The sequence below is a fragment of the Rattus rattus genome, chromosome 8 (genome assembly GCF_011064425.1).
Source record: "Rattus rattus isolate New Zealand chromosome 8, Rrattus_CSIRO_v1, whole genome shotgun sequence".
NCBI classification, from domain to species: Eukaryota; Metazoa; Chordata; class Mammalia; order Rodentia; family Muridae; genus Rattus; species Rattus rattus.
This window is the reverse complement of record NC_046161.1, coordinates 97,123,121-97,267,034: the sequence shown is the minus strand read 5'-3', so window position 1 is coordinate 97,267,034 and position 143,914 is coordinate 97,123,121. Positions and strand designations below refer to the sequence as shown.

Below are 143,914 nucleotides of genomic sequence, written 5' to 3'. Positions count from 1 at the left end.
GCACCCCATTGGTGGTTCAAATGAGAATGTCCCCCATAGTCTTGGGCGTTTGAATACTTCATCCCCACTTGGTGGCACTGTCTAGGTAGGCTTAGGAGGCATGCTTTGCTGGAGGAAAAGTACCCCTAGGGGTGCTGTACTTTGAGGCTTCATTCTTGAGCCATGTCCAGCCTACTCTCTGATTCCTCTCGGCTCCATCCACCAGGCTGTCATGTTTCCTTGCCACGATGGACTCTTACTCCTCTGGAACAAACAAACTTTAAAAAAAAAATTTTGTTTTTAGTTGCCTCAGTCATGTTGTTTTATCACGCAACAGAAAAGTAACTAAGACAAACCCCAATCACTCGCTCCCACTGACCGACTTCCCTTAGGCAAGCTCCGCCTCCCAAAGGCATGAGAACCTCTCAAGTCATCATTATCTGAGGGTCAAGCTTTCAAAATACAAGCCAGCATGTGTGTGCGTGGGGTATCTCAGGTTCAAACTGTAGCAATATGAGTGTATTAATTATGTTATGCTTCATTCTATAGGGTATAAATGTCTATAAATGCCTATAAAATATCTATAACAAGTTTATAGATATTTGGAATTGGGAAGTACTTGAAATGTTTCTATAAAATCCTTCCTACCAAGAGCAAGTACAACACAATGTCCCTAGCCATCTACTAGAAAAATCTCACTAACTTTCGTCAGGGCCCAAGCACAAAGGTTGAATGCCTGTACAGTTTTCTTAAATTTTTCTTGTCTCAATTAGTTGGACTATTTTCCTTTTAGGGAACTTAGGCTGCAACAGCCCAGAAATGTTAGGTGTATGGAGCTGGGACAACTAGGTGTGTACTGATTAAGCCATTCTGATAATATCTGACTTGTTCACCAAGTAGAATCAGCATGGAGAACTCGAAAGTCCTCAGTTTTAATATCCCTTAAAGACATCCTTACACAATTAAGCTTACGCCTGACAGATGTTTGCTGATTCTGGGGTAAATAATGGTGAATTCAAATATGTAAACATAGAGTTACTCAATAAGTCACCCAGAGAATCAGATTCCCGTGAGAAACGAGAAGCAAGCAGAAAGAGACTCAGATCTTTTGGTATTTCTTTTGAGTGTTTTACTTGAGTATATACATGGACCACCCAATGTGTATCCGTTTCTTCAAATTTTTGACTTCTATAATGTACATTATGATGGCAAATTATCATGTGCTACTTGAGCTTACTGTGGCGCTGGCTCTGGAAGTGGGATGTCCTCCTTGCTCCAATCAGACTCAAGCATGCTTGACTCAAAATGATTTTTGAGGCCCCACTGTCTAGAGAAGGGTTGTCCCCTTAACAGGGGTGGGAAGGAAACAACAAAACAGTCCCCAAATAAAAAGACGGTGTCTTTAAAGGCAGCAGAACACCATATCCAACCGAGGCCATGCTTATCTCATAAAACGTTTCTAGAGGAAAAAGGAGGTGCTGGAAGGTCAGCTGTGGGAAGATCATTCGTGGAGACAAAGCTCACTCAGAACTCTAACTAACTGTTCTAGTTTCCCCAGTTGATTGCTACTAGATGTTCTAAATATTCAGCTTAATGATGTCTGTCTATGAATTGACCTATGCATGTGTCTATGTATCTATCTATGTATCTATGTATCTCTGTATGTATGTATGTATGTATGTATGAATGTATCTATCTATCTATCTATCTATCTATCTATCTATCTATCTATCTATCTACCTTTCTATCTGACACTTACTATTTGTTTTACTTGAACTTAATGTGTTCTTTTTTTTTTTTTTTATTAACTTGAGTATTTCTTATATACATTTAAGTGTTATTCCCTTTCCCGGTTTCGGGCAAACATCCCCCCCCCTCCCTTCCTTATGGGTGTTCCTCCCAACCCTCCCCCCATTGCCACTCTCCCCCCCACAGTCTAGTTCACTGGGGGTTCAGTCTTAGCAGGACCCAGGGCTTCCCCTTCCACTGGTGCTCTTACTAGGATATTCATTGCTACCTATGAGGTCAGAGTCCAGGGTCAGTCCATGTATAGTCTTTTAATGTGTTCTTAATAAACTAATTAAACCCAAATTATAGCTACAGTAGATCATTCTCCAAGCAGTACAAAGTGACACACATATTATTTTAGTTTTAGTGTCACCATAATAAACGTTCATGTTTCTTGCTCTTTTCTTTTCCCTTTTTTCTTCCTTCCTTTTTTCTCTATTTCTTTTTCTTCCTTTTCCTCATTGTGGGGCTGGAAATAAAAGCTATGGCCTCCCACAAGCTAGGCTAGTGTTCTATTCCTGAGCCGTAACTCATCTCAGGAGATTTCCGTGTAAGATATTAAAATGAGCTCGAATGAGCTCAGATTTTAGTATCGTTTTGCATAAAAGTCTTAAAAATGATATAACATTAAACAAATTAACTAATTAGCAAACACATATATTTGCAAACAGAAATAGGAATTAAAAATCATCTCATTGTGTTTTTGAAATAGAGTCTCACTATGTTGCTCCTGCTGTCCTGGAACTCACTATGTAGATAGGATTAGCCTTGAACTCACAGAGATCTGCCTGCCTCTGCCTCCAGTCCTGAGATCAAAGGCAGGTGCCACTATGCCAGGCTCAGAAATAGAAAAATTTAAAGGACCAGGGGCTATGAAAAATTCCCTAGAGTGGGAAACCATAACCCAGTTCATTTGTGAGGAAATATTATATAGAAAGACGGGAGGAGAATCAGGAATGGCTCATGCTGATCAAGAACAGGAGACTCAGAGACAGGGTGAGAGCTGGGATGGCTAAGAGGGAAACCCGATGTAAGCTTCCTCAGGAATGGCCAGATGGCCCCACTAGGGGTTTCCCTCTGTTCTAGGTGGCAGCTGTCTCATAGACTGTCTTCAGTCTGAAAAGACACTTGGGGGACATATCCCATGCCTCCCCAACAGTCACTAAAACTAGTGTGGTAGACCCAAAGGGTACTGGCTGGCTTTTGTTTTTTTCATTGTTCTTTCTCCGAGGGGGCTGGTGAAAGGAATTCTCAACTGCACAGGTAACCTCACAACAAAAAGTCATCCAGCAGTTATATAAACTCAGTATCACGTGGAGAGGATTCATTCATAAAGAAATGGAGAGGTGCACTCAAGGAGGTCTATGAAGTTGAGGATCAAGGCTGTAGAGAGATGAACTCCACCATTGACTGCTATTACCTAGCCCTACTGGATCTCTGTATTATCATACTGAGATCGTGTCAAATAATCTAATTTACCTCTGGTGGTACATCAGCTTCCAGATGTGCCTATCTCCTCTATCAGGTGAGTTCACACTTAGTCCTTCTTACATTGCGTCCTCATAGTGACCTCCGTCGGTAGCCTGAACTGCACCTTGCATTGTAGTCTCATTAGAATTTTGGTATCTGCTCTACCAGGCTGCCTCACAGGGCCTCATAGCTTTTTAGATAACCTACTCCTCACCCTTTCCTTCACTAAAGCATGTGTTCCCGCACGCAGCACAGAGTGGGCCCTGGAACCACGTCTCAGGGCAGTGAGGGAATAAAGAAAAAAACTGCACGGGCATGTGTGCAGAAGTGCAAAGACAGAAACTCAGTGTCTTTGTTGGGTACAGCACTGTGGGGAGAGTTATCTAGACTCAGTGGGAGGTCTCTGTAGCCCAGGCTGAGAACACCATGGGAAGGCAGCTGTAGTTGCAAGTTTTCGAACACGTTGACCTGTTGTTCATTAACATATGTACTTGTAGACACTGTCAGCACTCACATTGAGACCAGAGGAAGGCATTGACGTTGCAATGGATCTGAGACATTGGGTGACACTGCAATGGGTCTGAGACATTGGATGCTTGACATGGCCGTTTCCAGGTCGACAACACAGGTTTACCTGGGACTTCGTCTGCTCTTTGTGCACTCACGCTGAGCTTCCTCCACTCCCTACGGTTGTACAAGGATTTGGTCCTATCGCAGAGCTCACAGGACTTCTACATTCGTTCTTGTATTCTTCCCACAGACACAGTAGTTTGACTCCTTACACCTGGTTGTTGTGAAGGGCAGAGGGAGGCTGTGTAAATTTAGGCCAATGGAAAAGGCACAGTAAGTGCTTGGTGGTGTGTGGGTCAGGATGCTGTGCGTTTGTATGCATGACTCAATTCTTTGGCTTGTTAGCTGTCACCCTTGCCAATAATGTTTATCTAAAGAGTCATCCTTGGTGTCTTATCGTATCCAAGTTCTTGGCACCATTCCCTAAGAATTTTGACTGAGTCAGCCTTATGTGGGATGTCAACCACCGGAGTCTGGGAGGGCAGCCTACCAGTGGCCATGCTCCCAAAGAAACATGACTCTTCCCTCCCTCAGGATCATCCATTGCCAGTAGCTCCTGGCTGGGGCTAGGGTAGCCAGGAGACCCCTCCTCTACCTGTGCTGGGATTTTGATTGGCTTGTTCTTGTACCATCATAACCACTTTGAATTAAAGCGTGTGTTAGTCTGGAAGCTCTGCTCAACCCTGTTCAAGCTGGGAAATCCCCAACTACCCTCCTTCCCCCAACCTAGCCTTTCCAGAGAAAACTCCCCTCCTGCTTGGAGAAAACCTCAGGCTAACTTGTCATCACTCCTCATCTCCGAGTTTCCAACAACGCACCGAAGAGCGCCCACTCAGGGGCCCAGGTTTTGACACAATCCCAGCTCCTAGCTGGCCCATCACCGCTCCTTGCCTAAGTTCTGTTAAAACCCCCTTGCTTTAGCCTGGATGTGTGACGTCACTGCCTTCACATGTGAGATCGATGAACCCACCTGAGAGGTGCCTCTTAATAAACCTGTCTTTATCTACTTTTAATCTAGACTGACCTGGCCTCTATCTGAGTCACTGAGGGAGAGAGAAAGCCTCTTACTGTACCAGCTGTGTTGTGTCCAGAGGACAGCGTTTCACAGCTCTCTGAAGCCCCTGACTCTTTGGTTTGGTCTGACCATTCTTCTGTTGTGTTCTGACCCTCAGAGGGAGGAAGTTCGTATAGGTGACCCATCTATGGCTGAGCCCTCACTGTCGCCATCACTGAATCTCAGCATTTTGAGCAGGGCGAGTCTGCGTTACCCACTGCCCCTTGCGCATGCCTGCCTCACAGAAGGGAACCTGGAAACCTGAAGTCTGGCGGAACCCAAGAACCTGTCAAGTACAGCGGCTTTGAAGCTTGCCTTATGCCTGCCTTGTTTATTAGACTGAGCTAATTCTGAACCCCGCTTAGGTGACCCGACCCTCTGTAAACTTTCCCATCTGCTGGGGGAAACATGCTGAACCTTGGATCGGAGCATGCTCAAGTATTTGACTCCATATGCTGAGTGGGATCTGAGATGAGCTTTTCTGTGCGTGGCTCTTTATTTGAAATGCAGACAGAGAGTGCGTTTCACTGTTTATTCTTTTACTGGGGTCCTATTTGTAAGGTAATTTAGGACAGTTCTAACATGCCAAAATAACTAAGACATAGCTTCAGTAATCAAGCTTCTCCCATAAATATACTTACTGGACAGGAAATAGCCTGTCTTGGGCTACTTAGGCTGTGTTTTGCTCAATAAAAGAGGCCTGGATAAAAGAATGATTATTTCTCTCCCTTAATCTTGGTTATACCTGATTACTGAAGCTGTCTGGAGCACAGGGTTCCAATGCCCCCCAACGTCTCCCTCTCTTTCTTGCGAGTCAGCACTAATCTTTGAAAGATCCTTTCAGAGCAACTGAAACGTGGCTTCTGTCACTTTAGACTGACATTTACCACGAACTGGTCTCCAGCCTCCTCGGACTCAGGATCCTAGGGTGGCTGGAACTGTAGTGCCAGGGAAATGTTAGTGATCCCCTCAAAACCAGACAGGAGCGGATCTGATGCAACTTACGGCAGGGTCTTTGTTCTTCTATTCTATCTAGCTTGGGCCCCTCCAACGCACCACCTTCACACAGGACGGTTTTGGTGGTGGGGGAGCCCCGAATGTCTTTATAAGGCAAGACTTTATAATAAGCAGCAAGCAGGGGGTGTGGGGTAAGTGTGCAAGCATCTAATTGGGAAGTTACTATGGCCTCTAACATAATTGACTGGTGCTGAGAGTCATATCATAAACTTGATTATTGCTCCCCTCTGCATTGGTGGTCCTTAGGCAGGGGGTAGGCTTGTAACCTGGAGATGGATTGGCCTACAGACTTGGGTTTTGTTGGGGGGCAACTTGGAAACTAATGCTAGGTACCAGCCTGTTGTTAGTTTACTTGAGTTCAAACTTAGATCAGGTTCTCTAAAATGGAGTCCGAACTTAAAAGATTTGGCCTCTCAGAACAAACGTGGGCAAGGCTGGTCCCTAGATCAAGAACTGTGGCTAACGATGTGGGGCCCCCACTACCACCAAATGACATCTCTTTTTGCAGTAATACAGTTAGGAAAATGTCTCCGAAGATAGAGAAAGGAAGATTCAGGAATTCAGAGCAAAATCGAGGCTCAGCATAGAAATGAGAGGACCTTGCTAGAATAGTATTTGTGTGCACGTATATGAAAATGTATGTTTTAAACAATGCCATGTACACTTCCTCTATACAGTGAAAATTAAAATAAAATTATATCATGATGTAATTTGATAAGCTGTGCTGTGTGTATGGAAGGGAAAGGAGAAGAGGGAAAGGGAGAGCGAGAAGGAGGGAGGGAGAGCTGGAGAGACCTTGCTCTAGAGACAGGATTGGCTATTCGCTGAGTGGGGATGAGGATTAAAAAGAGGTCTCTTAGGCGAGCATTTGAGTGGGTCAGCAGGCACACACATGCACATAGCTTTGTTAAGGAGTGAAGGTGTATGTCAATGTGGACGGTGTGGGTCATACCAGGTTAGCTTTGGTTTCTTTGTCAATTAGGGGAAAGTAGGCTTGCGTCTACTTTTTCCCCCACCTAAACAACTTCCGTCATTTACATTCCTGGCTCTAAGTTGAACTTCACCCTATTGCTGTTTAGATCTGTGTTTTGGGCTGGTGCAAGGTTCTTCCTTGCCTGAGTTCCTGAGTCCAATCCTGGGGACGCTCACTGTGGAGGGAGAGAACCTACTTCCTCACATTGTCTTCTTGTTTTCCACACGCGTGTGGTGTCCCCTGTACACCCACGCTCATACCAGCCATGCCCACACACAGTTAACTACGTGGGTTTGAAGTCAGACTGCCTTTAAGGTAGCTTGTTAGGCATCTGAAGTTTAGCCTTCCATCTGGAACCTGGAATTGTCCAGCTGCTCTGCGCTCACTGTAGCTTAGCATAGCCCCTCAAACTCTTCATTCTCCTGTACCCCGCTATGCCTGTGAAAGGCATGGACTATACTACAGGAGGGGCACACTTCAGCCTCCTGAAGGTACCCATCCCCTGTCTGACTCTTCCCTGAAGGCCTGTGGGACTCCTCTCTCTGGTGGGGACAGGGACAGGGTTGGGTTTGGGGTATCTAGTAAGAAAACACAACTTAAAAGCTCTAGAATGCTGGTTAAGGCACATCAAAGAAAAATGGATGCTACATTAGGGGACACCGTGTGTCCCATAATCGTCCCCCTGAGTCCTTCAAGCTGCCTTCCTTTCCCTGGGTTGTTTCTCCTTCCAGGGCGACTTCTCTCATTCTTGTGCCAGCAAGGAGGATTCAGGGACATGGGAGGTCTGTGGCCCATGAGCTCTTCCTATGGAAACAGAGACTTGCTGGGGTCTGTCCAGGCTGGCTATGGGGGCCACCATGGCAGCGAGTGTTAACATTCCTTCTAGGCTCCGCCCCACAGTTACCTGGCAACAGGCAGGTGTGCCTGACTCACTATAAAAGGGGCTGCTTGCCCTGCTCCTCACACTCTTGCTCTCTTACCCTCCTTCCCCTCTGTTCCTTCTCTCCCCATTCCCCTCCCCTCCTCTCTCCACATGTTCATGGCCGGCCTCTACTCCTCTACTCTCCGTCTCTGTCTCTGTCTCCCTGTCTCCCTCTCCATCTCCCTGTCTCCTGTCTGTCTCCCTCTCTGTGTCTCTCCCCCTCTCTCTGCCTTTCTCTGTCTTTCTGTCTCTCTGCCTTTCTCTGTCTCTATTCCCTCAACGCCCCTTCCCATGCCCTAAATAAACTTTATTCCATACTGTATCTCTCGTTTGGTTAATATCTCAGGGAGAAGGGATGCTTCAGCATGGGCCCACAGAGGCACCCCCACCCCCATCCCACCCCACCCCCCGGCCAGCCACACCACACCTCTACCAAACATATCCCTGGCTTCCCTTTCTTTTTTTATAAAACACACGACAGTTTGGACCTGGTTTCTTACCTTGACAGCAAATTCATACTTCGTTTTGGTTCCTGATACCATGAGTTTCATAGGCAAGAGGAATGGACCATCTGGCCAGTGAAAACAGACACTCAAACTCAAATGCAAATATTAGAATAAAAAAATGCCTGGAGGGGTTGGGGATTTAGCTCAATGGTAGAGCGCTTCCTAGCAAGCGCAAGGCCCTGGGTTCGGACCCCAGCTCTGAAAAAAAGAAAAGAAAAAAAAAATGCCTGGAATTACTAAATGTGAAATTGGTTCCACTAGCGCATTGTTTAGTTTGAGGCTCAGTTTAAAGATAAAGGGGCACAAAGCTGTGAATGAAGAGAGGTAAACGTTCAACTGTTCAGAGAAAACCCCCTATGGGCTAATCCGGCTGATGGACTTCATCCTGCAGCCCAGCAGCTTCCAGGAACCTGGGGGTTCTGGGGAACATGAGGCTGTATCTCCATGAGTCCCAGAGGCACTATTAAGGGATGGACAGATGTGGGGAAACTAGCCAACATGGCCACACGATGACACGCTACATACAGCCAGCCACTCCTCCGCAGAAGACAGAGGGAAGCAAGAATCAGCCTAAACCGGTGTCACTGAATCATGACACTGATGGCGTTCATCCTGGCTCTCATCATGTGTTGGATACCCAACTCACTGATAACTGGTGCTCTGGTGTTTACACTGTCCTCCTTTCCCCAACCCACAGAAGCTCTGTAAGCTTTCCCATCATCCATCAGGCCATGCTCCCCCTCCCCCGGCCCCCGGCAATGCTTCCAATAAATTCTATAGTAAGCCCCCACCATAATTCTTACAAAACCCACATTTTTAATATAATTGGCAAAGCCCAGCTGGATGCAGCCCTAATCACTTTCTTTTCTTCTTTCTGCTTGCCAAATCCTCACCCACACTCTCCCCGTGATCCTGAGCTCTGTCAGTTCCTAGGAAATGCCGAGGTCTGTCCTGTTCCACTGCCTTTGTTCTAGATGTCGAGCCTGACCCTCGTAAAGCTGGGGCTACTTTAGCTAAATTTCAAGTTCACTGCTTCTCAGAGGAACTCTCATCCCAAAGCCTCGCCTCACCTTTGACCTCGGTGCCAGAGAATCCTGTGTTTTTGTGGCTTCTTCAGCAGGCTCAGGGCTCCAAAGTCCTTCAGATGCTTCTTATCTCAGCGCTCCAAGATCAGGAATCTAGCTTATCGCTCAACCCCGTGTCTCCAGTATGTAAAGCAGAGACCAGAATACAGTAGGTTTTAATAAATGTTTTTTGAATGAATGAACTGCCAGTCAGAGAGAAAAGGATTGTGGGTTTATATAAAAAATAGAAGGGTATAGAGATAATATGGGGCGGATGATGGGTTTATTAAAAATCATATAAGCGCTAGGTATGGTGGTGGATGCCTTTAGTCCCCAGCAACTGGGAGGCAGAGGCAGGTGGATCTCTTTGAGTTCTAGGCCTGCCAGGGCTATACAGCGAGCCCCTGTCTTAAACAGAAACAAAAACACCCCCCCCCAAAAAAAACAACAACCAAACTAAACCGAAGAAAAAAACCAAAACCAACAACAACAAAATCAACAACAACAAAATCAACCTACCAGCCAAGGAAGAAACAACCCGGATCACGTAAGAGGCGTTTGTAAAGCACTTGGAAACTCACTCGCGGCATTAAGCTGGCTGGTAATCACCGGGCACAAGCTACATGGGTCTAGCGTTGTCTGAGCTTCTGTCCCACTGATTGGCTTCCACATTATCTCCACCTCTTTTCTGTCCTCTGCAACCTTTTTTTTTTTTTTTTTTTTTTTGAGGTGCTGGTGCTGGTACTGAACCCAGGGCCTTGTGCACGCCTGGGAAGCACTCTATCAATGAGCCACATAGTCAGCCCCTGTCCTCTGCGTCTTAAAATGACATGAACATATTTTTCTGGGTTTCTGCCTTAGGCCTTTCTTGATGATGTTGGTTTCCCTCTCCAGACTATGGGGTCCTAATTTCACTGTCACTTCTGGTGGACTGTGAAACTGGTGAGACCAAACTCTTGCTGCTCACCTAGGGGTCAGGCGCAGAAATCCGAAGCTGTAAGTTGTGCCTGGATCTTCTCTGCAGGTTAGTTTCCCCTTTGCTGGCCACCCATATTCTTCCTCCATTGTGGTGCCGAGCAAGGTGTATCTAGAACCAACCCTGTTTTCTTGCGTGCCGTTGGGGAATGAAGACTTGTGCTCGCAGGTTCTAGGGAGTAACAGGGATGGCCTGCCAGTCAGTGAGCACAGCACCAGTGACGGTCTATCTGTGACATTGGTGTGCCTTTCCTGGGTTTGGGCTCCTGTAGCACCCCCTGGATCAGGAAGGGGGGCACCATGCTCTTTCCTTCCTGCAGGGCCACCTTCTCTGCCCTTGCAGTTTGTTTTAGAATAACCCTGTGTCCTGTAGGCTTTTGCAAATGTAAACACAAGTCATCCCAGGATTCTGCCATGTCTAAAATATCCCGGCATAAGGAACGCTTTTCTAAAATAACAGTGTCTGGTATTGGGTGTGAAATCGCTAATTATTACATTCTGTGCCTCCTGCGAAATGTGCCGTCCTAACAGACAGGGGGATGTGGTGTTTGTTTGGTGTGGCTTTTGGGACAAGGTATCAGGTAAATAAATGGGAACAAAGTAGTGTTTGTCGAGCATTAATTACACGATGCACACCGGGCTGTCAGAGGTAACAGATCTGTAACGAACGACAACATAAATATATTGTATATTTGACAATTCCGGGAACTGAAACCTAGAGGAAAAACAAGTTCAAGTAACTCGTTCCAAATCAGACAGCCAGAGAAGTAACACCGCGTAACAGAACACACACTTTCCAAGTGCATCATTTTGTCTTATTCTGAGGCATTGCGTGGCAAATATTATTATGTTCCCTTTGCCAGCAAAGCAGATGAGGCCAGAATCCTCATCTTAAATCCTCATCTTGCTGTTTGTGAACGGAGAGCTGCCGCCTCCCCAAACTCACATCCTAGTTTGGAAGGTGCTGCCTGAGTATAATCGTGTGTTTCCCAACAGCTTAGCGATCTATAATGGAGTTGCTATTCCTGTTCAGTAAGATCTAAAAGAAATATCGTTTTATTAGATTTAAACTCAGAATGAAGGAAACATACCTGCAACGGGGCTCAGAGTGTTTCGCGAGGCCAGTGGCTAGTACTCTTGCTGGCCGACTCATGGAGACTTGGGGTTTGCAATCTTAGGGGGGCACTTTTAGTCACCTTCCCCTGTGGGACCAGACAGGTTCTCTTCAGGTTTCTCGAATTTCAGAGAATTTGTCTTTCAGCACCGAGGGAGGTTTGCTCTTCTTTCATTTAGGAATCCATGAACTTTCTGTTTCTGGTGGTTCTTGGGGGAAGAGGGTTTCTCTTAATGACACAGTTTCCAGACTTGCAGCGTTGGACTCGAGACTCTCGAAGACCTGGTAGGTATCGCCATCCCATCGAGCCTCTGTTGACCGTACTGTGCCAAGTCATCCTCACGGCTGCCTTCACCCTTCTCTGTGTTTCTGTAACACGGCTAACACACGCAAGTGACAGTGTGCTGCCAAGAGCTAGATTCCCTGGCACGCCAACAGATCGCCCTCAGTATCAGACTTTTTCCTTTCCTCTTTTCTTTTCTTTCTTTTCTTTCCCTTCCTCCCCCCCCCTCTCTCTCTCTCTCTCTTCCTTTCTGAGACATGTAACCTAGTCCAGCCTCCAATTCTATGTCTTCACATTCAGCTGATAGCTGAAGATGACATCGGCCTTCTGACTCTCCTGCCTTCATCTTCTAGGTGCTGAGATTACAGGGTTGCGTCACTACAATCAATTTGGGCAGTGCCAGGGATCAAACCCGTGGCTTTGCGCTTGCTAGGCAAGCACCCTAGCAACCGAGCTATGCCCTGCTGATTGGACGAAGGTGATTAGTAAAGATGAGATCAGCAGACACAGAGTCTTCAGGGTCCTGGTGAAAGGGAGTCAGGGGGTCTGCAGGGCTAAGGTCCTGGCCTGGATGGTGGGGTTTACAAGTTAGGGAAGGAGTTGCATTTGGGTAGAGTTCATGGCATGCTGGCTTTGGGTTGTTGGAAATGGGGAGAGGAAGGAGCAGAAGTGAGTCTTTTGGGTAAGCTGGTCGCTATCACTAAGCCAGCTGTTTTGGTGAGCTACAGCATTGTCTTTCAGGAGCAAGCATTTCTTAGAGGAAGCAAAGTCACTTATACTTGTTTTCAGTGTGCTTTAAGCATAGAGAGGGGGAAGCAGATTATATTCCAATATTATTTAAATATTATTAAATATTAAATATTATTATTTATTCAGAGGAAAGTAGGTTGGCTTCAGTTATGAGTAAACACTTGTTATAATTTTAAAAGTGTGTGTGTATATGAGCATATGTGTGTGAGTGTTTGTGTGTGAGAGTGTATGTGTGTGAGTGTGTCTGTGTGTGTGTGAATGAGTGTGTGTGTGTGTGTGTGTGTGTGTGTGTGTGTGTTAGTGTATGTGTATTGGGGTGGGAAGTCAAAGGATAATCTTGGGTTCGTTCATTGCGTACCACCATGTTTGAATCTGAGTTTTTTTTTTTTTCTCATTCACTGGACCCTTTGCCAAAGTAGCTGGCCCGTGAGTTTTTGGAGATTCTCCTGCATTTACATCCATCTCTCAATAGGTTTGCTGGGATTAAAGACACATGCAGCCTGCTTGCCCATGGGATCTGGGGATCTGAACTCAGGTGGTCGGTTTAATAAGGCAGATGCTTGACAAATGGAGCCATAGTCCTGCCCATTATTAACCCATCTAATTTATCACAGGTGTGACCAAGTGACACCGAGAAAGCGTTTGTTTTGTTTTCTTTTAAGAGTTCTGATTGCATCATAATCGAGTCAAGCCATCTGCATCCAAAATCGCCTTGCATACTTCTGGTAACATGGATTTTAAGCTTCACCTATGTTTCCCAGTGGGGACGAAGGAGCACAGAGCAGAGTTTAGCATCTAGCACTGTGCTGTAGTTCTCAATTTGAAACATTTGCAGAAGACAGGCACTGTGCAGGCTGGGTTAACTAATAGTAAATGTCAGTAATGATAACGTCTGGGAAAAATTCAAAAGCCTCTTTGTACTTGACGAATCTGGGTCTCTTTCCTTTTATTCAACACCCCTTTCTTTTCCAGAGAAAAGATAATATGCAACCCAGTTTAGCAAAGGAATTTAGGTTCATCAGAGTCCCTCCCCTGCATTAGGAATCCCGGCTTAGTGTTCTTCCTGCCTGGGTGCCTTCATTTGCTCAGCTCCAAACTCCACTGTTTTGGTCCGAGTTCAGCTAATGCATCTTTACTGGAATGAGTGTAATTCTCTAGAGAAGATGGGTTTTACATTACAGTTTCTTTGGGAGAAATTTGTTTCGGTTTTAGAAGAAGAAAAAGGAAACAGGAAATGTCTCTTTCTCCAGAAAAGGCAACAGAACCCCAAAGACACTTGATTTCATACGGCGATTGTAAAACTGAGATCGTAGTTGTGTCGTTTGCATTGCAAATAAACCTCCCACAATAATACTCTCCTGCAATTGTCTGATCCAGGTGGGCCTCTGTTTTTCCTTAAGTATCTTTTGCTCGGAAAGGTGATCCCAACGAATAAATCTTGGCTCCCTTGGAGCGTGGACGCAACAGCCGTAAAGCTTCCACTTGGGCCTGGCGTGAGTGTGAATTAGAAGCTGACTTTGTCCCTCAGCTCTGCCTTTCCAATATTCTTGCCCCCAGGTGTCACTCTGTGTTTCACTGTGTGGTCAACAACTGTTCAAGCCTGGACAGGAGGTACCACTCCTCTGGAGAACAAGCTGTGACACTCACACTCAGGATACCGGACATCCTGCGCAGATCACTCGGAACTCGGTAGTGAGTGGGTTCAGGGCAGAGGGGATACATTTTTTTGAGGACAAACCATCTTACTCTCACATAATAATTTTTGTTCTTATTAATGCAAACCCAAGCTGGTATTTGTTTACAGAATGTTGTGTTCTCGCTGAAAAAAAAAAAAAACAAAAAACGACATAATAAAAGAAAAAAGTTCTTAGTCATCCGGTTTCCAATCTCATTTCCCGTCCCCTCCTCATTCTTCGTAGGGACACACATGGAAACTGTCTAACATCAGAAGCAATGGCAGTATTGGGGCAGGGGTGGGTGTGGGTGTTCCGGAGGTGTTTGCTCAGCGACGGGGAGCCTTAGTCTCTCATGAAAGACTTTAATCCTTGCAAGTAACTCCAGCAGGTGTCTTACGTGTGTTAAGGTGAAATCTCAAGCACAACTTATGTCCACGAAAGACAAACAAAAACCCAATGTTAACACTAAGTAAGGATAGCCCATGTTTCCAGACCTGTTAAGCACGCCTTCGTTCCCGCCACCCCTCGCCCACTTCCTCATCCAGAAATCCCAGGTTAAAACCCGCTACTGCTTCTGAGGCTAGCCTTTTCTGTTTATCCTGATCTCCTTAGGGTATGTATGGCCCTCCCAGGAAATTTTCTCTGCTTCCCTGCTGAGGAATTGCTAACCCAAGGAGTCATAAAGCGACCCCTCAGCCCCAGTAGCCACCGTGACCTCTGAGCCAGCTGAGATGGTTGTGGATTTCTGAGAAACTCTGCTTTGCCAATTTCATGCGGCTTCCCTGAGACCCGTGCAGTGGGCCAAGCCAAAAGACAGCTGGAAGCCTCTGACCGCTGGAGTTCAAGTTTGCCAAGCTTTAGAGAGTCCCGGGGGGAGCCAGATCAAGGGGGCGGTGGTTGTGGAGGGAGCCGGGCAGAGGGAGCTAGTCGGCAGCTGACTTAAAAGAGCTGCTGGTCTTCACTCAGCACCTGCCCCCGGAGCAGTCAGCAGCTAGGTGCATGCTCCACAGGGGACACAGGGCTGCAGTGCGGGCTGCTCCAGGATCCTTGGAGACCCCAGGAAGCCTTGGTGAGTGTGGGGTGCACAGCTCCCAGCCTGAGACTCAGGGTGTAAGGAGACTCTCTTCCTCTGCAGATTTTGCTTGGGTTCTAGGATCGAGGCTCAGAGAATATTGCCACTAAAGGAAACTGAGGTCCCTAGAACAGCAGTTCTCAACCTGTGGGTCATAACCCACCTGGGATGGGGTCCAATGACTCTTTCTCAGGGGTCACATATCAGATATCCTGCTTATCAGTTATTTAAGTTGCAATTCATAACAGTAGCAAAATTACAGTTATGAAGTAGCAAGGAAAAAGTTATCATGGTTGGGGAGCATCACAACATGAGGAACTGTATTCAAGGGTCGCAGCGTTAGCCCCTAGAGGCTAGACTCTTAGAGTGGAAGAGGACCTCCAAGCAGCGTGGCTTCCAGGTTTTAGAAGCTTCTTTGAAATATCAGGTCGCCGGGGAGTGGGATGGGGGACGGGATGGGGGGTAGGCTCCCTCCAACCTAGAGCTATTGAAAGTGAATCTGAGGGACGGCTCCATCATTCAGTCAGCCTGTTGGTGTCTAAGGTCCACGAAGAGAGCCCTCAGCTAGAGCAGTGGGTGTACTGTGGGTAGATTCTACAATGATCTGATACGCTGTACTGTGGGAATTGGTGCTGGCCTCAAACTCTAAACTGCCCTGTGAGATTTTCTCAAAGCAGCACCCACAGTTTCCACAAACACTGCTGAGTTTCTAGTGTGTGCGGACCTCCAGCGAAGATTCTGAGCGAGTTAGCAACTCTTAGAATCTCTGCATTTGAGGCCCGCTTTGTCTTCCGTGGTGGAAGCCTGTTAATTAGGTGCAGGGTTTCCTAGCCCACGTGGATGTTGGTTCTCAGCGTTCAGCTGCCCCTTCAGAAGTTAATTTTCATTGTTGACGCTATTGTTCTCCATCTAGCCTGATTGGTTAGAAAATTTGGAGAAGGCGTACTTTATAAATTCCGAACAAAACCTCTAAGAAAAACCCACGCTTGCAAGATATACTTTTGGACGTGTATACTTTGGTTTATTGTGCTATAATTTATAAGCAGAATAAATAGGGATATTATTAGTCCTTAATTAGTGTGCGTGCGTATGTGTGTGCATGTGCGTGCGTGTGCGTGCATGCATGCGTGCATGCGTCTGCATGCATATGTGTGTGCATGTGCGTGCGTGCGTGTGTGTGTGTGTGTGTGTGTGTGTGTGCGCGCGTGCGTGCCCGCGTGCCACTGATGTACTTTCAGAGGTCAGAGGACAAGTTGTGGGATTTAGTTCTCTCCTTCCACTAAGCAGATTCTGGATATTGAACTCATGTTTTCAGACTTGGTAGCAAGCCATTTTATTAGCTGAGACATCTTAATGGTCTCTAGGGCATCCCGAGACTTCTAAGGAATTGACGTAAAAACACAATTCCCCAAGTAAATCATCCCTTCAGATGAGTTGGCTCTTAGTCTTTGCCCAGAACGTACCTCATTAAATAATTGATAACGAAGTCACACATATAGTTTGTGGTCAGTTATTGATTTCATACTTTTTTCTTTTGGTGGTTTGATTAAATTAAGCCTAAATCTTCTTGGTACCAATTCCTTTGGGTCTTTCCCAGATTCCCCTCTCTTTGGGTGCAGTAAGTGTGTGGTGTCCTGGTTCGGCACTTGCCAATATTATTTCAAAGTGTTTCTCCAATAGTCCCTACCAGTCACAGGCCTATGACACCGGGTGACCATCGCCTTCCAGTCTCAGATAAAACAGGGATGTACTCGACACACGATCAGATACTGATCAGGGTTGCTTGAAAAACAGTTTTGGTGATGTCAGTAGAATCAGGAGGCTTCTCTGAGAGCATTCGAAGCCTGCAAAGCTGGTTTGTGTCTTAGTTGGGGTTTTATTGCTGTGAAGAGTCACCATGACCAAGGCAACTCTTATAAAAGAAAACATTTGGATGCTTCAGTCCTTCTTAGAGAGGAGAGCAAAATACTCATGGGAAAAAAAAATACAGGGGCAAAGAGTGGAGCAGGGACTGAAGGAAAGGTCATCCAGACACACTGCCCCACCTGGGGATCCATCCCATATGCTGCCACCAAAACCAGTCACTATTGCTGATGCCAAGAAGTGCTTGCTGACAGGAGCCAGATACGGGTGTCTCCTGAGAGACTCTGCCAGAGCCCTATTGGTACAGATGCGGATGCTTGCAGCTAACCATTGGACTGAACAAGGGGATCCCAATGGAGGAGTTAGAGAAAAGACTGAAGGAGCAGAAGGGGTTTGCAACACCATAGGAAGAATAACAATATTAACCAACCAAACCCCACCAGAGCTCCCAGGGACTAAACTACCAACCAGTGAGAACACATGGAGGGACCCTTGTTCCAGCCACATATGTGGCAGAGGATGGCATTGTCCAGCATCAGTGGGAGGAAAAGCCCTTGGTCCTGTGACGGTTTGTTTTCCCAATGTAGGGTAATGCAGGGTGTTGAGGTTGGAGTGGGTGGGTGAGAGTGGGAGCATCCTCATAGAAGCAGGGGGCGGGAGGAGGGGTAAGGGAGGGGGGGAGGGGATAATACTTGAGATGTAAATACATAAAATACCCAAGAAAAATAAAATTATTTAAAAAAAGAAAACATTGAATTGGGGCTGGCTTACGGTTTCAGTGGTTTAATCCATTATCATCATGGCAGGAAGCATGGTGGCGTGCAGACAAACATGGAGGAACCGAAGAGTTCTACATCTTGATCCTTAGGCAGCAGAAGGGGACTATTTCACACTGGGAAGAGCTTGGGCACTAGGAGACCTCAAAGCCTACCCTCATAGTGACACACACACTTCATCCAGCGAGGTCTCACCTCCTCCAACAAGGCCACGCCTTCTGATCCTGCCACTCCCCATAGGCCAAGCATTCAAACGCATGAGTCTATGGGGGCCATGCCTATTCAAGCCACCCCAGTTTGCAACTGAATTTTCAGATGTAGGCTGTACATGGTTTGTTCTGAAGATTTCAATGAGTGTGTGCTCATTTGATGGTCCCAGGCAATACTTCAAGCCTCTCTTAGCATGGAATGATGTGTTAGGCTAATGGTTATTATCTTGGAAGGTAGCAGGGTCATAAAGAGACCATAATGATAGAATTAGAATTTTAGAAGGATTTCGTAGTGGACTGGAAAAATATCTTGGTAGTCAAGAGATTGCGAGCCTTTGGACAATGTATGTCTCTTTGTAAAATGGGTGTAACTGTGGTTACTTTACACAGCGAAAGGAAGAATTGGGTTGAAATAGACAGCATATAAAATGTTTTCCATATAGTGGATATAATGAATATATGCTGACATTCAGTAACATTATAATTGAATAGTTAATTTTAGGCTAATTTTTAAAAAGATTTATTTGTTTTATATATAAGTACCCTGTAGCTGTCAGGCACACCAGAAGAGGGAATTGGATCCCATTACAGATGATTGTGAGCCATCAGGTGGTTGCTGGGACTTGAACTCAGGACCTCTAGAGGAGCAGTCAGTGCTCTTAACTGCTGCGTCATGGCTCCGGCCAGGCTAATTGTTTTTAACAACTAGGAAACTAAAACATAAGTTTGAGTAAATTGTAATGTATGTTGTCAAAGGTCTGGCCAGACTTCCTGATTAATAGGAAAGCATAATCTATAATTTACATGCTAATTATTTATATATGAGTATTACTAAAAGCTTAACTATGTATTCATACACATATTATCACTATTTTTTTCAGAGAACTAACACATGGAGAAATGCTCCATTTTCTTGCTGGGTTACAGACCCTTTTCACCCCTCTGTAAGATAATCTTAGCTTCCAGGGAGTTTACAGTGTGTTTTCATGGCCTAGCACATTGCCTTGTCTGTCAATATAAGGTCTTCTTTCTCTTTCCTTTTTAAAACAAGATTTATTTATCATGTATACAGTGTTGTGCCTGTATGTCAGCATGCCAGAAGAGGGCACCGGATCTCATCATAGATGGTTGTGAGCCACCATGTGGTTGCTGGACTCGAACTCAGGATCTCAGGGAGAGCAGACAGTGCTCTTAACCACTGAGCCATCTCTCCAGTCTTTTTTTCCTTTCCCTCTTTCCCCTAAAGATTTATTTATTCATTTATCTACTTATTTGTTTGTTTATATTTTATGTGTGTGAGTACTTTGTCTACATGTGTGTAAATGCATCATGTATGTGTGTACAGTGTTTACAGAGGTTAGAAGAGGGCGTCAGATTGCTTGGAGCTGGAGTTACAGACAGCTATGAATAGCTGTGTGTAGTGACAATTTTGGAGTTCCAGTTTCTTTAAAAAACAAGTATTATAAGGATGTGTTTTTGTTTTAATCCTGGGTGTAAGATATGGGGCTGCCGCAGATGGCCCACATCAGCTGACTATGATATAATTGCCTCTTGCTCTAGGAAAGGTGTGATTTTGCCAGCAGCGGATAGTTTCTGCAATTGTGATGTTTGGAAATTTGGGGACTTTTGAGAGGGTATTAAATGCTAGGGTCCTCAGAGGTTGTTTTTATTGTGGGGTTATTGCTTGTTTGCTGTTGATTGCTATGGTCATGGCTTGTTAAGTGGTCACGAGCAAAGAAGAAACAAGGAAAGGACATTAGATATCCTGATGGCGAAAATCCCAAAGAATTCAACACCCCTAGTCAGCAGGAAATAGTTTAAAGATAACATCACCCCCTTCCCCCTCTGTTCTTCTTTCTCTATCTAGTGTTAGGGGGTTGAAGGGGTAGAGAAAGGATGGAGAATGATGGAAGAAAGGAGGACTCACAAAGTAGCAGAGGCCGGCTGTATACGTGGGCATCCTTGCAAGAGGAACAAGGGCTCCTAACTGCTCAAGGATCACTCTGCCCTCTAAAGGGCTTTTCTTAATAGAGAAAAAACAAAACAAAACATAACAAAAAACAAAACAGAGAATGTTGAAATGTTGGACAGTCTGCAAGTCTGTAATTCTAGGAGAATAGTTCTTAGTTCTTTGGAGAATAAAGTGTGTGTGTGTGCACATATCAATGAATAGGGGTGGTGGAGAGAATGTCTTAATACCAGCCTTCTAGGCTAACTGGGTAGCTAAGGGCATTCAAGTAAAACAGATGACCCTTCCCAAGTAGAAGTACTTTAGGCATAAAATTAGAGCAACAGTGATATTTTTGCCTAGGCCTTGAAGGAGACTATATAAATTGCTAGCTTCAAACCCCGTAGTAATTCTGGGAGGTAAAAACAGGCACTTGGCTCAGATGATGTGCTCAATCAGCTGACAGTGATTCTAAACTTCTGGTCCCTAGTCTGTTTCCTTACTGGGTGGGCAGGGTTATGTTGTGGAAGAAATGAGAGAATAAAGATGGTCTCGCATATTGAGCTTTGCACTGTGATGAGATTAAAAAGAGATATCTGCAAAGATCGAGCTATGATGGAACTCAGCGGCCATGGTCTGAATTTGGTTGTTCAGAGATTCATTGTCTACTCAGGTTAATATCATGGAGCATGCTAGGCGCGGGCCACGTGGGTAAGAGACCTAACATTGGTTCATTCTTCTGTGGTTTTGGTAAATAAATGTTGTAAAAATATAAAATATATTTTAACCCCCACTAGATCCGGCACCGTAGTGCCCTAGATATCTGCTAGATATCTTGTCAGAAGCACACATCCCAACTCCATGGCGGCCCAGACCAGCCGCTGCACACTCTCTTATGCTTAAATCTGTGCATGAACGAACACACAACCCGATAACCTTCGATCCAATTGATAAGATATAATTGCCCACCTAAACCTATAAAGCCCTATACACCTCCATCCCTCAAGAACATTCATAACAACCTGTAAAGGTACAGCGTGGAATCTTAACGTCGGCTTCCACGTTCTCCCTTGATGGCGGCTTCTCTCTTCGTCCCGCCTCTCCTCCGTTCCAGTCTCCTCCTCTTCCTTCAAACTTTTCTCCCGCCCATCCTTCCTTCTTGTCCAATGACGGGCCTCATCCTATCTTGTGCCCGCCTCACCTGTGACATCATCCCACAAATAAAAATGTATGCCTTGGGGAAGTGGTAAAGACAAGGGATGAAGAGTGTGGGTGGTCACATAATAAGAGATGTGCAAATACTGCTGTTCTGAGCTCTCACAAGTAAGGAAATCAAAAGATGAAGCCAAACGTAGCTAATTAAGACAGCTGACTAGAAAATAAATCTAGGAAAAAAATATATCGTTCGTCTGAGTAAAGTACAACAGGCACTTGAAAGCACAGTGGGGAGAGACTGTGCTTCTCAACAGCAGTGAGCTGTAATTTAGCTGACGATTCTGAACGCTGAGCATGCAGAGCCGAATCTTGTTTATTCCTCAACGTACGACCTCCCACAAACCTATCCAAAGGCTTCACAGTCAACTCAGGGAACCAGAAGGAGCCTCATCTGAAAATTTTTGCCATAAATTTTTTTTTTCAAAAAAAAAAAAAAAAAAGGGTTGGGGATTTAGCTCAGTGGTAGAATGCTTACCTAGCAAGCACAAGGCCCTGGGTTCGGTCCCCAGCTCCGAAAAAAAAAGAACAAAAAAAAAAAAAAAAAAATGAAACATTTGAAAGGTTTCTGACTTTTTCTTTTATTACAAAGCAGATTCCTTAGTTTAAGGGTTGGCATTTGGGAGTTGCTACATTTTATCTCTTTGCAAGTTATTCGGACTCCTTAAGTGGCTCACATGGTCTTGGAAGGGGGCTTTTTACTGTATGTGACTCCTCGTGCCTCAGAGCCTGTGTTAGTTCCATGAACTGTCTGTCCACTGCGGGGCTGGTTGGTTGGTGACAGATGGCAGAGATGGTTACTCACCTACAGCAGAGTCTCTTAAGCCTTATTTGTCTTGGTCTCAGAAGGCAGAGGCATATCCAAAGCTAATGCACTCTGTTCTGCTGAGTATGCCCTTAGAGTGAGATATCAGATGTCATTGTCTTCTTCTCCTGCAGAAAGGACAGAAGCTCGTGGGGCAGTTTCCTTGTGCTGACTAAGGGGCTGTGTCTAGTTCTTGGCTCCTCTCTGTCCTCCTTCTTTGATATCCACCTCTTTGTGCATAAGATGGCTTCAGTGTTGGAAAGTGAACTCAAAGGCTCCTCCAAGGTCTACGTGATGCAGAAAAGCATCCTTTTCAAGCACCCCAAGCATCTCAGTGAGCTCTTCTCCCAGCCAAAGCCCATCGCTGACTCATAGTTGCCAACAGGATAAAGTTAAGTTCCTTCAAAGCTCCCTGGGGCATCTAAAGTCTTCCGCTGCCTTTCCTACAATGTCTTCCAAATTTCACCTTCCCCCAATATCCTAGACACTGTTGATGTAGAGTCTCCAATCTCTTTCTTTTCTCTCTCTCTCTCTCTCTCTCTCTCTCTCTCTCTCTCTCTCTCTCCCTCTCTCTCTCTCACACACACGCACAAACACTCAATGCACATACACACACTCAAGTGCACATACACACACTCAAGTGCACATACACACATTTTAGTGCACACACACATGAACACACATACATACATGTACACACACATGCACAAACATACACTCAAGTGAACACACACATTTTAGTGCACACACGCATGAACACACATACATGCATGCATACATGCATACATACATGTACACACACACTCATGTGAACATACACATTTGAATGCACATATACACATGTGTACATCTACTGCTTATTTCTACCCACAGGACTCACTGTCATTCTGATCTTTGTCACTTTTGCCCTTTAAACACCAGGAACCTTTCAAATCCTCTTCTGATGCCACCTCTTCCTTGAAGCCTTTCCCAAATTCTATGCTGTTTTCTGAGTGCTTTCCTAGTACCCTTGTTTGAGATGATACCTCATTCTGTCTTCTCACATAGCACTTTGCTGTCCACTTTTCTCATTTACTTCGTTACTTAGTACTGTGCACCAAGCAGTGGAGTTGGAGAGATGTAAAAGTCAGGCTTGGTCTCTGCTCTGGAAAAGTTTGCCCCTCAGAGAGTAAGCAAAGAGAACAGAAATCTTCTTGCAAGCTTTTTGTCTGTTTCCTGCTAAATCTAAGCCACCTTCCACAGATCCATCCGTCTCTGTCCCCCACTGCTGAGGTGGTACATTGATCCTCACAGTAAGTTTACTGAGTGGGTAATGTATCAGAAGCATGCGTTTGGCTCCATGTGAGCACATATGTACATATATGTGTATGCTTGTGTATGTAAATATTTTTGAACTATATAAAGTCCAGTGACACCACGGAGAAGAAAGGATGGCCTTGTCTAAAGCACGAGTTGGACTTGGCTTGGGAAGTATACTGACCTTGCTTTATCTAAAGACTGAATTGTCATTGTCATTGCCCTATGTTGCAGGCAGAGCTTCCTTTTTATTTCTCCTACCCTGAGACAGCCACGGAGCCTCCGTTTATTGCAAAGGTGATGCTAGGACTGTCTCTGTACCCCTGTACCCTGCTAGAGTCACCCCACCCACCAGGGACAGTTCAAGAATGGTCCAATATGGTAGAATGATGTATTACTTATTTTATTTGTTGATGTGGCAAGATGCCTGTCAGGAGTCAACTTAAGGAAGGAGAGGGTCATTCTCCTTCACAGTTTTGCGTTGTAGTTCAGCTCGGTGAGAGATGCGTGGTGACAGAAAGTGAGGCTGCTGGGAACATTGCATCCGGAGTTAGGCAGGAGAGACGAACGTTGGTGCTCAGACTATATTGGTTTTTTTTTTTTTTTTTTTTTACATAGGTCCCGCTATCCTGGGATATAGCCAGGCTAGACTTGAACACACCGAGATCCACTTGTCTCTTTCCCCTAACTACTGAGGTTAAAAGCATGCACCACCATACTTGTTTATATAGTTCTATTTTTAAAAGTGTGTGTGTGTGTGTGTGTCACATGGTATGCACTCATTGATAAGTGGATATTAGCCCAAATGCTCAAATTACCCTAGATGCACAGAACACATGAAACTCAAGAAGGATGACCAAAATGCAGATGCTTTACTCCTTTTTTAAAAGGGGAACAAGAATACCCTTGGGAGGGAATAGAGAGGCAAAGATTAAAACAGAGACAGAAGGAACACCCATTCAGAGCCTGCCCCACATGTGGCCCATACATATACAGCCACCCAATTAGACAAGATGGATGAAGCAAAGAAGTGCAGGCTGACAGGAACTGGATGTAGATCTCTCCTGAGAGACACACCCAGAATACAGCAAATACATAGGCGAATGCCAGCAGCAAACCACTGAACTGAGAACGGGACCCCGTTGAAGGAATCAGAGAAAGGACTGGAAGAGCTTGAAGGGGCTGGAGACCCCATATGAACAACAATGCCAACCACCCAGAGCTTCCAGGGACTAAGCCACTACACAAAGACTATACATGGACTGAACCTGGGCTCCAACCACATAGGTAGCAATGAATAGCCTAGTAAGAGCACCAGTGTAAGGGGAAGCCCTGGGTCCCTGCTAAGACTGAACCCCCAGTGAACGTGATTGTTGGGGGGAGGGCGGTAATGGGGGAGGAGGGGGGGGGAACACCCATAGAGAAGGGGAGGGGGAGGGGTTAGGGGGATGTTGGCCCGGAAACCGGGAAAGGGAATAACAATCGAAATGTAAATAAGAAATACCCAATTTAATAAAGATGAGAAAAAAAGTGTGTGTGTGTGTGTGTGTGTGTGTGTGTGTGTGTGTGTTGGGAGGCTGGAGGATAGCCCCGGGTGTTATCTTCAGCAACATTGCCCACTTCCTTTGAGACAGGATCTCTCATTGGCCCCTGGAGCTTACCGATGAGGCTGGGCTTGCTGGCCAGTGAATCGCAGGCGTCTTCCTGCCTTTACCTCCCCAGTCCTGGCATCGCAGGTGCAGGCTTGGCTTCTTACTTAGGTGCTGGGACTTGAACTCAGGTCTTCATGCTTGCAAAGCCACCGCTTTAGCAACCGAGCTGTTCCTCCAGCTGCTTAGCTTTTCCTTTTATTTAGTCTGGAGCCCTAGCCCATGGAGTGGTGCCACCGACATCCAGGTGGCCTTCCCCCACTTAATTAAACCTCTCAGAAACGCCCTCAAATGCAAGGCCAGAGATGTGCGCTTAGGTGGTTCTAGTGCAGCCAAGTTGACAATGAAGATCAAGCACCACACCCAGGCTTGGTGTAGGATGCTTAAACTGTAGAGCTGACTTTTCACACAAAAAATGTCCCTTTGTCATCCTCAAGACACCCAAGGCATGGCCCTTTGTCCTAGAAGTGCCTGGCTTTGCTGCAATGGGAGGTTGGGTAGGCCATTGAGCAGCAGTGGCTGGGTGGATGGAACCTCTTGTCACTTCCTAATTAACCCAGTTCAACAGCTCTTTCTTGCGGACCTGTTTTTGGGCAGACACTGAGCTAGACACTTAGGACTTTCAGTGGTGGGACAGGAGGCCTCCAGTCCTGCTACCAGTGGCTGCTCAAACTGGGAAGAAAAGACTGTTAAGAAAACTGGTTAAGAAAAGCCTGTCCGTTGTCACAGGACAAAATGTGCTAAGTGTGCAAGAAGCTTGGTCACTGGGTATGTTGATAGATTTGGGGATATGGAGGAGATCACACATTCTTCGAGGAATGGAACCAGGGGAGAAACAAGAAAACCAAAGGCCACAGAACCATGTAGCACCCACGGAAAGACAAGAAAATCAGGCTGTCCCTACTGACGGGAAAATCAAATGTGCATTCCAGATTTCCCCAGAAGTGGCCAAAGCACCAGAGGTCACACGATCACAGATTTGCTGTTCCACTTAAATAGACCTCAGATTCCCCAGCTTTCTGGAAAGGCAAGCGTGTGTGTGTGTGTGTGTGTGTGTGTGTGTGTGTGTGTGTGTGTGTGGTCTGGGGCCTTCAGCAGCTGGAGCTTGTGGTTCCTAAAATTGTGACCTTTGCCCTTTTGCTTGAGCTCCTTATTCTGGTCTATGCCAGACTTTGGTCTGCATGTGGGGGTCCTTATCCTGAGTGATGGATGATGAACTAGGAGGAGAGGAGGGTAGATCCTGGGAGAAATGCGCCAGTGACTGATGGGAGGGGTATCCTCACTTTTATTTTCTACTCTCAGTCATTTCTTCTTGTTCCTTTAGCTGAAGGAGAGGAAGAAAAGAAAAGGGGGTAAGCATGACTGTTCCAAAAGCTATTGAATAAGCTTTTATTGAGTCAGGATTTAGCCGTGTAAACTTCCAGTAAACTGTTTACATAATCAGTTGCAAGCCAGAGGACTCAAGACCCCAGCGCCTTTGTTGTATTAACAACTTACTAAATAATTTCTGGCTTCTTTTAGACTCTGCCAGGATATCACAAGCCTTACCATGTGCCTAAAACAAACCAAAACAAACACAAAAACTTTTTTAAGAATTTTCTCTTTCCCAATTTACCAAATTGCTTCAAGACCCCAGACTGCACGTTTCAAAACAGACCATCTCATAGTATGACAGGAGAGTAGAGGCTGGAGAGGGACCGCTCAAGATTAATACACGAACAAGCCAGTTGGCAGGCAATGAGCTGGAGACCATTCCCTAACTGGGCTTCATGAGTCAAACAGAGCATGCTCAGTCAGCACGCAGAGGGAGGCTGGAAGCCGGTCTTCACCTCGGCTTCATCTAATGAACAGAGCATGCTTGCAGAAGGCCCTCTACGTACAAACTAGAGAGATGAGTACTGTATAAAGGCCCTCTAAAGTATGGTCTGCCTTGTGATCTAATGCGTTCTGGGCTCCTTCTTCATCCTGCTAGCCCGCTTCTGTTCTTGGGAGTATTTTCCCTTTCCGAACCAGCCATCTCTTTCTAACCCTATGTCCCTGGTGAGGTTCCTGGAACCCAAGTTCCGAGAATCCGGTGCCCTCTGAACTCCGACCATCACCCCCCGCGCTAAGCACGGTTTTTCTTTTTCCTTTCTTGGTATCTTTTTCAGTTACTAGTCAAAATTCTAAGCATGTGTTCCCTGGCACGCGGGGCGTTCTCGCTCTTTCTCTGAAGCTTTGCCGCTCTTTGGCCTTTGGTTTTCTCTCTGTCCCATCTCTGTCTCTCCTCCAGGAAGCTGTGAAGATTTGTGGCTTGTCTGACCTGTTGTGTTTCTCCGGAACCCCAGTAAAACCGTCCTTACGCTTCCTTCTGTGTGGGTTTCTAAATTCCTTTTTTTATACGATGGAGAACTCAAAAGGAAACCGTGGTCTCCCTGGTAACACTAGGAAGTACAGTTCCCCCCATCAGAATGAGTAATGTGGCCCCGTATCAAATGTGTGGACTGCTCCCTCCTGATGTGTGGTTTAACTATTCCTCTGCAAGTGATGTGGGGTTCCCTCCTCCCAAACGCTGTGCTAAGCTTGAATTCCTAACAGGCTTTCAGAGTTTGGAAAGCACCTGGATTGAGCTGGTTCTCTTGGAAGCTCTCAAACTTTGAGTCCCCAGTCTGGTTTGGGCTATCTCTACTCCAGACAGAGATTAAAATATAATTTAATCTCTAAAATATAATTTCGCTACTAAACTCTTTCCAACCTAGCATTAAAGGTTTTTAGGGGGAGGGCCTTAGAAAATGTATGAGATGGACCCACCCTTAAGTACAGAGATAACCTACAGCCAATCAGCTGGCTCTACACAGATGCCCCCCTTTCATTGCTGGCAAGGTTGATTTGAGAGCTGAGGCTTGATTGGTGACTCAGAGGCTCACACCTCCAAACTCTGAAAGCCAGGGGCCTATAGCTCCGTGCTTTAGAGCCAAAGCGATAGGTCCCCAGACACTCAGGTTTCATGTGTATTGCTCTAGGGAGGCTGCGGCCACCAGCAATCCTGGTTGGCCGCTATTGTCATTCTTGGATTACAATGGCAGCAGCAGGTACCAGCAAGCAGCCCAGAGAGCACTGTCTCACAGCTCTTAAAAAGGCCTGGCTACTGGGCCCCCCAGTCCCACAATGACAAGTTCCTTAGGCCCAGAGTACTGGGCTCTTTAGGCTTGGGAAGTGGCTGTTGACAGTGACAAGCCCTTATAGCTCTCTGGCCTTGTGTGTCTGACACCCTTAGCAGCCCTCTGGGGCTTTCCCAGCTCCCCCTTCTCTTTTCAAGGTCTTTCTTCAGCCTAAGCTCACCACTCTCCCTCACTCTCCCTCACTCTCCTGCGCCCCCTCCCCCGTCAGCACTCTCTGGAGCATGGCAGCTGCTAGTGCTGCTGCTACTGCAGCCGCCGTCACCTTCACTGCTGCTGCCTTTGTGGCCGCTTTTGCTCAGCGCTAATTCCACTGCCATCTCCCCGCCATGTTTCCAGTTCAGTCTGCTTTACTAACAACACGGACGCATTAGCCGCGTACGCCTCCAGGGAACAGGGCAAGCACCAGAGCCCTGGAAAGAAGCCCGTATAGTATTGCAGTACCAAGGGACAAGGCTCTAGTCTACTTAGAAGAGAGCATTTGGGATAGTCTTCATCACAGTGGAGTGGACACGGTGCGTTGGATACTAAATGCACAGGAAGCGGGGCTGGAGAGAAGTCTTGGCCAGAGCATCAGGGTTCAATTCATAGAACCCACGTGGGCAGCTCACAGCCAACGGTAACTCCAGTCCTGGGAAATCTCCTCCCCTCTTCTGATCTCTGAGGGTACTGCCTACCTGTGGTGCACAGACTGGACCTGTACAGACAAACCGGCTATCTGCATAAAGCAAAAATAAATCTTTAAAGGATAAGCAACAAAACAAAACGCAGGCAAATTGGGCTTTGTAACAGTTTGCAACCGCTTGTCTTAAAGTGTGTCTTAAATATAATCCCCAGAGTGGGAGGGGTCTCTTTGCAAGTCATTTATCTGCTAAGTGTCTGGGATCGGGATATGTAAACAATTCCTGTTACCCAGCAACAAAAAGCCTGCTGAAAAGTTGGCATGATATAAATGTTTCCGCAAGGAAGATATGTAAGTGCCCAATAGGTATGGGAAGAGATTCGACCGGTTTTCATAGAGAAATGCAGAGCAGCACCACACAATGTACTAACTAGGATGGAGGTCTCGTGCAGCTGAGGCTGGCTTCGAGTCATGTCGTAGCTGAGAATGAAGGAGAACACTGGAATCTGCTGCCTTCCCCTCCTAAATGGTGGGATCACAGGCACTGCCACCATAGCCATCCCCGGTCACAGGCACTGCCACCATAGCCATCCCCGGTCACAGGCATTGCCACCACATCCAGCCCTGGTTGCAGACATTGCTACCATACCCAGTCACATTCAGGGCTCAACTCCTCAACTCACATCAATACTTGTTTTCAGTGAATATTTCATGTGCTTGATGGATGCTGCATAAATACGCCTCCTCTTTTTTTTTTTTTTTTAAATACTTCTTTTTAGTATAGCATTCTGTAAATGGTTCCTGGCATTCGATGTTGCATATAATTCATATTGCATCTTTTTTTCAGAATAAAAATAAGAAACCCTGTTCGTTAACAGAATGAAGCTCCAGCTAATTGTGTTTGTCCTAATCCTCTGGACTGAGACCCTGTCAGACCAAAGCCCAGGTACTGGTATGTTTTTGTTTATTATTTTTTGGGAAAAATAAACATTTTTATGTTTTATCAAAGTATACATCACATAATAATAATAATAATAATAATAATAATAAATAGTCATAGGACATAACATTCAACAGGCTTCATCCCTTAAAGGTAGGGAAAGCTATGGGTAAAAAACACCATATAGCCCTGGCTAGAACTTCCTTATCCCTTGATTTACATAACTCTCAGTGTCTCATATCTCTGAGAATACAGTAAGTCTACTTGTGAATTGAGCTTTGTCTTTAGAAACATTGCAGAAATTCTGACCAGCGGACAACTGAGCAGGTGCTCGGAGGGGAGCAGGAGAATTCAGCTTTATTTGCACGGCATGCTTTGTAAAGCTTTGTAAGGCCCAACCCTAGCCCGTGGTTTCTTATAGCTTTTATAGATTGGATAACAGCATTGAAATCCCTGCTGATGTGAGCATCCAAGGGTGTCTTTGAGTCCTGTTTCCACCCAGGGGACTTTCCATCATAGTTAAACATGATCACCAGAACAAACACTGTAGGTAAAGGTTAAAGCATTTCTTCCTCTGCAAGCTGCATCGGTGGAGTGAGCAGGTAGCTGTGGCAATCATCTCTTACTGCAGTTTCCAACAAGTATTTCCTGTCCTAAGAGGAAGGGCTCCCACGAGCTTGCGGAACTCAGCATACTAAAGTATTTCAGAAGTAAAACTCTGCTTCACTATTCCTACATTTTCCTATAGTTTCTAGGTGTCCTCACTAGGGTTTCTATTCCTGCAGTAAAACCCCATTGGCCAACATCATCTTGGAGAGAGAAAGGTTTATTTGTGCTTACAACTCCACAGCACTGAGGGAAATCAGGGAAGAGATGTAGAGTGGGAACCTGGACACAGGAACTGATACAGAGGACATGGAATACAGCCACTTAGGGCTTTTCCATGGCCTGCCCAGCCTGCTTTCTTATAGCACCTAGGACCACCAGCCCGAGGGTGACATTCGTTGCCTACAGTAAGTTGGGTCCTCCCACACCAACGATCAATCAAGAAAATGTATTGCAGGCTTGCACATGGGTCAGTCTGGTGGAGGTATTTTTTCAACTGAGATCCCCTATTCTCAATTTATCCTGGCCTGGGTGATGCTGACATGAAATTAGACAGCTGACCTGGTAACAATCATTACGAGGCTATCATAGGACAGAGTAGTAGTTCAGTCTTGTTAGGTGTATATATAAAGGTTCAATCTGTCCACCTCTCTCTTTTACTAATATATATTTTCTTATATGTATATATGATATGTAATATATAATATGTAATATATGGCATAAGGTATAAGATATGTGACAAATATATATATATATATATATATATATATATATATATATATATGCTTCCCTTTAATAGGTGGAAAACAAACAAAAAAAAAAGATTATGTTTCCACAAAGAAAACATAAGCTAAGTGTCCCTGTGACTAAATCATTGCCGGTTTCCCGTTTACAATATGAACTATACAGCTGAGTAGCCCCAGTCTAAACATCCTGACTCTGTAATGGTTCAGGACCCCAAGCTTTTCGAGCTTCAGCATACCAAAGAAGGAGGCTGCACGCAGCCCCTGGCTTTCCCAGATCCCTTTTACCACAGAGGTCATACCTATAATTTTTTTTCCTCTATCCAACTTTTAGGGATAATCTATGTCAATGGAGGACCCATAAGGGAGTTGAAAAACTGACCCATTTGCCTCACATGGGGGTAACTTTGACAATATATGGTTCAGCCACCTTACCAGATCTGGAGATGCACTGGTCATCCCATGCTTCATGCTCACGTCTGATCCAGGTTCTCCTACTCCGTGGTCCCTAGAAGATTCCATGCCCCTAAAATCTCTCCTCACTCTCTCCTTAAGTTCTCCAGCCCGAGACCACTGCTTATTCTATGCAGTGCCCCCCCAAATAGTTATTAGTCCTCAAACCACATTGGGACCTTCTGGAATGCTACTGGGTCATTCATTTTGTAGTACAGTATCGTAGTTTGGGGCTCCAGAAACAACAAGGAAGTCAATTACGTTCAGAAATAGATTTGAGGACGAAAGATCTGATGGCTAACTTTACTAATGTCCTCTTGACATGTCAGACTGAAGAAGTGGTTTTTTTCTCCTTGACTTTCAGGAATTATGATAAAGCTTTGACAGGAGGACATCATCTCGTGAGTACTGAGGTTTAAATTTTGATGGAAGAAATAAGATTGTGTGTTTACTTCTTGTCTTACTGTGCAGGGCCAGGACCCAAGTATGCAGACGTGGTCTTTCTGGTAGACAGCTCGGATTACCTGGGAATTAAGTCCTTCCCATTCGTGAGGACTTTTCTCAACAAGATAATCAGCAGCCTCCCTGTAGAGGCCAACAAGTACCGTGTGGCCCTGGCCCAGTACAGTGATGCTCTCCACAATGAGTTCCACCTAGGCGCCTTCAAGAACAGGAACCCCATGCTGAACCACCTCAAGAAGAACTTCGGGTTCATCGGCGGCTCCCTGAAGATCGGGAACGCCCTGCAGGAGGCTCACAGGACCTATTTCTCTGCTCCCACAAACGGAAGAGACAAGAAACAGTTCCCCCCAGTCCTGGTGGTGCTGGCTTCAGCGGAATCCGAGGATGACGTAGAAGAGGCTTCGAAGGCCCTGCGGGAAGATGGGGTGAAAATCATCTCTGTGGGGGTGCAGAAGGCTTCTGAGGAAAACCTGAAGGCCATGGCCACCCCTCAGTTCCATTTCAACCTCAGGACTGCCAGAGACCTCAGCCTGTTTGCCCCAGACATGGCACAGATCATCCAGGATGTGACTCAGTACAGGGAAGGAACAACGGTGGCCGTAGTCACAGATGTAGCCCCGACCACACCTGAACCTCTAATCATACCTGCAGCTCTAACCACACCTGCAAACAATGTCGATGAGACCGGTAAGAAGGCCTCGCAGAGGCACCCAACCCCCTATGGGCTCCATATCTATCCCCTCACGGCAGCTCTGTGCTGTCTCAGTACACTAGCCGTATTGAGCTGTTGGGAATTTCCACACACCAGCCTCTTCTTTGCCTCTGTCGGTGCCATTTCTCTGACATCAGTCCTGTTGCCTTCCTTTGCCTCCTTTTGGCTGAAGAGAGCCGTCATTTAAATCTCAACCCCGTATTCTTCCTCTCTTGGGATGCTTTCATTTTGGGTCCCAGCATTCCTGGGGCACATCTTATGACAGCAACCTTCCTCATGATTTTCCGTCTCTCTTTGTCCCTGTCCTGTCATGAGTGGGCAGTACCACAAGGGCAGAATTGGCAGCTTGCGTTTTTCTCTGTCTGCTTTGAGCCTAGACAGTGAGCTGGCGTCCTGTTTCTTGCTATGAGTAAATGAACGTCGGCTCTCACAGATTTCAGAAACCCATCTAGATGGTTCCTTTTTCTTCATATTCCTGGTGATGAGAGGCTGAAGGGCAGTAATTCAGTACATGCCAGTCAGCTAGCATATCACAGCTCTTGGTGGGAATGAGGACTGTGGGATGAGAGGCGCACGTTTGTGTCACACAGACTGTATAGGGGTGACTTGTCTGGTCAGCCATGTGGAGGGCTTCAATCTTGAGCTTGTGTATGCCTAGTGGCATGGCCCCCTCCTGCCCCATTTCTTCTAAGCCTGTGTCTAATGAGCACCAGCCAGTACCTATCCAGAAAGAAGGCACTTGTGCCACTCCAGCTAGGTAGTCCGTCATCCTATGGTGATAGCTTTTACATTTAGAGCTAAACATTTCACATTTTCATAGATTTAATATTAGGATGTATTTTTTTGTGAGGCACTAGCAATGCTTTTTAGGGAGACTCCGAAATGCTGCTGTGAAGTAACAGCATCTCTCGCAGCAGAGTTTTATCTTTAAACTGGAGAAATACTAGTTATATTTATCAAAGGCTCATGGATAGAAACGAGGCAATCGAAGGCTCTCAAATTGAATTGGCTCAGTGTCTCCCTCACATACACCATTCAGGACCTCAGCTGGTACCTCGCCTATGTGAAAACTTCCCATTTACTTTTCTGGGGACCCCCCCCCCAAGCACATCTCTCGGGACCCCATCATCCGTACTGAGGTCTGTGCATTCAGAGCTACTCAGGATCCGCATTGACTCCAGCTATCAAAGTGTGTCCTTTTAGGGCTTAGGGCCCCAGCCACTGCAGCATGTCCTTAGGTGAGGTCTGATTTCCATCCCAGAAGCTATCTCTGCTAACTTCCAGCTTCCGACCAGCCCATGAGTTTTCTATGATGACTTCAAAGCAGAATACTCTGGAGTCCAATAGTCACTGGGGTCATGGGTCTAGAAACCATCGGTTAAAAAGCAGAGAAAACAAAACAGGAGGTTGCACACATCATCCTGGTGATGAGGCAAATAGGCCAGCGCGGTTCTAGGTGGATGCTACTCTGGGGAGATGCCCAGCCATGCCTCTGGGGTACAGCAGGAGAATCCCCAGACTTCCATGGCTGCTCTCTGACTCTCCAGGTATCTCTTAGTCTGGTCTCTTTGGAAAGTGGAGCTGTCACTTTCTCAGAGGGCCCCATGTATCCGTCATATTTCTCTTAACTCTTTGTAGTATGAGACAGGGTATGGTGTGGAAGGGTTCTTGCCTTCTGGAAGTTAAGGCAAGGCTGTGTTATCAGTGATTTAAATTATGGCCCAGGTGCTTAGTTTTGTTTTCTTCTTCTCCTCCTCTTCTTTTCCTCCTCCTCCTCCTCTTCCTCTTCTTCTTTCCCTTCCTCCTCCTCTTCCTCCTTTTCTTCCTCTTCTTCCCCTTGCTCTATCTTCCTTCTTTTTTAAAACTTTTTATTGATTCTCTGTGAGCCTCACATCATGCACCCAGTCCTATGCATCTCCCCATCCCTTCACATCTTCCTCTCTCCCTTGCAACTTTTCCCCCAAAGAAAACAAAACCAAAAACCAATAAAAAACAAAAAACAAAACAAAAACAAAAAAACTAAACAAAGCATAGAAAAGATCTCATCATGGAAGGTACAGCTTTGGAGCTTCAGGAATGGCCCCTTCTCACGGTCCAGCAGTTCATAGAGGAGATAGATGTTAGGGTGGGTTAACTCAAGGCCCTGATCTGGCCTGGGTGGCAGCCTAGTTGGATAGCCCTCTAGCTCTCCCACATTGGGTAGTTTTCTTAACCATTGGACTTACGTTCCCTTTGCTGTAAAGTGAGGGAAACAGTGTCTATCTGCTAACAAGGGTGAAGGGACTTGCGTGATGTTTGCTTAGCTATTGATGGTAACAGCTGTTGTCAGATAAATGTTGACTTGGGTAGGTCACGCTGGGACTTCGGCATACTGAGTGGTGTGGGATTCTGAGTGAGGTTCACCAGGTTCAATTAGTTTTAGGAGCCCCACACTAGAGCGACAGACAGGACACGTTTTCCCATCTTCTGGAGTTGCTAACGGGTAGCGCTTGGCACGATTAAGTTTGTCTCTTGACTCCACTTTCCACAGATGCAATTCTTCCTCCTGTGTTTGGAGGAGGTGTTTGCTGTGAACATGGTGCATTCCACCTGAGATTCCAGATTCTTGAAAACAAACCACTTGTCTGACATTTCCTCTCGGATGTTCAATGCTAAGTGGAATCTAGTATGTCTGAGATGGAACTCTTGGATGCTACCTGTAACTCATTCTTCCTACTGTCTCAGAAGGACACACTGACTGTCCCCGCCAGCGGGGACCCAGTTATTCAGGGTCCCGAAGAGGCTTTCTACCTGTGGGCCAAAATGGGGGTGAAGAGAAGAAGGAGACCAAGCAAGAGTTCTGTTGTCAAGGTCTCGTTTATTGAGAGGAATGTACAGCATTTAAAGCTCTGAGGCAGGAAATGAAGCAGGAACTGAAGCTTAGGGTGGGGGAGTTTGGGAAGTGCCCAAGGATATAAGGTGAATCACTATACTGCAAGATATCCTCCTATAACAAAGAGGCAACAGTCTTCCGGGGACATGTTCTTTGAAAAGGTTGAACCTTCTCAGGAATCTGCTCAGGGACATCCGGTGTTTTGCTCAGGCTGAAACATCCTGTCATTGCTCCCAGGGTCTTCCTGGGAGGCTCTTAGTTCAACAATCTCAAGTCTGTATGGCAGTCAATTCAAGGTTAAACCTCTGTGGCCATGCAGCCCAGAGTCAAGTAGCCACCTTGAGCTATGCATTCACAAAGCGGCAGGGCCCAAATCCAATACTGCTCACTGCATCTCCCCGTTATTCTTTTATTAAAAAAAGGACCATTAGGTGGAAGTAGTGGTCTGAGATAGATCAGACATGCCTCACAGAGTGCCCAGCTCGGCCATGGCGAGCCACTCTTGCAGTTAGGACTGCACCCCAATGGCTAGGAATGAATTTATGCTGTAACACACCGTTCTGGGCTATACATGTGTGTGTTATTGGGGGGAGGAACTGGGCAGAGGAGCATTTGACGCCCGTACATTTAAACAGGGGTGTAGCCACCTCTGTCTTAGGATCGACCTCTCGAACCCCAGCCTTATCTGTCATAGGATCACCTTGTCGCCCCCAAGGCACCATGTCTTAGATTGGTCAAGGGTCAGAGGAAGTTGCCCGTCCCTGAGGATAGCTACATTGGATCATCTTCTCATTCCTCTTACTTGAGCCCAGGGGCGAAAGAGTAGGAGCCAGATGGCATTAATATAAGAGATTGTGGAAGTTGAGCCTCTCCCGATAAGTAGTGGGCACCTCATCTGGTTCTCCCTCAGCTGCTATGGCCATACCACCAAAGGCCTAGTCAAGCCTCTCCTGTAATAAAATTTAGAATTCCCAATTGTTAGCAACTACTCCAGAAAGTTCACCCACTGTGTTTGCCTAACAATAGATTGGGGGACAGGTAACTCCAGACACTGCAGACACAATGGCTGCAGCAGTAATGGCTGCTACAATAGCAGCGAAAGTGCCAAGGTCTTTCCCAGGACAGTTCAGGATCGGTCATTCTTCTCTGGAACAAGCAGTAGTGCACAGAGGGTTGGAGCGCAGGCCGCGGTGGGATGGGACACAATGACCGCAGCAACGCCAGAATTTCTGTGATGACAAAAGATGGAGGGGAATCCTCCATATTCCTCCAAGGACACAGGAATGACTCCAGGGACCTGAACCAGGAGAGCTGAATCTTCATGCTCCCAGGATCAGCATGTCTCACCAGCCACTCAGGCAGCTGGCACACTCCTGTAGCATCCTGTAGAAAAAACACAAAGATTCCCTCTTCCCCATAAAAAATACCTGGACAGGATCATGCCAGTATGTGGGTCTTTCTATTTCACCTAGGCAGAAGTATGCCTAGTTGTAGGGTGCCATAAACACCAAACAAGAGTTCCTTGGCATCCAAATTTTAACATTGAAATAAAAGGAGTATTATTTAGCATACAGGATAACTCCCCCTTTATATTTATTAAGATATTGTTAAGATACTATTTATTAAGATAAGTCCTTGAGGATTAAATTGAGGACATTGAGCACTTGTATTTATAAATTGACTTGTATACCAAATTATTGTTTTGGTGATATAAAGAATGAGATTTTTTGACTGTTTCTATATAAGGCCTATAATCTGCCTGGTATCATTGTCCTCCCTTGCTAAGGGGTCTAGGCAATCCAGTTTGAGTTCTTAAATGATCTATTAAGGAACAGTACTTAGTGCTCTTAACCATTAAGCCATCTCTCCAGCCCCTCACCAGCTTTATTTACCTAAACATAAGCATTAATTAGAGATGCCAAATCCTATAAATACTGTCCAGATTCAGTCTTACTAGAAATCCCTGAGCCGGCAGGGTGAGGCTGGGCGTTGAAAGTAAGCAAATGGAGCTTCCTCTTTTCGTGAGGGTGTGTTATCAACTCCATTACCATTTTCAAAGAGCTGGGTCTATGGTTTTGTTTAGTTCTCTGAGCCAGAGCACTGAAAGGACAGTGAGTTGTCAGACATTAACACTGAAATCATCACTCACTGATTTCAAGTAGAAAACTTGTCTCCAATAAAGCATTAAGTAATTGTAATCAATTGTAAACCACAAGCCACACATTGGTTATCAGCATATGAATTGAAAGCTTGATTTTTAACGTTTAAAAACAGTGGCTACAGCACGTAATTTAATAGTCTGTGTTGAAGCAGGGGAAACTCAAGAGAATAAACAAGTGATCCAATCATACATGTAGCCTTTTCATTAGATGAACCACCTATAAATACACTAAGCGCATATTCTATGGGTTGCATGCACAAATTTACAGTAAATAGAAAAGCATGCAAAGAGTAAAATTATCAATTTTGCCTGAAAATTTCTATATGTAATAGGCCAAATATCAGTATTTTGTAATAACCAATATAATTGCTTTTTGGAATAAGATATGTTTTACCAGGTTTTTTTTTTTTAAAAATACTTCCATGACTCTAGCCTACAATTTTGTACTAATACGAAAAAAGCTTTATCTCCAATGAGGATAACAAACAAAGGCCTAAGTCCTCTGGTAAGGTGAGGTACTTAGCCAATTAACATATCCTTAGAAGCTTAAAATTAGCTTCAAACATTCTTTTCTGGAGTAGTGCAACAGCTACTCCCCAAATATTAAAGCTCATTTAGAGAGCAAAGGTTTGTAGTAAAAATTTCCATATATACTGAAAGATTCAAGGTTCTAACTTTTTACATTGAAGAAGCAACAAAATTACATAATATAAGGCTATTATCCATTCTTTTGTAAAATTTGTAATGATATCACTTTATGGGCTCTCTAAAATTATAAGCAAGCTCACGAAATGAAAACTCACAATCGCCAGGACATAAATAATTTGCATAAAAACAATCCTCTAAATCTACATTGAAATGGCAGTTGGAGTAAGCAAACTGGCTGTAATGCTCTCATAAGTTCCAAAACCTCATCAATCCTTTGTAAATCCTGTAACAATCTCTACCTGTTTGATTCTCTCTTTTTTTTTTTTTTTTTAATTATAAATAAGTTTGAGTTAGTCAATGTAACACTGGCAATCCTTAATCACAATCTTTAAGCTCTCCTTGTAACACCAGACAGCCACAACTTTGGGAAGTCACCTGAGTTCTGAGTATGTGACTAGGCAGCTGCCCTTGGGGCAGTGGAATTAGCATCAAAATACAGGTAACTTCAGGGCAAACCACAACTTTGGAAAGACACCAAGTCTGTCCTTCATGCTACTAAGTTTGACAAAGAGACATTGCCCTAAAATCTTTTAGAAGCCTGGTTTCTAGAATAAGAGTTCCATAAAAATATTACCTCAATTTAGACCTGTTTCCCTAGGTTGGCTCATGCCACATGTTATCTAGAATGACTTCATCCAAATTACAGTTTTAAGCCAACTTTCTGTTACCAATGTTACACCTTTTAACCATATCTAGTAATTTAAAAGCCAATAGTCCATAACCAAGGCATGTAGAGCATATTTATACATTTAAAACCAATCAGAAACAAAATTGAAGTGGCACACATGTCTTTTTAATATTTACACAAGCACCATTTTAGTTTTCTAGCTGTGATTTTTAAGAGAAGCACCTTGTCACCTGTTGAGTCTAATAATCAGCTCCTGCAGACGCCACCCCTGGGCAGCTTCTCCAGCTGACCTAAGCTCCTAGCTTTAGGTATAGGGCTCCAAAGGCCGATTGAAACTGTTTTTTATTCATTTGTTCCTTTTTGAAACGAGTTAAAACCAAGTCAAGGTGTGAACGACCGGCAGATAAAGTTTTTACCATTTTTTCTTTTGAACACGAAACATAAAACATTTAAGCAACGAGAAACAAAAACCACAGACATAAACTGACAGACATGGAGAGCTTGGTGCACCAAGGACAGACAATAGACATAGAAGGAAAAAACTAGATGGTGTCCCACCAAAGGGACCCACATATCCTACCTATGGAACCCAGAACCAGAAATAAGCATTTCTCCAATAGGAGCCAGCAGAGAGGCAGGACGTCTCCTGCTTTCCCTCTGTTCCTAGGAGAGCTCTGAAAAGTTTTTCTCTTTCTCCAAAGCATCCGTGGAGAGTCCGGGAGGACTGTTTTTCCCAAACCCATTCTCTCTCATGTCTAGGGTGTAAACTATCTCTAGTCAGGGTCCAAAGACTAAAATATAACTCTAAAAGAACGCATACACAAAAACACTTTACCATTACCTTGTCCCTTTTTTATTACAAGTTTTACTTACGCTAGCCCAAATCATCAAGGCCTTTTCTAGCCCATCTTACCCCAAGGACACTTTTCATCAACAAAACAAAAAAAAATTGATTAAATCCTTTTTCTTAACTCTTTCCTCTCTCCCTGAATGAGCGCTTGATCTCTCCTATGAATCAAGCCTCCTTAGACAATACCTTCCCCATGGCAATTAGACGACAATTATTCGACCGGTCCTTACCTCCCTCTCCAGCGACGCACGAGCGATACGGCCTGAAGAGGCCTCGATTCCCGCTGCAGCTCTCTTATCTCCGTCGTCCTGTAGTCGGCAGTGCTTCGGGGTCCCTGTTCGGGCGCCACTTGTCCCCAGCCAGGGGACCCAGTTATTCAGGGTCCCAAGAGGCTTTCTACCTGTGGGGCCAAAATGGGGGTGAAGAGAAGAAGGAGACCAAGCAAGAGTTCTGTTGTCAAGGTCTCGTTTATTGAGAGGAATGTACAGCATTTAAAGCTCTGAGGCAGGAAATGAAGCAGGAACTGAAGCTTAGGGTGGGGGGAGTTTGGGAAGTGCCCAAGGATATAAAGTGAATCACTATACTGCAAGATATCCTCCTATAACAAAGAGGCAACAGTCTTCCGGGACATGTTCTTTGAAAAGGTCGAACCTTCTCAGGAATCTGCTCAGGGACATCCGGTGTTTTGCTCAGGCTGAAACATCCTGTCATTGCTCCCAGGGTCTTCCTGGGAGAGGCTCTTAGTTCAACAATCTCAAGTCTGTATGGCAGTCAATTCAAGGTTAAACCTCTGTGGCCATGCAGCCCAGAGTCAAGTAGCCACCTTGAGCTATGCATTCACAAAGCGGCTAGGCCCAAATCCAATACGGCTCACTGCAACTGACCCCATCCATTCAGACACTCGAGCCTTAAGCCCAGGAGTTTCCCTCTATTTCTGCGTTTGTGTCCAATCATTAAGTTTTCTGCTGTCTCTAATCACACAGCAGAACTGATCTTGCTGCTCTGTCCTGTCTCTTGCCTGGCCCAGAAGAGTTGTTTGTTGTCACCTTGAATTCATATTTCCTTCACACCTAGAGTGATGATTAAGACATTAAGACAGGTCATGTGACTCCCAGGTGATCTGGGCCGCTCCCCTCTGAGCTTGTCACCCCCGCTTCCCTTCACCTCTGGCTCTAGCCACTATGTATGCCTTGCTTGTCCCTGCCTTTTGCGATTCTTTCTCCTAGAATTCCTCTTTCTTCCGAATTTCCTATGATTGAATCCTACGCATTTCATCCAAGTGGGACCTTTTCAGAAAGGCCTGCCCTGACTTCACGTCTCCCATGGGTTAGAGTCCCTTCCCCAGCCACACTCCCAGTAGAGTCAATTAAGCTACCTGTTTTGATGTCCTTGTAGCCATCATTACCTCTTGAAAGAATATGGTCTGGCCATGGAGTGTGTGAGTTTGTTCAGGTCAGAAATATGTCTGCCAAACCCATCCCTGCATGTCAGTCAGCACGTGAGGGTGACGAAGGCGGTGGCAACCAGGGTGGTCACATCGCTGGTGAAAGGTGGGTGTGGGGACCATGGCCGAGGCAGTCATACTGGTAATATTGGTAATGAGTTTCATGTGCTGGTGACTGTGGTCACACCGACAGTGGGAAGAGGTGGTAACAGAGATGACCGTGACAATGCCAGCTGTAAGTGTGTGGCAGGAAACTTGCTAAGTATAGAGAAAGAGTACACACGGAACCTCTGAATTCAATGACCTTGCCAGTCTTACTTAGAATTTTACGGTTTTGTTTTAATAAGGGGAAACAATTCGGATTGGGTCTGTGGTAACACTGTCCATTTGCATTAGCATTTCCACAATCCTGGAAGTCCTCCCGTCCCAGGCCAGTGGTCTCCCCTAACCTCACAACTTTTCTGTCTCCACAGTTCCCTTCCTCGAATCCTGCCAGAAAGACTCCCTTGCCGACCTTATATTCTTGGTGGACGAGTCCGTGGGGACCACACAAAATCTGAGGGACCTGCAGAACTTCCTGGAGAATGTCACCAGCTCTGTGGACGTGAAGGACAACTGCATGAGGCTTGGGCTGATGAGCTTCAGTGACAAGGCTCAGACTGTGTCGTCTCTGAAATCAAGCACCAGCCAGTCTGAATTCCAGCAGCAAATCCAGAAGCTCTCGCTCCGGACGGGGGCATCTAATGTTGGGGCCGCCATTGAGCACATGAGGAAAGAAGGCTTCTCAGAGTCCAGTGGCAGCAGAAAGGCACAGGGGGTCCCCCAGATTGCCGTGCTGGTCACCCACAGAGCGTCAGATGATGCGGTGCGGGAGGCTGCGCTGGACCTGCGCTTACAGGGCGTAACTATGTTTGCAATGAGCGTCCAAGGGGCCAACAACACACAGCTAGAAGACATAGTGTCGTACCCTTCCAGACAGAGCATTTCCACACACAGCTCCTACAAGCACTTGGAATCATACAGTGGGAACTTCCTGAAGAAGATCCACAATGAAATCTGGACCCAGGTGTCTACCCATGCTGAACAAATGGAGCTGGATAAAACTGGTATGTCTAGAAGACTCTTGTTATTACATGGCTAATGGGAATGGTTGCCAGGGGTTGGAGCAGGAGTGGGCATTGGGCCAAACTCAGGGAACTTTTAAGGGTTTCGAGAACGTTAAAAAAAAAACTGAATTTGGGGGTAATGGTTGCACAGCTATAAATACGCCAAAATCCATTGGACAACATACTTGGACAATGGATCGATTTTGTTAATGCACAAATTGTGCCTTGGTAAGATATAATAAAGCCATCCACACAATACATAAAACATTTTTTATAGTGTAGATGGACATAGAGAAGAAAAATAATCTATTGTCTCACCTTCAGATAACACTGGACTTGACTTGTTTTCTTAATGTTGTCTCTTTGCTTGTCGCCCTGTCTCTGTTTCTGTTAGTTTGCTAACTAAAGCATTAGTAAATCAAAGGGCATTATTTGTAGTATCCAAACTCCAGACACTGTAACAGTGAGAACTGCTGGTGTCCAGGAGCCTGGCCATTTATGTCCTGTGACCAGAGAGCATTTTCTCTTCTTAGACATTATAAGGTAGAAACTAAATTGCAGTTAAAAAAGACTGTTAGGGGTGTGGCATCCTATCAGAAAGTCGGTTTTGTGACTGACAGGTCTAGTATCACCCGGTTGACAACAAACGTCTATTTTAAAAGTCACATCTACACATCGGTAGCTTTATCTCTGTCTGACTGAACTGTGAGGCCTTCTGTCAAGGGGCAGATTTCATCGCTGCCTAATCGAATGGTGGACATGTCCTACAGCTGCCGTTCAAGGGTTAGTCCCCACCAGCCAGTGAGCTGTAAACGAGATGACTTGTGAGTTTATTTAATTAGGAACGGATTTATTGTGTGGGTAGGAGGTGTTTGTGGCACAGGCCCGTGTGTGGCCTAACACTTGTGTGGAGTTGAGAGGACAGTGTTTGAGTCACTTCTTGCTTTTCCACCATGGGTTCTAAGGATTGGACTCAGGGAGTCGGGCTGACCCGGTGATCGCTTTACTCTCTGAGCAATTTTGCTGTCCCTAATTTTATTTAATTAAATATAGTGGGTGGGGTTTTTTGTATATGTACATGTGCTCCTGCGTGTGTACATATACACATGTGTCTGCATGTAGAGACCAGAGGTCACTGTCTGTGTCTTCAATTGTTTCCCACCTTGTTTTTCGAGGTTGGGTCTCTCATTGTTCCTGGTGCCCCCAGGTTCCACTAGACTGAGTGGCCAACAAACCCTAGGGGTCTTCCTGACTCTGCCTTCCCAGCACTGGGATTACAGACATAGGTGGCCCCTCCACACTTAATGCAGGTGCTGTGCTCGAAGGCAGTTCCTCACACTTGAGCAGCAAGGGCTTTCCTGGCTGGGCTCTAAGTTGGTAAGAGCATCAGTGATTGGTGCTGCCTGGTATGTGTGTGAGAGGGTGGAGGTGCAGGGAAGCCTTGGGCTCCGCTGCGCCCCATACGCTCTCTTTACCATCTCTGGCCACTGCTGCCTCACTTCAGGTGAGCCCTCAGCTCTTTGTTAATTACGCATCAGTTCTCTCGGCTCACTCTCAAGGTTTGCAAGGCCAGACCAACCTGTGCTTCGCAAGGATCGTGATCTCAGCCCCAGAGCCTTGTGTACTGATTTCATAGTTGTAATTCTCTGGGTTGGACTTATTTTCAGTATTCTTTATTTCTTAAGGAACGGTTGCTCAGAGCTTACAGCGGTGTCAGGAATCATTAACTGCTCCAAAGCTGCTAACAACAAGAATTCTAAACCGGCCAGGTTGCCCCGTGTTTAGGAGATACATTTCAAAGGTTAAAATGGACAGAAAGATCCAGGTTCCACACCAACCCAGGGGCCTGTTTTGTTTTTGGTGTTGTTGTTGTTGTTTTTGGTTTTTGTTTGTTTTGTTCTGTTTTCTTGAGACAAGGTTTCTCTGTGTAGCCCCTGGCTGTCCTGGAACTCACTCTGTAAATGAGGCTGGCCTAGAACTCAGAGGTCTGCCTGCCTCTGCCTCCAGAGTGCTGGGATTAAAGGCCTGTGTCATCACCACCCGGTTCCGAGGCCCTGCTCTTTAGATCCTGTACAGCCCATGCTCCCTCACAAAGCCTGGGACGAAGTTCACTGGAGATGTGATTGACAGAGGACTCACTGCCTACACTCACACGTTTGTTTCCTTTGTAGGCTGTGTGGACACAAAGGAGGCCGATATCTATTTCCTCATTGATGGGTCATCCAGCATCCGCAGGAAAGAGTTTGAGCAAATCCAGATATTCATGTCCTCCGTGGTAGGCATGTTTCCCATCGGCCCCAACAACGTCCGGGTTGGAGTTGTACAGTACTCACACAGGAACGAGGTGGAATTTCCTGTCTCTCGCTACACGAGGGACGTCGACTTGAGGAAGGCTGTTTGGAACATCAAGCAACTCAAAGGTGGTACGTTCACTGGGAAAGCCCTGGATTTCATCCTGCCAATAATCAAGAAGGGAAAGTCAGAGAGGATCCACGAAGTCCCCTGCTACCTCATCGTGCTGACTGATGGGAAGTCAAACGACAGCGTCCTAGAACCTGCCAACAGACTGAGGGCCGAGCACATCACCATTCATGCCGTTGGGATTGGCGAGGCGAACAAGACACAGCTGCAACAAATTGCTGGGAAAGACGAAAGGGTTAGCTTTGGGCAGAATTTCGATTCTCTGAAGTCCATAAAAAATGAGATTGTCCACCGCATCTGCTCTGATAAAGGTAAGGAAACCAAGCGAAACCCAGAAAGGGCTGCATAAAGGTCAGGTGCGGGTGGGAACGTAGCTCAGTGGTTAGAGCACTTGTTTGGACTGGAGGAGCCCCAGGTTTAAGCCTCAGCCCTGCAAAGCAAGCAAGCGAACAAACACAATGACAGAACCAAAGTTGGGTATTGTAGAAGGTGGCTGAGGTTCTCGCTGGAGCGAGGACAGGATGCAAAATATGGGTGATTTGTTTTCCTGAGACACTGGGAAGAGAAGCAAAGACGCAAGTGTGTGATACTGCGGGCAGAGTCCCACGTCACGGGATTCATCTTCCTTCTTGCCCTGCTCTGACCGCAATACGGCTGTCATATACAGTCGGGGTCTAAGAGGAGGAAGATGAGCAGGACTGATCCCAGTGTCTCCTGCCTTGACTCCATCCAGGAAAAGGAGAACTCCAGGAAGCATAGTACAGAGGGCACCGTAGAGTAGATTCTTCTTCAGAGAAGAAGGTTCGAGGCTGAGGTGAGGAGGCTGGCACATTGTTTATAGTTCAGGTATCCAGTCGTGGACGAGGAAATGAGTCCTAACTAGTAAGTGGAGCTTAGAATGCCAAGGAGCCTATGCCCGAGGAACCAGACCACAGCAGTATGCCCCAGGGCAGGTGCTGCTGGACTAAAGTCTCTGATAGGAACACTTCAAGCTCGAGGTTCCAGAATGTTACTGCTCCTTTTTCTCTTCTGCAATAGGCTGGAGGGAAGGGGTTAAGGTTTTCTGGACAGGCAGGGGCTTCTACCTTAGTTTAAAACTGAAGTTGCGCTCCTCACCTCCCAAATGTGGAAGGTGAGATCTGAAGGCAGCGTGCTGTACTTAGTTTTGATGGTAGCTCCCAGAAGAGGCTGGGCCACTATTGCTCAGTTACTCGTTCAAACTTAGTCAGGGGAAGGGGTGGCGGGAGTCAAGTCTTATTGCAAGGGAGGCTGGGACAAGCATTTTTCTGCTTGGAAAAGATCTGCCCGGATTAAACTTGATTAACAGGCAAAAATGGGAAAACATATTGATTAGCATTCTAGAAGCAGACCCTATCACATGTAGAAATAAGGGAGTAGCTTCCGTGAATGCTAGATGCATATAAAATGATCTAATCCTTTCTATGTGCCTGTCACACACAGAAATATCGTCAGCAGTTCACTTTACCTTGGGGCTTTGTTAAAGCCATATTCATATTTTTTTAATCTAAAAGATTTTAAAAAGTTTTATTTCACATGTACGAGTGTTTGGTCTGCATATATGTGTGTGTATCATGTAGATGCTGTGTTTGCAGAGGTCGGAAGAAAGCATCAGAACCACTGGGACTGGAGTTATAGACAGTTGTTAGCTGTTGTGTGGGTGCTGGGACTTAAGCCTGGGTCCTCTGCAAAGGAAACAAGTGTTCGAAACTGCTGAAGTGTCTCTCCAGCCTCAATAACACTCATTTTCAAAAGTTTATAGAAGTGACGTGTGTGTGTGTGTGTGTGTGTGTGTGTGTGTGTGTGTGTGTATTCCTATAAGGACCATGTATGTATGTTGTGTGTGTGTGTGTGTGTGTGTGTGTGTGTGTGTGTGTGTGTGTAAATACCCTATTCCTATAAGGATATGTATGTGTGTGTGTGTGTGTGTGTGTGTGTGTGTGTATGAAGGAATAGTCCATGGTGAATGAATATATGTGTGTACTAAATCATGTAATATTCTAAAAAATCTTTTCACTACTCATTTTCTAGAGTTGACTTATTTATCAAATAATTTAAAATTACCCCAGAAATAATGCTGCTTTAAGATTACTTAGATTTATGTTTTTCATGACTATTTTAAATTAGTTTCATGACTAATGCTTAAATGAAACATTAGTCCCAGAAATGTTGAGAATTGGTTACTTTGGCTCTGCTTAACTTTTAAAATCACCATCACATCTTTAACATTTAACTTGAAGCTTGGTATTTCTGTATACTTAAGAGTTATGAATGAATGAATGAATGATGAATGAGTGAATGAATGGATGATGAATGAGTGATGAATGAATGATGAATGAGTGATGAATGATGAATGAATGATGAGTGAGTGATGAGTGAGTGATGAGTGAGTGATGAGTGAGTGATGAATGAATGATGCATGAATGATGAAAGAGTATACATGAATAATGCATGAATGATCCATGAATGATGGCTGCACGAATGACAAATGAATGGGTGATTGTGTGGATGAAGGACTGGGGTTGTCCTTAGTGAATTTCCGATGCAGGGTTCTTGTTAGGCTTCTTCTACCAAAGTCACAAGTAAAAATGTCAACCGTAACAGCCATGCCCTGGGCCGATTTTGCACTTTTCTCGTAAGTGCATTTGTTACTGTTTACTGTGCCCTCGTATCTAAGAATCACACCGATTCCTGATCTCTTTCTCCCATACAGGATGTGAAGACATGAAGGCGGACATCATGTTCTTGGTGGACAGTTCTGGGAGCATAGGGCTTACAAATTTTGAGAAAATGAAAACGTTCATGAAAAACCTGGTGGGGAAGATTCAGATCGGCGCCGACAGATCCCAAGTCGGTGTCGTTCAGTTCAGTGACTACAATAAAGAAGAGTTCCAGCTTAATAAATACTCCACACGTGAGGAAATTTATGCCGCCATAGATGGAATGTCTCCCATCAACAGAAACACTTTGACCGGAAGTGCACTAACCTTCGTAAATGAATACTTTGACCTTTCCAAGGGGGGGCGCCCCCAGGTCAGAAAGTTCCTCATCCTCCTCACAGATGGACAAGCCCAGGATGAAGTGGGGGGTCCGGCCATGGCGCTCAGGAGCAAAAGTGTGACTATCTTCTCCGTGGGTGTGTATGGTGCTAACAGGACTCAGTTGGAGGAGATCAGTGGGGACGGCAGCCTGGTTTTCCATGTAGAGAACTTTGATCATCTGAAGACCATAGAGAGTAAACTCATCTTTCGAGTGTGTGCTCTGCATGGTAAGTGCCCCACCCCTTTTCCCTTTAAGCCTCCAGGGTGTGAGATATTGACTTAAAAGAGGGCTGCACTCTGGTCTCCGCCACTTCCTAGACTTCGGTGTTTTAAGTTGTATCCACATTTTTTTATGCGTCTGGATGTGTAGTCTGCATGTATGACTGTGTACCACATGGCACTCAGAACCTACAGAGGTCAGAAGAGTGTCTCAGATCCCCTGGAACTAGCGCTACAGATGATTGTGAGCTGCCATGTGGGTGCTGGAAACTGAACCTGAAACTTCTGGAAGGACAATGTTCTTAATTGCTAGGCCACCTTTCTAGCTCCCTTTTCTTTGGTTTTAAAAAGTATCTTTATTTTAAAAACTATAGAATTGAGCATATTTTGATGTCCTCATATACCCCTCTCTTTTTCCTTTCTTGGCTCCCCCTCCCATTAATCCCTTTTGTTTCTGTAGATATTTTTACTTCTGCTTTTTGTCAGTTATAATGCTTTCATGTATCTATAGAGTCATCTAGGGCAGGAAGTAATTAGAAGCATAAGTGCATCTTCCTTTTAGCTATAATAAATGGCAACCTAAACAGACCTGATCTAGCAAGAACACCCCTCACATTTTAAATACCAAGTGTGCATTTTTATTGATTGGCATTCTTAACTTCTGGTAGCCAGGCATTTGTCTGTTCATGTACTTGTGAAACTGCAGTGTGTGCCTGATGGCTTAAGGTTACCACATTTCTCTCCTAAATCATAATGTTTTCTAAAAAGTATTGAGCAATCTTCAGTTTGAGCCAAAATGCTGCCTCACAGATGCTAGGCGGGAACTCCACCACTGAACGGCCTCCCAGCCCAGATGCTATCAGATTTAACCTCTCTAGAACCACAGTTAGCTATTGGCCTGCATAAGGCCTGAAGACTCACACTTATTGAAATGTAAATAAGAAATACCCAATTTAATAAAAATGGAAAAAAAAAATAAAAAAAAATAGAAGTAATAAAATAAGAAATGAAAAAACAAAAGAAAAAATGTTAGGAGGAGAAAACTTCAAACAAAACAAAACAAAACAAAACAAAAAACCAACCCCACAAGAAAAAAAAAAACCAAAACCAAAAACCAAACAAAAACCAAAAAAAAAAAAAAAAAAAAAACAAACTCAAAAACAAAAACAAAAAACCCCAAAACAAAACAAAACTCAACCAAACAAAAAACCCTGTCCTGTGCTGATCTGTGGCGGCTGAGGGAGCAAATGAAAACATCAGAAGTCTGTTGTGTGTTCTCCTGGCAACATAGAAACATTCATTGGGTTTCATCCTTCAAAATTTCAGTGTTTAGAATTTTTAGAAGTTAACAAATGAAACACTTTGTTGCAATCTGAGCTTTAGATGTTATCTCGGGCCTCTCCAGTAACTGACTGGAGTCCTCTTTGTCTACACCCGGCAGTGACTGATTCTCGGGCTCTTGATAGCATGGGGAGGAATCCTAAAGGACCAGGCCTTCAACTTGAGACTCTTCATTTGGATAAATACTAATGTTGCCAGGGCCCTGTCTGGTGCACAGGTGAAACTGCCTCTTATAGCAACCGCCCTGTAAATGTTTTTCAAGTCATGCTCAGTCACCGAGTCTCAGTGAAGCCATTGCCACAGGTTTTCACAGGGATAGCTCGAGCTTATCCACAGTGTCTGGGACTTGGATAATTGAGAGCCTTACTGGCTGAAATAAAGACTGGAGGGAAAACAGGCTGGTAGGAAGTGAAGGATAATGGAAACTTTAGAGGGCAGATGCGTAGTTTATCAAGGAAGAAAATTACTATGAGAGTCTAGACTTTGCAGCCCACCAGAGTGGTCTGTTGGCTTTGAAAGTGGAAGAGGACGTGAGACTAGGGAAGCAGAGATGGGCACTTTCATCCCCCCCAACTTATATCCATCCATTCCTATGTTTGAATTCTGGAGGCCAGGATGGAGCACACATTAAGAGAGGAGTTCCCTGATACATCTGGGGAGATTTGTTTACTGGGGACACAGAGGACAGCTGGAGTCAGAGAGAATGGAATACAATCCCCTGCCCACACTATGAGCTGCAGGCAGTCTCTGCAGACCCTAGCAGGTCTGCCATTGTGATTGCTCTTGAATTGGTGTCTGACATTGTTTTTATGCTAAAAGCTAATTAGCAAAGGCACCATTGGGTTGGGATGGTATGGTACTAGGGCCACCAGCTGTGAAGGCCCTTAGCTAAGGGTATGTGCACCCTTAGAATCCTGTCCTTGACTGAACTTTGGTTTCTCTGTAAAAATGACAACAACCACCATGAAGAAGCAAGTGAGACAAGGGTTGGGGTAATGGTTAATTGGCAAAGTACTTGCCTCAGAAACATGGAGATCAGAGATTGATTGACCCCCCAACACCCATTTGAAAAAGCCAGATTTTAACCTCAGTGCCTGTAACCTCAGTGTTGAGGTAGAGACAGACAGAGCCTTGGGGCTCGCTGGCCAGCCAGCCCAGGCTACCTGGTGAGTTCCAGGTCAGTGAGGGACCTTATTTCTGAACCAAGGTAGACAGCGTTCTGAGGAATGAAACCTGAGGTTGAATTTTGGTCTCCACATGCACACCGCTGTGCCCATATGAGAATCCAGTCATGGGTGATGAGGTTGGGACGTCATGTACCTAGGATGCTCAATGGCCAAAGTTGACCACGTTCAGTTCCCTCAGTGTGTGTAGGTGGCATGGTGGAGTTTATGAATGCCTGTGGTTTATATTTTTTTTTTCCAGATTGCAAGAGGATCGAACTCTTAGACATTGTGTTTGTGCTGGACCACTCAGGCAGCATCGGTCCACGGGAACAAGAAAGCATGATTAACCTCACCATCCACCTGGTGGAGAAGGCAGACGTTGGCAGGGACCGAGTTCAGTTCGGAGCTCTCACGTATTCCAACAACCCCGAGATTCTTTTCTACCTTAACACTTACTCGAGCAGATCGGCCATCACCGAGCACCTGAAGAGGCCCAGGGACACCAGAGGGGATACCTACACTGCCAAGGCCCTTCAGCACGCCAACATCCTGTTCATGGAAGAGCACGGCAGCCGCCTGAAGCAGAACGTGAGACAGCTGATGATTGTCATCACCGATGGCGAGTCCCACGACCGAGATAAACTCAACGACACGGCACGGGAGCTCAGAGACAAGGGAATCACCATCTTTGCAGTCGGCGTAGGCCGTGCCAACCAGGATGAACTGGAGACCATGGCAGGGAAGAAAGAAAATACTATCCATGTGGACAATTTCGACAAACTGAGAGACATTTACTTGCCTCTACAAGAGATTCTGTGCAATAATTCACAAGAGAGTAAGCCGCTATAACCATTGCTTAGTAGTTTGTTCCTTGAGACTCGATTATGAAGTGGTTGGTCACATTCACATCAACTCCTCCCTCTAACTCCTCCCAGACCCACCCCTCACATACATCCCCACTCCCCTAGCTTCGTGTCTTCTTTTCCAGTTTGTGTTGCCCAAATACTTGCAGGATGTGGGGCTAGCTATTAGAGCTACAACCTTAAAGAAAACTGAGTCTATCTCCCTGCAGAGGCTACTCACTGCAAACAGCTCCTCAGGGGTAGAGACTCTTGATCCCTTCCAATTCCATGACAGAATGTTGACTGATGTCATGCAAGACTTAGTCACAACTGCTCTCCTATCATGCCCTGAAGACACTGTACTATCTGGTCCTCTTCAACCTCTGGCTCGTGTACAGTCTTTCCACCCCTGTTCCATGATGGCATCTGGGCTTTTCGGTGTGGGATATATGCACGTGTACTTACTCCTGTGTGTTCGTGTGTGCCAAGTGTGTGTACCACCCCTCCTCCCATCGGTCCTATTGCTATGCAGGCCCCTCCTGTCACACTACTGTCTACAGCATTTTGGAAGCCTTCTAACTCCAACTGTTATACACTTCTCCCATCTCGTCTGGTGCCCCTGCCCTTTTCATGTCTTCCTTGTTGTTCTGGAATTTCTCCGCCTCTCTGTGTACATCGGTTTGCCCACGGAACACCCAGCTTATCGCTTGCCTGCAGCTAATCCGCCTAACAAGTTTAAGCTTTTGTTTGCTCCATGCTCCCAGACTCCGGCCCTTGTCTTTCCCTTGGTGTTAGTGCTTTGGGGCAAAGCTTGTTGTGATGAGCTTGTCTCATCTGCCCCCCATCAAAAGGCTTTGGGTTACTCAGCTCTTGTTCATTGCTGGGTCTCTGCCAAATCTAATACATCACTGAGACCGGCCTTGCCCTAGGAATATGGATGCTTCTTCATTTTTATCGCCCATGTTACCTTTCAGAAATGGATGCCGAGATGGAGTTTGTTTTAAGGAGCCACACTTGTGAAACCAAAAGGAAGGCAGGGTAGGCAGAAGTCAGCCAGTGGTGCAGGTCCAGTGACGCTGTAAACTTGTATCGCTGGTGTAAGCACTTCCCAGGACGGCTGCCCACTGTCAGGCTAAGATAGCAAGGATGGGGTGAGAAGGGCATGTGGACTGCCCTGGGAAAGATGTGTCATTTGCAAGACATCTCTATATGGAAATGAGGCCCGAAGGAGTGGACAGCTGGAGCCTCCACTAACTGCAGGAAGCTTAATCTTTCCTGAAGGCTTGTCTGGGGCAGCTTGGCTCTGTGTCTGCCCCTCTCCTTTACAGGGAATTGTGTGACACCGGGCAAGCCATGGTTATCATTTGTGATTGTTCTTCTGCTGTTCAGAGCGAGGGAGTCTGGCTGGAAGTGGGAGAAAGTTATCCCTTGGTTTTAGAATATTTCATACTGAGCTTCAGGGAGATGGTCTTGTGCACTGTCTATGGACAGTACACACTTGTCTCATACATGTCTAATATCGAGACATAAAACTGCAGTAGAAAAGAGTCTATTTTATGTGCTTTTATGAGTTTAGCCAACTCTGAATTCTCCTTTCTATACATACACAGTTAGAATCATGTGTCATGAGCTGGTCGGGACTATTTACTATGCTATTGTGGGCCCAGAGTGTTTTGGAAGGGATACTATTGAATACACATGTAAACGGGCAACATCAGCAACAGCAGAAGTTTCAACAATACCCCGTGGTATTGCTACCTAGCCTGTTCTGATCTGCAGACATTGCAGAGACTTCCAGGCTTGCAAAATATCTCTTCCTGAGAATATTCAATCTGTTCAAATTACCTCCTTCCTTTCTGAATAGCCTGCAGTATCTCTCCCAATAACTCATGCAAATATAATTACACTGTGAAAAACGTCCATTACCCCACCCTTTCCTGATATTTTTCCTTCTCCTTGCGGTTCAATCATCGAGTCTCTCTTCTGCTAATTCATCTCAATTCGCCGCTAATGCAAAACAATTTAAGTATTTAGCAAAGCAATTTGAGTATCTCAGTAATGGGACAATTTAGAATGATGCATGAGGAAATAACTTATCCTTCTCCTTTCTGTTCCAGCTTGTAACCTTCCGGAAGCTGATGTGATTTTCCTTTGTGATGGCTCTGACATGGTGTCTGATTCAGATTTTGTTGCCATGACAACTTTCTTGTCAGACTTAATTGATAATTTTGACATCGAGTCTCAAAGACTGAAAATCGGGATGGCTCAATACGGGAGCCGGTATCAGGAAATTATTGAGTTGGAAAGCTCTCTGAACAAAACTCAGTGGAAATCTCAGGTCCACAGTGTGGCTAAGAGCAAGGGGCTTCCACGAATTGACTTTGCTCTTAAGCATGTGAGTGACATGTTTGACCCTTCGGTTGGCGGGAGAGGAAACGCTGGTGTCCCTCAGACTTTGGTTGTTATAACATCTAGTTATCCGCACTATGATGTGTCAAGAGCAGTGAAGGTCCTGAGAGAACTTGGCATCTGTATCCTGGCTTTGGGAATAGGAAATGTTTATAAGGGACAGCTTCTGCCCATCACAGGCAATTCAGAAAAAATAATTACGTTCAAAGACTTTAATACACTAAAGAATGTGGACGTGAAGAAAAGAATGGTCCGTGAAATTTGCCAGAGCTGCGGGAAATCCAGTGAGTGTCTCGCCGTTGTTTGGTTTTATTAGAGGCTTCCTGTGCCCTTGTTTCCGAAGGTTGTATTATGGGCCGGCCCCTTGGGAATCCATTTAGGACAATGTGTGGTGAGAAGAGATATTGATCGTTGCTTCTCCCTGGAAGCTTCCGCTTAGTCAGTCTTCCTCAGTGGCAGGATTGGTACAGAGCATAAGGGGATGGGGTTGGCTGTGTCCTGTAGGCATCCCCATCCTCTCATTACAACCAGTTTCTCCTCCTTTCATACACGGAGCTCTGTGTCCTGTACAAGTCCTCCAGACAATGCTCTTCATCTGATCGAATGTAAGGAAAATGAATATTTACTGTTGAAACTGTTTCAGTATAGTTAAACTAGTAAAGGACTCGGTATGTGTGTGCTGTGTATGTGTGTATGTGTGTGTGTATATCTTTATATGTATGTATAGAGTGGGCTTTAAACTTTTTATTTTTATGGTTTTGCTTCTGTATATGGATGTTTTGCCTGCATGTATGTCTGTGGACCATATGCATGCAGTGATCTTAGGGTCTAGAAAAGGGCATCAGAAACTCTGGAACATGCCTGTATGCAGCTACCTTAAGGCTGCAGTGGCCCCCAAAGGTAAGAAGAGGGTGTCAGATCCCCTGGAACTGGAGTTCCAAATGGTTGTGAGCCAGCCTGTGAGTACTGGAAACACATTCTGGGTCCTCTGTAAGAGCAACAAGTGATCTTAATTACTGAGCCACCTGTCCAGCCCTGTTTTGTTTCCTTTGTAAGGCAGACATCTATGTGATTGTAACATAGTAAACATTTTAGTTGTCTTTAAGGATTACTTAGTCCACAGATACAAATGGTTGCAAAGGCCTCTTGCGTACTGTGGAGGAAGGGGCTTGGCCAAGTGTGAGGGCAACACACTGTAGGACAGTGTTCCGTCCCACAGAGGGGCCACTCTTCAGCGGCAGCTGGCAGTAGCCACAGGGCACTCGGGTTCTGTGCATTTGGGGCTGGGAGCTGGGAAGGCATCACAGCAGCAGGGGTTTCTCCCTCTGTGGAATTTGCGCATGGGCAGTAATCCTCCCTCCTGCTGTCTCTGGAGCCATGAGGCCTGAGTCCATTTCTCTGAGTGCTGCTTGGGTACTTGTGTGGAGGTAAGATGAAGGAGGAACTCTGGGGCTGGAATTAGGAAGCCAGAGTTCTTACTCAGGAGGAGTGCCACAATGTCCCCTATTCTGAGAAGGAGCAGCAGGCAAGGATAAGAGGAGGCGGGACATGCAGCTTGCTCATTCTGTCAAGCCAGGGAGAAGGTACTCAGTTGACTGCTGTAAGCACAGTGAGAGGATGGAGACGTTGCATTAGAGGTATAGATTTCAGGCTCTACTTTTAAAAATGGACCAAACAACATGGGGCCTCATTTACCACTGGCGACTGTCAGTGGGAGCTGGCAGCGGACAGGCATGTGGCCCCATCTGCTCTCCAGATAGTGGTCCTTACCCCCTGGCCATTTGACTTACCCACATTATCCACCTGGCCTTTGCAAAACTTGACATTTATGACTGCTAGAAATTGAATAATCTTGAGGACAGTTTAAAATATTAATATGTTATATTCATATGAATCAGAATATGTCCTCATTGAAAGCAGGAAAATTTATCCACTTACATAAAGCTAAAATTTGCATTGGAACTTGATACTATTTGCATTGAAACTTGTTACAATTTGCATTGAAACTTGTTACGTATAAATGGGGCCAGAGGAAGCGTTTGTGTTTTGTGTTGGTAGGATAGCCAGTATCTTCATTTTCTTGAGCATCCTCTGGGTACCGCACACCTCCTGGAGCATGACAAAATCATCTCTCCTATCTCCCAACCCCCTCCACAATCCTTGCTCCTGCTTGCTGACTAATCTAGCCTTGTTTCTTTGGTCTCCAGACTGCTTTGTGGATGTAGTGGTCGGGTTCGACATTTCCACTCACCGTCAGGGCCAGTCTTTGTTCCAGGGCCATCCCCGCTTGGAATCGTACCTCCCAGGCATCTTGGAGGACATCACCTCTATCAGAGGGGTGAGCTGTGGTGCAGGTGCAGACACACAGGTGAGCCTGGCCTTTAAGGTGAACAGTGAGCAAGAGTTCCCAGCCAAGTTCCAGATCTATCAGAAAGCAGCGTTCAACAGCTTGTTGCAAGTCACCGTCCGTGGACCAACTCATCTGAATGCACAGTTCTTACAGTCACTCTGGGATGTGTTTGAGGAAAGATCTTCATCCAGGGGCCAGGTATACAGCCTATCCCAAGTCTCTTCCCAAGTCTTCACCCTAAGTCTCTTCCTCTCTTCCCAGTTGTACCCCTGGCTTCTATCACCCCGTTTTCTTCCCTGTTTCTGTAGGTCCTGCTCATCTTCTCAGACGGTCTCCAGGGTGAAAGCATCACTTTGCTGGAACAGCAGTCAGACAGGCTCAGAGAAGCAGGTAAGGAGTTGAAAATGCACACAGTGAAGCTAGGAGTATGTGACCAGGTCTCTGCCCTATGTGCTTTAGATCTTGGGATCTCCTTAGCCATTTGTAGAAGGTACTGCTGGTGACATGTGTGATGTCCTTTGATTGGTTCCCATTTTTCTTCCCTTGATGCAATGCTACATATTTATATTTGTATCCTTCCTCACACATGTGCCCTTGATGAACCCCAGCTGCTTGGACTGAGGGCAGTTTGGTGGCAGGAAGCGGTTAAGGAAGGAGATGCTTATCTTGGATCACGTTTGGGGGGCGGGGTACAGTCCATCATGCTGGGGAAGGCATGGTGGAGGCAGCTTCATGGTGGCAGACGGCCCTGTGGTGGCAGTTGTTTGCTCATATCTCAGAGGAATAGGAAGCAGAGAACAGGGAATTCTGGAGGTCTGCTGGCTTTCTCTTTTTCTCCAGGACTCCAGTCAAGGGGGTGGAACTGCCTATATTGAGGTCAGGTCTTCTGCTCAACTAAAAACATTCTCATGGACATACCCAAGGCTGTGCCTCGTTAAAGCCCTTGGTGCTTGTTAAGTCAATCAGGTTGACAGTGAACGAAGAGTAGCCATTATAGGTGGGTTTAGACTAAGTCCCATCCCAGTGATTGTGGCGTTCAATGAGGTAGGCATACAGAAGTCTGGTGCTCTTGCCTCAAGTAGGTCAACTCTGGCACAGTTAATATTTCAGAGTCTTTCATGGTGCAGTTAAAGCTGAGACAATGAGATAAAACCCTGTTCATAGCTTTCTCTTTGCTGATCCCTCCCCCTCTCCTACCAACCACCATGCCCACATACTTGTTCACAGTTCACCCACTCAGATCAGGCTTCTAGACTGTCTGACCTAAGATGCCTTTCACTGTTTCTGGTTATCCCTGCAAAAGGTAGCAGTGTGGGCTAACACAAGCACTTCTTACCCTACATCTGTATCCACCAGCTTTGGCTGAGCCTGGGGTGAGATGGAGAGGCCATGAGGAAGCTATATCAAAAGGAAAAGTCCCTTAGCTGTCAAATAGGACACATCTTCTAAGACTGCCTTGAAAGAGCCCCAGACTGGCTTTGGGGATTCAGTTTTCCCAGACAACCTCCCTAGAGTCATGATGTTTCTTGCTTTATTGCTGGGTGGTGTCATCTGCCTTGCTTAGATCCCTTCAGCACAAGGCCCTTGGATTATGTAGCAATGTCCTTAATATGACACATGAGACTGCAGAATCTCACCTCTGTTCCTGCTCCAGCCCAAGCCCATCCCTCACACTCGATGTTCCAGCACAGAGAACTTTCCTTCAAGGTGGTCACAGTCTCCTTCCTTCCAGTCTCCGTTAGAGCTCCATTCTCCTCACCCCTCCATTCTCAGTCCTCTGTTGATCCATGTCTGGTTCTTCCCTTTGATCAACTTTTATTCATCCTCAGAGTAAGCTTAGCCAACACTTTCTCCAAGAGTCCTTCCACATCCCCTGAGACCGTCCTCCCATAGTTCCCTGAGACCGTCCTCCCATAGTTCCCTGAGACTGTCCTCCCATAGTTCCCTGAGACTGTCCTCCCATAGTTCCCTGAGACTGTCCTCCCATAGTTCCCTGAGACTGTCCTCCCATAGTTCCCTGAGACTGTCCTCCCATAGTTCCCTGAGACTGTCCTCCCATAGTTCCCTGAGACTGTCCTCTCATAGTTCCCTGAGACTGTCCTCCCATAGTTCCCTGAGACTGTCCTCCCATATTCCCTGAGACTGTCCTCCCATAGTTCCCTGAGACTGTCCTCCCATAGTTCCCTGAGACTGTCCTCCCATAGTTCCCTGAGACTGTCCTCCCATAGTTCCCTGAGACTGTCCTCCCATAGTTCCCTGAGACTGTCCTCCCATAGTTCCCTGAGACTGTCCTCCCATAGTTCCCTGAGACTGTCCTCCCATAGTTCCCTGAGACTGTCCTCCCATAGTCCCTGAGACTGTCCTCCCATAGTTCCCTGAGACTGTCCTCCCATAGTTCCCTGAGACTGTCCTCCCATAGTTCCCTGAGACTGTCCTCCCATAGTTCCCTGAGACTGTCCTCCCAGGTTCCCTGAGACTTCCCCCTCCCTATAGTTCCTGAGACTGTCCTCCCATATCCCCTGAGACTGTCCTCCCATAGTTCCCTGAGACTGTCCTCCCATAGTTCCCTGAGACTGTCCTCCCATAGTTCCCTGAGACTGTCCTCCCATATCCCCTGAGACTGTCCTCCCATAGTTCCCTGAGACTGTCCTCCCATAGTTCCCTGAGACTGTCCTCCCATAGTTCCCTGAGACTGTCCTCCCATATCCCCCAAGACTGTCACGAGTATCACCTCAAGCAAAGCTTTCATCGCTTGATACTCTCTCCCAGAGAACTCAGAATTTTCTGATTTTGTCCATCTTATCAATTAGTCCAGGAACACTGACATAGGAAGGAATGTGCCTGACCCACTCATCTTGTCTTCCTGGGACAATAATCAGCACACAACAGGCTCCTAAGAAGCAAGTGCTTGCTTAATGACAGAATGGATGAGTCGACAGGTAGTGGAGGAATTAATGAATCAGTGAATGAATGAATGAACTAATACTTTCATCTAAAATAGGAACCCTGGGCCCCTGGGGGATAACTGGTTTTAATAGGTATTCTAGAAAGTTCAGAACCCCTCCCCAAAGATAAACAATGCCCTTCTTAAAAATTACATTTGAATGTCCAAGAGTTGCATCAGAATTGGTGTGAGATATTGAATACCACTTTCTGCTGTTGCTTTTCAGTTGATTTATCAATATTTTCTCTTGGAATTTTTTTGGGGGGGTTCATGCTAAGTCAGAGAACAGAGTCTAACGCAATTTCAGACGTGCAGGTGAGTCTGCTGTTTACATGTTTCTGGTTCTTTGAATGCCATTTACTGAGTGGCTGAGCCCTTGGGTTTCACATGGTTCTCTTTACTAACTAGGACTTGATGCCCTGTTGGTGGTGTCCCTGAACACACTTGGTCACCATGAGTTTTCCAGCTTTGAATTTGGAAAAGGATTCGACTACAGGACCCAGCTGACCATTGGAATGATAGATCTGAGCAAGAAGCTCTCACAGTATCTGGTGAGTTGTCAGTCAGCTCAAGCGCCACAAGACCTGGGTTGGAATCTCAGTCTTTCCAGACCTGCTGTTGCTTGTGCTGTTAAGTTAGAGGCATGACATTTAGAATGTTAAAACATGCAAAAGTCCATAACATTGTATTTCCCCAGTGTTCTCAAGCAGCGCAATCGACACATCTTTGGTTATTAGTTTAAAAAAGCTTCTTATTAGCTACATTTGGGTTTTGTTATTATGGTAGAAATGCAATATTTCTCATCTCAACAATTTGAAGTATACAGTATATGGTTGTATCAGTTTCCTGTCTGTAGTTAGAAACAAAATAACTGGCAAAAGTAGTTAAGGCAGGAAGGGTTTGTTGGGGCTGGCAGTTGGAGAATAGAGCTGTCATGCTGGGGAAAGCCAGGCACCCAGAACCTTAGGCAGCTGGTCACACTGTGTCTACAGTCAGGAAGCCGAGTTGGGTGTTGCTGTAATTAGATTCCTCCTTTTTATCCAGTCTGTGGGATGGTGCTGCAGTCGCCCATGTCTAGTGTGGATTTCCTACCTTAATTAAACCTAATCTAGAAAAATCTCTCAGACAGGTCTAGAGGTTTGTTTCTATGGTGATTATAAGTGTTATCAAGTTTGACAACCAAGGCTGACCACTGCACTAGCTGATGTGCACACTGCTGTCCAATAGGCCTCTAGGAAATTTTCATTTTGCAAGACTGAAACCTGTAAATCCCCAACTAGCAGTATGGCCTCTTTCTATCCCCTCTCTACAGAGCCCAGCACCCTCACTCCACTTTCTGTTCCTAAAGTTTCCCTACTTAAGATCCCTTATATTGGCCTCAGGCACCATTTGTCTGCTTGTGAATGGCTTAGCGTACTGTCCTTGAGGCCTGGCCATGTTGTAGCACGTGATAGGATTCCCTTCTTTGCTGCATTTTATCCATTCTCCTGACACTGAGGTCACTTCCACCGCTTAGCAAAGGTGAGTGACACTGTGATGAACACACATGAGCAAACATCTCTTCAGGATCCTGTGCTCAGTTGCTTTGTGTGTGCACCCACAACTGGGATTATGGAATATGATAACTCTGTTTTTAGTGCTTCGAGGAACACATCTACTGATTTCCATGTTTCACAAGTTCTGATTTCTCCACATCTTCATGGACACTTGATGTGTTGTTTCTTCCCTTCCTCCTCTATTTCCTTCTCTCCTTCCTGTCATTTCCCATCGTCTACTCCCTCACTGAATCTTTTCTTGGAGAGTAACCATCCTACTAAGTATGAGGTAATGCAATATTAATGATTGTCTGCCTGCCTGCCTATCTATCTATCTATCTACCTACCCACTGACCTGCCTACCTACCTACATACCTATGGACTGAGTCTTGCCATGTGTCTCTGACTATCTTGGCCATGGAGACCAAGTCAGAATGCTCTTCTTGCCTCTGACACCCAACCACCATGCTACCTTAAGGTTTTGATTTGCACTCAAAACATAGTTTGTTTCCCCCCTTCCTCCTGTTGTCATATTACTGAATGAACGCTTAGGGTGTCAACAGTCCAACCAGCCCCTAATGTCATTAAGCAGCTCCCAATAATGTATACAATAGGAATTCCAGGAGATTGTCAAATGGGAATCAACATGTCTCAAGTTAACTTGGCGTGTGGCCGTGCAGATGCTCGGTACCCTTTCCGTTAACTGAGGTTGTTTTCTTGATGGGGACTCTGCCCACACCATTGGTTGGCCCGTTGCCCTCTGTACAGTTTAAGTCATGAAGCCCCCTTCTTGCTTATACTCCTCCCCCAAAGGCAGAACCTGGGTTTGTAGGTAGCTTATGATGTGTCTGAACGGGGTTCTTACATAAGAAGAGACCTGATGACCGTGGCTCATCTCACTTTGCTTTCTTTAACGTTCCTCTCTCTCTAGGGGACCATCGCAGAACGGGCTTGCTGCTGTACATTCTGTAAATGTACGGGGATTCCAGGACCTCATGGAACCCGGGGACCCCAAGCCTCGAAGGTGCCATTGGATTATGATTCTCTTTGCTCTAACATGCCTTGCTTTGTCGTGAGTGGGACTGAAACACAGTAGGTTGAATTTGCAACCTTTGCTCCATATAATGTAATTGCCTTGGGCATTTTCTGTAATTTTCCACAGTGTAGGAGTAGGATCAGAAGGGCTCATTCTAGACACTGACCCTGAGAATGACTCCCCCTTTCTCTTCCATATCTGTTTTGGGGGTTTGCAATTATACTTTCTAAATCCGCTTTAGACAATCTGAAAGTGTTAAAATAGTGGCGAGAGTTGTGGGTTTCCAACAGTAAATGAGACCGAGCTACAGAAAATAAAAGACCGGATTACAGAAGATCAATTACAGCAATAAAATGGGAAATGCAGCTTGACATTTTCAATGGAAGACTGTGTCAGTGCCAACAAATGAACCACGTTCATTAAAAAACATGAATGAATTTTTGCCTACATCATAATGACCACAGGAAGCAGAAAAGAGGAGGCAGGAGAATATATAGGCAGGGTTCCGTTTATTAAAGCGAGGCTGTCCTGGCTGGGAAGGCATGATTAAGCAGTGACATACCTTTAAAGTCCAGGAAGTATTTTCCTAAGTGTCAACAGTGCACCCCTGAGGTGGGATAGGGTAGTGGGTTCTGGGTGCTTATGTTGGGGTGGCCCTGTGTCTGGGACTGGCAATGTTCTAATTCTTGATGGTTGATGACTGCACGGATGTCACATATAATTATGGCACAAAACTCACTGTAACAATTAAGCTGTATTTATATTGTAGTCACTGCATATGCATCTTCAAATGGATGTTTAGGTATCATGGTCAAAGGACTTTTTGTGATAAAGGTATTTTCATTTTAACAATTTTGCCCTGCATTCCTCCCCGTCAGTTTTCAAAAAGACGTAAAGTATTTATTTTGTAAGGGGGGGGGGGCGTGACCATGAGGTGGTGCACCTGTGGAGGTCAGAGGACAAAGTGCAGTGACCTGGTCTCTCCTTCCTCCTGTGAGCTCTGGGGAGCAAACTCAGGTCACCAGCCTTGGCAGCAAGCATCTTTACCCACTGTGCCTTCTCCTCGGTCCGGAGCAGATCGACTGTAATACTTGCTGAGGGTCTCTGCTTTGTCTCTCGTGTTGAAGGATTGTTCATACAGAACGTTGTGCTGATTTGTGACTTTCCCCCCTCTTGCATGTCATTAGAGGGTAGGGAAGGCAAATCTCAGCAGATCTTTGTTACAAGTAAACGAAGCCACTAAACTGTGGCCCACACAGAAGTGACTTAGTTTAAAGATGGCCCTTACCGAAGCAGAAGAAAGTCAAATGAGCCCTTGATAGGTGTTTTTAATTTGTTAAGGATGGAGCTGGAGAGGTGGTCCAGGCACTTGCCAGAGTATCTGAGTTTAGTTCTCACACCCACATCAGGATGCTCCAAGGGCCCTCCTCTGAACTGCACATGCTCCTGCACCCATGTATTCATGTGTGAGCAGCATACACATACATATAGAAACACACAACACACACAAACACACAACATACACAAACACTCAACATGCACAACACACACACAAACATACCTATATACACAATACACACATATGTGCATAAACACGCATACACACACACACACACAAGCACACATGCATGCACGCATGCACACACATAGTCATATGGTTACTATTGCTGTGATGAAACACCACAATGAAAAGCAACTTGAGGAGAGAAGGCTTTTTTGGCGTATACTTTCATATTTCTGTCTACCACTGAGGTCAGGGCATAAATTCAAACAGGCAGGAACATGAAGGGGTGCTGCTTACCGGCTTGCTTCTCATGGCTTGCCCAGCCTCCTTTCTTATGAAACTTAGGACCACCAGCACCATCCAGATGGGCTGGGCCCTTCCCTATCAGTCACCAAAGAAGAAGACCCCCTCTAGTCTTGCCTACAGCCTGATCGTAAGGAGGCATTTTCTCAATTGAGGTTCCCTGCTCTTTGACAATTCTAGCTTGTGTCAAGTTGACATAAACCTGTCAGCACATACATATAAAATAATAAAAGCACGTTATGAAAAAGTGATGACCACAGATACAAGAGTGACCCCTTATCCATCACCAGTAGGGTCTCTTTCTGTAGAGAGGCGTCAGAGACGAGGCCAAGGCCAGATGCAGATGTTGGATTCTCTGCAACTCATGGCTTTATTGGCACAAAGCCCATTCGATGTTCAAGGGAGGGCCTCGCCTGGAATGCCTAATGACTTACTCCATGAATTTGAACTGACAGAGAATGGTTAAATGACCTCTCTTTCCTCCCAGGGTTCTTCAGGTCTGAAAGGCAGCAGAGGACACAGGGGAGAGGATGGAGACCCTGTAAGTCACCACTGCCCACCCCCCATGAACGTACACTTACTGATTTTCTTTATCTCGAAAAGCTTTATGGGGTAGAGGAGGGGTGTGTGTGTGTATGTGTGTGTGTGTGCTTTCTTTTTAAAATAGTGCTATGGAGGAAGGGGTTGCTTTGCCTCCCCTTCATTAACTTCAAGCTGTGGACAGGAGCAGCTCCCGAGTCAGGGACTGGATTGTTGTGTTTAGATCAATGCTGGGGGTCTGGAATTCTCTGGGTCTCTAAACAGGATGTAGCAGCTTATCTCTAAGGAGCTCCTCTTAGGCCCAGGGGCTGGAGCTCCTTCCACCACAGAGAGGAAGTGGGTGGGCAGGCGGTCCTCAAGAGCATGACTAACCGCTGCCCTGAGGATTAGAAGCCTCAGTATTTGACTCTAAAACCAGAGCTTTCCTTCACTTGGCCCGTCACTTTCCAGTGTGGAGGGACTGAAGCCCCTTGGGTGGCTTTGCATGGGAGTGCTCAGTTCATAATGTTTGTAATGTTTAAAAGCTCACACTCTGGAATGAGAATTCCAAGGACAGATCTATGAGTGAGACCTTGGCCAGGACATGTAGTTTTCTGATTATTTTTCTAGGACTCAAGGTCGGCCTAGCTTACTTTGAAAGCATCATTAAGGGAATATACTACCTGACTCATTTATACCCCAGTGGGGTCTCAACCCTGCCAGGCGTGCCTTTGTGTGTGCTGAGTTACCGCTCTGCCTTGCTGAGGACGCATAGTAGGGTGAAAGTTCAGGCCATGGGAAATCATGAACCCTGAGGTCCTCTCAGCCGCCCGTGACTGTGGGCAACACCTTGAGGGTTGTGTAGGGCCCGGTCAATCTTCAGAGTAAAGGAAGGAAGTTAGACAAAAGGAGGCCATGTAGAGTGTGTTTGTTTGTTTTTGTAAACTTAACTTAATCAAGGATATTCCTCACAGGCATACTCAGAAGATAATCTACAAAATCCCTCACGTGATGTAGACATGTGGTCTACATCAGTAGGTCTCCACATTCTAGTGGTTGTTTTCTCCAGGTAGTGCTTAACTCTGGCTTTTAGCTGTTTCTAAATATTTCCTGGGAAAATTAAGGTTAACGAGAAACATATTGACCTTGAATGTTCTTCCTGTGTGGATAATCTGACTTTGGACAGACCTAGGTTGTGAGGAATGGCCGTGTGTGTGCGTGTGTGTGTGTGTGTGTGTGTGTGTGTGTGTGTGTGGCGTGCGATGTCTGTGTGTGTGTGTGTGTGTGTGTGTGTGTGTGTGTGTGTGTGTGTGTGTGTGTGTGTGCGTGTGTGTGTGTGTGTGTGTGTGTGTGTGTGTGTGTGTGTGCCAGAGGTCGACCACAGCACAGGTGTTGTTTCTCAGAAGCAATCTACCTTATTTTATTTTACTTTATTCAGTTTTTTGAGATATGGTTTCTCTGTGCAGCCCTGGCTGTCCTTGAACTCACTCTGGAGACCAGGCTGACCTCAAACTCAGAGATTTGCCTGTCTTTGCCGCCTGTGTGCTGGGGTTAAACTTGTGCACCACCAGCACCTGGCCTGTACTTTATTATTATTATTATTTTAAGACAAAGCCTCTCATTGACATGGAGTTTGTGGATTTGGATAGTCCAGCCAGGAAAAAGAGCTGGGTTCTCTGACCCTTGTTTCCAGAGCTGAGATTAAACACACACCACCATTCTTGGATTCTTAAAAATGTAGCTTCTGAGATTAAACTCAGACACGTACTCTTACAGAGAAAAGCACATTCCCAAGTCCCCCAGCTCCAAGGACAGGCCCTTCTGCCTTTGTGCTCTGTTCTTGCCGTAATTTGTCTTCCCCTCTGTTTCCGATCAGCTCTAGTCCCGGGCACTGAACTGTTTTCCTATGGCAGCTGACTTCCCTAGGGTGGCATCAGGGCCCTGGGCATGATGTCACAGGATCACTGAGCCATTAGAACTGTGCCTAGGAGGCAAAGTGACTTCTGAGCCTTTGACTGCGCTGTCTGATGAGAGAGTAAAGCAACTGAGCTCGCTCACCATCAACCCATTTGTGACTCAGGAGGGAACCCTGAAGGCTGACAGGAACACATGTGAGGAGTTGGAGGACCGACCGCAGTGGGAATTGCTTTGTCTGAAGTTGGAGAGCTTGATGTTCCAAGAGCAAACTGCTGACAATTTCTGGCAAAAGTATAACTTTGGATATATGTTTGGATTCACTTCTTAGGGAAGACGAGGAGACACTGGGCTTCAAGGAGACAGAGGAGTCATGGGATGCCCGGGGACTCGAGGTCAAAAGGTAAGCTTCTGTGGGCTCAGCCTTCTCTCTCCCATGACAACTTCCTCTCTCTTCCCATTTTCTCTCTTGTTTTCTCTTTCCCATCTCTTCCTCCTCTCTCTGTGCGTGACATGTTAGTTCTTCTGTTTGTAGATGAGTTTTCCACATTCATCTAATTCCACTTGTAACCTTTATCTGGGTGTGTGAGGGCAGGAGTCATCAGAAAGCTAATGCGAGACAACACTCACACGGGGGACAGCCCCTTCTGGCTGCAGTTAGAGTCCCCATTCTGCCTCTGGCCCCGCAGTGACAGATGTTTTCTCTTTTGCAGGGAGTCAAAGGATTTTCGGGAGCGCAGGTACTGTATCTCCTTCTCAGGCAAGTTTGATCTCCTGTCTCGGATTAATTTCCTAGCAAGCACATGTCAGAAACCTTCTGACTGCTTCAGTAGGGTCGCCAGCGGTGCTGACTTCTGACTCTCGTCCCTCAGGGAGAACACGGAGAGGACGGGCTTGACGGACTGGACGGGGAAGAAGTGAGCCTCCTGTCTCTTCTTTTTTGAGTTATCATGAAGCCATTCTGAGGCTGATTGTTCTACATGTCTTATGTTTGTTTAGGGATTTTACGGACTTCGTGGGGGAAAAGGACAAAAAGGTGACCCTGGTTCTCAGGTAACTTTTCACTAATCAACTGGTCCCTGGTGACAGATCTGGCCTCGTTGGCTGCGCTGGCAGTTGGGGATAAAATTGACAGCAGACTTCCCACCATCTTAGTTACCTTTCTTCTGGCTATGACCAAATGCCTGGTACCATCCAGAAACCCCCAGGAAATGACTAAAGGGAGACAATGCATATTTTGGCTTACCATTCAAAGGTATACAGTCTATTTTGGTGGGGAAAAGCACGGTGGTTAGAAGGTCCTGGTACATGGATCTGACCAGGAAACAGAGAAGAGGGATGACCAATGCTTAGCCCTTTCTTCCTATTCCTATTTTATTTAACCAAGGACACCAGCCCATGGGGAGGTGGTGTCCCCAATCAGGGTGGGTCTTCCCTTCTCAGCTTAAACCTTTTGGGATTGGCTAGAACTCTCAGAGATACACCCAAAGGTATTCCTCAGTGTCCTGAACAACCACTTGGGGTCCTTTCTGAACTCAGTCAGCTCAGGGATGTGGATGTCAAGGTAGTTTTCTTGAAACCAGGAATGAACTGCAGTTAGCAAGGCATAGATGTAGAGGAGGAAGAACGTTCTAGACCAAGGGTAAGGAAGCACTTGAGGCCGGGATCCATTGGCAGTTGCTCTGCCTGGAAGGAACAGAGTTCAGGTGGAGGAAGATGAGTTTCAATAGGTTGTAAGGAGAGACTCAGACAGGTCCAGTGAGCCTTGAGGCTGTGTGCGCGTGCATGTATATGTGTGTATGCATACATGCGTGTGTGTTCATGCACGGAAGGATTTAAACAGGAAGCCATCAAATTTCTGTTTCAGAAATATTTGGAAGTTGTGCAGGGACTGCTGGGGTTGCTGTGGATATAAGGAAGGCTTAAGGGTGGGTCTGTAGTGACTGAGGTGAGGTGGGATGAAACGTTCAAACAAAGCAGTCACAAAAATAGGCACATGATATGCTAAGAGCATGCAGGGACCAGCCAGGGATGAGGCAATGGGCACGGTGGTGCAGGAAGCCACCCTCAGGTTATTCAGAGTGAAACGGCCTTAGTGCTGCTCCCTAGAAACCTCTGTTGGTCCACTGTGACCCTGGCTCAGGGACCAAGGCAGTGGGAAACAGGGAATTAGTCAAAATGCCTTCAGGGACCCTAGTGTGGGTACATTTCCCTGGAAAGTTGTTCGAAGTGACAGCAAAAAACCCCTGGTGAGGTTTCTTGTGGAGAACAGAAGTGCTTGCTAGGCAGCCCAACGAGGACAGCCAGTGCCCATATGTGACTTCCCAAATTTAAATGCGTTGAAATAAAAAATTCTACCTTTCTGTTTCACGAGCCACATTTCAAGGGCTGCATAGACAAAGATGGTGAGGGGAACGTGGAGTTTTCCCCACCCGCTGAAAGTCCCGTTGGACAACCCTGTGCTAGACCACGAGAAGGTTTCCTGTTTCTTAGCCTGACCATGGCTTAAACTTGAACTTGGGGACTCTAAGGGCACCTGGGGGAGGCAGGAAAGCATGACTTGTTTTATCTGCTCGGCTATCCTCTCCAGTGTACTGCTTGGCATTTAATGCCATTATAAAACCCACCTATAGGATAACACAGGTTCATTTTGTTTTGTCCTGTCTGTCTGTCCATCCATCTCCATTTGTCTTTTTCAGGGCCACCCAGGTTCCAGAGGCGCTCCTGGGGAAGATGGCGAGAAGGGCTTCCCAGGGGATCCCGTAAGTTACCAGATCCTACTTCACTCTGATTTTTATCCCAGCACAATTCAGCTCCCGTTCTCCTTAGTGATTTCCACTGACGTACAGGCAAGGGCTGGCCTTGGGAGCTGTGCCTGAAGAGTATTTGTTACCTAGGGGATTTTCACTTAGGGGGAAATCTATCCAAATCTGATATGGACTGATTTTATTTTAAAGGTGTAGAGCGGGGATCTAAAATTCCACTGCATTGAGTTCTCACGGTGTGTTGAGGCTTCCAACTTGCTATAGTGAAAACTTCCTTCGTTTTATTTGTCAGATAGAAATTGCAGCCCAGAGCTTGATTTATTCATGTTTTGCATGTCTGTTGGTTTAATGGCACTGGGACTCACACCCAGGTCCCTGTGCCTGCGTAGCAAGCACTGTACCACCAACCTACATCCCTAGTAAGATTCTCTCTTCAGACTCACATATAGGAGGCTTCAATCCACAGCTGAGGGCCTGGCTTGGCACTGTTTGGGCCAGTGCCTCAGTGAAGCCACACTGCAGGAAAGTTACAGCACAGCATGTACTCTTGGAGACATCGGTTGCCAAATCGCCCTCATCTGGAGCAGGCATTACTTTTAAGAGTTTCAAGTTGGAGATTTTTCTTAACGCTTCATCCATTGGCTTGAATTAGTCCTGCGGTTCTCAACCTTCCTAATGTTTCTGTCCTTTAATGCAGCTCCCCATGTTGTGCTGATCCCCAACCATAAAATCATTTTTGTTGCTACTTCATAACTGTAATTTTGCTACTGTTATGAGCTGTAATATAAATACATTTGGAGATGGAGGTTTGCCAAAGGGGTCATGACCGCCAGGTTGAGACTGATGAAGTCTACCTAACACTTAAATATTATACCTTTTTTTTAAAAAAAGAGTGTGGTGGTACAGCCCTGAATTCCAGCTGTGCAGGTCACTGATACAGGAGCATCTCAAGTTCAAGGCAGCTTGAACCTAGTGAGACCCCATCTCAAAAATATGTCAGTGACGAATTTTGCCTGATGTGTTCTAAGCCCTGGGTTTAATCCCATGCATCACACAAAGAAGAAAAAGTTGGGGGGGGATGAAGAAAGAGGAAAACAAAAAGATGGGGCACACACACCTGTACTCCTAGAACTCAAAAGGCTGAGGCAAGAGGATAGCCGTGAGTTCAAGGCCAGCCTGGGCTCTATATCTGTAGCAAGGCTTTGTGCCTGACCTGATAAATGAACTCCCTCACTCTGGGGTTTCTGGACTCTAAACATTTCTGAAATCATCTCCTAGGGTAACCCAGGACAAGACAGCGACATCAAAGGCCAGAAGGGCGCCAAAGGAGAACGAGGAAGACAAGTAAGTGGATCTCTGTTGCATAGATAAGTTGACGGGTTCTGTTGTTGAGCTAAGTAAGTTTAGTGGGGTGTATGAACAAACACCCCCCAAGTCATCTCTATAGTTAGAGGAGAATAAGGTATGTCTGAAGTAGACTATACATTTGGGGGACAGTATTAATGTTCTGGGGGAGTGATAATATACCTCCCTTGTCACCACTTACTTACAGCATGTTGCTACCCCTATCCTGGTCTTTGTCGGCCATCTTGCCACACTGTCCTCTACGGACTGGCTCCAGCATGACTCCCTTATTCTGCTGTCTTGGTGGCATTTGATATTTCATGCTTTCTAACCTACTCAGGACTTATAACCTGCTTTTAACTTAGGGTTTGGGGAATTATTGTGTTTCTAGGGGAGACCTGGACAGAAGGGGATAGATGGCAGTCCTAGCTCCAGAGGAAGCAGGGTAAGTATGTCCCAGATATCTCTTTCCCTCCTTATTACTTGTGATGGACTCAGACATAGAGGCAGCAGACCTGTGGCTGGTAGGTACATTTGCTGCCATTCTAAAATCTCAGCACGACTCACCTTTGGGGCCTGAGAATTACTTCTTATGTAGGACTGTCCTGCACCTTTTAAGATGCTTTAGCAAAACTCCCGAGCTCTGTTCATCTGCTGACCCATTTGTGACATCCAAAAATATCTTCTCAGATATTGCCAAATGTCTACAGCTGGTGGTTGTGGGACGCAAAATCATCCGTGGTTAAGAGACACTATTCTCTAGTGTGCCTTTGCCTTTTAACCTTCAAGGTGTTTCTGAATTCCTTTGAAGAGAGTCCATGACTTGAACATACATGCTCTCCTCTCCTAACTTAGCATCAGGGAGCTATATCAAAACATCATGGACTAGGTGGACATAATCTCAAGGTCTTACACATTGACGGTGTGAAGGGAGAACAGGAGTGGCTTCTTCCTGAATGGACTCCCAAACCCTGGCTATTAGAACCAACAATGGCAGCCAACTCATTGGGGGCCTTGGGGTAGCTTATAGCAACCACAGATGATATTTTTTTGCATGTGGGGGGGATCCTGTTATGTACCCCTGGCTAGCCTGGAAGTCACTATGAGTAGACCCGGCTGGCCTAGAACTCATCCTGGCCCGGCCTTAAACTAACAGAAAATCCTCCTGCCCCTGCCTCCTGTGTGCTGGGATTATAGGTGTGCCCCACCACAACTGGCACAGAGATGACATTTGTGTTGAAAACTCCTCTGTCCCATACGCAGCATGGATGTAATAACAGAGTAGAATGTTCAAGGCCTGGGTTTGGCCCTAATTTGTTCGGAGGGAATGAAAATACTTGGCTTTCTTTTCTGAGTGTTGGATGGTTCTCATCTCTTGAAGGCGACAGCCTGTTGCCCTTTTCCCTGGGAAAAGAGGCTCCATCCTAGCCCTGACTTGCCTTTGTTTATCCTGAATGGTGAAGATCCTAAGCCAGAGGGGCTGGGCTTCCCAAGCTTCCAGGACCTTTCCCTAGGAATTGTGCCTTGCAGACTCAAGAGGATTAAGACGTAATTGTGGGAAGACAGCGGAGCTGTGAGATGAACTAAGTGTTATAAATTTTAAAGATAAATATATCTGTTGGCTCAAGGGAAAAAGGAGTTTAGTTTGAGAAAGGTTTATAACTGACACATAAATCATGCACTTTAAAAACAAGAGCAGTTTGGGAGCCAGGGAAGGGATTAATCCTTGGTCATGCTAGTCAGTACCTTTTAAATCACTGTAAGGACAGAAGGACCTCAGCCTCGTCCCAATCCCTATCTTTTACCTATTTCCCTGCTTTGAATTTTCTTTTCTTCGGGATTAAATAAGGCAACATTCATATTCATGTTCATAATCAAGCAACCTGAGGCTTTTCTACCCCCTCCCCCATGTTTCCAATGTAGGCTAGAATTCTGTTGTGAAATTCAGAGCATCTTTTTTTTTTTTTTAAGATTTATTTATTTTTCATATATGTGAGTACATTGTCACTGTCTTCAGACACACCAGGAGAGGGCATCAGATCCCATTACAGATGGTTGTGAGCCACCATATGGTTGCTGGGAATTGAACTCAGGACCTCTGGAAGAGCAGTCAGTGCTCTTAACCGCTGAGACATCTCTCCAGCCCTGCCCCTTGATTCAGAGCATCTTAAGTGGATAATGGATTGAAAGCAACACACCCAACCCCAGGCATGGGCTCCCGGGTGACTGAACTTCAACCTACATAAATTAATCATCACAACAGCTGTTACTAAAACAATGGCTCAAACTACTGACAACCACACAGGAAACCACATTCCAGACCCATGACCTTTGGCGACCACTTGCAAAGAGTCTTTATAACCTTTGTACTTCTAATATATCATCTGTTTTGTAGCAGTTCCTCATCTAATCACTTTTAAATACTCATTTAGATAAAACCTCGTAAGACCCCTGACAGGTGGATTATAGCATCATATCTGCGTTAGGCATGGACAAGTCAAGGAGGCTTGGGCAACGCCCTAGGTCACAATAACTAGTAAGTGACTGAGCTGGGATTTGAGCTCAGCTGCTCTCACTTTAGAGTCTATGCTGCTAATGACTGTGTGAGGCTCACTGTGCATTTTCTATGGGCCATCTAGGCTTTAAGTAGTGGGCCTGAAGGCAAGAGGCCATGCCTCTAAGGACAATGTTGTACAAAAATAATTACACAGAATAAACATTATTCTTCCTTTTGGCCTTTCTTCTCTACACATCTTTTTTCCCCTTTAGCTCAGGCTGACCTTGAACTTACTATATAGACCATACTGGTGTTGAACTCAAGTTCTATGTGCCTTGGCCTATCAAGTGATGTGATTGTAGGCATATGCCATTGTGGCTAGCTTATCCTTGCTTTTGTTTTTCACTTGTGTGCATGTGTGTGCATATGTGCATGTGTGTGCATATGTGCACCTGTATCCAGATACCCATGGAGGCCAGAAGAGGATGTTGAGTTACAGGTAGCTGTGAACCCCCTGGAGTGGGTCCTCTGCAAGAGCGGAGAGCACATTTAACTGGGAAGACACCATGCTCGCCCTTATCCTTGCTTTTTGATGGAGACAGAATGTGAAGTTCTGCCAATAGTCTCCACCTTCTATGGCTTTTCAATCTTCTCTGTTTCTCTACATCAAGAGCATTGACTAGTCATATCAAGAGACAGACAGCTGATGAGTTACTATGGGTAATTTCTCCCCAGAGGGTATTTTAAAAATTTAATACCTGATGGAGAGCATAGCTGGACAATTTAACCTAAGGAATTGTAGGAGGTGGGCAACTCGGAGAAGATGGCGGTTCTGAAATAATTCCTTCATAGTAATCGAATAAACGCAATTGTTTAAAATAATTGTGGTTGGTTATCACAACACAATATGAGTTGGTGGTTGAGAGTGTTCCATGGCTTCTTCAGTGAGCGTAATGCCAGCAGATTTTTACCGCTGTAGTTCTCAGAAAAATAAGTTATGGTCTGGGGTCCAAGGCATTGTCCCTCTTGGCTCTTCTCTGTCCCTGGAGCTTGCACTGGCAACAGAAATGGCCTCCCAGAGAAGTACAGACAGAGCTGAGGGACCAGCCTGGCTTCATTGTGATAAACTTAATCAGTAGCATCTAGATCACACAAAGGAGCAGCCGCACCCCATGGGATTCTCCGGTGCGGGGCCCACGTGATGCATCGAGTGACATACCCACAATGTCTAGAAATTTCACTTTTCCCTCTGCTCGGCACACAGTACTTCATGGGTTTGCAGGGAAGAAAATAGTTCTTCAGGGTGATCTGAACCCCCAAATAGCCTATTTGATAACCATCAGAGAGTATCAGACTAGGGTGGAGGCCGTAGTGACTTTTACATTGGGTTGCCATCAGTTCTCTAAATGTTAATGTGATTAAAACATCCAGTGGGAAAGCCTGCCCTGTCAAGGCCCCCAGAGAACCCTCTATGAGCAGGGAAATGGGGGAGACTGGTTTGCCTCAGAGACCGTCCTTTTGTCTGGGCACACTGACTGATGCTTTGCCTTTGGTGTTTCAGGGAATGGAAGGCCGGAGGGGGCCCCCAGGTCCCTCAGTAAGTATTCTTTTTATTTTTTTGTTCTCTGTGGTAGGGAACTATGAATATTTCTTCTGTGTAGATGGTGCTGGGTGAATAGCATTTGACAGGATGTTGTAAGGATACCCAGTCCTGGCCATGAATCCCGCTGACTAGCGGCAAACACAGTAGCTATCCAGTCAGCTTCCAGAAATAGGACAGGCTCAATTATGGCAAAATCTTCCTCAGAAACACCTTACAACGAACAAACAGAACAAGAACAACCCCAACTCTTTTTTTTTTTTTTTTTTGGTTCTTTTTTTCTCAGCTGGGGACCAAACCCAGGGCCTTGCGCTTCCTAGGCAAGCGCTCTACCACTGAGCTAAATCCCCAACCCCCAACCCCAACTCTTATACCCTTGATTGACTTTCACATGTATTGGGAACCAGCATAAAAGAAAGTGAAATTCTTGCTGCTTCTTAGCTTTCATTCAAGTTGTTATTAGCAACTATTTATTCCAGGTTTCCCTTTCATGTTTTATTTTTCCTTTTAAACCCAGTTTTAATTAGCATGCTAAATAACATTATGGCATTTTCAAACAAAATTTGTGTCTTACTGTTTTATTGCTGTGAAGAGACACCATAACAAAGGCAGCTTATGAAGGAAATCGTTTAATTGGAGACTTGCTTACAGTTTCAGAAGGTTGGTCCATGACCATCACGGTAGGGAGCATGGTGTTGGAACAGTAACTAAGAGCTTCTTCCTGATCCAAAGGCAGCAGACAGAGGGCAAGCCTGGGTCTGATTATGAGTTTTAGAAACCTCAAAGCCCCTCAGTGAAAAACCTCTATATGGGGTGGCTCTGACATTTTGATCAGGAGTCTGCATGAGAATGCTGAAGGTCCTGTTCCCCAATTGGTTCTTGATTGATCAATAAAGATGTTAGTAGCCAATGGCTGAATGGAAGAGGTGGGACTTTTAGTTTTTCACAGGCAGTCTGGCAGACACAGGAGAGGAGGATTTCACCATGCTTTGAAGGGATAAAAAGCAACCAGCCCTTTGAGATCTTGGGCTTTCCCGATGGGCCTGGGGCAGCAAGCAGGTGGGAGATTAAAAACACAACTGGGCTGAGGGAAGATTTAGGAGCTGATCTAGGACTAAGGGTAACTGAGCAACCAAAGTTGAGGGCAGATTCAGAGTGTTGAGCTAGGAGTGAAAAGAAGAGCGTGATAGCTGAGGAAGGCTTAAAAGAGCCTGGCCATTGAGCTAAAACATATTAAAAATAAGCTCTGTGTGTGTGTGTGTGTGTGTGTGTGTGTGTGTGTGTGTGTGTGTTCATCTATGGATCTGAGGGAACCTGGGTATAGCTGGTAGCATGATCTGGCTGGAGCTTAAAGTGGAGGTAGTAGGAGCTACATGCTATATACCTCTTCCAACAAGGCCACACCCCCTAATCCTTCCCAAACAGTTCTCTCATGTGGGAACCAGCTATTCAAATATATGAGCATCTGTGGCCATTCTCACTCAAACCACCACAGTTCGAGTCACTGTCCTTTGCACCCCCATCTTTATGATAATTAGAAACATACTTGAGTTCATTCCTGACAGTTGGAACAATAAGATTCCAGGCTGCATAAGGAGTGAACCCAGCAGATGAAGCAAATGATCTATGTGAACCATGCAGAGAAAACCTTAACACTGAAAACTCTTGTTCATTAGGGGCAAGCAGGAGACCCGGGACCTCAAGGTATACAGGGACCTGAAGGACTACAAGGCCCACAGGTATGCTGGGTATTTCATAAATGTGAAAATTGGGCAATGCAAATACTGTGGAATCATTTTGGTTGTAAGAAGGCAGGTAGCTCAATACAAAAGCACACAATCAAGGGGCTGGAAAGATGGCTCTGTGGTTAAGAGCACATAATACTTTGCCATGGACCAGAGTTTGATGTCCAGCACTCAAGTGGGCTAGCTCACAACAGCCTATGACTGTACTTCCAGAGGATCTGATGCCCTCTTCTGACCTCCTTAGTATTTGCACTTAAGTGTGCAACACACACACACACACACACACACTTTAAATTAAAAAATATATACAACTGGTAAAATATCAATCTGTAGCCATCTATCACCATGTGCATTTCCCATTGTGGGAGATGATTCTGACTTTTAATTTTGTTCCATCAAACCTGTTCCAACATTTACAGCTCATTAATGACCCTTGAGAGGGGAAGAGTGCACTCTGTGCTCACATTGCATTGTGCCTAGGTACTGGTAAGAATGAAAACTTAAAGGCTCAATAATTTATTATCATTATTATTATTTTCTATTGGGCTGCCCTTAGTGTCACAGGTGTCAGAGGTGAGGGCATCTGCTCTGTCTTCTCTGCCTAGAAGAAGCCATGACTATCCCTTGAGGGGACAGCTTTGTCCCACCAGGTATTGTCACTGGTGAATCTCGCTATGTGTTGAGTTCACTTTAAACCTGGACTTGTTGAAAGAATCTATGTAGAAATGCCCATTTTAAGGCCTTTCAACGACCTCATTTTTCTTCTAGAAGATTCCAGATTATTAACTCTAAATGAATTTGGAATTTCTTGATTATTTCTCAGAGCTAGTACATTTGCCAGGTTGAGTAACCATGGGATCACTCTAGACCTGTCTAGATCCTCTTGGGGCTGGGTGTGAGGTGACGGTCACTTCAGATGCTCTGGGATCCTTTGATATTAGTGCCTTGAGGCTTACTCAATGGTTTTCTGCTAGGCTGGAGCCATTTTAATTCTAGTCTCCCCAGCTATGCAAGAGAACTCTGTGAGACCCACACATAAACTATGGCTGAGAGATAAACTTTCATTCAGCCAGCAGACATCTGCCACCAAGTGTTCTTTCTTTAGCCTCAACTTGAAACCGTTTCTTGTATTTTACATGTTGAGAAAGCACTTGGTCCAGTGAACCATCAATAAAATACATTCAACGGTTGCTTGTGTCTCCCTTTCTTCATGGGTTGATTTTTTTTCCCTTTTGATCTATTTTTATTTCTCCCTGTAGAAGAAGGATGAGACTCTTTGGCCAAGGCAGAGGATCCCTTAATAAGATCTGTGCCACTGTGTCTGGGCTTGTCTGCAGTTATTCCTCTCAAAAGGACTTAATCTCACAGCAGGAAGGCTGCTTGAAGGGGGGTAGACCATTGCTCTGCCTCCATGGGGATGTTCCAAAAGCATCTACTGAGAGAGTGAGTTTCATTGACACCACAGCACATCAGGTTTTGTTGTTCTGTTTTTTTGTTTTTCCAACAAAAAGGGGTCAATTGGAGGTCGTGGCGGGAAAGGAGACAAAGGAAGTGAAGGGCTTCAGGGACCTCAGGTAAGTGACCCCGAGACATCAGGGCCAATGACTCGCAACCTTTAGTTTGTTCTTACTGCAAAATGCCCGAGCATGTAGTATATTTTTTATGCCAACTGTGGGACATTTATTTTATCTTTTTTTGGTTACTATGGATACTTTTTTTTTTTTTAGCTCAGCTCAGATCCCTTATACCTAGCTGAACAGTTCCTCTTTCCCTGTTGGTGATCTTTTCCTCTGAAAGCACAGACTCACTGCCTTAGCCCAAGGAAGCACTGGAGACCTAAAAATGTCACCAAATGATGGACACATCTAATACAATTGAATTAGTCTTCCTGCACTTTTACATTTTCTCTGTGCCATGCATCTGCCTCTCCCCTGACCACAGACACTTGACAAGGCAAAGATCCATGTTTACACCAGTTCTGTTTGATTCCTAAGCCTGATTTTCTAATTTATCATTTGAATGAGTTTCACAAGTGAGGAATGAGAGTTGGGATGGTGAAGGGTTTGTATGCAGCCCTTGATTCTCTTGAGTTCTTTAGTTCTGCCAGTGAGAGTTCCAAAGGCAAGGGATGCCTGAATGTGTTCAGTTATATCTCTCTAGAAGGTTGGTGAAGGATGCTTATGCCCAGTAGATCGAGAAATTGAAATACACCCTGCATACCATGATGGATGTATCTGTAGTTTTGTGGGACTTGCATGTGGCAGTGGTGTGTTTTGTTCTAACTTTGTAGTGAGCTTCCCCTCACTTGTGCTGGTCGAGTCAAGCCTTTTGCCTCCCCCTGACTCCCAAGGTCCCATTTGGACCAGTGAAATTCTGGTAGATGCAGAGCCATGGTCCATCACCTAGGTTACCCTCTCCCCTGGTTCACTACATCTCCCGTTAAGCCTTCTGGGATCTGGGATGTTGGGAAAGATGGGAAGTGGTAACTTGTTCCTGGTGGGTTTCCAGGAACTTCTCTAGCAGTTGCTTTCTCACCTTTTACTCTTTATTTTCAGGGTTCTCCTGGGCCAGTAGGACCCAGAGGGGACATCGGAAGACCTGGATTTGGGGGGAGAAAGGTAAACATTATTTCTTGTTGGTTTCAAATACTGGGAACAAAAGCAGCAATATTTTCTCCTGAGTCCTGTGAAAATTCCTCATGTTCTCAACCCACCTGCATCCTGCCAATGTGTCCATCCCATCCTCTGAGCAGAGAATTCCCTTCGACTTCTTTTTAGGAGGCTGTCCCGATGTCAAGGAGAGGCGGTTACCTGCCCATGACAAACACTACTGAGAAATCTCTTCAGCACCTATATTCCCTGAGCAGGAATGAATTAGTTCGCTGAGATGAGTGGAACAGACATTTTTGAACTCATCTTTGTGTACCTTTTGGTCTCACTCAGGCCCGCTCTAAGGGAGCTATGGTAGAGATCACCAGAAAGAGTCAATGAATGGCCTCATGGCCACCTTTGCTTTTATCCTTCAGAGGCTCAGGTCTATGTGGCCACAAAAGTCCCCTGCCAGGTTTTCTGCACTCTTGTCAAGGCCTCAACCCTTTCATAGTTGAGCGAAGGACCTAAAATTTCTTTTTATACTGAGTCCAGAAAACTAGGTTGTCAGTCTACTACAGGGAACGTCTTTAAGCTTTGATAGTAATGCCATAGGACTTGGGAGATGGCCCAGCTGGCAAAGGGCTTGCTGTACAACATGGGGACCTGCGTTTGATCCTCTAGAACTCATGTAAAAAGCTGGTTACAAAGGTGATGCCAGCCTGTCTACCTGAATTGATGATCCCCAGTTTTCCTGAGAGAGCCTGTCTCACAAAATAAAATGAGGGTGACTGGGGAAGTCACCTGATGTTGATTTCTGACCTCTGTGTGTGTGTGTGTGTGTGTGCGTGGGAGACACCAGAACATACACACACTCACACATCAAACAAGAAAAATACAATTGAAGTGGAAGAATATTACCAAGTGGTGGTAAGAGATGTGTTAATGTGATGGGACAGCCATTGCAATATGCACTTGCATACATGTTATTATACAGTCCACTGTCAACTTACTTACAGTGTTATTTGGCTATCAACCCTGGCATGTGTGTGTGTGTGGGGGGGAGAAGATCACAAAGTCTTTTGCATTTCTCCCTATTTAATTCCAAGGTTTCTCAGTCCAGCTCCTTCTTGATCCCATACCCCACTTCTCCAGAGCCAACCTTTCCCTCTCCTAGAGTCTCTCTTAGTCTCCCTTGATCCTTCCTCAGTGCACACAATGTTCTTTGGGCTCCAACTTCTTTGTCTCTCATTGGGAAACCTCGTTGGACCTTTGAGTTTCTTCTCTGTTCTCACAAGAGCCCATGGTTCAACATACAGGGCTGTAATTGTCCACCTCATTCTTTTTCTTTCTAACCACACTGTGCTCATCAAGGGTGGGACTACGTTTATCATATGGTATCATTCATTTTCCAGGACAATAAGAAAATATTGTGTGAATAAATACACTTGCAAATGAGCCAGTTTTCCCCAGAGTGAACCTTCTACCCTCCCTTTTCCTTCAGTTCATTGACACTGGGGAAACAGGAAACATTGTGGTAGATATATTAAGTGGAATACTATACAGCCTTAAAAAAGTTCTCAGAGCTCAGCCCTGAACTGTGCTATGTATGTCCTGCTATCCTCTGGGTAGACTGTATTGTGTCTTTCACCCTAGCCCTATGCAGTCTAGCTGCTTATTGAGGACATTGTGTCCCCTCACTCAGCAGACAGAACTACCTGGGGCAGGTTTGACTTTGCTGATCTTTTACTCTTTTACTAGGGGGAACCTGGAGTTCCTGGAGGCCCAGGACCACTGGGGCCCCCTGGACATCGAGGAGAACAGGTATGAGGTTTTGAGTACTTGGTTCTGAGACAAGGGGAAATGGGGACAGCACAGGCCCAGCACTTGGGGTAGGATATGGGCCAGTTCTCCATCTGTTGTTGCTTTCCTGTGCTCCTGGCCTTTTGGTTGTGTGTTTGGGGGCAGGGTGTGTGTGTGTGGAGGAGATGGGGTAAAGGCAGAGGAAGTAACAGGTGAATGAAAAGGGGGTGTTTCAGTATTTTAACAGCCAGTATGGGTATGTTCATACATTTTGGTTGAACCATAAAGCAGTACATCTTTCTCTCCTTGCAAAACCCTAGGATGACAAGCAGAGGAGGGTCAAGGAACAGGCTACTGCCTTTTATGGCTTGCTTGACCTACTCACTCCTACTGAGCCCAAATCCTAGGAACTCAGAAACAGTCCATAGAGGGAGAGACATTTTATGTTGATTATAAAATTATATGTAGATGTTAAATAGTAGAAAATTTACCAAGAATAGTGAAGATATGGAGCCAACTCAAGTGTCCATTCATGGATGGACAGCATAGAAACACTGGTATATCCATGTGATGGAATACTATTCAGTCTTAAAAAGAGTAGGGAAATCCTGCCACATATGACAACATGGCTGAAACTGTAGGCTGTCACATAAACTAAAGGAAGGTAGACAGAGCATAAAAAAAATGAAAAATACAATTAAAAAAATTAAAGAAGACAGGCACCAAAGGCAAACAGCAGGACACGTAATCTTACATATAAACCATGAAAAAGTTGAACTCAGAAACAGAAAGTGAAATCCTGAACTACAAGAAAGTCCGTCTCAAACCAACAAACAAAAAATATGCCTGTCCTTTTGTGATCCAGTTTGAAAACATGAATATTCAAAAAGAAAGAGAGGAAGAAGAGGGGGTGGGTGATTTAAGTTTCCTAGGCCTGAAGGGGGAGGGGAAGCAATGGAAAGAAACATTACCATATTATGTCCATTTTGAGGTATGTATTACCCTTAACATCCTAGATAGGATGAAGATTAAAAACTGCATCACCCAGATAAAAACCATGTCACCCAGTGTCCCTTAGGCCAGTGGCTCTTTCCCAGGTCATTGTGTCCCCTCACTTGTGTCACTTCAGTAGGTTCAAAATACTCCCCCTTATGGGTTCACTGAGTCTCTCTGCCCCTCTTCCCAGTATGGCCTCCATGAATAATTCTCCTCTACTTCCCATTATTAATCTGACTCTTTTAATCTGCTCATTGAGGATAAGAGGAGGAACTTGGCATAGGCTGGTTTTGACTGATCTCTTATTATTAGATATTTAATTTGTTTCAGTTTTCCGCTGTCATGAACGACACACCGGTGAATTCTTTTGGAAGGAGTTAAGGGCAAGGGATAGAATCCTGGGTTCACGTGTGCCAGACAAGGGATCTACCACTGTGCTACGTCTCTAATGCTATAATTAATTTCTGTGTAGAAAGCTCAGGAATGTTCATAGCTAGGTCAGATAAGTATTTAATTAGGACTTTTGAGATATAGCTTCAAACACTCTTAGAAAGAATTAAACACTCACATGGGTTAATGTGTTCTATGCAGGAGCCCGATTGTTTTAAGGCAACAGTTCTCCACCTGTTAGTTGCAACCCCTATAGATGTCACAAATCAGATATTCTGCACATGAGATATTTGCATTATGGCTTTAACAGTAGCAAAATTACAGTTATGAACTAGCAATGAAATAAATTTATGGTTATGGGCACCACAACCTGAACTACTGTATTAGGAAGGTTGAGAATTACCTTTTAGTGTCTCCATACCAACAATGACTATTGTTAACTTTTTCTGTTTTCTCCTTACTGCTGGCAAAAATGCTAACTCATTAATTGTTTCGATTACCAATGAGGATGAACCTATTTCCCACTAACACCTGTTCACCATTTATAATTCATTTTTAAAAAGATTTGTTTTACTTATATGTCAGTATAATGAACGGCTGCTTGTATGTGTGTGTACCATGTGCTGACCATTATGTATCAGATCTCCTGGAACTGGAGCTAAAAATGGTTGTGAGACACCATGTGGGTACTGGGAATCGAACCCAGGTCCTCTGCAAGATCAGCCAGTGCTCTTAACCACTGAGCCGTTTCTCCAGCCCCATTTATGTCTTTGGTTGAATTCCTCAGTCTTATTTATTTAGATCAACGCCTTGATTTCCAGGTAAGAAATTGGTGGATGTAGAAATCCAGAGTGGTTATCTCTCTGTCTCCTGCAGTGGTTGTAGACCGGAGCTGGCCAAGGAAGTAGGAGCGTACACACCAGAAATGAGAGGCTGGATTGTAGTTCCATGGTAGAACATTTGCCTAGTATACAAGAGACCCTGTGTTCAATCCCTAATACAGGGGAAAGAGATAATAGGACCTGAGAACCCCCATTATCCACAGCTCATTCCTAACCCCACAGTCGCCCCATCTAGACAGCTTTTGAGGAACTGACATTGACTGATGTATTTGCAGGGAGATTATGGCATCCCGGCCTATGGTCAGACAGGACGAAAAGGAGTTAAGGTAAATATTCAAAACACTTACTTTCTCAATTGATAAACCTAAATATCCCTAGAGAAAATGATGGTGTGGAGGAAGTGGAGGTGTGGACTTACATATGTTCTCTGCTGAACATTTCAGGGCCCAACAGGATTCCCTGGGGACCCAGGGCAGAAGGTGAGATACATACGAATTTCTTCTCTTGCCGTGACCATGGCCTTCCTGAGAAATGAGATGAATCATTGGTCTGGGTAGGGTGGGAAGTGTGAGGAGCAGGGATGCAGGTCAGTTGCTTCCTCTAGGAAAGGCTTCACTAGGAAAGGCTATCTTAACCCCGTCAGACTTTATATCAGAATCTATCCTACCCTTGGTTGCCCGATGTTGCCCCCTACCTCGGCCTGGTGACACATTTCCCTACTTTGAACTCTGACCTCCCAGCAGCCATCTGGATTAGTCCTCCCACCTGATGGTCTCATTCACCACCTTAGTCTTTGTTATTAATCCAGTATCATTGGATTTTGCTGCTTCTCTCCTGAAAATCCCAGCTTTCTTCCCAGTGGTCTCATATTTCCACCTTCTTTCTGTCAGCTGACCACAGATATCATGTTCACTAAATTTTTACCTCCAAAGTGTAATCTAATTACACTGTCTTCTTGATCTGACATCTTGCAAGGTTCTCATTGTCTATTAGATGATCTGTCTGTATGCCTGCAGCCTGTGGTTTCAGCAGGAGCTGGCCTCATTACATCAGTGTACACTAGGGTTCTGTACTATGATTTCCCAAACCCCAGCATGGGCTTCATCCTTGCAATGTCCCAGTCAAGAAGAAATGTCTGGGTCTAAGGTAGAATAACTAATGAGTCAACTCCAGAGGAACAGCCAAGCTTTAGAACAACAGAAAGGTGCTTTTCACTGATGGCTGACAAGAGGTTAGGAAGAAGCTACATAAATAAGTCTCAGAAAAAAGTTCTCATTACAGAGGATCAATTTTCTGATTTATTGACAAAGGGAGATATGTGACAACTTATTGATCATTGTGCTATTAATAAATAACTACTACCAAACTCTTTAAATAAACCTCTATGTTTTTAATTTATTTTTATATCTTAGGCTATTTTCTTTTTTTTTTCATTGGTTCTTTGGGGATTTTGAATAGTGCATCTTGATAATATTAATCCCTCCCCTATTTTCTCATAGATCCATTCTCCTTTCATACTCACCAAACCGTGCCTCCCACTTAAAGCCAAACCATCAGATACAGAGACAGCCTATGCTGCTCTCTACCCTTAGATGTGTGGCCTTCCACTGGAGTGAGGATCAACATACCTAGGGTCCACCTTTAGAGAAAATTGACTCTCTGTCCCCAAAAGCTATCAGTTGCCAATCACTTCTTGGGTAGCAGTGGAACTTCCTGTCTGTCCTCCCTCCCCCATGCTGGAGTTTTGTCCTGCCTTAAGTCTGAGCAGCTCTTGTGCACGCTTCCACAAGTTTTAAATATATTCTTTAACTTTAGAAAGTTAGTGTGTGTGGAGGGAGAGGGATGCTAACACAGGAGTGCTAGCATTTCAGATGCGCACCTCTACATCTGGGTTTTTACATGGATTCCAGGGGATTGCACTCAGGACCTTAGCCTGGAGCCACTAGTACTTTTTCCAGCTGGAACGTCTCCTTACTCCAAGATTAATTATTTTTTAACCTTCAACTTTTCCAGAAATAACTCCTAGAACCAGGCAGCTGTTCTTTAATGCCTTGGGTAGTCCGTACTCCATCTTTTCTAGCGTAGTCTCTAGCATGGCAACTGGATGGCCCCTGAGTTGATATTTATGTATAAATATTTGGGTTATTAGAGTACTGGAAGTAGTTTTGATAATATCTAGCCATGTCAATAGTTTAGTTCTGAATTTACGTCAAGACGCATTCATTTTTATATTAGCCCTCCTTACGTAACGATTCGATGATCAGTTTAAGTGTTGATTACAGAGAATTTTTTCATCCTTTCATAGCAAAGATATTAACATCTTGATGTCTGTGATCAGGGCGATGCTGGAGATCCTGGAATTCCTGGGGGGCCTGGACCCAAAGGATTCAAGGGACTGACTGTGAGTGGCCCGTGATTCCCAAAAGAACAAGCATCTCTTTTGTAGACCTCGGCTTTGATAAATGTGATTCATTTGTGATTTGTTCCAAGGGCACTTTGGAAACCACCAACTAGTCACGTGACCCTGGGCACACCTTCTCGGGGCCTGTATTTCCTATCTGAACTGAATCTAGTGACACACATGGTTCCTTTGGTCACTCTTGGAACTGAAGCAGATATCATCCCTGTGTCCTGAGGCTGTCTGATGATTCGGCTGGGTGGTGGAATGGAGTGTTGGTTTAAGGGAGGATACTGAGGTGTTCTAATTAGCAAAGCACAGGGTAGACGACTATGCTCTTTAAAGTACCTCTGGCTGAGGCAAGCATCCTTTTACTTTGAAGTCTGAATGCAATGTCTCTGTTGCCCTGGGTGTGGAAAGGACGTCAGTATCTCTCCATCACTTTGAGCCTGGGGAATAGACATAGTCCACTCATGTACATCCTGTATGTGAGAAGTTAATTTTATTATTTGATTTTAAAATATTTATTTTAAAATTTGATTGAAAATAGATTTTATTTCATGCAATATATCCTGATTATTTCCTCTCTGTCTACTCCTCTCAGCTCCTTCCCACTTACCCTCCTATCCAGGTCCACCCTCTTTCTGTCTCTCTTTAGAAGACAAACAGGTTTTAAGGGGATATAATATAATAGACTGAAGCAGACACATTGAAATAAGACAAAACAAACACAGGTGTTTATTTATATTTTATGTATATGAATGTTTGTTTGTGTCTGTGCACATGTGCCCCTGGAGGTCCAAAGAGGCCATTGGATCCTTTGAAGTTATAAATAGTTGTGAGAGACCTTGCTGGTGCCAGGAACTAAATCTTGTTCCTCTGTAAGAACTGCAAGTCTTCCTACCCTCTGAGTCATCTGTCCAGCCCTCATTGTTTGATCTTTATAGATTAAGAGGTTTTTTTTTTTTTACACGATCTCTGTGTGCCCTGTTTTTTTCCCTTAGTACCAATCCCAGCTTATGACAAATTTAGAATTAAATTTACAGCCAGCGTCAGAGTTATGTACGCCACTAAATAAAGGGGAAAAGAGGGAGATGGGTGGCATCAATGATCAAGGGTCGGTGGCTTATATAATGGACAAGGAATTTATTGGATATGGATAAGCTGCTATCTTTCATTTTTAACTACATTGTTATTCATTAGCACCATTATCATTTATGATATCAAGGATAGAACCCATGCATTCAGGTAAGCACCATAACAGAGATACATGTCGCAGTCCAGCCATTTGTTTTTTTTTTTTTTTTTTAAACAATTTTTGAGAAGTATAGCACCTTATTTAAACTAAGGTAATCATAGGGCTGGAGAGGTGGCTCAGTGGTTAAGAACACTTGCTGCTCTTGCAGAGCTCCTGGGTTCAGTTTTAATCTCCCCCATCATGGCTCACAACCATCTGTAACTGCAGTTCTAGGGGGAGGGGACTGATGCCATCTTGACACTGTGGGCACTGCGTGCACTTGGTCTGTGTCCACAGGTATGGGCAAAACACTGACACATATAGAATAAAGTACGAAATTAAAACCTGAGATAGTCTCCATGGGTAAAAAAAAAAAATGTAGAAACTACATTTGTGTGTTCTTCTTTTCAGCTCTCTCAAGGCTTGAAAGGTGGGAGTGGACTTCCGGGCTCTCAAGGCCCCCCTGGTCGGAGAGTGAGTATACGCGGGAACTGACTGGTATGGGGTGGTTCCACTATACCCAATGGAACAGGTGCAGAATTTCTAGGCAGAAGCACTGTGCTCAAGAAACCAGTGACCGTGTCTCTCAGTCTATTATTTAAGATGACTAGGACACATCCCTGTCCTAGCTGGAAAGGTGCTGTGAGATCAGATGACCAAGAGGAGATACTGTAAACTGCAAGACCAACGCAGATACTCTGTCACTGTGACTTGTCACTGAAGCCTTTGTAATGGGCATAGGCCTGCCTACGTTTCACAGAGGTCTCCTGACAGAGTTCCAGCATGCAAAGCAGGTTGGCAGATAGAGTTTGCCAGAACCACTCTTGTTGCCTTTTTAGCCTTTGTTGGACTCTAGAGAGGTTTGGAAATATTACCACAACTTCCACTCTGGTTCCATTACAAGAGAAACGCCATCCCTGGAAGAACCTCCAGGCAGAGCCAGGCATGACTCCGCAGGCCTGCATCTGCTTCACCTCTTCTCAAGCGGTTGGTGATTCAGTGTCTCTCCCCTCTCAGGCAGAGTCAGGGCAGAGCTAAATATGGCCAGCATCTACTGTGTGCAGGAGACCGAGACGACACTGTGAGAGTACATGGAAAAATGTTTATCTTGCTTTAAGCACTGATGCGTTTTTTGAATTTTGGATCTAGCAAAGCAAAACTTGCCTATGGTTCCTTGGCCAAATGACTCCATAGTAGAAAAAGATAATAATTTGTAAAGGCTACTCTGCTATGCTCATTGAGGAATGGGGGAGCAGCTAATCTGTGGGCCAGTCCTCTCTAGTCTGGGCTCATCTCTTCTCCAGAATCTAGGGCTGTAATTAAGGTGTCCCACATCTCAGTTTTGTGCTTGGCTCAACTGGTCCGAATTGGGGCGTGGCCTTTGTCTCCAGTTCTTGATTCTTAGCCTTTGTTAAGAACGTGCTTGGAGTTACTGTAATGTTTATCTTGCGTATCTGCCTGTGTGTGCATGCGTGTGTGTTGGTCTACGCATTGTGTGCATGCAGAAGCCAGCGGGGGCCAGAGGGGCCTTGGATACCCAGAACTGGAGTTACATATGGTTGTGAGCTGCCAGTGGGTGCTGAGAACTGCACTTGGGCCCTCTGCAAGAGCAGCAAGTGCTCTTAGTCTGAGCCACCTCTCCAGCCTGTAGAGTTACTCTTAAGTTGTCTCTTTTGGGACAAACTCTTCCTACTTTTGACCTCCTGCAAAATGTAGCTCTTACTCTGTGTATTACACAGAAACTCTTTCTCTGCGTGAGTAGCCACACACTCTTTCCTGTTTTCTGTCCTAACTTGAAAGGAGGCTAAACTTTCAAGACTCTTAGTGACTTCTCCACTGGGCAGAACCATGGACAGCGCACAGTTCTGGTTCAATCAGAAGCCTACCACAGGCTATCCTAGCACTTAGCAGATTTTTAACTATTGTTGCATGGCTAGATGGATGGGCGATCGATGAATTGATGGAGGGATCGATGGATGGCTTGATGGATGGATTGATGGGTGTGTGATAGATGAATTGATGGTGGATGAGTGATGGATGGATTGATGAATGAGTGGTCAGATAGGTAACTCAGTTGTCATTTAGGATAGACGTTGACTTTGCTGACGTTTCTGCTTAAGCACCTTGGAGGGGCAAGTGCCCAAGAGAATGCTTGAGTTTGAGTATGTAAAGCATCTTTTTCCTGAAACAAACACACTAGTAAACACATTAAAAGCCACTGCTAATGAGAAGCCCAATCCTGGGAAGAAGAAGAAGGAGCAAAGGGAAAGACTACAGTGGAAGAGAACCAGAGACGATGTCTCTCCAGAAGTCATCTCTGCCTGACTTCACCCAGCTATTTATTTATTTATTTTTATTTCTCAGGTTCTAATATAATTACATTTATCCTTCCTTTTCTTCTCTTTGTACCCTCACATATACTTCTCCTCAATCACTTTCAAATTTATGGCCTTTATGTTTCTTAATTGTTATTGTACATATATATTCCCTAATATATATTACTATATACATATATGTATATATTCCATATATACCATATATAATATATATATACCATATATATGTTCTTAAATATAGCCTGTTCAGTCTGTATTATGTTACCTGTATGCATGTTTTTGGATCTGACCATTTAGCTCTGATAGCCAATTGATGTTTTGCCCCTGGGGAGGACCACCTATCCCACTCCCAGCTTCCCTTGGTTGCCTATAATTCTTTGTGGGCTGAGGCTCAGGGCCTTTCCCCTAGTCACTTCGGTGTTCTATTGGTTTCATCCTTGTTCGGTCATGTTAATGAGACTTTGTGGGTGATGTTTCTGACATTACAAGGAGACACAGTCTTACATCAAACTCTCTCCCGGGCTGTTTATATTCCTTTGTTCCTCAGCCTCGTGTCCTTTATTAGCTTAGCATGTATGCCCTTCTTTTGTGTAAATCTCATTTGCTATGCAATTGCCTTTGGTTCTTTTATATATACCGAGGCTTACTGCCTTTTGCATTTTGATTTGTATGATAATCTACCTCTGTCTGTTCATCCATCTCCTTTGTTCTGCCCTGTGGAGAAAGTCTGCTGCTTACAATTAGAAAAAAAGGAAAAAAATAATTTAAAAAGACTCTTTAAGAGAAATTTATTCTGAGGATTGCATCTTTGATACAAGCAAAACCGAATATACAACCTTGACGTGAATGGGAACAGCATTGTAACTGACCCACCAGGCCCCATAGTACTTTAAGCACCTTCTGTTGTTTCTACTTCCAAGAAAGGAAGAGGGGTTTAAATTTTTATTACTAAAGACTGTAGTTCACAGATCAATAACTTGCTCTTTTTCCCCCCTTAGGGTCCTAAAGGCACAGCAGGGCAACCTATATATTCCGTAAGTATCTCTTTACTCATGAAAACAATACTACTCTCAGTTCATTGTGAACTAAACTCATCCAACCAGAATGTCGCTATACTCATGTTTACCCTTTCTCCCTTAAACTTTCCAGCCCTGTGAACTGATCCAGTTCCTGAGGAACAATAGTCGTGAGTATCTGGGTGTTACAGCCAGGAACATCAGTGGTCAGCGAGAATTTGGGGCTGGGTGTAGAGCTTGTCTGTGGAATCAGTAGACTGAAATCCTTGGCAAGGAGCCTCTGCCATAGACTTGGGACTGGAGGGGCATCTCACACCCAAGGGAAAAGGAAAGGCATAAAAACATGGGCTCATAATGTACCTTCCCCGTAGCCCAAGGCTGAAAACATCTATGTATTTGACTTCAGATCCACAGGAAGAGAAAATATGTACATGGGAGATAAGACCAGCTCAAAGGCACATGAGTTAGATTCATTATTAATATAAAAATTCTGAGCAAAATGACAGAGGGTGAAATACTCAATGGATGGACCGAGGGATATAGGTTTAGTTGGTTAATTATTTAACTGTTTGGATATTGAAGTCACTCGCGTGGGTCATCCTTGACATCATAGAGATCATGATGTTCCCAAGGCCATGAAGCTGGAGATAGAAACTGAAACTACGAACTCATGAATGTGAGAAAGAAGAAGGGTCAAGTTACACAGAATGGAACCCCAAATCTTCAAAGAAGGGGACTGACAGAAAGGTCTGAGGGGTTGGGAGATAGCTCAGTATGTGGAAGCACTTGAGTATTGGCTAGGCACTTTCTTGTGTACATAGTATGCACCCAGAAGGGGGCACTACAGTTGTATACATCTGTAGGTCCAGCACTGGGAATTTTAAGAAAAGAAGATCATAGAGCTAGCTGCTGGCCACTTGCCTGTGCAAAAAAATGATAAACTCCAGGTTCAACAGAGACTCCCATCCCTGGCTTTTGCATGCACACGGCTTAGTGTAGCTGCACAAATGCATGGTGGAAGGGATTGTATGAAAGACATTGAGACTTAGAGGAAAGGACAGCACAGGAGAGGAGGCCAACAGGAGTGGTAGCAGGGGAAATGAGTGATCAGTTTTTCTAGGCATTGCCAGCCTTCTCGTAGAGACCAAATGCCTTCCCTGAGGAGACCCAGGGTGAGTGAAGGGTAGTCACGTTGAGACTTGGAGGGGTTTGTTTTCCAGCATTGATTGAAATGAGTCAGCCAGTAGTTACCTGGAGAAAGGGTCAGTGGGTTGCATAATCTGGTAGAGCGTTGAGTGGGTTGGCAGTGAGCTCCTGCTTGTAAAGATAAAAATTGTGTGGCAGGCCTTCCGGGCTTGGTAGAAGGTATCACCAAGGCTGGCTTGAAGTTGGACAGTGGTCTCACATCTGTGAATCCCCTGTCCTGCACCAGTTCTCCTTCACTCTGGGACTAGAAACAAGTTCTAAAGTGGTAGTTGGGAACCTCCCCTGAGAATAAAATTAATGTAGGAGTGTAGGAGGCAGGCAGAAGGTGACTGATGACAGAACAGGAGGCTGCAAATAGTTAGTGTTTTGAGCAGAGGCATATAAAGAGAATTTTAGGGAAGCAAACTCACTAAACAATATTAAGTGATTTCTCCCAAAGTCACCTAGCCTGTCTCCTGGATCTGAAGTCAAATACATAGATGTTTCCAGCCTTGGGCTATGGGGAAGGTTGTAGGTTACATGTCTGATGTCATCAGCTGTCTAATGGCTGGTGGCCTCTCATTGACCACAGGATTAAGACAAATACAAGGTGTTAGTGTGGCTGACGTAAGGGCTCCTATCCCAGGATGGAAGGTGGTTATCTCCAGTGCTAATGAACCTTTAAAAAAGTGATTGGAATGATTCATTTGCTTCCTAGGAATTGAGTCAACTGATCATGGAAACTGTCAGGCCTGTGCTTTATTAAACATTTTCTAGCATTTTCCTTGATGTGCCTGAGATTTATTGACAGAGGCCAGATGCTGCCCTGCTCACAGAAATCCTTGGGGAAACCGCTAGAAATTTAAAAACAAAAACAAAAACAAAAACAAAAACCAGTTGTATTTTTAATCAGAGACAAAGTTCATTCGAAAAATCCCTGCCCTCCATGGTTCTACAAATAGAGAATACCAAGGCTTTCATCAGGAAAGAAAATCAGACCCCATATTTTAGCCTTGTGTCGTTGAATGAGCCTCTGAAGGCTCTAAGACGAGAGACAAAGCAAATTGGATTTCAGCTCTCTGGCCATTGAATCAGAGCCAGATCTATTCTGCTTCTACAAGTCACCAGCCTTTCAACTTCAGCTACAATTCTGCCGAAGCTGGCTGGCTCTGGCTCTCAAGGGGAAATGGTCAGAGATGTTCCCAAATGAACACAGTTATGTGGACAGCTCCCAGTCTCCCTGTAACTTACAAATTAACTTCATTTAAGCGAGAACCCAAATCTTCATTTGGTTGGGATTCTATTGTTTTGATTATTTTTTGGGTCCATGTTTCAAAAATGTAATTCATATATTCTCTCTCTCTCTCTCTCTCTCTCTCTCTCTCTCTCTCTCTCTCTCTCTCTCTCTCTAGCTTGTTGGAAAGGTGAGTCTTCTGGCCATACTGTTCTTGATGAAATAACTACTGTGTTTTGTTAAGACCAATTTGAAGAAAGCCCTCCTTCCCCAGGAACAAGGGACTTTGGTCTTTTATGCAGACATTGCTCTTGATGGTAACTGTACCTGTCAGTGTCATGTTTTCTACCTGAGTGTCTGCAGTGATCACACAGTCCCTCACACTATTGTCCTGTCTAGGGTCCATTACAGTTTCTTACTCATTATTTTACCTGTAGCTCCTGTCTTTCTCGGGTTGGGGGCAGGAAGGGTTGAAGGTTCAGGGAGTCATTGTCACTGGCTTCTTGGGTGTGATCAATGTCCTGCCTCCCTCTGACCTACATCTCTACCTATCATTTTACATAGAAAAATGCATAAACCTTATGTATAAACCATATATGTATGATATATATGTATATACATATATGATTTATATATATCATGCATACACACACACACGGGACACAGCCACTGAGGCCTGGGCTTTACCTTCTTTGAACCAACTTCACTGGTTTAAAGGGTATGGGAATAGCTGTGATCTAGTATGATCTAGTGTGATCCCTTTAATTTTTTTGCTTTTCATTTTTATAGAAAAGTGTCCCGTGTATCCAACAGAGCTGGTATTTGCCCTGGACCAGTCCTTTGGTACTTCAGAGAGGAGATTTAATGAGACAAGGGACACCATCGCTTCAATTGTCAATGACCTCAACATCAGGGAAAACAACTGTCCCGTGGGAGCACGGGTTGTCGTGGTTTCCTATGACTCAGACACCAGCTACCTCATCCGTGGGTCTGACTACCATAGCAAGAAGCATCTCCTTCAGCTTCTTTCCCAGATAAAATACCAAGTCCCCCAGAAGATCAGGGACATTGGCAGTGCAATGAGGTTTGTGGCCCGCAATGTTTTCAAGCGGACATCTCTGGGAACCAACACCAGGAGAGTTGCCGTGTTTTTTAGCAATGGCCAGGCAGCCAGTAGAGCATCCATCCTCACGGCCACCATGGAGTTCAGTGCCCTGGATATCAGCCTTGCAGTCTTTGCTCATAATGAAAGAGTTTTCCTTGATGAGGCTTTTGGGGTAAGAATCTCCCTTCTTTATTTCTGAGATAGTCATGTTGGTAGGGCAACATGAGAGTTATGTGGAGTTGGGGAGCAGAGGTGGTCTCTTGAGCCTCCTTATAGTCCTTAATGAGTCAGTACCAGCCAGTTTGTTTGACCCTGTTATATGCCAGGCCCTGGAGCTAGGGCTTTATGTACATGCTCATGTATTCACAAAACACTGATTTGAATGCACGCACTATTCCCACGATAAGACTCAGAGAGATGGAATGTTCTATTAACAGATTCACTTTTGCATAGTTACTAAGTGCCTATCTGAGATATGAACTCAGGTCCATCTGAAATAAAGGTATGTGAGTGGGCATTCTGCTAGCCCTGTGGGCACTCTGCTGGCCCCATGGGCACTCTGCTGGCCCTGTGGGCACTCTACTGGCCCCACGGGTGCTGTGCTGGCCCTCTGTTGTCTATTACTTCTACTTGCCATCGATTCATCAGTCAATGAGTCTTAACCTGTAGCAGAAAAAGCTCAGGAGCTATGAGTCCCTAAAATGGTACAGGATATCTACTATATATGAGTATTTTCCCTAAAGATGTTTTTTCATTTTGGGGCCCACAGATGTTAAAGGAATCAGTGTCCCTCCATCTTGCCTTTTTATCCAAAACAAAACAACGTGTAAAAACCCAAATCCTCAAAACTTCAGACCCTTTTTATCTACTGTCCAGTGACTTTCAGTGTACTGATTACTTGTGAAACAGGGTGTGTGTGTGTGTGTGTGTGTGTGTGTGTGTGTGTGAGAGAGAGAGAGAGAGAGAGAGAGAGAGAGAGAGAGAGAGAGAGAGAGAGATCTTCATATCTGACAAGAAGCAACTTAAGGGAGGAAGGGTTTATTTTGACTTACAGGCCAATAAAGATGCAGCATGTGTGGTGGGGAGGGTATGGTGGAGAAGCACAGGGCAGCTGCAGCAGGAAATAAAGATAATAGAAAGTGATGTTTGTCCTGCAAGCATCAAAACTGGGTTCCAGTAACTCATTTCTTCCAGCAAGGAAAGAAACAAAACAGCACCCATCAGCTGGGGACCAAGTGTCCAAACACAGGAGCCAGTGGGGAATAGCTCACATTCAAACCACTGCCGGCTCTAGAGCTGGGTAAAGCCATCTCACTGCTTAGGAAGCTATGAAGATCTCTTCATATGCATGTATTTCTATAATAAAGGGTGGGGGTCTGCTTGCTCCTGATTCACACACACAAACACACATAGGCAAACAGACACACACGGGCACATACAAACACACAGACAGGCAAACAGACAGACACAGATAAACACACCGACACAAACACATACAGAAACACACACAGGCATACATAGACACAAACAGACATAGGCAGACACAGATATACACAAAGACCCACATATAGACACACACAGACAGACACAGACACACAGACACACATACAGACACACAGACATACACACAGAGAGACATACAGACACACAGAGATACACATAGACACACACACAGATACACACAGACACACAGAGACAGATACATACACATAATACAGGCACACACACAGAGAGACATACACACAGACACACATAGATCACACACACACACACACACACACACACACACACACACACACACACACACACACACTCTCTTACTTTATGGAAGTAGGAGGCACAAAAGTTCCTGATAAGAAAAACCTTAGAAGTCAAGGCCTCCTGGTTCCTGGTTTCTCTTTTCAAGCTTCCCTGATTCCATAATTTTGCTCTCTCCAGAAAAAAAAAAAACAAGAAACACTTCTGTTCTGAGAGCCACATCTAGTCTAGGATAGGAGAAATCTGAAGGATGTCAAATTCTGTTTAGAGTCTCTGTGGGGACCACTTCCAAACCCCATGGAAGTCTCAGCACAGAAGTGCTCCCAGCTGCTCTCTACAGAGCACTAACCCGGGCAGCCATTTCTTATCAATCTTCTCTTACCAGATAGCACCCTTCCTACTAACTCTAGCCATGTGCCATGCTGAAGCAATGCTTCAGGCAGTCATTGTGTGTTTCCCCTGCCTCCACGCTCTTCCCCACTCAGGAGACCTCCACCCTCTTCTCTAAGCCCTCTCTAAGTACTTATCAACTTTGCATTCTTATGCATGCTTAAAAAAATTTGCCACTGTGAGAGGCTGCAGAGATGGCCCGGCAGTTAGAGTGTGTAATGCTCTTGGAGAGGACCTGAGTTTAAGTTTAATCCACAGCACTCGTGTTAGGAAGCTCCCAACCATTACTCCCGTGTCATGGTTATCAGGCGCCTCTGGCTCCCAAAGGCCCATGCCCTCAAGTACCCACACCCCCACACATAATCAACACAAAAATATTACTTCTCTTTACTGATATGAACATCCCACTGTTGTAACCAGTATTTCTGAGGGAAGATAAATATTTTTATGTGGTTTTGGCCACTTCTTACCCTTCTGAACCCCCTCCAACTCTTCACGCCATTTTGAAACAGCTTTTTTTTTTTTTGACAAACCGATTTGAAAAATATTGTCTTGTCTTTTTTATCTCTGTGATCTGCCTCAATTGGAAACCAAATTTGCAGCAAAAAAAAAATGCATAAAAATGGTCCAAAGTTTTGGACTGAGTCTCTAGAAAGCTGCTCTGCTCTGTGGAGTTCCCTCGCCCTCTGGTGAGCTGAACTGAGTGGACAGCTCTTAAGTACTCAGGCACGCCCTAAAGTGCTACAGCTGTACTCTTACTAGAGACTCTCTGTCCAGGATAGATCATTTACTCCCTCTGTCAAATCGTTATAATCAAGAGAGGAAGGAGGCATTTCCCTGACCCACTTCCTGCGTTAGTTACGACCCCATTTCTTAGATACCATACAGTGACTTCTCAGGGAAAATCGCTGTCCACAGCGTCTCTTCTTGCATAGTCTCCCTCCCCCTCCCCCTCCCATTCCCTTGTCCTTCCCGCCTTCTCCCTCCCTCTCTCTCCTCCTCTCTCTGTCTCTTCCTCTCCACCTCCCCCTGATTCTCCTTCTTTCCTTCCTTTTGCCCCTCCTCTTTCTCTCCCCTTGATCATTTTCTCTCTCATCTTGATATATTGTTTAAATTGAATTCATGGACTCAAGAAATTATCTCCCTTCATCATCCTGGGAGCTGAGAGCAGGCCCAGACAACAACTTGGCTCTTACCTTCTCTCTAGAACAAATCCTAGTCACAGATTATTCCTGCCACTGTCCCCAAAATGCTCTTCTTCAGTCAACAACATTCTCACTTACTGTGGTTCTCACACTCGGCCCGCACCACCATTAGCAATGTGAGACAGCTGTGGACCCTGTACGTTCTTGGCAACATTTCCCCCCACTGATTCAGTACATGTTACATGAACAAATGTCCTGGACACCAGGTGACAAACCAAAGTAATTACTCCACCCAAGTGTGGCTTCCTGAACCAGTGAGTCCATTGGTCTTACTTGCAGGTGCACAGATGAGTGAGGGCCGAAGTGATTTGAATTAAGTCAATGTCTATCATAGGCTCAGTATTTGAATCCTTGGTTGCAGATGGTGGCACTGTTTGAGGAGCCTTCAGGAAGTGTAGCCTTGCTGGCGGAAGCATTGTCATCGGGAGTAGCTTTGAGAGACTATAGCCTTATCCCACCTGTAGTCTTCTGTTTGCTGTGTGAGGGGTTGAGATGTAATTACGTAGCTTCTTGCTCCTGCTGCCATTCTTCCTGCTAGCAGCCATATCTCCTCACTTTCGAGGACTCTAATCCTTGGAAAGCACTGGCCAAAGAATCAGCTTCCTTCTCTAAGTTGCTTTTGGTCATAGTATTTTTATCACAGCAACAAGAGGTTAACTAATACAACGATCGCACACAGGCACACGAGCGAGGGTTTGCTTATGGGTGTGTAGGTAGAAGAATTACTTAGAGGAATATGGGTGACACCCCGAAACACTGCATCACTAAGCAGCCTCACCCAGGTGTGGATGAGCGCCCCTCCATGAATGCATAGATGAGGACCCTAATCGGTCATCGATTCTCTCCCTGCATATGCTAGCACCTTCCACAGCCATATGCAGCTGGGGTAGAATTACATACAACTAGAGTGGGTGATGAAGGCAGAAGTGTCTGGAATCTCTGGCGAGCGTCTAGTGACCATCTCTACCTCCTCCTCCCATGAAGAAGGTCAACAGATGTGGAAAGTCGCTCATGAGTAATCATGGCTGTTCTGATTGAAATAATAATGAGTAGTACACAGGAAGTCAGTGGGTCCACAACATCTCATTTTCCTGGGCATTCTCATACCTCATTGGCTGTTCCTTCTCATTTACCATCCTTCCTACCCAACTCTGTCGTGAAAGGAAATGATCATCTCTCAGCCTAGAGATAATTTACTTATTCTCATGTTTGTGATGGCTCTACCCCACTAGGGCATAATGCGGAGACAATTTTATCTGTTCTGTCCATTTTCATACCTCTAACAGCAAAACTGTACCTACAATATTGTTGGCATCCAGTACCTATTTGCAGGATTCAATCCGTATTTGTTGGATGTCTGAGTAAATGAACATAGAGCACGTGGTTGAATCCCGTGAACCAATTTCATGGCTCACAGGGTGAGCACGTAGACTTTCAGTGTGGAGCCATAAATGGTCAGCTGTAGAGTAAAACGCCCAAGGTGTCCAGCTTTTTAAGAGTTGGAGGAATAACATTTAATTCTCATTCTAAGGCTAAAGTGATTGCAAGTATGTTCAGACACTCAACACTTCCCAGAAAGGCAGAGGGTGTGGCTTTCCTCATCCCTCTGTGATCTGAGGGAGGGAGAAAAAACAACCCTAAACAAAACTGTGGGTTGAGGGATTGCCTGTCACCATCTGGAAACGATATGTTCCTTTTATTGTAATAAAAGCATCTGCTTTGCATAGGACCATAAAAATAAATGATCCCAAATTAGGTATTGACTGAAAGAATTAATGAATGAGCATTGCATGTTGCCCATTTTGATGAACATTAGAGCAAAACAGTAATCAAGAAGCAGATGGAATGAGAATGAGGGGTAGTCATAGGAGAAAGAGATAATGGAGGACCGAGGGGTCACAAGCAAGGATTTGAATAAGTTCAATGACTTCAGTCTATTGCTATTTGAAAGAAACTCTCTTGGTGTTTGGGATTGAAAAGGTCCTCAAGACATCAGGAAGATGGAGTACAGTGGGAGGGTTTGGGTATCACCACCTAAAGCGACTGGTGGAAACTCATGAATAGACAGTTTCTGAAGGGCCCAACTTGGGATGCACACATCACCAGCCCCTATCGTGACGCACACAGAAACAGGTTAAACCTAGTCCAGCTTTGCAGTCACGGAAAGGGCATTTTAAGACTCGGGTGGAGAGATGCTTTGGCAGTTAAGAACACTGTCTACTCTTTCAGAGGACCTGTGTTTGCTATCCAGCCAGTGTCCTTCACATGATGTCTCATAACCACTTGTGATTCCAATTCCAGAGGCTCTAACACCATCTTCTGGCCCCAGGGACACTGGGCATGCATTCAGTGCACAGACAGACAAGCATACAGAGCATCCAAACACACTAAAAAAAAGTCTTAGGGGAAGCCCTTGGTGCTGCCAAGACTGAACCCCCAGTGAACATGATTGTTGGAGGGGGGGTGGTAATGGGGAGAGGATGGGGAGGGGGACACCCATAAAGAGGGGGAGGGGAGGGGCTAGGGGGATGTTGGCCCGGAAACCGGGAAAGGGAATAACAATCAAAATGTAAATAAGAAATACCCAAGTTAATAAAGATGAAAAAGAAAAAGTCCTTATCATGAAATAGGGATGCTGGTGTTTGGTGTGTGTGTGTGTGTGTGTGTGTGTGTGTGTGTGTGTGTGTGTGTGTGTGTGTGTGTGTGACATACGTGGGGGGGGGGGAGGGAGTACACCAGAGGAATAAAATACAAAGTTGAAGTGACAGTGATCATTAGCATTTTCAAGCTTTCCTTATGATTAGTACATAATTTCCTAATAAAAGGTTGAAATTTCACAAACAACCTCTGTTTCTCTTTTTCAATGCAGTTTGATGACACTGGGACGTTTCAGGTGATTCCAGTTCCTCCAGTTGGAGATTACGAGCCACTGGAAAAGCTTCGACGCTGCACACTTTGCTACGGTAAGATCAACGGAAACAGTTGACTGTGAAGGAGGCTCAGTGCTTTGCCAGTGAGGTATTGCATTGGGCTTTAGTGAGAGATTTCCGTTTGTGGTGGTGGGTGGGTTCTATTTTCAGCTTTCCAGGCTTGGAAGGTGCAGTATATCAGGATTCCAGTCTTTAGAGTTTATAGAGTTTCTGTAGAATGTGAAAACTGGTTTTGAAAGTTGCCTGACTGGTGTAGCCTCTTCTGGGACTGTGCTGCAGTTTGTATCGGGAGTCTCTAAACTACTGAAAATACTTTGGGCATGATTGTGGATTTCTGAGACATGCACCACCTACTCTGTTTTCAACATAGACCCCCCCTGTCATTAATTGCTAGTTGCCACAACAGTCCTGGAACATTGGTCACTTCTTGTTAATTTAAATGTGAAATAGAAATATTGATAAGGGGCTGGAGAGGTGGCTCAGTGGTTAAGAGCACTGACTGCTCTTCCAGAGGTCCTGAGTTCAATTCCCAGCAACCACATGGTGGCTCACAACCATCTGTAATGAGATATGATGCCCTCTTCTGGTGTGTCTGAGGACAGCTACAGTGTACTTATAATAAATAAATAACTCTTAAAAAAGAAGACAACAAAAATTAAAAAAAAATAAATATTGATAAGATCATTACTTCTTGGAAGCTCTCAGTATCTTGTGCTGCTACTGATCCCATGATGCATCTCTCTGTGTGTTTTCAGACAAGTGTTTTCCAAATACTTGTGCAGAAGAGCCTTTCTTTCCTGAGAATTCCTACATGGATGTTGCATTCCTCTTAGACAATTCCCGAAACATAGCCAGTGATGACTTCCAAGCTGTGAAAGGGCTGGTGAGCTCAGTGATTGACGGCTTCCACATCACTTCAGACCCTTCAACCTCTGAGTCTGGCGACAGGGTTGCTTTGCTGAGCTATTCTCCCTCAGAGAATTCCAGAAGGAAGGGCAGCGTGAAGACAGAGTTTGGGTTTACAACCTTTGACAGTGAATCAATCATGAAGAACTACATCCACACTTCCCTCCAACAGCTCAATGGAGATGCCGCCATTGGTCTTGCCCTGGAGTGGGCCATGGAGGGTCTCTTCCTGGGAACCCCCAATCCAAGAAAGCACAAGGTCATCATTGTGATTTCAGCTGGAGAAAACCACGAGGAGAAGGAATTTGTGAAGACGGTGGCTTTGAGGGCCAAATGTCAAGGCTATATCATATTTGTGGTTTCTCTGGGCTCCACACAAAGAGATGAGATGGAGGGACTAGCTAGTCACCCACTCGATCACCATCTGATACAGCTTGGGAGAATGGACAAGCCAGAGCTGAGTTACGTTGTGAAATTTCTGAAGCCCTTTGTATACTCGGTCAGACGTAAGTCATTACTCGGTCATTTTCCTTTGTTTTGATAGAGTTGAAGTATTTGGTAGTCGTATTGATAACCTAAGATCAGTATCATGAGATCTCTAACTGATCCAAATATACAAATCAGGTAGTGACTTGGGGCAAAAGTGGATCCTGAGTGGATCCTGCTCATGCCTTGGGTGTTAGATGGTGAGACTTTGCTATGGTAGAATATCTCTGGCCCAAATCTGTGGAGTGAAAAAAAATCACAGCGTGACTAATGGTCTCCTGAGCTGCATTATTTTTTCACCCAGAAGAAGTCCTAGCAGCTCTTGAAAAATATGGTTTGAGCATTTGAATGGATTCATTTCCCAATCTTGGCACGGAGTGGAGAGCTGTAGGAGGCTGTGGTGATGACCAATCACGTCTCACAGGGATCCTAAAAGCCTGGAGCAGCTCCTGATCAGAAGGCTAGGGTGGAGGCTGAGGCCGCTGGTCACGGGTGCCTGAACGATGCTAGTGTTGTGTCTCGCAGACCATACTTTAAGCACCCTGGCTCCAGTCCAGCATGCTGTAATGTGTCACCCTTGGGATATGGGCCAGCCCACAAAGTGACTGGTGAGACACTAGGTTCAAAGATTGAGAGAAAGCACTAGAAAGCTTTTTAAGAACTTAACAATGACTGCTGGAGGATAAAAGTGCAGGGTCAGTGGACTCTGTCTCATTGGAAATGATAAAGAGTCAGCAGTGTCAGCCTGCCGAGATTTAGACATAGCACCTTGTCCTGTCCGGAAATGTCTGGAACCGTTTCCTGATGCTTCTACTTGCAAGTACTGTTAGATAAAGTGCGTTAGATAAAATCGCATGTAGATAAAGGCTAGGGATGCTAGAGTCGTTCTACCATCCACAGGATGGAGGACATCCAGCCCCCAGAACAAAACCAACCTAAGCCTGAAATGCCAAGAAGTTTGTGGAGGAACCCTCATGTTATTCTGCCTAATATAGAATTAAATAGCCAACTTATAAAAGGGAAGGGTTTATTTTTGGTCACAGTTGTGGAGTTTACTGCCCAGAGTCAGGCAGCCTGTGCTTTGTGTCTTTGGTATATCATGGCTGGAGTGTGAGAGAAGACAAGTTTGCTTCCATCAGAAGCCAGGAAACAAGGCAGAGAAGGAGGTGTCCCAAGGCTCTTCTAAGGGTGCACCCTAATGACCTAGGTACCTCACATTAAACCCTACCTCCTAAAGCATAGGATATCGCCCAGTAACCCTGCCTGCGAGTCCAAGACTAAACTTGTGGACTTCTGCGGGCATTTATCTATAAACCATAGCACTGTCTTCTGGAAGATTCCAGAAAATGGAGCTGAGCCTGCTCTTTCTGGAATTCTGGCAGGTTTAGAACGAGGTTCGGCACCCTTTGTTTCCCTGGCATTGGAGGAATGTCCCCACACCTCATCAGGAAAGTGTTTCCTATGATTCATATTCAGTCAGTGAACCCAATACCCATTTTCCCGGGAATGCTAGATTATTGCCTTTAAACCTAACATGGACTCATTTGTATGACATAAAAAGAATTAAGAAAAATGCTTTCAAATACGTTTTGATGCTAACCTTTCAATTGGATTAGAGCATTTTATTTTATTTTATTTTATAGTAATCCTTTCAGCTGTACACCACCATATGTCACTCCAGTGCATGCACACGAGGAACACTGGTTCAGTAGAATTCCAGGTCATCCCCAAACAACTTCTCATCTGAAAGGGACTTCTTCTATATGCTCAAATCTTAGAATTCTGACTTCTCGACCTACAGGCATGGCTGTCTGTTGTTCCCCACACAGTATTGTTCTTTGTGCTCTCAGGATGGCTAACAATGTAGAAAGTTTTAAGAGACTCGAAGTATCTCAGGTCTGGTCCTGAACAGGCAAGGCAAGTGGCCTTACAACTGAGGAAAGCTGACTGACTTTGACCCCCACCTTCCCTGCCTCCCTGAAGGAACACACTTCATCGGATGGAGTTAAATGACAGCTCCTGCATTTTCTGGCCCTTTGAGAGCCTTTTCCTGAAGTGCCCACCCAGTTCTGGGCAGTTTTGCCTTTTCTGTTTAAAGCTCTGTGACATGATTCTTTCTTCCACCCTTAGCCACCATCAAAGGAACTAATCAGAGACACAGCCTCATTTTAGACAAACAGAAAATAAAAGTGTATCCTAGAATCAGAGAAATGAAACTCCAGGGATTCCTGGAGATATTTTCACACTTGAGTCTTACATCGTCAATAACCAAGGGCCTTGTTTTATCAAAATGTGTTTTCCTGCATGAGAGGAAAAAATTATAGTCCCTGGTACACTATACGGCTTATAGATAGCACAGAAAGAGCTCAAAGAGATGTGTTGTATTGACAGTAAGTTAAAAGCCTTTCTGTGGCCCCCTTTCTCATAGTAAATCAGTGTTTATTGGTGCAGAAGCAAAGAAATAACATCATGTAATAAGACACCATCTTTTCTATGTTTGAGCGAGTAGTTTAAGTCAGGGAGAAAAAGCCAAAGAGAACCAGAATAGATTGTCTTTCAGATTATGTTAGCATGGGCATGCAGTACTCATGTGTTCCTGCATTACAATTAGCCCAGCCCTGAAGGGTTAACCTTGAGCATATTCCTGCGATCCCTGTAACACTTTGGTCCCATCCCCCCCCCCCGAAATTCTCAGAAGCTGAAGTTGTGAATGTCATTTCAAGTTATCAGTATTTTCCATTTTCGCCGTGGCCAAATGCTCTTGAAATGTGTTACTAACGTTTTATTGCCCTGAGAGGATTCCTGTTGGGCCTCTCTTTGCCTAGAAAACCCAATTGCTAGTTTGGAAATCAAACTATAACTTCGTTCCCTCCATAGGCGGATTTAATCAGTACCCGCCGCCGCAGATGCTGGAGGACGACTGCAGGCTTGTTGATTCAGAGAGGGGGGATGTGCTGCACAGAAGAAGCCTCAGGTGGGTAGCAAAGCACTTATATTTACACGCGCTTGTTAATTGACTGATGGGCGTGTGACTGGCTGAAGGCAGGTTGTTAGGCAAAGGAATCTAACAAGGTCTCTGAGGTAAAGGCTCTTCATAGATTCTACTTTCCAAGCATCAGTGTGGTTTTTCCTTTGAAGTTGTTTTTTACGTAAAACTGTGAATTTCATTAAATCTTGCCTTTAAAGGCATGGTTTCCTCATAAGTGTCTGATAAACTTTAACCCTGGAAAACAAACAAATAAACATTTCACAGCTTTAAAAAAATTTTTTTTTATTTAATTAGTGCTCTGCTATATCCACCTGCCTGAAGAGGGCATCAGATTCCATTACAGATGGCTGTGAGCCACCATGTGGTTGCTGGGAATTGAACTCAGGACCTCTGGAAGAGCAGCCAGTGCTCTTAACCGCTGAGCCATCTCCCCAGCCCTCACACCTTATTCTTAACGTCACTGTGCAGAGTCTGGGGCTCTGAGCTCTGTTTGCACTGGACTGGCCTTGTGTGAGCTCCACCCTTTCACCCGCCAGGTTTCTGGTCAGCAGCCTGGGTTTCCATTCCCTCTCATAAGGTCCCATTTAATGGTCCTGACCAAAGGAACCCCCTCTGTGAAACTGATTCTTACCCCACACCCTGTTCACAATCCACAGCCTTAGCTCAGCATGGTGTTGCACTCCTAGAACCCCAGTTCTCTGGAGGCGGAGGCAGGAGAATTGTGAGTTCAATCTAGGCTTACTTAGACCATGCCTTTTTAATAACGACAACAACCACCCAACAGATGGTGCTCTTTTTGAACTCTTTATACCTTGTCTCAGGTGCTGTGGCAACTTACTCCAGTATCTCACCTCACTAAATCTAGATCTGCATCAACCTCAAAGCATCCCACAGCAGACCTTACAGTACAATTGCACACGCAAACATTTTCATTCACATTGTATCTTATGTACGAGTACAGCAATCGGTTGTATCTGGCCCCTCAAATATTGCAAGCATAGCCCTTATTGGTTGCCATTAGCTGGAGCTTACCAAGCTTGGATCCCTGGCCAAAGCGCTTGTTCCTCAGATATCATCCTCCTTTGTTTGGGGTTTGTTTTTGAGTGAGGGTCTCTCACTGGCCTTGATCTCACGAAGTAGGCTGTGATGGCGAACTGGAGAGCCCCAGGAGTCCACTCAGCTTTTTCTCCTAGTGCCTGGATTCCAAGCAAAAGCCACTACAGTCAGTTTCTTCATGGGGCTTCTTGGGGACCAAACTCAGGTCTTAATGCTCGCAAACCACACCCTTTACCAACTGAGCTATCATCCCCTTTTCTTTTAATAAAGAACCATATTAAAATGTTTGGATAATTTATTTGCACCTTTCCAACTTATTTGGACTGAACGGAAACTTACCTTTTCTTCATCTAGACTGACGGCCAAGCTGCATGAGGTTTCTGCAAGCAAGAACAGCCCGCCTGGTCAAGAGCTGAAAGCCAGGAAAGACTTGTCTGTAGTGTTGGAGGATCACGGAGGTGACCATTTGGTTTACATTCCAACCCATATGCTAGAGCCACATAAGTTAGTGAGTCACTATGGAAATGACCAGGAGTCTGTTAGAATGGCAAGCCTCACTTCCGGTAAGAACGCCAACCAGTGACGGACTATTTTCAGTCATCCGGAGCCCTGTCTTTTAATACTAGCACAGAATTAAATGAATTGAGGGCTGGAAATCTAAAGCAACTTAGGACGGTGGGTTCAGTGGCAATTATCACAGCGAAGGCAGTAGGGGACGACAGGTACAGCCAGGGGAGTCTGCACATGGTCTCAGAAACGTCCATGATGCACTTAAAGAAATTAGAGCATGCAATTCAAATGGTTGGTGCGATGCAGAACAAGAAAGTGCAGAGAATATCAGAGCGAAAAGGAGATTAAAGCAACCTCTATAACTTGGCCTGGCCGTTACTCTAGAAGTTTTGCTGACACAAGAAGGTTTATGTTTTATTTTTGAGATACCCAGAAATGTCAGAGTGAGCAATTCCCCCATGGCTTACTCTAAATATTTTAATGTCAACATTTTAATAGCTTAAAATGGACTAATTTGTAGGACAGTAAACACTTATGATACATAAAGGTATCTTATTCTCGTTTGAAACTGTGAGGGACTGAAGAGAAGGCTCTGGGTCATGGCCTGCTCTTGCAGAGGACCTGAGTTCGATTACCAGTACCCACATGATGGCTCACAGCCGTCTGTAATGTCAGTTTCAGAGGACCGGATGCTCTCTTCTGGCATCTGCAGGCACTGTACACATGCGGTGCACAGTCATACATGCAGGCAAAACGCCCATACACATAAAAGAAAATACATATTTAAAAATAAAAAATGGGGGTGGGGGAATTTCAAACAGACTGCTCAGCCATCCAAACTGTGTTTCCAGAATCTTCCAAAATTTCCATTTGGCCGGAATGTTGGCATTTTAAGTATTGCATCCAGTGTATCATATGCATGACTAGAATATGCAAATATATTTTAAAAAGGTGAACTTCACACTGTATCATTGATCTTTGCAGCTTCCTCCTAGATAGCTCTTCTTTTTCTTTTCTTTCTTCTTCTGGTTTTTTTTTTTTTTTTGGTATAGAATAGAGTTTATTCATGGCATGGGGAGGAGAGAGCTGGAGGCAGAGAGAGAGAGAAAGGCAGAGAGAGAGAGAGAGAGAGAGAGAGAGAGAGAGAGAGAGAGAGAGAGAGAAGAGAAGAGAAGAGAAGAGAAGAGAAGAGAAGAGAAGTAGAAGATGGCCATGAACAATTGGAGAGAGGGGGAGGGGAGTGGAGAGAGAGAGGAGAAGGGGAGAGGGGACAGGGCAGGAACAAGAGCTCTTCTTTTTCTTAGCTTTAACACTTGTGTCCCCATAAGTTTTATGGAAATATAAGGATTTGGACTTTACTTTTAAAATAGCCAAACTAGCGATTGAACATAAAACTTCAAAAACACTTACGGAACTGAGCTCTTTTCTGTGTTGAATGCATCCTCTGTCGGCCCACGGGCGTATTGCTTTTCCCAGCTTTCTTCAACTGCATGCTATATTCATACAGCATCGTGTCTAACATTGTCCAAATTCCTGCAAACTCCATGCTGATGTTTCTAAACACTCTCATAATGTCCCTTCAATAAATGAATGTATTTAACTGTTGACCTCTTCGTGAACATGTAATTTGATTCTAATTTTTGCTGCCACGTATTCAACTTGCACATACATGTGCTTAAGCTTAAATCTGCATTGGATGGGCAGAGTCGGCCTCCACACCACCCCTGGAATGTCAATCAACCGCTGTTCTGCATTGCATCAGCCTCTGGCCGTCTGCACCGAAGACCTGACCGGTTTTACCAATTCATGCCATGTGGTTGGTAACGGCTATGTGATCACTTACAAATGATGACATACATTCATTTACCAAACCTTTAAGTTGCGTCAATAATTTGGAGAGTTATTTTCAAATGATTTTGGTGATGCAGTTCTGGTACTTAAATTTTTTTCAATTTAATATTTAAAACTTGCTTATAATAAACCCACCCAGAAACACGAAGCACAGAGTAACTTCATTAAAACCAAAGGGCAGGTTTGCAGGTGTATTGGGTGTGGTGCCTCTCAAAGGAGGTAGTGCTTTTCCCTCAGGAAGCAGGCCTTTCCTGCTGACTCTTGTTTCTGAGCACTCAAATGGTTCATAAGTGATGTTCTGACAATCTAAGGACCACCTAGAAAAATCAAGGCCACAAAGAACATCTGTCCTATCTTCAGGGGAAAGGATGAAATCTGTTTTAAAGTTGTTCCTACTTAAATGAGAAGAGATTCTCACAGAAAAACAAGAGAATTGTAAGGGTTTCTGTTTCCCCGCGGCATGTTAATGGCGTGCCATGGTGTGTACAGACTGTGCCTGCCTCCCCTGCTTTCCTCGTCCTGGAACCCTAGCCAATGACTTCACCAGACAGAGGGGAGGACAGGTCTGGGCGCTGGTGTGAGAGGAAAGGGTTCATAGAGTACAGCCAAGTCCTCTGCAGATAAGCATGCACTAGCACAGTGGGGCTGGCTGAGTGTGTCTGTCAGGCCAAACAGGCTGCATTTTCTTTTCTTATCAAAATTCTGCAGAATTTACAATCATCGGAAGGATTTTTGCAACCCTAGGCATTTTCTTCTTGTGTACTTATAAAGATTAAATTCGTGAGTGCTTTAAGTTGTTGCAAACTATGCAAACTATTCCATTTTTACCCCCCCCCCAGACCTGGTGAGATTGTCATGTGTTAGCGTGGCATTCTGTACAGAGGAACTGAGGCATGGAGAAGAGCAGGTGTCACTGAATTAACAGGCAGAAATAAGACTCAAACTCCTAAGACCTGTCCATTAGCACCGCTCTGCAATGCCCACTGGAGGAAAAGGAAGGCCAATTTCATTTATGTCATGGTATACTTTTAGAAGGAAATATTCTTTGGTGGCTTCTGTCAGAAGGAAGACCAATAGACTGAAGACAACTTTCTTCTAGTCAGGTCCCTGAGCCTTTCTCGACCTGGTTAGTGTGTACTTTACTATTTATGCCCTACCCTGCTGTTTGATGACTCCTTCTTCTGAAATAGTCGGTCATTGTGACAGAGTTTGGATAGGTTCTGTCTCTGCTTCTAGGCTTTCATTTCTTGGCTAAATCACTGGACATCTCCAAGCTTAGGTCCGCTCAAGTATGAATTGGGTGCAGTGGCAATCCCAGTCTCATGCTAAAATGACGATTTGATGAGAAGAAGGTATGTGGAGACCTGAACCCAGGACCTGAAGTGGATGGACACTCAGTTTAGTACCAGGCAGCAGAAACTTTGTGGGTCAGTCAGATGTTGGGAAAATGTTGAACTTGAGCAATACCAGCTGTACGGAGCTCTAAGGCTCAGTGGTTAAGAGCTTGCTGCTCGACCTGGGTTTCGTTCATCATCCAGTTCCAGGGGACCCTGCACCTTCTTCTAGCATCTTTGAGCCCCAGGCACGCAAACAAACACCATTGTTAAAAAGGGAAAAACAAAATATTATTCACATAAATAGAACTCTGTACATAATTAGCCTCATAGCTTATTTTTAAAAACCCCATGAGGGTTGGGGATTTAGCTCAGCGGTAGAGCGCTTGCCTAGTGAGCGCAAGGCCCTGGGTTCGGTCCCCAGCTCCGAAAAAACAAAACAAAACAAACAAATAAAAAACAAAAAACAAATTAAAAACCCCATGACTAAAATGTGAGGTGGTGGCACAGGCCTTTATTCCCAACACTTGGGAGGGAGAGGTAGGCAGATGTCTGAGTTTGAGGCCAGCCTGGTCTACAGATCAAGATCTGGGGCAGCCAGGGCTACACAGAGAAACCCTGTCTTGAAAAGCAAACAAACAAAAGGCAAAACAAACAACGATAAACAATAAATCCCAAAGAAGATGGAAAAAACCCATGGCTAATTTTGGCATTGGTTAAATTCCAAGACTGCCCACTAGATAACTCACAGATATCTAGGAGATTTACCACAAGTGTCATGACAGACAACCGTACGGGTTCAGCGTACTCATCCGGTCCAAAGGGCTCATGCACCTAAGATGCTCCCTGTGCCCTAAATTTCCGTTCACATTCCCTACTTGGCTCTACGCTGTAATGTCTTTGGTTAAAGTTTGGCTTCTCTCTGGGGCATTCTTCCCAGGAAACCTGACCGCATCATTCCTTCTATCCAAGTCTTGTACGTGGTGGTGAGCCAGTTATCCTCCTCTGCCCTTTTAACTCCGTTCTTCCACAGAACTGAAGGCCAGAATTTAGTTACGTTAACGGTTGTGAGCGAATGTTGAGCATTGCTGCGAGCTGTGCACATATTTTATTTAGTCTCCTGCCACATTTTCTTAAAGGTGAAATAGTTCTGAATCTTCCCAAATTGCATGAATTTAGACTCAGAACAATCCTGCCTTGGGTTGGACTAGATTTTAGAGTTTTCAAAGCACGGTCATCTATATTTAGTTTCTTTGATTTTTTTTTTTCATGAAAGTCTAAGTACAGAAGGAACCTATTTTTAAGGGTTTCTTGTAGGTGGTTTGTGCTTCTTTAGAAAAGGATTTGTTGCTGGGTGCTTGGGGGAGGAGATGAGATTTTAGTTTATTTATAAAAAGAAAACTAAAAACGAGAGTGATATTTCTGAAATGGAATGGCATTTCTCTACTCTGGTCAGTCGGTACTTCCTCTCCACCATAGCCTCTGTGCAGTCACGGCCTCTGTGTTTATGGACGTCTGCTGGTTGGCTCCTGTACTGGCTGGTTTTGTGTGTCAACTTGACACAAGCTGAAGTTATCACAGAAAAAGAGCCTCCCTTGAAGAAATGCATCCATGAGACCCAGCTGTAAGGCATTTTTTCAATTAGTGATCAAGGGAGGAGGACCCAGCACATTATAGGTGGTGCTATCCCTGGGCTGGTAGTCTTGGGTTCTATAAGAGAGCAAGCTGAGCAAGCCAGGGGAAGCAAGCCAGTAAGTAACATCCCTCCACGGCCTCTGCATCAGCTCCTGCTTCCTGACCTGCTTTAGTTCCAGTCCTGACTTCCTTTGGTGATGAACAGCAATGTGGAAGTGTAAGCTGAATAAACCCTTTCTCCCCCAGTTTGCTTCTTGGTCATGTTTTGTGCAGGAATAGAAACCCTGACTAAGACAGCTCCTAAAAAGACTGATAAAAGCTGGAAATCAGAGCTCATGCTCCTATCACACGTAATGATCAGTCAAGTCCAGAATCACGAACTCCCAAAAGGCAGAAACGCCCATCCTCTCCTCTGTACAGTCCCTCACATGCTGCGGCTGTGATTCTCAGAGATGGTTTGACGGTTCTGTGCATTATGTAGACTGGCAGCAAAGGGCGCGACAGGACGCACTTTCTGTCCACTGATCAGCCTTTTCATCGAGGCCTTCCACCTGGACCGAACATTCAGTAAGAGCTTCAAACTGGGTTTCTGGTGGGGAGTGGGAGGCCTGCACATCCCAAGCAAGCTTATGAAGTGCTGAATCCTGTTGGTTTCTATAAATGTACTAGGAACCTAGTACAAATGTGACCAGTTCTTTACGCTTTGAGAGAAGGAAGCAATCCTGTACCCTCCATCTTCCAGTGATCAGTATTTCATAACAGAACCTCCTCGGGTAGAATAGAGGGACCAAATCCAGCATAACCAACAGGGAAAGAAATCCACACAGATGAGTCAACAGTTAAAACAATGGGCTGGAGAGATGGCTCAGCGGTTAAGAGCACTGACTGCTCTTCCAGAGGTCCTGAGTTCAACTCCCAGCAACCACATGGTGGCTCACAACCATCTGTAATGGGATGTAATGCCCTCTTCTGGCGTGTCTGAAGACAGCGACAGTGTATACATACACATAAAATAATTTTTTAAAAAGTCACCTGACTTTAGGAAGCAAAAGTCAGCAGATCCTGGGAGATAGAGACAAAGGAGGTGAGCAGCTCAGACTCTCCAACTTTCCTGAGTAAGATTCTATGTGAAGTGAGAGAATTTTAGGTGAGCCTCATGAGTTCTCAAAGAAGAAAGAGAACTGAAGAGTTCAGGGAGACCAAGACCTAAGGTTCACAGGACAGAAAAGAGAACTATACAGAGAACTCCAGAGAGCTGTAGATGCTCTCCCGGCACTACTCACCAGAGTACAGTGCCTGTTTGTGTGGTGGTGGCGGTGTGGGCATGCATGTGCGTACATGAGTGCACTCTCGCAGAGGACACTTGGTGTCCTGCTCAACCATTTGCTTTACTCTCTTTATGGTCCCTCCTGGATGGAGCCAGGGTGTCAGTCAGTGAGCCCCAGAAACCTCTTGTCTCTGCATCCCACAGTGCTGGGGTTACAGGCACCATCATATCCAACCTTTCACCTGAGTGCTGGGATTCAAACTCAGATCTTTATGCCAGCATAGCATAGCCTTTACCCGCTGAGCCATTTCTCCAGCGCTCATCTGTAGAGATGAAAACCACAGTATTGGGAGGAACAGTAAGCAAGCCAGGAGGTCAAAGCAGGCAGCTTCAATCTGACAAAAGGAAAAAAAAAATAGCAGCGCACTTGAAAATATGGCAATGGAAATTACTCAAAGGAAAAATGTTCAATAATTAGATGTAAAAAAAATCAGCGAGTTTCTATAGTCTCTCCCAATATCTGATAGAAAATGAAAGAACAGGCACATGGTAACATTATCAGCTAATGTAAGCTACTTGACACTTCCAAAACATTCTACCCGAGAGTGGAGTGTACATTTTTTTGAAATGTTCTTGAAATACTTGCCGAAATAGACCGTTGTGTCCATGTGTTAGAAAAATGTTTGAGAATGTTAAAGGATTCAAGTCACAGCAAGTACATTTTCTGACCCAAATAGAACTAAAGTCAAAACAATTAGCAGAAGGATCTTTGAAAAATCCCCCAAACCTTTAGAAAGTAAATAAAACACTTTAAAATAATCCGTGGCTGAAAAGGATTTCAATAAAGAAATCAGAAATCATTTTGGAAGAAATACAAATGAAGCTGACATTCCAGGTCTTCAAGACCCCAGTAGATCATAATTAGAAGAGAATTTTAATATTAAATGCTTACACAGGAAAAAAATATGAATAGCTTCCAATCAGTTATTGCAATTTCCATCTTAAGAAGGCAGAAACAGATAAGCAACCCCAGAGTGGGCCGAAGGAAGCAATAGCATTTAAGGTCTCAATGACAAGAAATGATAAAAAAAACAAAAACAAAAACAAAAAACAAAACAAAACAAAACAGTAAAGCCAAGAGTCAGATCTCTGAGGTTAATAAAATCGATAAAGCTATAGAATCAGATTCACCAGAAAAAGTAGACACCTATAACCAGTGTTAGCAAAGAGAGAGGAGGCACCCTCTGTGTTCTACAGCATTCAAAATGATAACAGGAGAACGTGATGAACCACTGTTGCATATAAATTAGACACTGTCTTACAGTATGAAAATCACCACAGTTCATTCAAGAAGAAATAAGGTAACTAGCTTGTCAAAATGATTGAATTTGTACTTGAAGTTTTCCCATGATTTTACCACAATTTCAACAAATCTTCTCAGGAATGATGAATATCAATTCTTTTAAAAAATATTTCTTTGGACAGGGTTTCTTCATGTAGCCCTGGCTGTCCTGGAACTCACTCCATAGACCAGGCTGGCTTCCGACTCAGAGATCTGCCTGCCTCTGCCTCTGGAATGCTAGGATAAAAGGCACAGACCATTACTACCTGGCCATGAACATCAATTCTATACAAACTTTTCTGGGGAATTTAAGAGGAAAGACTATTTACCAACTCATACTTTGAAGTCATGTCACTTTGATACCAAAAACAGACCAAGAGATTACATGAAAGGAAAACTATATACAACCATTACTTTTTAAAAAAAATAGATTTATTTATTTGTGTGTGTGGGTATTTTATCTGCATGTGTACATGTGTGTAGTATATGTGCCTGGTACCTGAGGGGGTCAGAAGAGGTTATTAGATTCTTTGGAACTGGAGTTACAGATGGCTGTGGTCTACCCTGTGGGTGCTGGGAACTGAACCTGGGTCTTCTGGAAGAGCAAAGCCACTAGACCTTTTTTTGAGACAGTATCTCACTATATACCTTTGGCTGGGGACTAACTATATAGACCACACTGACCTTGAACTTAAAGAGATCTTCTTGCCTCCTGAGTTCTGGGATTAGAAGGGTATACTACCACGCCTGATCTAGACCACCATTCCTAATTAATATAGATACAAAATATTACTCTAAAAAGGGATTTAGCAAGTCAAATCCAAGAATGGACAAAAGGGTAGTGTGGTTTTTGCCCTGGGTTCATTGAACATTCAAAAGCCTGTCTAATAAAGCATTTCCAATGTTGATAAAATCATTTGTACTAATCATGTGTTTGCTGCATCCTATTTTGATATTAGCTTTAATAGCATTAATCTAGTTTTGTGGGTTCATTTATTGTTTGGAGACCAAATAAAGCATTAAGTGTGAGAGCTTCTATTAACTGGTTGAGCAGAAATAGGAATCAACACAGCTTTTGCCAGTTAGAAAGCTACTGATTGTGTGAGTGAGCTTATAAACACACTTAAGAGAGAAAAGGGACATTGGACATCCACTTCCTATCGTACAGAGCTGATAATTCTCCCATCTCCCTATCCATCCTTCTCTCCCAGGAGTGTAGTAAGCTTTCACAATCCCACAGATTTAAAGCAATGTCACTGGGAGTGACAGTCTTCAGCAAAACAGCTTGCATCAGAATGTAAACCAAGAGGGATGGAGAGATGGCCCAGTGGAAGGGGAGCCTTCCTTGAAGCATTAGGGCCCAAGTCAAATCCCCTGCACTCATGTAAAAGCTGCACATGATGGCATACAGATGTAACAGCGTATGGGTGGGGTGGGATGTAAGGCATGGAGACAGGTGGGTCCCAGAGCTCTCAAGCCAGCCAGTCCATCTAGCTGCAAAAACAAGGGCCAAGTTCAATGAGAAACCGGGTCTCAAAAAGGTAACGTGGAGGGTGATAAAGGAAGACACCCAGTTCCAGTCCAGCCTCTCTACATGCACACACATAGCAAGTACACACACACACACACACACACACACACACACACAGAGAGAGAGAGAGAGAGAGAGAGAGAGAGAGAGAGAGAGAGATGTGTAAATTGGGGTATTAATTTCTTCTCTGAGAACACTTTGTAGAAAGCATGTTAACTGATTTAGCAAGTGCTTACTGATCCCATTTGACCCCAAGTTCCTTCTCTAGTCATGCACATATGCCGTATCTTACATAGCAGCAAGGTTCTAAAGTCAGTACTGACTTCCAGCTGTCCCATAATGTTGCTTCATGGATGTTGTTTTTATCTACCATATATGCCAGCACGTGGGTTGTAACTTTGACATCTTTACTTTCTCTTGTGTTTACTCCTTATAACTAAACAGTCAGTAGATGTGAATGCATGCTGCAGGCTTTGTAGCCACGAGGAAGAGCTAAAACTAGGGGTATATTTCTCTCCTTGCAACTCAGAAATACCCAAAGTTGGTAGCAAGTAGATTTCTTATGTGACATTTGTCAAATGAAAATAACTTTGCACCAAGTGAAAAATGTCTCTCAGGACAAGTACAAGATTGATTAGTGTTATCTGCTATTATATTGATTAGTTATGTCTGTCATGGTGTGGGAGTGAAGAGTAGTAACATCCCATGGGCATGTGTTTACATTCTTGTCTTAGAGTTTCAAGTTAACCCTTTCACTATTAGTGACTAAAGTTACTCTGTTGCAGAACATGAAAATCATAGCAGAAGAGAACTGAGTCTTGTTCAGGAGCCTGGAGATGCTTCTCCTCAAGAATATTACATGGACGTGGCTTTCCTCATAGATGCTTCTCAACAAATAGGACATAATTTGTTTACAGAAGTGAGAGCTTTTATAACTTCAGTATTAGATTATTTTCACATCACCCCAGCTCCACTGACCTCTGTCTTAGGAGACAGAGTGGCTGTCCTGACCTATTCTCCTCCAGGCTATCTGCCAAACACGGAAGAATGCCCAGTCTACCTGGAATTCGATTTGGTCACTTACAACACTGTACACCAAATGAAGCGTCATCTCCAAGAGTCTCTTAAGCAACTCAATGGAGATGTTTTTCTTGGGCATGCCCTTCAGTGGACAATTGACAATGTCTTTGTAGGAACACCCAATCTGAGGAAAAACAAAGTTATCTTTATAGTAACTGCAGGGGAAACCAACCCATTAGACAAAGAAGTTTTGAGGAATGCATCTCTGAGAGCCAAGTGCCAAGGCTACTCCATATTTGTATTTTCCTTCGGTCCTGTACACAATGACATGGAGTTAGAAGAATTAGCAAGTCACCCTCTGGAGCATCACTTAGTCCGGCTTGGTCGGGTACACAAGCCAGATTTGGACTATATCATCAAGTTCATCAAGCCATTTGTTCATTCAATCAGACGTAAGTCACTCAAGCTTCTCTCCTTTCTTGCTTTATTAATGTCTCTGTGTGCAGTCAATCAGCTCACTTAGTGCATCTCATTTTCGTGGCGAGTGGTAGGATGGGAACAGGAGGTAGTAGAGAATCGCAGAGAAAAGCCTGTTCACATTGTTGGGTACTGCTCCTCAAATAGGTGAAAGATTTCCTTTAAGCCTGACTTCTGAACATTTGCCAAGAGTTTGTTTCTCTGACTGGCTACATCAGTTAATCTCCAGTATAGCTCTCAAAGGGAAGAGTTCAGATCCCTTTTCTATAAAGGAAAATCTAAGGTTTGGATACATTAAAAAAACTGCTCAAAAGCTCATAATTAATGCTAGTAAATTCTAGTCTCAACCCCACACATTCTGACCCCAGGATTATGTTCTTTTCTATTAAGCTGCACATTAGTTACTAAACCCTTAACAAAGTGTACTACTATAATAAATAAAACCCCTACCATGTTGCTGCCCTCTACTTTCCCCTCGGACATCTGGTCTACCTTGTCATTATTAACCAGCTTCCATTCTGACTTGAATTTTTATTTATGATTTTATAGGTACAGATATTTTCTAGAGTTTCTCTTCAAGATCTAGTTTAAATGCAACCACATAGAAATCTGAAATGTGCTTTCCACTGTGGCACTCTGAGGGTAGCTGCTTCGGCTTCTGTCTTTGGCATTGGTATGGAATAGGCTAAGTTTTTAGAATTATCAGACAAGTCCTGGTCTGTGCTAGAAACCCAGGGACAAAGCAAAAAGCCATGCCGTGTGGTTATCTGCAGTGGCTGAGAGCTTGTTAGGGTCACCCAGGATTTTAGGGGTTCTGGTACACATGCAATCCCAGGACTCAGCTTAGAGCTAGGAATCATGGAATTCCAGCAATATATTTACTACTGAGTCAAAAACAGTGCCTTCTTTCAACCCCAAGGTTGAAATAGGGAAAACAACTTCAATAGCCAACAGAACCTATTAGGAAAAGTCTTCATTTGTGGGGTGTGGGGATAAGGGGAGAAGAGATAAAAGGAGGAATTCAGAGATGTCCTTGTGGGAACTTTTAATTCAATTATTGCTGTATCTCATTAACTTTGCAAGAACGAGGTCTTTCAATGCCAGCATGCCAACCATTTGCCAAGACCCTCCAAAGATTAATTTGTTTTTGAAGAGACTTCCATCCCCAGGAAAATATGAGATGACTTTTGGGGTGATAGGCATTATGTGGGAAAGTAAAAACTGGACTAAGAATTCCACTCTGTTTCCAGGTGCTATCAACAAATATCCCAGCAGAGACCTGCAAGCCAAGTGTGCTAATCTCACTTTCCCTGGCCTGGAGAATGCTGGCACAGAAGACAGTATATTGTGAGTTAAGAAATTTCAGATATGGGGAGTATGGTCCAGGAAACAATCCTTAAGAATGCGAAGTGATAGCTGATCCAGTGTTAGTAGGTCATAATCTAAGAATGTGAAGTCATGGCCTTTTCATTTCAGAATGCAGGATTTGGGCTGGCAAGGGTTTGTGAAATGTTGTGGTGATCCCATCACTGGTTAGCCGAAGACAGAACACTATCTGTATTATACAGGACCACATTTCGTATTACAAACAACCACATATGTTGCTTTTATTAAAACTATCTCATATTGATAACTTCATAATGCAACTCAGATTGACTAGTGCCCAAGTAAAGCTTACAATATCAAAGGCTGGAAGAAAAACTTGACAAAGGAAACATCCTGCCTTTCAGAAAGCACATGTTAGAGCTGCAGGGACAATTCTGACTTTGCAAAGCAAAATCCCAAGTCCCCAATAAAACTTTAGCGATAAAAACAACATTGGTGTGGAATCCTAAACCTCCGAGACAAATATGTGTTTAATTCTCCTTCCAAATAATAGAAAATTGCCCCTGTATCCACAGCCCCACTGGGACTCTTCCTATCACGTGCGTGTGGTAGATTTCTGTTCTGGTATGTGGCTAGATTTGCACTTAATCTTACAAGGGACTTGGCTAACCACTTTAATTACTTTTCTCCTTCACCCTAGACTCATCCCTGAGGTGTACCAAATCGAGTCAGGAGAGAGTGAGCTGTCTGGATACTCCGGTTCTCAGGAGCAGCCTTTCTTCCTCCTAGGGAAGGGTAATGATAACGGGTCAGAAGGCACTGCTGATCTCATGCGGCACCTGTACCTGCTCTTCTCCTCTGGAGAACTCATGGTGAATGATGAAGAAGAACCGTGTTCTGAAGAGACCTCAGCTCCAGCGAACGGCAAGCAAGGTAATCTGCAGTGTCCTTGATGGGACCCTGAAGTACTCTTGTCCGGCTGGTCTTTTCCTGTGGAGATGAAAATGGAGGAGCCGAGAAGATGATAATAAAGAAATAAAAGAGCTGCTGCTTATCCAGGAACACAGGGGACGCCCTGAGATAAGAGGGCAAGGGAGATAAAATCTGAGGTAAAATCTCGGAAAGCTAGGAAGGGAGCTGATTGTGTTCAGAGCAACCAGAGAAGAAAGTAGCTCTGAGGATTTGGTATGGAGTCAGGGAGCTGGGAAGCAGAGCGAGAATGAGAGCCACCACCTTCCAGGAGCTACATCCTTGGGCAGGTCGGGAAGTTTGAAGCATATGAGTCTTTTACAGTTGGGATGAAATCCTATGCTGGAAGCCGGATGGAAGTAGAAGTTTAAGGAGAGAAATGAATACTGTAAATTATCTGACATAAACATATTTTATACAGTGGATAGCTGGTACCAAACCACTGTGGAATTTGGATTTTATTGGATAAGTTAAAAGAGAAACATGGCCATGTGGCGTCTGTTTGGGATTCAAGCCCTCCAGAGGTCTAGGCAGGAGGATCAGGAGCTCATGGCCAGCCTGGGCTACATGAAACCCTGTCTGATAAAAGAAAAGAAATATGGAAGTGTCACTGAAAAGCATGTTAAACTTTGTCATTGTTGTATGTCTGAGTGTGTATGATGTGTATGTATGTGAGTGTGTCATGTGGGGTAGGGGGTGGGTAGAGGTCAGAGGACCCAGTTTTTTCTTTTTGCCTTGTTTGGAGGAGGAGGGGGAGGAAGAGGAAGAGGATAAGGAGAAAGGGGAGGAGGAGGGTGAGAAGGAAGAGGAGGAGGAGGGGGAGGAAAAGAAGAGGAGGAAGAGGAGAAAGGGGAGGAGGAGAAGAGGAGGAGGAGGAGGAAGGGGAGGAGAGGAAGAGGAGGAGGAGGAGGAGGAGGAAGAGGAGGAGGAGGAGAGGAGGAAGAGGAGGAGGAGGAAGAAGAGGAGGAGGAAGAGGAAGGAGAAAGAGGGGGGAAGAGGAAGAGGAGGAGGAGGGAGAGGAGGAGGAGGAGGAGGGAGAAGAGGAGGAGGAGAGGAGGAGGAGGAGGAGGAGGAAGAGGAAGATGAGGAGGGAGAAGAGAAGGAGGAGGAAGAGGAAGAAGAGGAGAAGGAGGAGTGCATACCCCAGATTGACTTTGTTGCAAGTTTCTGGGTTATTCTCTTGTCTCCCACTTCACCTTAGGAATGCCGAGATTCTAAATGCCTGCTTCCACACTGGGCTTTCAAACATGTACTCCAGGGATTGACCTCAAGTCAGCAGGCTTGGCTTTTATAACATGCTGCAGTTACATACTTTTAATGACTTTTAAATTGTTAAGAAAATTTAGATTTAGGAGTTTAGTAACTTTCCAAGATGCAGGGCAAAAGAACATGACTTTTCCCGTGGAGACAGGTACTTAGCCATCCTCCCCCGAAGCTCTCCCTGAGCTGACAACCTACGTTCATGACATCTATTCGTGGAATAGTCACAGGAGAATCCATCAAGGGGTGGAGGAAGCCTCCTAGGGAAGGAGTAGAAGCTTCTGAGGTGCTATCTCAGCACTGTCCCATAGAGGGCAGCCCAAGCCTGGGCTGGTAGGCTTCTGAGTTAGGAGGCGGAGCTATGCGGATCAGAGGCTGAAGTTGGGTCTTCCTCCAACCCAGATCCCTGATGGATGGACCGAGAGCTGCTATAGGGCAAGGACTTACTTCTCAGGGACTCACCAGGCACTCTATGCTCACCAGCAGCCTCTGAAGGGTAGTAGGTGCTGGCATGAGCAATCAAAAGCTTACCGGGGGAAGTCAGGAGCAGGTAGATGGGGGTAGGGGAGGAATGCTGTCCTGTAAATGAATGCTACAAAAAGGCCACCTGAATTCTGAGGAGAGCCCAGACATTGCACACATCATTACCCTCTTCAAACGACTATATAGTAATTCTATCTACTAAAGCCACTAAGCAGGGAATTTCAAATCATGGGTAGACCAGAGAGACTTGTATTCCCAGTGCTATGTATTGCACAGTTTTACCAGTGGTCATGTTTTTCTCCATGGACCTCCTAGATCACTCTAGGTTGGATTTTTAGTTTGACTGTTGAAGCCAGCAAGGGTTATCATTGTTTCTTGTATTTGTTTTCTACCTGGCACCTACAGGGATAGGCTCAGGAGGAATTATCCAATATCATGATGCTAAGAGCAGGGTGTCTGTCATGCTTTACAGATGTCGAAGATGCGAGATGAGTTTGCAGGAGAGAAGAGTCCTCGCTGGCAGATGGGACTCCCTGCAGTGGTGGTTCCAGCCAAAAGCGTCAATCACTTATTAGAAGGGCAGGGGCAGGAACTAGAACTAAATTTAGTTCTCAGTCCCAAACCTGAGGGAGAGACCTTCAGGATAGAGACATCGAGGAACAGACCTTCAAAACTAGGGCTGCGTTTCAGAAGGAATGGGAACGCTGAGCAAGAGGCCACAGGCTTCCCCATGACAGCTTGGCCCACTCACTTCAATCATTTGGATGATTGTCCGCCAAAAGAAGATTTTTGTCATAGTCATCACCACATCTACATCTCAAATTAGACCCCCGAATAAAAGCATGTTGGAATTGGAATGCCCCAGGATTGTCTTTTTTACCCATTTATACAACCCTAACCTCATGGGCTTTGGTTGTCATGGGATCCCGAGATTACATTTAGCAATGATGACCTGTAGTCAGCGGGTTTTCTTTACCAGGACATTTGTAAAGTGGCAAACTCATAACAAAGAAAAGGGGAGGAGAGACTGCTTTACGAACTGCTCACTCACACTGGGAACGCTTGCTTTCTATGATAGTGCGCTTTGCAGCCTTGTCAACATAGGAATATGGAAACATAGGAATATGGAAACAGAGCCATTCTTAGACAATGTATCAAGACAGTCTCTAAATCCAACCACAGCAACAAACCCAACTCTAACCCAGAAACTTACTCTGTACATTCTCATTACCTATAGCCTAGCTCACACCCTTTAGAATACAAGCCTGGGAAAGCACACTAAACCTCCTTAGGAAACACACACATCCAGAATAAAACATAGCGATAGTGAATTAGTTACACGCTCATTCAGTTTAACATGGGAAGCACAGGCAGTGGAGTGCTATTTAGACATAAAGAAGAGCAAAGTCATGAGATTTATGGGAAAATGGACAGAAAGTATAGGCTTTTGTGTTAAGTGACATAAGCCAGCCTCACAAAGAAAGATGAGTACTGTATGTCTTTTCCCATATGTGGAGTTCCAGGACTCTGGGGGATTGAGAAGGTGAGAAGTAAAATGGATTTGGAAGGGGAAAGGGGAATAAAAACAGTAGCAGAGGAGGTGAATGTTCTCGAAGTCTTTTATGTGCTGCCTGGAAATGGCATAATGAAACCCATTATTTTGCACAATTATTATATACTAATAAAATCATTCAATTTGGACAAAGCAACAAGGGATTGCCAGACCAATGACCGTGCATTGTGCGAAAATGAAATGAAATGTCCCGGTGGAATAACATGTGGACAATTTCATATTTGTCCCACAGAATTTTCCTTACTGTGACTGTTGTCATTTACACAATTTAAAAATAACACAGTCAGTTAATTTTAAGTAGCCAGTTGGAAATTTCCAAAAACAAAGTCTATTTGTTTAATAGTTTTGCTTCTCTCTAAGAACTTTGTCAGTGTGTTTTAATAGAAGCATGAAGGTTACATCAGATCCTTAAATCTGAAAGTGATGGTATCAAACAGTATGAACCAATAGGCACCGCTGCTGGTGGAAGGTTGTTACAATGCTGGACAACACCAAAGCGATATCTCTTCCATATAACCATATCCTTCAGCTCAGCAACAGCCCCATCAATAAGTCTCTCTCTAAAGCATTCACACGTATACAAAGAAACCACACCATGCTATATGTTGCAGCAGAGTTAAAACCAACCATGTATCCTAATGTATCATATGCAGGTAACAATACTTCGGGGCAGTCAAACCAATAAACTTGAGCTGCATTCATAAACATGTATGAGTCTCCCAGATAACATCAAGCCAGAAAAAGTTGCTATAAGATACAGTGTGGCATCACCCATATATTTAAAAGCCAGAGAAGCAATGCCCTGGTGTCCTTTATGACTACTGAGGACTCTAGGACAGCAACAGGAGAGCCTCGGAATTCAGTGTAAGGAAAATGGACACTTTGTGACATCTAAAGAATGGCCATAAAGGAACAAGAATATCCCATCACCCCCCACCTTGCTCCACAGCCTGGGGTGGATTCTCCTCTTTGCAGGGGTAAAGGTGGAACTCCAGGGAAGTGGATCAACACAGGCCCTGGTAATGAGTTTTCTAGCCCCTGCAGGCCTGTGGCCTAAATAGACAAGAGACCTGAAACTTGCACAGGAACTGTCATTGGAAAGGAGTCTCTTCCATCTCCCCTAAGCCAAACGCCAGAATCCACAGTGGGAAGAGGTGAGGTGGGGGCATCTAATCGGCACCATGATATCTTATTTCTTCTTATGGGCCTAATAGAGACATTCTTTATACGTGTTTAAATGATTGGTAGGACATAGTTTAAGACAGAATAACTGAAGTCATGGGAACAAAAGCAAATACAAAACTAAGTATATATTTAAGATCATGTCAGGAATTAGAAAGGAAATTAAAAAAATAGCTATCAAGTCTCATTCACCTTGGAGAGTTGCAGTAAGCAACGGTCCTCAGAGTTAGTGCCATTCAAGAGACAGTTGAGTGGTCACATGTGTAGTCATAGAGCGGTCACACACACGAGTAGTCATTTGAGGCTGTGTAGAGCACAGCACAACTTGATGCATATAAGAAGCAAGCAGGATGGGTTGGAGAGACAGCTCAGCCACAAAATCAATTGCCTTGTAAGCATGAGGATCTGAGTTCAAGCCCTAGAGGCCCTGTAAAAGGGGCAGCCATTGTGGCAAATGCATGGGATCCCAGTGTGGGGGAGGCAGACAGATGTCTTTCTAGAGCTCAGGCCATCCAGAGTATTTGGTGAGCTCCAGGCCAGTGAGAGACCTTGCCTCAAAAATAAAAGCAACACACACACACACACACACACACACACACACACACACACACACACACACAAACACACACACACGGGGAGAGAGAGAGGGGCGAGGGGAGAGGGGGAGAGAGAGAGAGAAGGTAAAGTGGATAACACAACCTACGGAATGACATCTGAGGTATCCTCTGGCCTTCACATGTACAGCTCACATATACATACATATGCACTTACACACTCACATGCACATATAAACTTACACAATCACATGTACATATACACTTACACACTCACATGTACATATACACTCACACACTCACATGCACATATACACTACAGACTTACACACTCACACGCACATATACACCTACAGACTTACACACTCACATGCACATATACACTTACACACTCACATGCACATAGCTAAGAGCAAAATAATGGACAAGCATTTCAGTGCAACTATGAAGAGCTTCCTGAATAAATATATATTTTGGCCATTTAAACCCAAAATAATATCTGTCTTAACTTTATTTATTTATTTATTTATTTATTTATTTACTTACTTACTTACTTATTTGTGTGTGTGTGTTTGTGTGTGTGTGTGTGTGCGCGCGCACTCCCTTGAGTGTGGGGGAGGGATTATTGTAGCTTACACTTTGAGGATACCATTTATGATGGAGGGACATATATGGCGGGAAGAGCTGAGGAAACTGGTCACCCCACTCCCCACCCCCTCTGTAATCACAAAGGAGAGGTCAGTGCTGTTCTTTCTTTCTTTTTTTTATACAGTCTGAGACCCCACCCCAAACAATGGCTCCAGCGTCCTTCAGGGCGAGTCTTCCCACCTCGGGTAGGCCTCTCGGGTAGACACCTCTGCAGGTGGGTGATGGTGATTCTAAGCCCAGCGAAGCTGACAGTGAAGATTAGCGTCACAGCAGCGTAGCCCCGCCCACTTTATATTTCCTGGTCCCGGGGCCACTCCCTCTGCGCTCTCACTGTGTTCTAAGGGTCCATGCACTTGTGGGTGCTGCCGGGATCATCTCCACGTGCCCCATCACACTCCCAGGGCGGTCCCTGGCACTTGGTGATGGCAGAGCAGAGCCATCAGAGAAGATGCACATGGTTTAGGGTCAAGGGGAGCGTGGCATGAGTGACCACAAACGCCACACAGTTAGAACTGTGCACCAGAGACGGGGACATGCCCGCAGGACCTGAGCAGGGCTGTGCATCGGCCAGTGTGGCAGGCCTGGAGGTCGGAGCTGCAGGCAGTAAGGTGAGCTGTTGAAAAACAGATTGTTATTTTGCCCCCCGCCCTTTTTTAAAGAGCAAACTGATTTTAAAATTCTTGAACGTTCCACAATATGTAATCAATTTGAATCTCCTCAAAGGGAGCCATGCTGTGTGCTTTATTAAGAAGCCATTTTGCCAGAAAGGTTTGTTTTGTTTTTTGTTTGTTTTTATTTGTTTGTTTTGTTTCTATTGGTTTGGTTTTGTTTTGGTTTTTTGCAGAAATGACCCATTAAGCCCCTGCAACCTTACATGACATGAGACGGTGCACTTAGAACAGCTGGTCAGAATTATAGATGACTAAGAGCCCTGTGATGTCTCTGGAGAGCCTCATTCGCCATGCCTAACTGTGCTTCCCCACTCTTTGCTCTGAGTGTGAGCCTTGGGGTTAAACACTGCCTGGTGTAGCCGGAAGCTTGGACATGTCCTGTTCGGTCTCTTTGAATGGAAGCCCCTTCCCACGTCTCTAGAGGAACCCATCAGTACCATTCACCTGCTGCTGGAACCGTGGTGATCTGACCCCAGGCCTGCGACATTGTCTCGCTTCTTCTGTAGCTTTCTATTGCTCACTGAGAGAACACCACATTAACCAGTAGGAACTCGGGCCTTCACTGGCAGACACCTAGGATTAAACGGGGGAGCCGTATGTTGTGGATTATACCCTGTTGGCCTCTCTTCTTCTTTCAAGACTTTGGTTCCCAAACAGAATATGGAGCCTACATTGAGATTTTGTTTTCTTTTTTTTTTAAAAAAATCTCTTAGTTCTTGGCCTCTACACGAAGGCTGCTGATAAGGAAGTGCTCATTGTTTGTGCTGGTGCTGTGGTTTGGGTCTTGAATATCTCCCCAAAGACCCGTGTGGTTTTGGCCTGGTCTCCAGTTGTTACCATAGAAAAGCGGATGGATCTTTAGGAGGTGGGGTCCCAGTGGGAAGATGTTAGGTCAGACCTGGAAGGGGATATTGGGGTTCCCCTGAGGGGTGATTGGGGTCCTGGACTTCTTTTGCTCTTTACCTCAGCTGCCATGAGGGGAGCAGTTTCCTCTGACACGGCACCTGTCGTGATGTCACAGGGCCAAAAGCAACCCTGCCAGCTGCTAACAAACTGAGACCTCTAGCAATAAACTACTCGTCTTTTTCAGCTGCTTATCTTCGGACATTTATCCCGGCAACAGAAAGCTGACTAGCACAGACGGGGGCTGCAGCTGTGCAGGGACCGGCTCACAAGTGGACTGATTACAGTCTCTTTCAAACAAACAAGCCAAAAAAAAAAAAGATAAAACTCCAGGATGATGAAAGTTATGAGAACAGATTAGTAAACAGCACAGCTCATCTCTTACCAGTTACTAGCATTCCTGCAAAACAAAATGGTCTCCTCTAGCACGACATGAATTAACCTGCAAATGTCCTGCTCATGGCTCTAACCACCCAAGTCATAGACCAGAGTGTCAGCATCATATGGGAGCCTGGAAGAAATGCAGAACTGGACTCTAACCCATGTCTACTCTGCTAGACTCTGCACTGTAACCAGATCTCCAAGTGACCGGTGTGGTCATGTGACGCTGAGATGTCCTGGCTTAGACATCACTGGCTTGAAGTTCCGTCGAGGAGCAGACATGCCCTGGAGCTCTGCAGTCGTGCATGGCGTGGCATGTGAGTATCCACCATGGGCGTGGTCTGACTAGGACTGAGTCAGTAAGAGATTTTGCACTTTACCATGGAGATGCTATGGCGAAGGTGGCAGAGAGCACTGTGGGACCATGGAGCAGGAGACTGCATCTGGAGCCTCAACACAAAGGCCTTTGGTCTGAATGAAAATGACTAGATACAACTGGGAAAAGCAGAGATTTTAAAGGAATCCAAGGAGAGTGGTTTTTCCTACCTCTTTGTCCTCAGAAAGGGTCTGAATTACAAACACATTGTTTAGAAGAGGAGGGGTGGGGACGAGGAGGAAGATGGGGCAGAAGGTGTGGAGGAGGGGGAGGAGGAGAATGGGACAGGAAAGTGAGAAGGAAGGAAAGGAGGAGTGGGAGGAGGGAGGAAGGGGAGGAGGAGGGGATAGAAAGGGGAGGAGGAGGAGGGGAGGAGGAAGAGGAGGGGGAGGAGACAGGAAGGTAGGAAGACGAACCCAGGGCAGTCAGGGAGAACCTTGCACGCTATGCAGATTCTACTCTGGAAGCACTGAGGTGCCTCTGAGGATAGGAAGGGGATGTGGTTAGACTTGCTTTGAGGTTGGAACTGCGTTCTGCAGAAATAGGGAATTGTAGAGGGAGAGAGAACCAGCCATAGGATTATCAGTTTTTCAAACCTTCATCAGTTGGTTTGGACAGAAGACGACCAGGTGGCTAGACCTTGTTCCTGCACCAGATTGTTGTGGAGGGCTTGGGCCCGCACAGGTCACAGCCCTACCACCCGAGTTTCTGAGTCAGAAGGTCTAGATGTGGCCTGCATATCCTCATTTGGAACAAATTCAAAGAGGATGCTGATGTGGCTGATGTGGTCTGGCCTGACCTTGGAGAACCATTTCATTAGAAGCTAAATGGCTCTCTCTTTTCACAGCTTATGAGAAGCCTAAGCCTTCGAGGGGTTCTTTAAACCATGGGTAGCTGGACCTCATCTTGGGGAGCAGCTTGACCATGGGCGTTTTTAACGCTCCCAATGATTCTAATGTGCAGCTAAGCACCAGCAGAATCCAATTCACTATATTAGGGTTTCAGGCAAAGGAGAGATTTTGTGTTTCTTAAGCTTAGTAGAATTGTTTCTTAATGCTCTTCTCGCTCTAAGTCCCTCACTTATATGTATGAATATATGGTGGGCACATCTTCGATTAGCGTAATATATACTGGTATCATCTAAAAGGACAGATACTAAAGAGGAAATGGACACCATTTCTACAGAAGGGGAAAGAGAAAAAGAAAACAAAACCTCAGATTTGCTGAGTTCTCACTATGTACCAGATGCTGTAATAAGTACTCTATGCACATCTGTTTGTCTGTTCACTCACTCATTCATTCATTCATTCATTCATTCATTCTGTATGTTTGTATATATGTGTGTGCATGGATGTGCTCCTTTGTGAATGCACAGGCACCCATGTACCGGGCTTGATTGTGGAGGTCAGAGGACAGTGGGTGGGAATCAGTTCTCTCTTTCCATTCTGTGAGTCCTGAGGGTAGAACTCAGGTCGTCGGGCTCGGCAGCAGTGGCTCCTCCCATCGAGCCATCTCGCCAGCCTGCACTCCATTTAACTTAACCAACGAGAATAAGATGCCACTGTCTCCATAAATGACAGATCCAGGACTCGAAGAGAAGGTCTCACAGTGCCCAGTTAAGATGGATTTGGATCTGGATTTGTTTGGTTCTTTCAAAGATTGCATTTTTTTTCCACGCATGGAAAAACCTGCAGAATCGGGCTCTCCCGGTCTTGAGGGGATCACCATGCCACCCATGAAGTAGGGAATAAAAGCTTGGCATTGCTCATGGAATGATTTGATGAAGTCCTCAGCACAGGGCCTGGCATGTAGAAGATTTGCAAACAATACCAGCTCTTATGGATGACCTCTTCCTTATATCAGTAAACTGATGGCTCTGCTCTAGTCTCCCCTAAAACTCCTTTCATTTATACCCATTGCTGCTTTCTTCAGCATCTGCGACTACTTTCCGAGCTTCTCCAACCAGTGGCTTTGTCTTATTTTGGCCCTCACTTAAAATCATCTGCTCCCTTTGTGAACTCACACCCTGCCCCACACCTGCCAGCCAGGGCTGTTCCCCAGCATCCACTGCAGCCACTGACCTATGTCTCTGCCCCACTGCCCCTCATGGGGTATTTGCTGTGCTCTGCAATGTCCGCAGAGTCCACATGAGCGTCCTTCTGCCGGGCCAGCAGGCTTTCTGTCCGGTGAACACGTTTCCTGTGATAAATGGCCCGGTCGGCACTTTCAATACTAATGATCTTTTTCAGCTATTCGACGCCCTATAAGGCTTTAACGATGCATCCCAAGTGCAATCTGGAATCACCAAGAGAGTAAGATTTGTTCTGAGAGCTGGTTATTGGACATGGGATGCATGTGGCTCGACTTATCGGAATCTCCATTTTTCTCATCTGTGAAATTGGTTTCGTGAGACCTGCCTTGTGGGAAGCGCTTTGCCCCAGCAGAAGCTGGGAGCCAGCTTTAATGACTCTCTCTGTGACACTAGTGATAGATTACCTTCACGGCTGCCCAAGGAATGGGTGTGAAGAACTTAGGGGAGGGATCGTGGCCCTTTTGACACTTCTGTCATTAGCAGAGTTGAGTGGCCCATTTTACTTGAGCATTGCTTTGTTTTTAGCTTTAGTGTTTTGAGAATTTCTTCTATGAGTACTATCTATATGAACATCATTTTCCTGTGCCCTCTCCCCCCAACTCATCCCACGTACCCCACTCCCTTTCAAATTCGAGACCTCTTTTTCAATGACCATTACACGTGTATACATATGTGTGCATGAACACAGCCCTCTGGTTCCTTCCTCCTTGTTCATATGAGTGTGTGTTTGGTGCCGACCTCTGGGAATTGGATACTGATCAGGGTTATGTCCCTAAAGATGATGATGGCTGCGCTCCATCCATGATGTTCCATTTTAAAGGTGCCTCCCAGCATGAGGCAGGGCGTTCAAAGTCTTCCAAACATTGGAGCGACATTCACTGTCTGCTACTGTCACCTGGGTGGAAGATGCCTCTGGCCACCTGAAGATTCTCATGTTCTCTCTCTCTCTCTCTCTCTCTCTCTCTCTCTCTCTCTCTCTCTCTCTCTCTCTCTCTCCTCTCTCTCCCTTCCTCCCTCTTTCCCTCCTTCCCTATCCTTTCTTCCCTCTTTCTTCCCTCATTCCTCTCTCCTTCTCTCCTACTTTCTCCCTTTCTCCTTTCTTTGAATATGTCTACATGATCCACATTTATGTTTGTACGTTTGCATGTGTATTAACACACATGTTTACAGATGTGTATGAGCCCAGCGCTCACCAATTCTGGCCGGCCTAGCTTGTTAGCTTGCTCTGGGATCCTGTGGCTCTGCCTCCTGGGTGCTGAGATTACAGGCAGCCGATACTGCCTGACTCTCATGTGGATTCTGGGAGTCCAGACTCAGGTCCTCATGCTTGCTGTACTGACTACGCCATATCCCCAGTCCCTGGTGACACTTTATTCCCTGTCCCACTGTCCCACATATCTCAAACATTTTCTTTTATCTTTTAGGGTGGGGACTGAAGCTAGAGCCTCCGACATGATAGGTAAGTGATCTACTACTGAATTATAGCTTAATCCTCAAGGATTTGTCATTTCTTCCCCCACGGTGCCCTTAAATTCACTCAGTAAATTCAGTTCACAAAGGGAACCAAGATCTCACCAGGGTCTTTCTTAGGTTAACTGAAGGGGGGAAACTCACCCTAAATGTTGGAGAGAGGGGACTGACTGTTAGCATTCATCACTCCATGTTTGTGGGCTGGTGACACGATGTGACCAGCTCCCCCCAACACACACAACCCCCACCCCCGCCTGTCATGATGGACTTCGTCCCCTAGCTGCAAGCCAAAATCAACCTTTCTTCTCTTAAATTGCTTCTTATCAAGTATCTTGTCACAGCAGAGAGAAATGACTAGTACTGTCTTTCTTTTCCTTTTTCTTTTTCCAATTTGGCAACCCATGGCCTTTAGTTTGGAAAAAAAAATTCACTTCATTGCACAGATGTTTCTTGCAGATTGCAATATTCCCTCCTGGTAGGGGTTGGGAGGTGAGGGGCTCAGTAGACAGGAAACTTAAAATTAAAAAAAAAATTTAAACAAGATCTAAGATGCTCAGGAATTTACCAGTTTCAGATGAGAACGGGAGGTAGAGACTGGGGAGGCAGGTTAGGGTAAAAGGACCCCATCTACGCCTGCGCCAGCGCCTTTCTTGGCTAAAAGACAGGAATGTCCCTGGGTCTGCCTGAAGCATCTCTGCAGCTGGAGGCAAGAGAGGCCAGAAGCTTCTAAGCTAACAAAGTCCCTTGTTCTGCCATGGCCAGAGTCTGCAGATACCAGAGCAGGAGTCTGGGTTGTTTTTCTCTCTTCCCGTTTCCCAGAAAGCCCACCCAGCGCGTGACTGGAACTGCCCAGCACCTCCAAATGGAAACTGCACAGACCTGCACATTTTCCAGCCTTCCACCCCTAACTAACCACTCCAGGGCAATGAGGCTCAGTGGAGTCCACTCTCCAGGGCCCTTCTGCTGTATTGTACATTCCTTTCTTTTTCCCTAGTTATTTATTTATTTATTTTACATCCTGGTCACAGCCGCCCTCCTCTCCTCCCAGCTCCACCCCCACAAATCCTCCCCACCCCCCACCCCAGTCCACTTCTCCTCAGAGAAGGGGAAGTCCTGGCTCCTTGGGTGCCAGCCCGCCCTGGGATATCAAGTTGCAGAAGGACTTAAGTGCATCCTTTCCCACTGAGGCTCAACCAGGCAGTCCATCTAAGGGAAGAGAATCCAGTGACAGGCCACAGGGTCAGGGTAAGCCCCTGCTCTAATCGTTAGGGGACCTCCTTGAAGACCAAGCTGCACATCTGCTACAAATGTGTAGGGGGCTAGGCATGCTCTTTGGTTGGTGGTTCAGTCTCTGTGAGCCCTGGTGAGCCTAGGTTAGTTGACTTCTTTCTAAAGCTCTCTTTCTGTGGTCCGAGAATTTCAGTTCTTAAAATTCATGGCACGAGAACCTGAAAACCTCTGGCTTTGGTGGCTGCTGAGTTTCCAGGACCCCTAACCCTCTTAAGATATGCACAACAGAGTGAAGCTCTGTCCCTCTCATAGACAGCCTCGTTTTAGAGGAGGGATAAGCAGAAGATCACAGAGGAGCAAGTTGGGCTCCAACAAGGCAGTTTCTGCAAGTTCTCACCATGCTAAGGTGAGAGGCTTTTCCTTGTTCTAGCTGGCTTTGAGTCACCTGTAAGTGACCCTCCAAAATTCATTGTTGGACTTGACTGGAACTATTTTGTTACTCTGTTTGCTCTCTACTGGACTGAATGCACTCACCAGAAAAGAGAGAGGGAGAACTATTTCTTTGATAATTTTCTCTGCTGAGGAAGATGCTATCTCCTAAGCGTGTGTCTGCCTTCTGTCGCTTAATCTCTGCTCTCTTTGTTCTCGTTCTCGGCGATCTCCCTGGGTTTACTTATATATTCATTTCCGTCTTATTTTGCTGCTTACTCTGTTGGTTTCAGGCTTTCTCACACAGGGACTTTCGTTCCAAAGTCCCTGATTCATGACTGTGCTTAGAATTGGGGGCGAAATGTCTGACTGGAAACAATTGAGGAGCAAGGAGGAATGGCTGACAGGAGGGAAGAGTGGAGGAGCAGGGAGCTTCAAGGAAGGAAGGGAAACTGAGAGCCTAACCAGTCTCCAGGCAAGATTCCCCACCCCCACGTCTCCACGCCTCAGCCACATCCTTCAGGATGCCTGCTGCTCTAAAGACCAGGATTTCTAAAGGTTTTGAAGAAAGAATGACTCAAGCCCCTCTCTCCTCTCTGTCTCTGTCTCTCTCTTACCCACGGTCTGCAGTTTTCTTCATTCTGCTAAGAAAATCACTACTCCAAGAAATTTCTCCCTTGCCGGTTCTCATTTCTGGATATATTGTCTCTGTGTGAATGAATGCTTTTCGCCATTTAAAAATACTTTAAGAAGAGCTAGCTGTGTGTGGTTATCTGCCCCACTGAAGCAGATATTTCCTCCGTTATTAAAACTACAACTTACAACAAAATTCTGTTACAACAGTTTATTTAGCCAGACCCCCTTCATACGTACCTTTCCTTTGCTGTGATTGAACACTCTGGCAAAGTCAACTTAAGAAGGAAGGATTTACTTTGACTTACTGTTCAAGGTACAGAGCAGCAGGGCAGGGGCAGCAAGGCAGCAAGAACTTGAAGCAGCTGGTCATACTGTGCCCACAGTCAGGAAGAGAATGATAAATGCTTTGTGCTCAGCTCACTTTTTGTTTTGCATCCGGTCTGAAATCCTAGCCTAGGGAATGGTGCCACCCACAGTGGATGGGTCTTCTTATCTCAGTTAAACTTAATCCAGATACTCTTCCAAGAGGCTAACCTAACCTAAAGAATCTCTCACAGGTGGGCCCCAAGGCTTGTTCCTGGGTCCTGTCAAATTAAAAATTGACACGTCATCATATTCATGATGCATGACATATCTCGTAATTTATTCCTATATCTGACTGAAAATCCTTTCACCAACATCTACCAGGTTACACCTGTCCATTAACCACCACTTTCTACTTTGAAAAGTTGTTTACTTTTATTTATGTGTATATCTGTCTGTCTGTCAGTGCATGTAACAGTCACTTTTATTCTCCAGATGCAATTGTCATCTTGGAGGCTCACTGCCTCCATCTGCTAACCTAGGCCTAATCCTGGAAGCTTCCAGCCTCTGTGCAATCTTATCTAAGATCAGAATGTTTTTCAGCCTCTAAGACTTACTGCTGAATAAGCTCATTGCTCTCTCCTTCTTTCTGAACTCTGGCTGGCTGATTCAACTCAGCTGTTCTGGCTCATGGTCCTCCCCAAGCTGACTGATCTAATCTGGCTTCTCTCTTGGCCTTTGACTTTTTGCTCTGTTTGGCCTCAAACTAACTCTAGCCATCTGTTCTAATCTCCTGGCTCCTTCTCATTCTTGGCTTGTTCTGTCTTCGCCTGTGTCTAGCTTGTTCTCTTCAACCCTGGGATGTAAAACTATCCCAGTAAAACTGGTTTTCCCCTGCTCTCTTTTAAGTAGCTTCTCTTTGCTCCCCCTTCTTGTGAGATTTGGACATATCCTATTCTATCAAATCTTTCTCTGATCCGTCACTTTGTCTGCCACTCAATTCCACATCACTTTCAAACATGGCTGCCTCCTTCTACAAACTGACTTTGCCTTCATTGTTTGGGATTAAATGTGTGTAGTAAGGGTGTGTCTGTATTCCAGCCAGAAGAATCAAAGGTGTATGTTTAAGGGCTGAGCCACACCACAACTAGAAACAGGGTTTTTTTTGTTTGTTTGTTTTTTGTTTGTTTGTTGTTTTTGCAATCTTGGGATTCACAGTGTGACCAAATATCATGCAACATGTGCACATGTGCAGCAGTGCCCAAAGAGTCCAGAAGAGAGTGTTAGATCCCTTATGAGCCATCCAACATGGGTGCTGGGAATCTCATTTCTGTCCTCTGAGAGAGCAGAATGTGCTGTCAACTTCTGGCTCCAGTCCCACTTCCTCTCTGTATCTCTGAGTTTGGCATTTTAGAATCCACATATAAGTGAGAGTGGCCATTTGTCTGTGTGTGCATGGCTTCACGCAGCATCCTTCAATTCATGCATGCTGTTGTAACAGTAGGAGGTCCCTTTCACAGGCTAAATAAGACTTCTTTGTGTGTGTATGCATATGCCATATTTTTAAATCCACCCATCCGCTGATAGACACTTAGGTTGATTCTATATCTTGACCACTATGAGTAGAGCTGCATTGAACATAGGAATGTAGGTATCTCATCAGTATACAGGTTTCATACCATTTGGCCATGCACCCAAGGTAGAATTATCGGATCATAAAAGAGTGTCTGTTCTTCTAAGATTTTGAGGAACTCTTATGCTATTTCTTTTTTCTTTGGGATGAGGAACTGGTCATCTTTTTCTCTTTAAACAGACATAGAAATGGTGTTGTTGCTGGTGCACAGTAGTTCATGCTTTCTGCTTTGGCGATCACCTAGAGTGAACTGGATGTGACATAGGAAGAAAGTCACAATTAACCTGTAGACCCTCATGTTTCCCAGCATGGAGAATATGAAATGGAAGATGGCTAAGGGGGACTGCTTAACTAATTCGTCACACTGGTTCAGTTTCAGAAAGTCTCCACTGGGCAGCTAACAACTGCTCCACTACAAAGGAAAAGCAGATGGGGTGCCCACAGGAGTGGCAACCTCTCTCCTCCTCTAGGCAAAATAACTTCTTTACAAGAGCAGGAGGACTGGAGATGAGCCTTTGCCATGGTTTCCAAAGACAGTTTATCTTTTGAAATCGAACCAGAAAGTCCCCCAGGAAAAAGAAAACATGAACTCAGAGCCAGAATTCAGAGAGATAGGGACACATTATTCATGGCTCAAGAAAAGAATTCCCAGAAAATGTGTGAATAATTGCATTTGAAATGCTAACCAATGTTTTTGTGTTCCCATGTGTAGATCTGGCTGCCTGGTGTCCGCCTGCAGTGGGTGCTGCCTGATGAATTGTTATTTCCCCAGTAGCCTAGGGACAATTATTCCTGAAAAGCAGAGAATTCATTTTAAAGCACATTTGGGAACATTTTCACTATTCCTTCCTGATAGATGAACTTGCATAGTCTTTTTGAAATAATATTATCCTTTATAAAAATACTGTGTCTGTTATAGAGAACTTCCCTTCTCTCCTTCTCTCTCTCTCTCTCTCTCTCTCTCTCTCTCTCTCTCTCTCTCTCCTCTCTCTTTCTCTCTTCTCTCTCTCTCCCCCTCTCCCTCTCCCTCTCCTCCCTCTCCTCCCTCTCCCTCTCCCTCTCCCTCTCCCTCTCCCTCTCCCTCTTCCTCTTCTTCATGGTGCTTAGATGGCAAATCCATAATCTCTGTGCTAGGCGGCAACACCAAAACTTTGAGAAGAGCTAATGGAGCTTTTGAAGTTCACATTCCAAGTCAGGTGGGAATATTTCCTTTTCCTCCCGGAAGGAGTCATCTTATTTAGATCTTCGCCCTGTTAGATAGATAAGGTCCACCTGTATCACATCACAGGGCAGGGAGAACTCTGCTTTACTCAAATGCTACTGCTTTAAATGGTAATTGCACCTAAAACTACCTTCACTGAAACAAGGGAAGGAAGTGAGCTTCCTTGCAAGAAAGATGCTCAAGCCAGGACTGGCTGTCTAGTGTTAAGGGCTCTCCTAAAGGAGTCCTAAAATAGGCCTAAATTAGCCCCCCAAACAGAGATATTCTTACTTTGTCCTGTTCGCCAACACTCGCTTTCTGTTATTTTCAGATAATATGATCATCTACATAGAAAACCACTAGCTTTACTCTGTTTTCGTCAGCTTGACCCAAACTAGGCTTATTTGGGAAGAGAGAACCTTAATGGAGAAAGTGCTGTCATTGGATCACCCTGTGGGCAAGTCCATGAGGCATTTTCCAGATTGATGTTTGATGTGGGAGAACCCAGCTCTTGGTGGATGTGCCATCCCTGGCCAATAGTCCTGGGTTATATAAGAAAGCAGGCAGGGCAAGTTATGAGGAACAAGCCAATAAGCAGCATCCCCTCATGGCCTCTGCATCAGCACCTGCCTCCAGGTTCCTGCCTTGAGTTCTTGCCCCGATATCCCTCAGTGATGGACGGTGGCATGTACGTATAAGCTGAAATAGACCTCTTCCTCCCAACAGTTGCTTTTGGTAATGGTGTTCATCACAGTGGTGGAGGGCAAGCTAGGACAAATAGTTGAGGTCAGAGCAATGGATTCTCTGCTGGGAAAGCTCTTCAGTCATGTAGCTGGTTATACAGGTATAAAAAACGAACAAAACCTGCAACCTTTGATGTAGCGATAACCATATTCACACAGCAGCATGAGGGGCATTGGTGTAAGCCTAAGAAGAGATGGGGAGAAGTCGCAGAATCCCACAGAATAATGTGAAAGTTGGCAAGGCCATTCTTAGCCGTCAGAATATGTGTAATGTCCTTTCCCCCGAGAGCAGCGTGCAGTCCAACATGTTGAGCAGGGTGAGAGTAGAGTCTGAGGACTTTAAACATCACCTGATGATGAAGTCATTGTTGGGACTGGTGGGATGACTCACCAGGTCTTTACACCAAGCCCCGTGAACTGAGTTCAATCCCCAGTGTTGTGGGGTAAGGCCACCAGGGATTGCCACATGGACACTCTTAAAGCCAAGTTTAAATCTTTATTGCTGCACAGGGACCTTGCCCAAACCACATGGCAGCAGTCCTCACAGTTTCTTGGTCTTTCATGCACAAAACACACATCCTGGTTGACACACTTCAGTTAGCCAGAACAGTTAGCAAGAAGCTGAACTGTAGAATCCAAGAAGTGAGGGTAGTCCTGGATCCTGGAGCTCCGGATCAGGTCTTCGATGGATTAGATCTTTGTTCCCGGTTTGGCATGTGATGGGACCTATCTGTTGAGTTTTAAGGTGGTAATGGTGCCTCTAACATGGTGTCAGATGTGCTAAGGTTACACATGGTGCTAAGGTTACACCAAGTTATCCTGGCCTGTTACACCAGGATCCACGTGGTGTACAGAGAGAACCGATTCTTCATAGGTATGCTGGGAATAAGCATGTGAATGCTCTCTCTGTCTATCTCTGTCTATCTCTGTTTCTCTGTCTCTCTGTCTGTCTGTCTCTGTCCCTGTCTGTCTCTCTCACACACAAACACACATGCACACACACTGAACTGTGGAAGAAGCATGCCAGTGTGCCCTCTCTCTCTCTCCCTTTCTCACACATTTACAGAAGTTTCTTGTAGATATCTCTGTTTCTTTTAATTGACAAAAGTTGTGGTCCCACCCCCACTTCAAGTTTTATTATCACTCCTTAGTCCTTCGGTGGATCGTAATTCACATAATTTAAGACAGTGTGGGTCTGCTATTCTCCTTGTGTCTCACTGAAATGGTCTTGATACTGACATGGGCTGCCATCACTGAACTGATCAGTCTCAGCCTCTCGCTGGGTTGAGATGCTTTGAAAGCCTGGCCCTCCAAGATCTCTAAACACGCTCATTGGGAAATGAAATGTGGAGCTCATTACTTCGAACTTGTGCTCGGTCAGGTCTTGATCTAAATTATGGCAGGTGTGAAATTGGGTTTTCTAGACCCAGACTTCAAGACGCTGTCAGCTTCTTTGTCTCTTGGAATAATTCTTCTTTGAATTGATCATGGTGCTGAGGAGAGGCTGAGAAGCACACAATGTGAGGCCAAAATGGAGAGACACCGGGCTTCTTGCCCTGGGCCCTCTCTGAGCTCCCGGCTGTCAGTCAAGCCATGTGTCCTACAGCCCTCCTGACACAATGGTGTGCAGAGAACGATTGGTCCTGCTGAGCCTGGACTGGGTTAAAGTTTTATGAGTGAAATAAGTGAGTACGGTTATCCCAAGCCCTTCCATCCGGGGGTGGTTTATTCCATAACCATAGATAACAAGTACACAGAGACATAGTAGAGGATTTCCTTCTTGCTTACACACCCGTGATTGTCGCTGCACTCTTCGAAGTAGAGATGGACTCAATCTCAGTGTCCATGAACATGTGGGTGTGTAAGAAAAACATGGTCTAGAAACACAGAGGAACTTCATTCCTCTATTAGAGACAATGAAATCACAGCATCTGTAAGAAAGGAGTGGATCTGGAAATAACTGTGTTCCGCAAAGCATCCCGGGTTCAGAGTGGGCTTGTCAGGAGGGAGGTAGGAATAGAATGTGTGTTACATGAAGGGAGCTACTGGGGGAAGGGGGAGACCAGGGGAGTGGGGTGGAGACACCAGAGGGGCAGAGAGAAGACGATCAATGAAAGCAAACTATGGATGAAAATGTCATAACCAACCCGTTGCTTAGTATGCTGATTAAAAAAAAAAAACAATTAAAAAGCAGAGGTTGTTTCCTTTTCCTAGTTCAGTATTGACGCAATGGCTAGGGCACACACTTCCAAATGGTTGGTAGAGGTGTGAAGGAGGAGGATTCTCCCTTTCCTGATGCTGCCCATCTCTTATGGAGGAAGCCATTCTGTGCAGAAAGGGCCAGGGCAACGTGCAAACTTCTTTCCAAGCTCTTGGGTCGGGAAGAATGCATGCTCTTGGTTTGCACGTCTGTTGGCTCTAACCATCACTCACATACACAGTCCTGGGAAGGATCTAGTACTGTGAGCCCTAGCTTCCCAGCAACACCTCCCTCTGGAAAGTGCAGCAGAGATCATGGGTAGAAACAGCTACCTATAAGGCACACATGGAAGAATGATGGGTCCTTGTTTTGTAGACCATGGTCGATAGCTATGTCATGCTTAGATACATGCATATATTGCATGGTGTTTAGGCTGTGTGAGACATGTCCACCTACTCACACACCTCACATTCCATTCCTCCACGGTGAAAACACATAGCATCCTTTGGCTTGCTCTTTGGAATCTACAATATAAGACGATCACTAGTGACCGAGGTTACTTTTCTCATTGCTGCAACAAGATCCCCGATGAGAGCAGCTCCAGGAAGGAAAGGAGTGGGGAGAGACGACATGGTCTGAGGTTGAGATTAGAGGCTCCGGTCACAAGGCAGGGAAGGTGCAGGCGGCATCGGGAGCTCCAGCAGCGGCTCACACCGCGTCCCAAGTCAGAAAACAGAGCTGGGTTAATGTGCATGCTCTGCTTTTTCTCTTTCTTGGTCTGTTTAAGACCCCAGGCCAAGAATGGGGCCATACATGCCTAAGGTGGGTCTTCCCACATCAGCCCAACCTCGTAACTCCCTCACGGATGTGTTCCTAGAGTTGTCTCCTAGGAGACTGGAGACTTGTCCAGCTAACAGTGCTCACTATTACATCATCCCATGACATGCTACAACAGTCTCCAATACAGGGTTACGTTTTTATAAATCAGCTCAAATAATTTTTAAAACAACAAAACATGTGCCAGACTTTGCAAACTTAGTACAAACATATGACTATAAGGCCTTTCTATTTATTTGTGTGTTTTCAAGTTGTAATAATATTTTAAATATATTAGTTTTACATAAAACATTTGATCAAAATTAGAAAAATGATATCTAAATCTTTACCTTTCAAGGACATGAGTTTGATAATAGGAAATTATTTAATCTATTATATTTTTTTATGTTTATTCTGAAGAACTTAAAGGGAAGCTTCCCAGACGACAAGTCACATGTAGAAAGCACAGAAGATCCTTGCTCTGCTGCAAACTCTGGTGACCTTTTTTGCTTCCTCCAGACCCCATTACTTAAAGTGGGAAAGAGATAGACTGGATAAAAAATATCATCTATGAGTTTGGGCACAAGTACAGACAATGTTCCAGTATTAGAAAAATGAGTATTATCCCATACGGTGCACCACCCATGGCCAAGTAATAGTCTCTCCGGTGGAGGAGGGCTTTCCATAAGACATCAGTGGGAACTGTGGGCTCGCCCACCTTCCCATAGTGCTCCCTGTTCTATAGGAGTCTCCTTTGAGCTAAACTCAGCTGAGTCTGCTTGCCAGAGGTCATCACAGCTGGGTTTTCCTTTCTTGGAAGGAGAAGGCAGGGAGGCTCAGGGGACTCCCACCAGAGTATCTAGGTGACCACCGCCAACCCCAACCAGTTGTATGTAATTCTGTCCCAAGGCTCCCCGTATGCGGGTAGCAAGTCACAACACCTCTGAATGTCTTCAAAGCTTTTAGAGAACAGGGGACAGGAAGCATTCTGTATCTAGTACTGATAAGTCCAACAGAAAAAGCCATAGAATGGAAATCGCATTCAAGATAGAATGAGATTGGTGGGGCTGGGTTTTATTTGGGAGGGAGGACATGCACATTATTTAACAGGGTTTTCCTGAAATAAATCCCAAGATACACACACACACACACACACACACACACACACACACACACACACACACAGAGAGAGAGAGAGAGAGAGAGAGAGAGAGAGAGAGAGAGAGACTGACTCAATAATCTTCCTTACAGAAAATGGCGGATTAGAGAAATGATGACCACTATAATAAAGTACACATGCCAATCCTGTAATAATATTCATTGAAATTTTCAGTGTCTCAGTCATCTCCCTAGTTCATTCCAGGCTATTACAGACTATTCTAGCGAAGTTCTAGATGGGTTAGGAATTCAGCTCTGTGGTAGAGCACCTGCCTAGCACCCACAGATACAGACCCTTCCCACCAAAAGACTCTAATTCGGTGGTTCTCAAACCTTTGGGTCATGACCCCCTGGGAGGGTCAAATAACCCTTTCACAGGGGTCTGCTTATGAGATATTTACATTACGATTCATAAAAGTAGCAAAATTACAGTTATGAAGTAGCAGTGAAAATCACTTCATGGTTGGGGGTCACCACAACATGAGGTACTGAATTAAAGGGTCGTTAGGAAGGTTGAGAACCACTGAGCTAGTTAAGTTCTTATTAAGTGGATGAATCACATCCTTTGGAAATCCCGACTGGTGATTATTTTAACGATAAAGGATTTGCTGTTTCCCTGGAAGCCTGGAGTTTAGTTCAGGCTAGTTCAGATAACCCATCTCCCACGGCTGAGGAAATCATTAGAGGCTCCATTCCTCAGGGCACGACCTCCACCTCTGATTCAGTGGAATAGTCTTGACAATTCTAATGAACCATATCTAAGCCCTTTTGACTATCTGCTCATCAAAACATGCTTCTCTCCAGAGTCAATATTTTCCTTCTCACGCTTTGGGAATGACTGCAAAGTGGTGCGATCAGGGAAGTTGGGAGTGTGGCTTTCCACGCTGTTCATTGTGTCCTAAAGCCTGTGTCATGGCTGCTGTCTTCGGTTCCTTAAACAGGATATATGGTGCCCCCTTCTGGCCCCTGTAGGGGCCAAACATGCACTTGGTGCATAGACATAATCACAAACATAAATGCATAATTCACACATAAAAAAGGCAAAAGTAAATAAAAGTTGCTTTCCGGGAGCACCATGCATAGTACCAGGGCTTTCCTTGCAAACCCTTCAGAACCACTGAATCATAAGCTCCAAATTGTTGATATTTTGCACTACTCCAAGAAAGTAAATTAGAGGAAGCTGGATAACATACGGCATCATTTATATGTGGGGTATAGGGCGGGTGGATGTCAGCCTGGGAAGCAGAGTGGAATGGTGATCCCTGGGGCCTGAGGAAGTTGGGCGGGGTAAAATGTAGGTCACAGAGCACAAGGAATTGTGATGGGAATGTGCTCCGAGGGTCATGTGTAATTGCAGCTACAGCTGGCGGCGCTAGATCTTACCATGAAGTTTTATACATGGAAGGATGACCTTTAAGCACCGTCACACAGAGAGATACCTATCTGAAGCGATGCGTGCATTAGTTGGCTTGGCGCTGTAACCGTTTCGTGATACACACACCAAATCACATAGACTTCAAACGGATGCAATTCTGTATGCCCATGCCTCTCCAATTAAGCTGAAAGAAAAACAACTCTATTTGAAGGGAGTAAAAATTAAGTGATTGCGATAGCGCACGCCTGTAGTTTCAACCCGTGGGAGGCAGAGGCAGGCGGATCTCTGTGATTTCGAGGCCAGGCTGGTCCGCATAGGTAGCCAGGGCTATGTAGTGAGGGCTTGCTTTAAAAAAATGAGGTGAAAATTAAAATGGGGCATTAGGGTGGACTCTAAGCAGCCGTCCTTTCAGAAGAGGAAACAGGGCCACAGGTGCGGAGGGAAGGCCCTAAACACGGAGGAAAAGGAGACCACTTAGAAGGCAAGGATCGAGGACCTCAGTGAGAGGATCACATGCGTTAACTTGAAAAACAAAACAAAACAAAACATTTTCTTCTGTTTCAGCACTAGGAAAAGTTTGAAAAATGCAGTCTACTTGAGTAACCTGCTTCTTCGTGAGAAGGAAGAAAGTGTGTACAGCGAAAGCACTCCTATTAGAGTTTAACCTTTCCTCATAGATTCTATGCGACTTCTGAGTCAGAGGGACTTGTAATGTGAATCGCTGAGGATCTATCCAGAAAAGTGGCGCTTGTCAGGTTAAGGTTAACCACATTCTACACCAGCATTTGATAGACTTTTCAACAATTTTTAATTTTAACTAGCTATCAGCAAGTGTTTGGGTTTTTTTTGTTTGTTTGTTTGTTGTTTTTTTGTTTTGTTTTTTTTTTTTTTGGTTTGGTTGGTTTTTTGTTTTTTTGTTTTGTTTTGTTTTAATACAATTAAATTCTAGCCAGACCCACTTATATGACTCAACTTCTCTGACTGGCAGAGGGTTACTTCTGCCGTGTCAATTTCCCTTAAATATAGAAATAAGTACCTAACTTGGGTAGATAAATGTTAGCCTGCCACCATTGTGAGCACCAGGGTCCTAGTCCGGTCAACAACTCTGAGTGGGACATAGTTAGGGACAGGCCAATGCTCGGAAGAGCGGAAGAGCTGACTGCAGGCCAGGCTCAGCGCTTCCTTGCACACGACCTCTAGAAGAGTTTGCATCCTGCATTCTGCTTGGCCTGGGTCATGCAAATCTCAATTGTGTCATAATTTCCCTTGCTGTTTGGCTGTTCCACAGTCCCAGGGGCTTGCCCAGGCACACAGACTGGAACATTATCTCCAGCAGATGTTGTCACCGTGCCTCCTTCTCCTCCTCTCTCCATGCCGGGATTCCATATCTGCAAACTGAGCTGCCTGCTGCCAGGGCTGGCCACGCTGAGTGCCAGAGAGCGCAACCTTCGGAGCGCTCAGCCAATAGCACAGCAGGATTTGGCAGAGATGTAGAACCGAGGCTATTTTGCAGTTTCCCAGCATTCCCCGGTGGGACTGGGCTCCAGCTGTTCGCTGTCCGGTGGTCTCTTGATCACACATCCTGTATTGGCTGTCCTCCCTTTCCTATCTCCCTTCCCCTCTCCCCTAGAGGTATCGTCTGTGGGCGCACAAATCCTTGTCTTGGGTCCTGCTTTCCGATGGGAGTTAGGAGGAAATGAGACCGTCCCTGTGCCGAGCACGGGAGAGACCGTAGAGCCGTTTAGCTGAATTGTACAAAACAGAGATAGATTACATCTCTCTTTGGAAGTAAAATCCATCACTCACGTATTATATGCTAGCCTGCTCTGTTGTGTCTCTTACCTCCATGTTTTCTGTTCTATTTCCTGAGTTCCAGTCTTGGTTTCAAATTAGTAGCAGCGCAACGCAGCTAGGATGGCCTTAACGCATGCGCATGTGCGTTCGCCTACGTGAAGGCACGCGTTCTTTTATCAGTAACCGTATCTACTGCGTGGAGGTCACTCATCCTTACATCTCTATTAATATCCTGGGCTTTCTAATACTCTGTTATGACTCTGAAATCAAACCAAGGGAAAGTTTTTGAGTCCCCCATCCCCACCCTTAAGGGCCAAATAATTAAGGAGAAAGTTGCCATCAACTAAGTAAATCCAGGGCTCAGCGGTCAGACTCACAAAGTCCAGTTGTCCCTCCCTCGCTTGTCCTGGAGAGTTATAGTTTGGTTGATTACAGTGAGGCTCTGTTATGGAAGGTCTGCGAAATTCTACCCTCTCCTGGGTTGTGTTCGTTCTCTGTTCCTTTAAGCACAGAGTACTTGCCATTCAGTCCCAAAAAGGGAATTTAGAAATTTCCTATTGAATCCTAATTACCCCCTACTGACCTATAAAATCGAATTGACCTCTCATAAATCACACGAGTGGAATAGATTGCAGAGTGAGGGAATTTGGCTCAGGGTCTCTAGCTTCTTGATGGTTATGTGACTGAATAGGGAAAAAACCTCAGGGTTCGAAAAAACGACTTGCTCCCAGTGACTCAGCAT

The 143,914-nt window shown here is 45.0% G+C and overlaps 1 protein-coding gene across 1 annotated transcript; it reads left to right on the top strand.

Annotated features, from left to right (window-relative positions):
* The first annotated feature begins 29,630 nt into the window (after positions 1-29,630).
* Positions 29,631-117,117, top strand: Col6a5 (collagen type VI alpha 5 chain). The gene is made up of 39 exons (XM_032909864.1): positions 29,631-29,697; positions 31,965-32,554; positions 35,826-35,835; positions 41,804-42,436; positions 44,608-45,168; positions 47,589-48,143; positions 50,902-51,477; positions 53,602-54,177; positions 56,101-56,441; positions 56,552-56,633; positions 59,596-59,738; positions 61,654-61,746; positions 64,053-64,106; positions 66,330-66,401; positions 66,712-66,738; positions 66,871-66,915; positions 66,998-67,051; positions 68,698-68,760; positions 70,042-70,107; positions 70,499-70,552; positions 74,166-74,201; positions 75,881-75,943; positions 77,461-77,523; positions 78,505-78,567; positions 80,299-80,361; positions 82,844-82,894; positions 83,012-83,047; positions 84,907-84,969; positions 86,615-86,677; positions 89,538-89,573; positions 89,689-89,725; positions 92,153-92,164; positions 92,764-93,251; positions 99,302-99,395; positions 100,118-100,774; positions 103,632-103,728; positions 105,154-105,362; positions 115,055-115,741; positions 117,017-117,117. The coding sequence occupies exons 1-39, from the start codon at positions 29,631-29,633 to the stop codon at positions 117,115-117,117; spliced, it is 7,581 nt and encodes a 2,526-aa protein (XP_032765755.1).
* Positions 117,118-143,914: the final 26,797 nt, after the last annotated feature.

What these genes read in the sequence shown, in the direction of transcription:
- Col6a5 (XM_032909864.1), top strand. Translation starts at nt 29,631, where the DNA reads ATGAAGCTCCAGCTAATTGTGTTTGTCCTAATCCTCTGGACTGAGACC. An exon ending in GTGCAATAATTCACAAGAGA is followed by an intron (nt 51,478 to 53,601) that starts GTAAGCCGCTAT and finishes TTTCTGTTCCAG; the next exon opens with CTTGTAACCTTCCGGAAGCT. An exon ending in GGGGACCCCAAGCCTCGAAG is followed by an intron (nt 61,747 to 64,052) that starts GTGCCATTGGAT and finishes CTTTCCTCCCAG; the next exon opens with GGTTCTTCAGGTCTGAAAGG.